Here is a 144,179-nt window from a genome sequence, read left to right as displayed (position 1 = left end):
TACCCTAGCTTTCCCTTTTCTTTCACAACAAAATCGGCTTTGTTCACTTTAAACGGTCAGTCCACCCTTTTTCTGTTTTGGGTGTATTCCAGAAGGTTAATTCACATAGCAGCATATATCTTTTGCAAATTGTGATGTTCTAAAATCTGACTACTTGCCTCAGTTTGTACAGGGAGTATTTAATTATTTCACATTACAGAAGTATGAGGATGAACACGATTCATGGTAAAGTGGGCAGTACCAAGAATTCCAGACCTATTCATTGATCTATAGATAGAATGTAAACTTTTGGAGGACTGACCCTGTGAGGAGCAGTAAAGTTAAAGGGTTTTTTGGGTTTAAGTAATGTGTTAGTGTGTGCCTCAGTGTGACAATAGACATCTAGGAGAACTCTTTCCCCCCAATGTGCGGGGAGCTGCTCTACTTCTGCTTTTCACTGTTTTGATGAAAAGTCAGGTTGGTTGTCAAGGACCTTGCTGCATGCTGACCAGCCCCTGTTTTCATTGTGACATTCTGAGTTCTGCATGCAAACCAACTGATCTGCCTTCAATGCCACCACATGGGGATTAACATACTGCTGGTGTGTAATCACCCAAACTTTTTGACAGGTGCATGCTCATTTCAGTTGCCTGTATGATAGTGGTGCCAAACCGTAAATTGGGGGGGTGCTTATTATAAGGCAGCAAGATCCTTGACAACAACATTGAATTTCCTGCACATTTTTCCTATGATTAATAACGAGCCAAGCATTGAGGCACAGAAGCCCTTGTAGAAGGTGCTAATTACATTGTAGAGCCCAATGAGGGAATAGTTTTAGAACTACTTTAAAATACATAATATTTTTACCTTAGAGGTGGGACCAAAATCACCCAAGGTGTTTTTATTGTGACATGAAAGTGTATTTAGGACTTGTAAACATGAGCAAGTGAATGCATGCCAAAAGGTGAACCTGTGCTTTGCTCATGCAGATTGTAGCAAGGGATTCATGCTGGCCCTTCAGCTACACAACACAGCTACCATCTCTTTGTTCATACCACTGCTCCATTCTTTAGAAAAGCTATGTTACACACTTGGCACATCAGAAAGTGGGAGAGGATGTGACTCACTTTCCTTCTTCCACATGACAACCCTTGTGTTGGCAATTGGCCACTCAGGAACTCAGCACTGTCACATGGGAGGTGGAGAGAGCGTTGTCAGCCCTGTGTAAGTTCCAAGTAGCTATTTCACATTCACATGAGTGAATGGAGCAGCATGGGGCAAAAGGATAGGTATGTGCTTTATGCGCATCTCCTGGGCCTGATAATGACATAGACCTGTTGCTTTGCCATGCATGGGCAAAGTTCAGATTGTCTTTAGGGTGGTTTGGGGGAAAACTGCTTCACACAGCAGTGTAGGCTCTGTTTTCGAAGGCTTGATTGAAAGTAAACAAATATCAATATGATTTTGTGGATTTCTAAAAATGCTGCACTCCAGATCCTTAAAAAAATGGTTAATTTTGGTAGCGAAAGCCAAACACCAATGTAAACAAGCCCTTAAAGTGTATATAAATCCTAACCATGAACTTCTTTTATTTGCTACCTTTTGGTTTGGCAAATATCCCATTAAAAGCATGTTATTATATATGTTCAAGTGCAAAAAAAAAATATCTGTTGATTATTCAGAGCTGCCTGTACAACACTTCCTGTGTTATCTCAAGGAGTATACAGAACATAGGAGCTGGGTGCATTTCTGGCAGAGAAACAGGCATTTTTCTGTACTTGCAGGGTCTTTAAAGGAATAATAAAGGGAGAAATGTGCATATATTGCAGAATGTATTGTATGATTTCTTTTTTATTTTATTTTGCACAGATATACATTTTATTTGTTCAAGTCTTTATTGTTATGTTTATTCCAGTCATTGACTGACTGCTAACTTTTACTTTCAGACATCAGATGGAAAAATAAATTTTGGGGAAAGTCCATGGAAATATTGCCTTTTGGAACAGTGAATGTTCTCCTTCCAAAGTAAGATGTCTATTTTATCCAGTTTTTGGCTGATTGTGAAAAATGTGATTAACTGTACTGTAGCTCTTGTTCATAGATCATATTTCCCACATAGAGTAGTATGATGTCTGAAAACTAGCTGCTCACTCAATCCACTCAATACCTTTAACTTCCCTTATCCTCTCTATATCTCTAGAGTTTCATTGCATATCCACCTTTACAGTGCCTTAAAAAAGTATTCATACCCTTTGAAATTTTCCACATTTTGTCACGTTACAACCAAAAACATAAATGTATTTTATTGGGATTGTATGTGATAGCCCAACACAAAGTGGCACATAATTGTGAAGTCGAAGGAAAATGATAAATGGTTTTCAAACTTTTTTACAAATAAACATCTGAAAAGTATGGCGTGCATTTATATTCAGCACCTTTACTCTGATCCCCCTAACTAAAATCTAGTGGAACCAATTGCCTTCAGAAGTCACCCAATTAGTAAATAGAGCCCACCTGTGTGTAATTTAATCTCAGTATAAATACAGCTGTTCTGTGAAGCCCTCAGAGGTTTGTTAGAGAACCTTGGTGAACAAACAGCATCATGAAGGCCAAGGAACAAACCCGACAGGTCAGGGATAAAGTTGTGGAGAAGTTTAAAGCAGGGTTAGGTTTTAAAAAATATCCCAAGCTTTGAACATCTCATGGAGCACTGTTCAATCCATCATCCTAAAATAGAGAGTATGGCACAACTGCAAACCAAGACATGGCCATCCACCTACACTGACAGGCCGACAATGAGCGCATTAATCAGAGAAGAAGCCAAGATGCCCATGGTAACTCTGGAGGAGTTGCAGAGATCTACAGCTCAGGTGGGAGAATCTATCCACAGGACAACTGTTAGTCGTGCACTCCACAAATCTGGCCTTTATGGAAGAGTGGCATTGTTAAAAGAAAGCCATAAGTCCTGTTTGCAAGGAGCCATGTGGGGACACAGCAAAAGAAGGTGCTCCGGTCAGATGAGACCAAAATTTTACTTTTTGGCCTAAAAGCAAAACGCTATGTGTGGTGGAAAACTAACACTGCACATCACCCTGAACACACCATCCCCACCGTGAAACATGGTGGAGGCGGAATCATGCTGTGGGGATGCTTTTCTTCAGCACGGATGGGGAAGCTGGTCAGAGTTGATAGGAAGATGGATGGAGCCAAATACAGGGCAATCTTAGAAGAAAACCTGTTAGAGTCTGCAAAAGAGAGACTGGGGCGGGGCAAAGGCTTACCTTCCAGCAGGACAACGACCCTAAACAGACAGCCAAAGCTGCAATGGAATGGTTTAGATCAAAGCATATTCATGTGTTGAGATGGCCCGGTCAAAGTCCAGACCTAAGTCCAATTAAGAATCTGTGGCAAGACTTGAAAATTGCTGTTTACAGACGCTCTCCATCCAATCTGACAGAGCTTGAGCTATTTTGCAAAGAAGAATGGGCAAAAATTTCACTCTAGATGTGCAAAGCTGGTAAAGACATACTCAAAAAGACATGCAGCTGTGTTTGCAGCGAAAGGTGGTTGTACAAAGCATTGACTCAGGGGGACTGAATACAAATGCACGCCACACTTTTCAGATATTTATTTGTAAAAACTTTTGAAAACCCAGCAGGAATAAAAATATAAAAGCAGCCCTGGCTTTAGTATTTGCCCCCTCCTCCACAGTAATTCCTTTTTGTCCACAAGATAGTAGGTGAGGTCGAAAAAAGACACAAGTCCCACCCACGTGTGTGATTATATGTCAGTATTACATTGTATATCCCTGTATGCTGCGGTTGTTCAGGTGATTATCTAATAGTTTCTTGAAACTATCGATGCCCCCCGCTGAGACCACCGCCTGTGGAAGGGAATTGCACATCCTTGCTGCTCTTACATTAAAGAACCCTCTACGTAGTTTAAGGTTAAACCTCTTTTCTTCTAATTTTAATGAGTGTCCACGAATCTTGTTAAACTGCCTTCCGCAAAAACGTTTTATCTCTGTTGTGGGGTCACCAGTATGGTATTTGTAAATTGAAATCATTTCCCCTCTCAAGCGTCTCTTCTCCAGAGAGAATAAGTTCAGTGCTTGCATCCTTTCCTCATAACTAAGATCCTCCAGACCCTTTATTAGCTTTGTTGCCCTTCTTTGTACTCACTCCATTTCCAGTACATCCTTCCTTAAGACTGGTGCCCAGAACTGGACAGCATACTCTAGGTGCGGCTGGACCAGAGCCTTGTAGAGCGGGAGAATTATTGTTTTATCTCTGGAATTAATCCCCTTTTTAATTCATGCCAATATTCTGTTTACAGCAGCTTGGCATTGCATGCCATTGCTGAGCCTATTTATCATCTACTAGAACCCCTGGTCCTTCTCCATCCTAGATTCCCCCAGAGGTTCTCCCCCCAGTGTATACATTACATTCATATTTTTGCCACCTAAATGCATTATTTTACATTTTTCTACATTGAACCTCATTTGCCATGTAGTTGCCCACCCCATTAATATGTTCAGATCTTTTTGCAAGGTTTCCACATCCTGCGGAGAAGTTATTGCCCTGCTTAGCTTAGTATCGTCTGCAAATACAGAGATTGAACTGTTTACCCCATCCTTCAGGTCGTTTATGAACAAATTAAACAGGATTGGTCCCAGCACAGACCCCTGGGGGACCCCACTACCCACCCCTGACCATTCTGAGTACTCCCCAATTATCACCACCCTCTGAACTCGCCCTTGTAGCCAGTTTTCAATCCATGTACTCACCCTATGGTCCGTGCCAACGGAAGGATTAAGGTTAATAGATTGGTTTGGCAAGATGTGCACAGACTTCTGGGTTGAATGACAGCAAGCATCATTCAACTCAGAAGAGGACATATTGTGAGTGCAGGGTGTCATGTACCTCTACTTTGAGGGGGTGTCACTAAGGTGCTCTGCATTCACAGCATTATGATGCAGAATTTATCAATACATCATCACATTTGCAATTTTCATGCTGAGCTAATGCTATAAAAATCACCTTAAACTTTACCTCCTTATCTAGCAAACACTGAGAACATAGAGGATCCTTGTTACACTAGACATGTGCATGCAAGATTGTAGCACATCTGTTTTAAAACCAGATGAACTTTTTTCCAGGTATGGAGATTGTTACGTCTGGAACAAAGTTACGACGTGCATACACAACATTCTGAGTGGAAGAAGATGGATAGAACATTATGGTGAGATCACCATACGGAACACAAAGAACAGTGTTTCTATGTGTAAAATGACATTTATCAAGGTAAAGCAACCACTAATCATTGTAGTTATTGGTTTGAAATAAGTTGTTAAACACTTCCAATACTTCAGGAGTAATATCATACCATCCCAGGCCCAGTTCACAAATGCTGTAGTGATATTCTCATTTTATAAATGTTGTAATACCGGACTTTATTTTTCCACTGGCTGTACGTAGAGGCAATACTGCCCTGGGCACATGAAAATTGCTATACTCTTTTGTACAGGCTCTAAACTTATGTGACTGTTGTCTTCAAAATGAATACCTGTATATTCTACTGGAAGCAACAGCCTAGCTGCTGTATTTGAAGAGCTACCATATAAAACTAGTATCAAGGCTACCGGATGATTCTTAAACTGGCTTCTTTGCTTACCTTGGGTGATGGTCAGATTCCCTGTCCCTGGTTACTTGCCTGATACAGTTTAGTGCCTGGAGAGTCTGGCAGGGCTGTATATGGATTACAGCTAGCACACAGAGATCTTTTGTGGCAATATCCTTTGCATTGTAATTTGAAGGGCTACTACTAAACTGTTAGGCTTCAGTTAAGCTCACGCAGAAAAGTTAGAGGATTGACAAAAGTCAAGGAACATACAGCCATCTAATTCCTTAAAGTCATTAAGTGAAAAGATCTGTAAAAAGCCATACCTGTAAAAGATAAGTTAAATATTTACCTTTCCCAGTGCCTGCGTACCACAGATTTCCACTGTAATCAGTATAATGGTTTCCCAAAGTTCACTGGTAAAATGGAAACTCCGGGTATCTTCTTGGTCTGTCGCAATCCTCACTGGTTACTCCTGCTGACCTCTGTTGAACTTGTACACCAGTACTGTCTTCTGTAAAACAAAATTTGGATCAGTAAGAAGAACCAATGAAAGCTGTGTGTTGGAAGGGGGTTTAGGGTGGTCGTCATGTCCTTCATATTTTCCTCCTCGTTGGGTGCCAAGCAAGGGTTACATGAGAGGCCTACCCCTAGGTGGGATTTTCTGGGCCATGCTAGGCACCTGTGACAGGTTCACTTTATTACATTTGGGATACCTTTTACTCTTGTGCCCTTTTAATCAGTCCCCTGGGACATGGCTGAGGCTGCTGTGGGGGAATACTCGATCTTAAGGTAGGCCTCTACTTTTAGAGACTTTTAGAACGTACACCGTGTACACTTAAACTGCAAATGTTCTGTGGTTAACTCTTAGGTCCCTATGACAATGTACACCTTCTCCGTAACTTGCATTTAGGAGGTACAGGCTGAGCCTTGTCCACAGCCACCTGACCAGCGTTTTCCACTACCATTCCCCAGTAGCGGAGTAGGCCTGCCGTGCACCTTGCGCGGGCTCCACAAGCGCACCTAACTCTTGAACCCTGTACAGGATGGGAACCTCTGCATTGCAAATCCACTACCATTGCTCTGGGAGAAAGACCGCTGGCAGGAAGGAGTGCTGACAACACCCTCTTTCTCTGCTAGAGCCTATTCTACCTGCAACAGGCACACGCTACCAACAAGCTGCTTGACCAACATACTTCTGCACCTCGTGGGTGTTGTTCTCCTCACTTCCTTATGGGCACTGGATCTTTCTCTTCTGGGAAAGCTTCTCTCTGGGGTTCTCGGCCCCCTGGACCCCTCCAAGGGGGAAGTGAAATGTCATGTTGTCTTTTGCAGGTGAATGTAACATTCCCCAACATTTGATCCTAAGCAAACAAAATATCCTTTCAGAACTTTTACAGAACTCTTGATAATGAAGAAAATTGCCTAATCTAAAAACATTCAAGCAGAGAGGAAATAATATGAGGGAGACCTCTGCACTGTATAAAGTGTATGGAGATTCCTGTGCTCACTACTGACAGTTTAATGAATCAGCCACTGCAAAGAGTGAACTGCTAATATGGAAATGGGTGAATGCTCTTTAACCACTTGCCGACCGGGCCATAGCCGAAAGACAGCTACAGCGTGGTTGGCTTATTCTGGGTGCACGTCCGTGGGACGTCATGCCAGAATGTTGCTCCCGCGTGCCCCCTGGGGCACACACCCAGGAACATCCGTGACCGCCGGGTCCTGCATCACGGATCACGTCATGACGCCGCTTCTTCCCCTCCCCTCTGTGTACCGAGGAGAGAGGGGGAGAGATTACAGCAGCGCTGTGGGTTGGATGTGTAGTGCCCACAGCGCTACTCGCTGCCAATAATCTGCAATACTCTGTAACACTGTGCAATACTCTGCCAATACCCAGCAACACTGTGCAATACTCCGGCAATACTCTGCAACACTGTGCAATACTCTGCAACATTGTGCAATACTCTGCCAATACTTGCCAATACTCTGCAAAAAATTTTAACAGAAACAAAGATTTATCGAATTTTCAGTCTTTTTTGATTTATAGCGCAAAAAATAAAAAACCCAGCGGTGATTAAATACCACCAAAAGAAAGCTCTATTTGTGTGAAACAAAGGACAAACATTTCATATGGGTACAGTGTTGCATGACTGAGTAATTGTCATTCAAAATGTGAGAGCACTGAAAGCTGAAAATTGGTCTGGTTAGGAAGGGGGTTTAAGTGCCCAGTGGTTAAATTGGTACTAAACCGCAAAGAAAAAGTCCCCCACAAAATAGCATAATGTGCTAGTATGTATATGAAAGACTTACCTTAGAACAAAGCCCTCCAGCGGTGTGCTGTCACCGATGACAGGACTTCCATCTTCACCCAGTCTTTCTTCCGGGTTTGCGGGCTTCAACAATTTCACTGGCCGAGCCGTGATGATGTCCAGTGGTAGCTGGTGCTCCATCATGGGGGGTGGGGGTGGGCGGCAGACGGACCTGACTACGACCCTCTCTCCGGATGACACTGCCTTACCTGCAGGCTCTGGGCTCTCCTTCTCCTGTTCAGCTCCTCATCCGGGTACTGTGCTGGGCTTGCTCTCCCATGACAGTGGCTTCCATCATCCGTCTCCTCCGTGTCCAGGCCTCCATGTTCCCTCTCGGTCTTCTTCTCTGTCTTCTTCTCTCGGCTAATCGGGTCTTCGGAAACCAGAAACAGGAAGACATTAGCGAATATTAATTTGCTAATGTCGCACAACAGGGTTGGCTCAGGGCACAGCCCGAGCAAAACCCTTTTTTTAAGCCAATTGGAGCCTCAGGCTCTAATCATGTGCTTCTACAAAAAAAAAAGAAACCCATTTAAATCCATGCCTCTGGCGCCCTGCATGTAGATTAGGGGGGCAGACGAATTGATGGGGGGGGCCCGTGTGCCCCCTATGGACGGGCCACCACTGATGACGTCAAGTCACGGCTGCAGCATGGCTCTGTCAATGCATGGCACGCCGTCCATTCAGAGCACAGTGCGCATGCGCCTGTGACGTCACCGCTTGCTACTATAGTAAATATCTCCTAAACTGTGCATGTTTACTTTAGGCTTACCTGTAGGTACAAGTAAACAAGGTAGGCTTTACTACCACTTTAACTCTTCTAGTCGTACATTCTTAAGGCTTTTTTCTGGTAGCTCTGTTCAATTAGTGTACCCTAACCTATGCTACCATAGAATACTTGGCATTCTTTAGGATCTCCCTGGAAGAATGGTGACATGGTATCCTGTAGTAAGGCAGAGGTAAGACAAATATACTGCATATACTAGGTTTCTTTCTCTACAATTTTTTTCTTCTTTTTCAACCCTAAGGCTGCTATATATATGGAGTTTGGGTCCCTTCTATCATAAGCAAATCTTCTTTTTTTCTGCAAGGTCCACTTTATATAGCTGTCACTCTTATGCCACGTACACATAGTTACATAGTTACATAGTAGGTGAGGTTGAAAAAAGACACAAGTCCATCAAGTCCAACCTATGTGTGTGATTATGTGTCAGTATTTCATTACATATCCCTTTGTGTTGCGGTCATTCAGGTGATTAATAGTTTCTTGAAGCTTTCAATGCTCCCCGCTGAGACCACCGCCTGTGGAAGGGAATTCCACATCCTTGCCGCTCTTACAGTAAAGAACCCTCTACGTAGTTTAAGGTTAAACCTCTTTTCTTCTAATTGTAATGAGTGGCCACGAGTCTTATTAAGCTCTCTTCTGCGAAAAAGTTTTATCCCTTTTGTGGGGTCACCAGTACAGTATTTGTAAATTGAAATCATATCCCCTCTCAAGCGTCTCTTCTCCAGAGAGAATAAGTTCAGTGCTCGCAACCTTTCCTCATAACTAAAATCCTCCAGACCCTTTATTAGCTTTGTTGCCCTTCTTTGTACTCGCTCCATTTCCAGTACATCCCTCCTGAGGACTGGTGCCCAGAACTGGACAGCATACTCCAGGTGCGGCCGGACCAGAGTCTTGTAGAGCGGGAGAATTATTGTTTTATCTCTGGAGTTGATCCCCCTTTTAATGCATGCCAATATTCTGTTTGCTTTATTAGCAGCAGCTTGGCATTGCATGCCATTTGCTGAGCCTATCATCTACTAGGACCCCCACACACAGTCGGAATTTCTGACAACAAATGTTCGATGTGAGCTTGTTGGAAATTCCGACCATGTGTAGGCTCCATCGGACATTTGCTATCGGAATTTCCGAAAACAAATGTTTGAGAGCTGGTTCTCAAATTTTCCGACAAAAAAAAACTTGAGGTCTTAAAATTCCGAGCGTGTGTACCCAATCGAGCAGAAGACTCGCACTGGCTATTGAACTTCATTTTTCTCAGCTCATCGTACGTCTTGTACATCACCGCGTTCTTGTCAGAATTTCCGACAACATTTGTGCAACCATGTGTATGCAAGACAAGCTTGAACCAACATCCGTCGGAAAAAAATCCACGGTTTTGTTGTCAGAATGTCCGATCGTGTGTACACGGCATTATGCTTCTGGATTTCCCAGGGTGCATTCTACATTGTAAAGAATATTGGGGGGGGGGGGGGGGGGTCCATGATTGGCCTTGTAATTGCTGTTGGACAGTACTGGAAATTCATATTGGTGTAAAGATGTAGCGTTTTCCTTGTTTGCCTCCCATTCTACTATAATATACAATATAGCCTCTGCAGTTTAGTTTGTTAGCTGGCTACCATAGAATCTACATAGACCTTCTCTGTGCAGTGTGATGTCCTGTATTTCAATGCTTATTAGAATCAACATATAGAAAAGCATTCCCTGCACATTATACAAAACTCCCTTTTTTTTTTCTTATAACCTCGCAAATTGGTGTCCCTTAGTAAAAAATTTGCAATATGAGAAAATTATATATCTAATCAGTGCCGATTATGTGCCAGGCTATTCAGGAACACATTGCCTTAGACCAAGTCCTCTAATAATGTCTAGAAGCATTGTTCAGGCTTGATTTATACAGCAAATTCATGTATTTTAAATGATGTATTATTACCATATCTGTGTCAAGTTATTCTTCTGTGCAATTTTACACAAGGTGTTATCAGCCTGAATAGGATGTAATGATGATTCTTATCATGCAGATGAATACTGTAAATGAGCAACACTTTCTCATAATGTCAGTAACATAGTAATAGAGCCTCACAAAGAGATCGCTTTGCCTTAATTCTCACTAGAACATCTCTAGCCATTTCTGAGTCTTGAAAATAGTAGCTGGTTAGGAGTATCATCATCTATTGACACAAAGTGACCACTTAAAATGTGCTTACAGGCATTGTACAGGAAAGACATTAAAACAGCAGGTTGATGAAAGTTAACATTATAGGCTGAACTGTGTGTCTATAAGTATCGTTGTTACAATGGCATCTGAAAGTAAGTGGGATGTGTTGAAAGCAGAAAAAATGGGCAATCGCAGTTTCTTGTGTATGGGGCTGCATACTTGCAGGCCAGTCACGGTTCCCATACTGACCCGTGTCCCCAACCGAAAGCACCTACAGCGGGTACGTGAGCATCAGAACTGGACCACAGAGGAATGGAAGAAGGTAAAATAAACAAAAATGCAGCGCTCAATGGGACCAGTAGTAAAGAACTATTGCTGATGGTATAATCAATAAGGTTCATTTATTGGATGCATGCTGAGATTTGAAATTAAAAACAACTGTCAATGAAAAAATGAGATGATAAAATTTTTAGACTTCATAAGCACAACTCGTTATCATGGTTGAAGTAATCCGAAAATTAGTATATATACCACCATGACTTCCAGATGACAAGGGGTTAATGTCAGCAAGTGTGCTCCAATCCTAATTGTCAGACCCAATGGCTCCATGTGCATGGAGAAAAATAGAGGTGGAGAGACACCGCTCTCTAAGGTGCACTTAGTGGCTGTATTGCGGATATCAGACCCGCTGTGATCCAGGAGGTGTATTGTAGATCACGCCTCTAAACGACCTTGGTCAAGCTGGCTGATCAGGCTGGCTGGAACCTGGCGTGCTGGAGGGCGCTCTGGATGGCGTGTACTGTATAAGGAAGCCAGGAGGCAGGGTCAGGGCTGGAAATGAGGAGTACCAGGAAGCTAGGTGGATCGCAAGCTCAAAGTAGCCGTGGCGACCGTGACTTACATGTTTCACGCTCCTGCGCTTTATTAGCCCTGACCCTGCCTCCCGGCTCTAGGATTGAGTGCGCGCCATCCAGAGCACCCTCCAGCACGCCAGGTTCCAGCCAGCCTGATCAGCCAGCTTGACCGAGGTCGTTTAGAGGCGCGATCTACAATACACCTCCTGGATCACAGCAAGTCTGATATCCGGAATACAGCCACTAAGTGCACCTTAGAGAGCGGTGTCTCTCCACCTCTATTTTTCTCCCTGCACATTGAGCCATTGGGTCTGACAATCAGGATCGGAGCTTGGAGCACACTTGCTGACATTAACCCCCTTGTCATCTGGAAGTCATGGTGGTATCGTATATACTAATTTTCGGATTACTTCAGCCATGATAATAAGTTGTTTTTTAAGTCTAATAATGTTATCTCATTTTTTTCATTGACAGTTGTTTTTAATCTCAAATCTCAGCATGCATCCAATAAATGAACTTTATTGATTATACCATCAGCAATAGTTCTTTACTACTGGTCCCATTGAGCACTGCGTTTTTGTTGTCTACTTTTCTTCCAGAAGTTTGCAGCTGCACTGGTGTCCAGCTATTCCTTGCATAATTGTTATGACATGACAAAAGTTTCTAATGACTGCTAGTTTTAGCGCTTCAGAACTGTTTTCTGCATAGAAGAATGAAAGATGTTTTCTTTTGCATCATGTGGATTGCTGGGTGCGTGTGCATCACTTACCTAAGGAAGAGATAGCACCAGGATGCAGTATGGGGAGAAGGCAAGCCGGCGGAGGCAGTGTGATGCTTTAGGCTAATGTTCTGCTAGGAAACCTTGGCTCCTGCCATTCATGTGGATGTTACTTGACCTACCTAAACATTGTTGCTGACCAAGTACGCCCCTTCATGGAAGCAATATTCCCTGATGGCAGTGGCTTATTTCAGCAAGATAATGCGACCTGCCACACTGCAAAAATTATTATTGTTATTATTAAAATGTCTGATATGATTATTTAATTTTTACTGAGCTTTATAGTATTAATTTAAACTTAAATCTTTTAACAGGGGAACTATTGGAGCTCCAATGTAAATGAAATCCATGGAGTGGTCATGGATCAAGACGGGAGGGTTGTACATCGGCTGTTTGGGAAGTGGCATGAGGCTCTGTACTGTGGAGATGCTCCTGCAGCTAAATGCATATGGAGGCCAGGTACAAGTTTGGTAATTACAACCTTGCGTGGCTTTGGGCTCGTCCCCTGACAGCGTTATTGTAACAAAGAGGTAGCTTACCGTTAAAGAGGTTTCCATGGAGGAAGAAGGATTTTATAAACTAGTTTTAATAAACCTCCACTTCCATCCACTTTCCACCCCCAAAAATTCACTTCTCGGCCACCATCCACCCCCCCAAACTTCCATCCCTCACTTTCCAACTACCCCCTAAACTAACATCACTCACCGTCCACATACATTTTTACATAGGGCACATATATGGTGTCAATAGGACACATAAAAATTGTATTGTTTTCTATGTTCTAATGCTTTGTTTAGGTGCACTGCATAAAAATGTGACATATCTGCATTCTTGCGCTGTGCAATGCACAGCACTATATGCCACCACAGTGGATTGCAGTGAGCTGTAGTGCTAGGGGTTGAATTAAAGTGGGAGAAAACTCTCATGCATGACTTTTACCTATAGGTAAGCCTGTAAAAAGGCTTACCTATGGTTACTGTAAATATCAAATAAATTAAGAGATTTACTGTAGATGCAGCCTGTGACATCACCCCCGCATGCGCTCTGAAGGAATGGCATACCCGTGCCATTCCTTCAGAGTCCTTTTGCCGTAAACTGTGGCTCCTGCACGCATGTGCGGTAGAGACGTCATAGCCGCTCCAGCCACTCAAGCAGCCGGAGTCCGCAAACCCGGAAGGAAGACCAGGTGAGGATGACAGCGAATCACCTTCAGCGGTGACAGGGCCCCACTGGACAGCTTCATTCTAATGTAAGGTTTACATAATGTGCTAATATGTGATGCATACTACATTGTAAAAATGGGAGGAATATTTGTACGAAATAATTAATAAAAAGATCAAGAAATTGAAAAAAATAGCTGCTAGCACAGGTCAATAGGTAAACCAAGCAATAAATAATATAAAAAGTGCAGCACTATCAAACATATATGAACATGATTCAAAAGGAAATGAACATAATAATGATGAAAAAATCATCAATGACAAAGTCCATAAATAATCAAAGAGAGAAAAAAAAAGTCAATATGAAAAAATATTTTTCATATTGACTTTTTTTCTTTGATTATTTATGGACTTCATTTGTCATTGATTTTTTTTTAATTATTATTATGTTTATTTCCTTTTGAACGATGCATACTACATTGCCTTGCAGGTTTAAAAAAAAAAAAAAAAGCCAGTGGTTTACTACCACTTTAAGACACTATACAACTTTTGTTGTCTGATTTCCGTTAGATTTACCAAAACCATGTAGTGCAAGTGCCTGCCCTGATTGCATACAAATTGAAACTCCTAAGGTTTGACCTCATATTTATATGGTTTTGGTAACTCTGAAGGAAAAAAAAATCTACAGAAAATTGTATAGCGTGTATCCAGCTTAAGTCTCATTTTAATAAAGTAAGGCCTCTTTCACACGGGGGATCCGTATGTCCGTTTTTCATCCTTCCGTTTTCGGATGAAAAACGGACATACATGTATCCCTATGGAGCGTCGGATGTCAGCGGTGACATGTCCGCTGACATCCGACCTGCTCCGAAAAGTGTAACGGAGGAAAACCCTACTTTTCCATCCGTTTTCGGATTGGGTGACGACGGACTCTACGGTCCGTCATCATCCGATCCCCCATAGGGGAGAGCGGCGCTCTGACAGGTCCGTCGCTGCACAGTGTGCAGCAACAGACCTGTCATTTTCCTACTCAGCGGGGATCGGTGGAGCGATCTCCGCTGAGCAAGCGGGTGTTCACGGGGCGGATCATCACTGATCCGCCCCGTGTGAAAGAGCCCTAAAGAAAAAACTATGTGATGCATTGTAGCAATCACATCCTACACAATGCATAAACAACATGCACACATTTTAGTGCATAAAAGTTCAATGGAGTGTTGGCCTTAATATATGTTTTAAAGAAAAAACACACTGGATGTGTTGTAATGTCGCATCACAGTGCACAAAGCACACAGCACTCCTGCAGTTATGCCTGATTAATATGTAAAATAATGCTTTTCTCCCTTTCACCTAACAAAAATCTTTATCACCAAATCTGATTTGGTGATAAATCTAGGGGGCTATTCTCCATTGTCACATGATGAAGCAATTTTTGTTTTTTTCACTATTTCTTACACAGTTACATTAATATTACCTTCTCTGTATTTATCACATAGAATTCATGTTAAAGAGAAGGAATGAGACATCCTCAAATTTTTAATTCCTACTGGATGTATCCCTGTTTAATAAACACCACACTAGGAAAATTCCTATCACCGGCTTTTCACAGTTCATTAAACGCACAGCTATATGTTAGCAGTTCAACTAATCTGAGCATTGACATTAATAATGCATAGTGAACAGATATGAAGCAACCATACATTTTCAAGTGTTGATATAATACATCTGATGTATTACTTGACTAGCAATATCAGTTGTTTAAATCACCAGCATTGTAACGGAAAGCATACTACAGGGGTCTCAAACTGGTGGTCCTCCAGCTGTTGCGAAACTACAAGTCCCATCATGTGTCTGCCTGAGGGAGTCATGCTTGTAACTGTCAGCCTTGCAGTGCCTCATGGGACTTGTAGTTTCGCAACAGCTGGAGGGCCACCAGTTTGAGACCCCTGCAACATTCACAAACTGGCCTGCTCTTACAGTTCAGTAGGAATAACATGGCCCAGTAATGAGTTTTCTGAAGGTATGGCATCTCCGTCTGTACACAGGTCATTAGACCTGACATATCCTCAGATTTCTATGAAACCTCACAATAACCTAAGCAACAGATGATAACTTTTTTTTCTATATTTTTCAGGTTCAATGCCAACCAACTATGAACTTTATTATGGCTTTACAAGATTTGCCATTGAATTAAATGAACTAGATCCTGTAATGAAGGATTTCCTTCCAAAAACTGATGCAAGGTTTCGGCCTGATCAAAGGCAAGTGCTTATTTGGTAGTGACAAGCCAAGCTATTCTAATCTTCCCCTGGTGTTGATAACCAGGAAATTAAATCACTTTAGGACATTCACATGTAGTCTCCCATTAAAGGGAGACTGTTATGAAAGATTGAAGGTGACCATTACTGAACTCTCCTTTGAGAATGCCAGTTCTCTGGTTGTCATTCTGATGCTTTGATCTCTATGCTCTGAGTCAATGACCCAACACACACACACACACACTAGCACAGCAGGAATGATTCCACTCAATGTGGATGGGGAATTGGGTCTTTTTTTTTTTTTTTTTCATTTAACCCGCTGGTTGAAAAAAAAAAAAAAAGAAAAATGCTAATGTAGTTTTAATGCAGTTTTATCATTTTTTTTTCCTAATTGTGCATCATGATTAGACATGTCAATTAACAGGGTACTCATTTTGATAAATTGTCTTCAGAAGCAGTTTTATTTCTTAGGCCTCCTCATTTAAGCAGACAATGACTCTGCTCCACCCCCTTTACCCCAAAGAACAGCCATTTAATAAGGCCTCATGCACACTGGACTTTAAAATAACATTATAAAAACTACAGTAGCTCTAGAGGGAGTTTTTCAACATTTTTTAAATGTTTTTGCAATAGTGCTAGCGTTTTTTTTGCGTTTTTCTCGCGTCAGCATTTTTTAGACCTTTTTCATTTTTTTTTTTTAAAGAAAAATCAATGGATCAAAAACACTGGTGAGCCACGTTTTTGAGCGTTTATCAACGTTTGTCAGCGTTTATGCGCGTTTAGCATTTTTTGTGGTCAGAAAAACAGATCCTGAACGCGATTTTAGGGCGTTCAGACAACCGCCCATAAACTCCACTGCTGATAAACATCCAAAAACGTCCATGTGTGCATGGATACATAGGATAACATGGAGGGGAGTTTATGGGCTGTTAAAAAAAAAAAACGCCCAACTCCCAAAAAGTCAGTTTTATGAGCTTCAGTGAGCATGGAGCCTAAATGTGATTTAGTGAGAACCCCTGTCTGGTGTTCCTATTCTGTCATTGCTCCAGGATTGTCCTACTTATATTACCATTCAGGTTCACGTCCTTCTGCAGGGACACTGCTTTGTTTAGCGATGAAGCTTCCCGATGAGCTGGGTTCTAGATGCTGGGGCTTAAAACGCAAATGACATACATTTCTGGCTATTTGTAGCTGTTGGTGACTTGGGTATCAGTGTATGCTTACACATACTAAGTCTGCCTTATTGTGGATGGTTTGTACCAATATTGTCTGCATCTCCCAGCTCCTGGATATAGAGGAGTGCTGGAGTGGGCTGTGCCCCCCCCCCCCCCCCCCAGATTTTCGTTGTGCTGACCCCCCCTCCCCTCTCTACCCTAGGGCTTTGAGAGTGCAGTCACTGATTCATGAGCCAGTCTGATGGGGACAGTTGATGTCAGAGGGCACTCTGATGGGAACATTTGATGTAAGGGGGTGCACTGATGAGGACAGTTGATGTAAAAGGGCAGTCTGATGGAGCAATTGATGTAAGGTGGCACACTGATGGGAACAGTTGTAAGGGGCATTCTGTTGGGGAGAATTGATATGGGGGGGGGGGGCACTCTGAGCGGGGCCAAATGATATAAGGGGGCACTCTGATGAGGAGCCTGAAGGAAAAGGGTACTCTGATAGGTACACTTAATATAAGGGGGCATAAGGTGGTGTTCTTCATCCGAATCTAATGACCTCCTAACACTAGTGTTCCTTATACCCTCCTACATTGCCTCTGCACTACCAGTCAGGCATTACTTACAGATCATGACCAGTGATATAGAAGCGCACTGAGTGAACAATACTGGTTCCCTGCATCTATAACAGACTGTCATTGACTCACACACAGTGTTAACAATAGCCCCCTACTTGTTTTACTGCACCCCCTGATCAAATATGCTAGATCTGGCCTTGTCCTGCTCACTTCTGTGGTCGGGCTCCAGCAGGGCTTGTTGTGATAGTGTCAGTACCTGTGTCCTGGATGATTTGGTATCATCCCACATACAAAGACACCATCAGTAGGAGACCTAAGATCTGTTTTTGGATTTGCTGGTGGGACGGGACTCCTTTGTCTTAGAAATTGAATTATTCTCATCATCTATGCAAGTCTCAAAGAATGGGGGACACACACACTGTTCTGTCTTCATTGGTCATTGAGGCTATAAAATGGCAATTTGTTTTCTCCCCCTGGAGAAAATACAGTGCATTCGATATTGGCAGTCTTGGTGTCTTGGTCTTCCTACAAAAAGGTGGTATAGAAAGCTGCAAGTTGGAGGTTTATCAACAGGTTTATCTGCCATTTCAGATTGGATTTGGCAGCAGGCCCTTCCATGTCTTTGGGGGACTTGCTGCTCTTGGTGGCCTTGATGGCTAGATGAAATTTAAGGAGCATCATGCTTTTGTGTTTGATATCTTGTTACTAGTAATATTCTTTTGTATGCTTACATGAGGAGGGGCAGGAATAAGTAAAATGATGTACTACTTACCGTAATCTTCCTTTCCTATACCTCTCTTTATGGAAGCATAATCCTCCCTCTGATTCTGTCATGAGTTATAGGAACACCATGGGGGGGGGGGGGGGGGGGGGTTGTTAATTAGGTCACCTTTTTTTTACTATTTTAAGGGCTATCCTAAGGGGGCAGAACACACCCATTGTATGCTGACATAAGGAGAGGAAAGTTATGGTAAGTATCTGATAACAATTTTCTTTAATCCTGCACAGGCTGCTCTTGGCCACCATAAAGCTGAAGGAAAGACCAAAGATGGAATTTGTATTGCGCTAAATGAGCAGTCTGTCTCTTGTCCTCCCTTCAGCTCCCTCTAGTGGTGGCCAAGAGCAACTACAGTAGGAGGAGAGAATGAAAGCAAACCGCTTTCTTCGTCTGCAACTTTTGTTTAGGAGCAAAAAACGTACTTGTGGCAACTGAGTTTTTAAGCTGGCTGAAGAAATAATAAGTACAGAAAGTACACTTATACTTTAATAGAAACCAGTGATTTGGATCCCTTATTTAATTATCTGGCATTCATCTCATGAATTGTGATACTTCCAACAAAATGTTAATCCTCTGTATAAGTGCTCTCTCTGTATTACAATTGTTATATTTGTTGTAGATTACTTGAAGAAGGGAATGTTGAAGCTGCTGCAACAGAAAAGCAGAGAATAGAAGAACTTCAGAGAACCAAGAGAAAATACCTAGAAGACAACCATATAGAATATATGCCAAACTATTTCCGGTAAGTTAATAACTGAAAATTTATTCTGCACATTGCTTGAATATAAAAATATAATTCATGAACTGTATGACTGAGAGAACTGACCAAAAACTGGTCTTTGGTTAATATTTAGAATGCTCACCGATAGAAAAATGTTAATAACTAGGGCTGCAAAACTGGAGCGTCAACACAAAATTTAGCAAGAAAGATGTCTAAATGTAAACATTCTGAAATTGCAAGGTCAAAATAATGCATGCACACTTACACAACTGTGTTTCTTGTGGCTTTTCTGGGAGGTTCCCCAGCTGTTCAGGTTAATGGGATTCCCTATAAGCTCTCGTTTTAAGCTCTGTAAGCTGCACAGTGCAGAGATCATAGGCTTTCCACAACCTCTCTTGAGGAGAATCCTCCCATTGTGTATTCTGACAGCGAAGAGACATCAGAATACACTGATCAGCGTTGCAGGCTATAGCCTGCAGTGCTGAATGAAAAGGGAAAGTCTAAATTCTGTACGACCTCCCTGCTGAATTTTGATTCATGTGTGGTCGACTTTAGTATGTTCTTATGCTTTTCATAAAGGGCAGAGACCAAGACTACACAGAACAGTGGTGGCCAGTCCATATGGGGCACATGGGTGCTGCCCCCCCTAATCCATGCATCCAGCCCCTAATCTACATGCAGGGCGCGGGATGCATGGATTCCAATGGGGGGGTTTTTTTGGGGGGTTTTTTTCAGAAGCACATGATTAGAACCTGAGGCTCTAATTGGCTTCAAAAAAGGGTGGGCTTGGGATGCAGAGCAATTTTGTGACAATAGAGAATTAATATTTGCTATTGTCTTCCTGATTCTCCTACCAGCCAATCAGGAAGCTTCCTGAGACCTGATTGGCCGAGAGGAGAAGTGCTGATATTGGAGGAGAAGAGGTAGAGGAGGAGGAGACACAGGGAGATCCACTGTGAAGCTGAGGAGGGGACGCCGGGTGAGGCCGCTGCCCGGAGGAAGCGCTGCCTGCGACCTAGATGGGGTAAGTGCAGGGCTGGTGACCAACCGGAGGGGGGGGGGGGTGTTGCGGCTGATCTATCTGACCAGTGGAAGGGGGGGTGACAGCGGCGATCGGATTGTGTAGCACCAGCTGGCGCAGAACAATGTGATCCCTCTCAGCAGCAGTGTTTTGCTTTCTCATTTGAAAGACTGCAGCGTTAAAGGGAAAAGAGAGGAATAAGTTGCTGAAAGTGCAAGAGGGGGGAATTAGGTGGGAAAGAAACACCCTATTACCTGCCTGGTCTCCTGGTTCCTAACAAACAGTGTCCTAATGTGACCAGCATGCGGATGAGGGTGAGAGCATCCCTGAACGCACACTGTCTGCATTCGGGACCCCTCACCCAGGCGCTGGTCACATTAGGACAAGCGGCAGTGTTTGTGTGAACAAGGCCATAGACAGTTGGCATCATCACACCAATAATTAGCCAACAGGGAGGCAGTGGATCCAGGAAGCTATAGAGCAGAACCAGGAAATAGCTGGGAAATATAGCAGTTGTGTGTGAATCACAAACTGACTTCTGGTGACGGGTACCAAGGCTTAGTAGCTGTTGGATAGAATGATACATTCATGTAAGGCTGGCCATAGATGCATAATTTTCCCCCATCCACACAATCGACATGGATAGAGGAATTCAAACTGAGATATTGGGGGATTTTGTACTCTCCAGTTATTAAAACTGGAGAGTGCAAAGTCTGGTGCAGCTCTGCATAGGAACCAATCGGCTTCTAGTTTTTTTTTGGCAAAGCTTAAAGGATAAATTCAGCTTTCATAACATGTTACCCCCTTAGCAGCTGTCGACTTGTAGTTCTCAATTAACCACTTGAGCCCCGGACCATTATGCTGCCTAAGGACCAGAGGTCTTTTTCCAATTTGGCACTGCGTCGCTTTAACTGCTAATTGCGCGGTTATGCAATGCTGTACCCAAACGAAATTTGCGTCCTTTTCTTCCCACAAATAGAGCTTTCTTTTGATGGTATTTGATCACTTCTGCAGTTTTTATTTTTTGCGCTATAAACGGAAAAAGACCGAAAATTTTGAAAAAAAATGATATTTTCTACTTTTTGTTATAAAAAAAATCCAATAAACTCAATTTTAGTCATACATTTAGGCCAAAATGTATTCGGCCACATGTCTTTGGTAAAAAAAATGTCAATAAGCGTATATTTATTGGTTTGCGCAAAAGTTATAGCGTCTACAAACTAGGGTACATTTTCTGGAATTTACACAGCTTTTAGTTTATGACTGCCTATGTCATTTCTTGAGGTGCTAAAATGGCAGGGCAGTACAAAACCCCCCCAAATGACCCCATTTTGGAAAGTAGACACCCCAAGGAAATTGCTGATAGGCATGTTGAACCCATTGAATATTTATTTTTTTTGTCCCAAGTGATTGAATAATGACAAAAAAAAAAAAAAAAAAAAATATTTACAAAAAGTTGTCACTAAATGATATATTGCTCACACAGGCCATGGGCCTATGTGGAATTGCACCCCAAAATATATTCAGCTACTTCTCCTGAGTACGGGGATACCACATGTGTGGGACTTTTTGGGAGCCTAGCCGCGTATGGGACCCCGAAAACCAATCACCGCCTTCAGGATTTCTAAGGGTGTAACTTTTTGATTTCACTCTTCACTGCCTATCACAGTTTCGGAGGCCATGGAATGCCCAGGTGGCACAACCCCCCCCCAAATGACCCCATTTTGGAAAGTAGACACCCCAAGCTATTTGCTGAGAGGCATATTGAGTCCATGGAATATTTTATATTTTGACACAAGTTGCGGGAAAGTGACACTTTTTTTTTTTTTTTTTTTTTTTTTGCACAAAGTTGTCACTAAATGATATATTGCTCACACAGGCCATGGGCCTATGTGGAATTGCACCCCAAAATACATTTAGCTGCTTCTCCTGAGTATGGGGATACCACATGTGTGGGACTTTTTGGGAGCCTAGCCGCGTACGGGGCCCCGAAAACCAATCACCGCCTTCAGCGTTTTTAAGGGCGTGAATTTTTGATTTTACTCTTCACTGCCTAACACCGTTTCGGAGGCCATGGAATGCCCAGGTGGCACAAACCCCCCCCAAATGACCCCATTTTGGAAAGTAGACACCCCAAGCTATTTGCTGAGAGGCATGGTGAGTATTTTGCAGCTCTCATTTGTTTTTGAAAATGAAGAAAGACAAGAAAAAACTTTTTTTTTTTTTCTTTTTTCAAATTTCAAAACTTTGTGACAAAAAGTGAGGTCTGCAAAATACTCACTATACCTCTCAGCAAATAGCTTGGGGTGTCTACTTTCCAAAATGGGGTCATTTGGGGGGGTTTTGTGCCACCTGGGCATTCCATGGCCTCCGAAACTGTGATAGGCAGTGAAGAGTGAAATCAAAAATTCACGCCCCTTAGAAAGCCTGAAGGCGGTGCTTGGTTTTCGGGGTCCCGTACACGGCTAGGCTCCCAAAAAGTCTCACACATGTGGTATCCCCGTACTCAGGAGAAGCAGCAGAATGTATTTTGGGGTGTAATTTCACATATTCCCATGGCATGTTTGAGCAATATATCATTTAGTGACAACTTTGTGCAAAAAAAAAAAAAAAAAAAAAAAAATTTGTCTCTTTCCCGCAACTTGTGTCGCAATATAAAATATTCCATGGACTCGACATGCCTCTCAGCAAATAGCTTGGGGTGTCTACTTTCCAAAATGGGGTCATTTGGGGGGGTTTTGAGCTGTCCTGGCATTTTATGCACAACATTTAGAAGCTTATGTCACACATCACCCACTCTTCTAACCACTTGAAGACAAAGCCCTTTCTGACACTTATTGTTTACATGAAAAAGTTATTTTTTTTTTGCAAAAAAATTACTTTGAACCCCCAAACATTATATATTTTTTTAAAGCAAATGCCCTACAGATTAAAATGGTGGGTGTTTCATTTTTTTTTTTCACACAGTATTTGCGCAGCGATTTTTCAAACGCATTTTTTGGGGAAAAAACACACTTTTTTAAATTTTAATGCACTAAAACACACTATATTGCCCAAATGTTTGATGAAATAAAAAAGATGATCTTAGACCGAGTACATGGATACCAAACATGACATGCTTTACAATTGCGCACAAACGTGCAGTGGCAACAAAATAAATACATTTTTAAAAGCCTTTAAAAGCCTTTACAGGTTACCACTTTAGATCTACAGAGGAGGTCTACTGCAAAAATTACTGCCCTCGATCTGACCTTCGCGGCGATACCTCACATGCATGGTGCAATTGCTGTTTACGTTTGACGACAGACCGCCGCTTGCGTTCGCCTTAGCGCAAGAGCAGGGGGCGACAGGGGTGCTTTTTTTTTTTTTTTTTTTTTTCTTTATTATTTTTTTGCTTTTTTATCTTATTTTTAAACTGTTCCTTTCATTTTTTTTTTTTTAAATCATTTTTATTGTTATCTCGGGGAATGTAAATATCCCCTATGATAGCAATAGGTAGTGACAGGTACTCTTTTTTTAAAAAATTGGGGTCTATTAGACCCTAGATCTCTCCTCTGCCCTCAAAGCATCTGACCACACCAAGATCGGTGTGATAAAATGCTTCCCCAATTTCCCAATGGCGCTATTTACATCCGGCGAAATCTAAGTCATAAAATGCTCGTAGCTTCCGGTTTCTTAGGCCATAGAGATGTTTGGAGCCACTCTGGTCTCTGATCAGCTCTATGGTCAGCTGGCTGAATCACCGGCTGCATTCTCAGGTTCCCTGTTGAGACAGGAGAGCCAGAGAAAAACACGGAAGACGGTGGGGGGGGGGGGGGCATTCCCTCCCACGGCTTGTAAAGGCAGTCTAGAGGCTAATTAGCCGCTAGGATTGCTTTTACATGAAAGCCGACCGCTGGCTGAAAAGAATGATACCAAGATGATACCTAAACCTGCAGGCATCATTCTGGTATAACCACTCAAAGTTGTGAATGGCGTACCTGAAGACAAAAAAATGGTTAACAATAAAGCACAGTAAACAATAAAGTATAAATAATTACATACCTGAAAAACAAACATGATAAAACATAATAACAATAACAATAACAATAACAATAACAATAACAACACTGCAGAATAGAATACAGTAAAAAAAGAGCAGAACAATAGAGAGAGAGAATAGAGAGAGAGAACAATAAAACGACAACTATTTTTTTTTATTTTATATATATATTTTTTTTTTTTACACTTTTTTTGTAACTAACTTTTATAACGGTAACCGGTTCCAGGTTCGGGTCTCTCAAAATGTGATGGCATCTTGGGAGACCCTGTGAAAGTGTGCCTAGTCTGTGCAATGCTGTACCCTACGCTAATACTCAACTAGTGTATGGTAGCGTTCAAAACATTCACCAATGCAAAGACCAGGATTGTCAGGACAGAAGGGACAATAATAGCGGGTGTCACGCCTATATCCGTGTTTGCTGCAGACACGACATCTTTTTGGGGGGTTCGTTGGGTAGGGGTACTCGGGAGCACATAAAAATGCCTCTCATGCAGCCGACTGCATTTCGTTGGGGGATGTGAATGGGGGAAGTACGGGCGCTGCAGAAGTGGTGGGTTCCCAATTAGGATTGGCGAATGCAGCAGGAAGGGCACTATGGGCACGACGGGCCTGTGTTTGTCTTTTTGGTGGCAGCGGGACACTACTTGTGCTTGTCACCTCACCAGCTTGAACTGCACTTATGGGACTCGCCACGTCACCAAGTGTTACTGCAGTGCTGGTTTGACTACGACCGGGGTATACTAGGCCGCTGGTGCTTGCCAGTTCAATAAAAAGCTTCCAAAAAAACTGTTAGCGATCGCAGGGATCAGGCCTGACTCTGCGAACGCTGCAGTTATGCGTTTAGTGTTTTGTAAGTGACAGTGATCGATCGATACTGCACTTGGGTGGGCTGGACTGGGCCGGGCGGAGGGGCAAAACGCAGGTGCTAGCAGGTATCTGGGTTGATCCCGCTAACACTGCGTTTTTGGGAACCCTAAACTGCTGGGGACGCTAGTATAGATCTGATCTGATCGGATCAGATATTGATCCGTTCAGATACTATACCACTAAAGAAGGCGTATGCTGCGTGCGTGGGTGTTAGCGGTACTGGCGCTAACCTGACGCTGCCTGGGGCCGGTGCTTGCTAGTTCACCAAAATGCTACCAAAAAAACTGTTAGCGATCGCAGGGATCAGGCCTGACTCTGCGAACGCTGCAGTTATGCGTTTAGTGCCTTGTAAGTGTCAGTGATCGATCGATACTGCACTTGGGTGGGCTGGGCTGGGCCGGGCGGAGGGGCACAACGCAGGTGCTAGCAGGTATCTGGGCTGATCCCGCTAACACTGCGTTTGTGGGAACCCTAAACTGCTGGGGACGCTAGTATAGATCTGATCGGATCAGATATTGATCCGATCAGATACTATACCACTAAGGGAGGTGTACGGTGCGTGCGTGGGTGTTAGCGGTACTGGCGCTAACCTGACGCTGCCTGGTGCTTGCTTGCCAGTTCACCAAAATGCTACCAAAAAAACTGTTAGCGATCGCAGGGATCAGGCCTGACTCTGCAAACGCTGCAGTTATGCGTTTAGTGTTTTGTAAGTGACAGTGATCGATCGATACTGCACTTGGGTGGGCTGGGCGGAGGGGCAAAACGCAGGTGCTAGCGGGTATCTGGGCTGATCCCGCTAACACTGTGTTTTTGGGAACCCTAAACTGCTGGGGACGCTAGTATAGATCTGATCAGATCAGATATTGATCCGATCAGATACTATACCACTAAGGGAGGCGCATGCTGCGTGCGTGGGTGTTAGCGGTACTGGCACTAATCTGACACTGCCTGGGGCGACGCATATCACCGCCGGGCGATCAGGGGGCTAAACCTTTATTAGGTAATAAACGGCGGGTGCCCTGACACTATAAAAAATAAACGAACTAACCTGCGTCACCCGTAACGGTTATACGGTGATCAGTGGTGAAAGGGTTAACTAGGGGGCAATCAAGGGGTTAAAACATTTATTAGGTAGTATATGGGGGTCCCTGTCACTATAAAACGCTGACGGCGAACCTAAATATTTACCTCACTAACTAGCGTCACCAGCGACACTAATACAGCGATCAGAAAAATGATCGCTTAGCAACACTGGTGACAGGGGGTGATCAAGGGGTTAAAACTTTATTAGGGGGGGTTAGGGGGGTACCCTAGACCTAAAGGGGGGTAATACTAACTGTCCCAACACTGTAACTGTCACAAACTGACACTATGCAGTAATCAGAAAAAAAAAAAAAAAAAAAAAAAAAAAACCTGCTGGTGTCAGTTTGTGACAGGGGGGGGGGGGGTGATTGGGGGGGGATCGGGGGGCGATCGGGGGGGGGATCGGGGTGTTTTGTATGCCTGGCATGTTCTACTGTGTGTGTAGTGTGTTGTGCACTCACATTGATGTCTTCTCCCCTCGGCGCTGGAACGGAAAATACCGAGCCGAGGGGAGATGACATCATTTCCTTTGCTGCTGTTTAGCATACAGCAGCAAAGGAGTGTTCCCATTGGCCGGCGGCGATCGCGAGGGGGGGGCCACGAACGGATGGCCTCCCCCTCATCTCGGATCGCCGGGGAACAGAACGGGACCGCTTCGGGCACCGGGGGGGGGTCCGATCGGACCCCCCACCCGCGAGAGGCAAATCACGTACATGTACGTGATTTTGCCTGCCCGTGCCGCCTTGCCGACGTAAATCGGCGTTAGGCGGTCCTTAAGTGGTTAACTACCATGGTTCTGTGGTAGTTCATTGATTCTTCCTGTCAGAATGTATCAGCTTGCCCCTATGAGGTACGAGCAAGCAGATACACTGACAGGTCTGCGTGGCATCAGTAATCTGCTGATCGCTGGTGCGAGGCTTTACAGCAGGGATCTCAAACTGGCGGCCTTCCAGCTGTTGTGAAACTACAAGTCCCATGAGGCATTGCAAGGCTGACAGTTATAAGCAGGACTCTCACAGTCAGAGGCATGATGGGACTTCTAGTTTCGCAACAGCTGGAGGGTCGCCAATTTGAAACCCCTGCTTTACAGATTCCTACAACAAAAAATAACTGCACGTTTTTTTACCTGCAAAAAAAGTGCATTAATTATTTTTTGTAAAAAGGTGAACTTATCCTTTAATTGAACAAGCTAATGTTAGAAGCTAATTGGCTACCATGCACATCTGCACCAGATTTTGCACTCTCCAGTTTTAGTAAATGAATCCCTATTTTGACAGAGGGACTCTCCACTGCCAGAATACATCAGCGGTTGCAACCCATTTACCATCTATCCTTTTAAACAAAGTTCAATGCTTTTTATGATTCTTTTACAAGTACATTGTTCCTTTTTAGGATGCATGATTATGAATCATTATGTTTCTTCTCTGTGTTGCTTCTGCAGGAAGGTGGTTGACACCCATAATAAGGAGACATGGGTTTCCAATAATACCTACTGGGAACTGCGCAAGGACCCTGGTTTTAGCAAAGTGGATTTACCTGTTCTTTGGTAACGATAGAACTATAGATTTGATAAATCAGTCATCATATCAACAGATCAATAACTATGCACAATTCAGTTTCATATCGCTGTAAAAATATATATATATATATATATTTTTTTTTTTTTTGTGATGCACAAAACCATGCCATTTGCTTTTTAAATTTTTGTTTTAGGTCATTTGCAAGAATAATGAAAAATTCTGGAGTGCTATTTAGATTGAATGTGTGAAATAATGTATTTGGCTAGTTGCCTTTGCCCTCTATGAGGTATATCTTGTATTTTCATCATTTTTGGCTTTCAGTGACAAGGTGGCGCACACTGTTCAGTGTCAGTGAAGCTACCTCAAGCAGTTATTTTAACAGGTGATCGGTGGCTGATCAAGAAGAGAAACTTTGCTGCCTTCCTTTACAGCAACACTGTTGCTTGAAAAAGCAATTTTAACCAAACTCCCTGCAGAAGAAGACTCTTAGAATTCACCTCCCTGCTGGAGTCCAAACTTCTTCGTCGTAAAAAAGTACAGCCTTCAGCGGATCTTCAGCATCTGACACTTCACATAGTAGTGCGGATGTCTGTGTCCCCCACCCCACAATGTGGTTCCATCTGCCAGCTCCTACATCACTACAGGACACAATAGAAACGTAGGGGTTTGCACAAGCATCTTGAAGACCACAGCCAAAGCTCTTGAAGACCATAACGTTCGCACTTGCTACCAACAGGAGAGATAAACATATCGGCCCTCTTGTGTGGGGAGGTTTTTTTAGAATGTATTTTTCAAACAAGAGTTCTTCTCACTTGTTCCTACTATCAGTAACCATAGTAGGAATTGCTCTTTGTGTCATCATGCTCTTCCTCCTGCAACAAATGTAGAAGAAAATGGTGAATGTCTCTGTAAATAGAGGTACTGGCGATGGATATATAGAAGGGTATAGCTTTGTTCTTACAGCATTCTGGCACCTCCGATAAACTCTTACCTGTTCTTGTAAGCGTGGCCCTATTTGCATCTTATTTAAAGTAATGTACAAAAGAGGTGAACTGTATTTCAAAGTGAGATCTCCAATGAGTCTCCAGTCGCTGGCTACACGCTAGAGCTTGCCATTCCTTTAAAAAAAACAAAGCCACTGATTAACTACCAGTGCATTATGCGAAAGGCCCTTGAAGCATCTGTGCTTCTTGTGGCAGTCCAAGCCATGCACCCGATTTTTATTCGTTTTCTATAAACGATCAACTATTCTCCTTGGAATGTAATTCACTTTTTTTAATTTAGGATCTAAAACCAGATCCATGCACACTCCTGCCCTGTGATTTCTTTGACTCTAAACCAGGGGTCTCCAAGCTATGGCCCTCCAGTTGTTCAAGAACTACAATTCCCATCATGCCTAATCATGTCTGTGAATGTCAGAGTTTTACAATGCCCCATGGGATGTGTAATTCTGCAACAGCTGGAGGGCCATAGGTTGAGGATCCCTGCTCTAAAGGCTACCATGTGTTTCTCTACACACCTTGTCTCCAATTAAAGCAGTATTAAATCCAAAAGAAAACATGTATTATATTGCAGCCTACCGTTAGATGTGGCGGCTGTATTCATTTTCTTTGTTTAGGCTTTCTTTCCTTTATTTTCACCTGATGATCTGGCCAGTAAGTCTGTTGTTTTTCAACAGAACAAGCTGTCCTACAGATGTAGCAGTTAGAGAGTTGAGACAAATTATGTTTGTTTACTTTTATAAAAGTTTTGTTTTATAACAAAGTCGCAAGAAAAAAAAGAGAACTTAAAGCACAGAGACTTAGGCCACGCCCATGCACGGTTCAAATCTCTAAATTTGAACCATTAATGGGCATGCTGATTGTGTATCAAATTAATCGATCGATCAACTTGGGCACAACCAGGCTGACAGATTCTCTTTCAATTGTATCATAATCACTGCAGGTAATTTGTGTGAAAGTGGCCATACTTGGGTTATAGCTGCAGCTGTATGCCATAACCCCGGTATTTATTTTTCAGCCAATGATGCTCTTTCATCTAAAAAGCAGTCCTAGGGGCTGATTACCCCGAGATCTTTCCTCTGCTCTCCAAAGCAAGTGATCAGATTGAGATAGGTTTGATCGGCTGCTTTACAAGCCAATGATAGCTTGTAAACAAGCTGAAACTGTAAGTGACTAAATCCTCATTGCCTCTGGTTTCTTGGGTCAGAGAAAAGATCGGGGACTGGAAGGTAATTCCACTCCACAGTGTTCTTCCGATGTGACAGGTCACATTGGTCCAGAGTTCTCCCGTCTCACTGGACCTCCTTTCACTGCCTATTAAAGTGAATGGGTGGCTGTAGAGCCCCCTGGATTACATTTACAGTAAAGTCCATCACCTGGTCTAAAGAATAATACTGGGACCATGGCTGTGTATGTGTGTGTGTATGTATGTATATATATATATATATATATATATATATATATATATATATATATATATATATATATATATAATTATATATTTTTTTTTTTTTTTTTTTATTCAGACAGGAAGTAGGTTAGCAGATACAGCAACAGTTTTTCCTTTTTTGGGATTAAGAATTTACATAAAGGCTCACTATTCTAAGAACCCCTGTCAGCGGTGTTAACCACTTGAAGACCAGGCCTATTGTGACACTTTTTGTTTACAGGTAAAAAGCAGCATTTTTTTTTTTTTGTCGAAAATTACTTAAAACCCCCAAATATATAATTTTTTAGCAGAGGCCCTAGAGAATAAAATGGTGGTCATTTATTTTATGTCTCACGGTATTCGAGCAGTGGTTTTTCTAACACAATATTTTGGGGGAAAACTACACTTTAATAAATTTTAATGCAAAAAAAAATATGTAACTCAATTTTTAGTAAAATATAAATGATGATACACCGTGTAAATAGATACCTAACATGTCACACTTTTTTATTTCTTTATAATGTTTTTTTAATTTTTAAACTGTTCCTTTTTTTTTTTTTTTAAATCCTTTTCATTCCTATCACAAGAAATGTAAACCTTTCTAGTGATAGAAATAAGGCATGACAGGTCCTCTTTATGGAGACATCTAAGGTCTAGAAGACCCCAGATCTCTTTAAAAAAAAAAAAAAACTGATCCCGTGCTTTCCAAAAAAATAAAAATAACCGTACTATCAGGATATCGCTTCTGGCCTCCTAGACCATAGAGATGGGGGGGGACCTTCCGTTCCTCGGTCAGCTCCTATGATACCTCGGCAGCACTGCTGGATCGGATACCGGGCTCCTCCATTGGTTGAAGAAAATAAACTGTGTGTGTTTACCCAGCTTTAGCTGGAGCTTGGCTTCGATTTGTTAGCACATTTAAATCTGCTAGAACATCTAACACTACCTTCACCAGATTGACAATGCTGCTGTCCAAAGGTGTCTCTGTTGCTCCTTAATCCAGCATGCAGGCACCCTAATACAGGAGGTGTGTTACTGGCCACATTACCAGGTGAAAACAGAGGGGGGAGAAAGCTTAAAAAAGAGAGAAACCAAATGCAGCCACCGCATCTAATGATTGGTAAGCTGCAATATATTACGATTTTTGTTTTTGGGTTTTATACTGCTTTAATGTTTTTCATTGCCCACATGAGTACAGGTGTGAAGAGCTACGTAAGCTGTAATAATGGCAGGCATTGAATGAAACCTTTCTTGCCCTGTTAACTCTTCATACTCCTAAGTGTGTGTTTGCACATGCCCTTTACATAATTTGAACACCTTCTAGATGATTGAGGTCTTGTTTAATGAGGACAATTAGGAATCATGCTGCAGATTCAATATATTTTGCATTTGAGCAGGTAGCCCTAGGACATTCTTTGCACCAGAAATACACAGCCTCTTTATGCTGCAAGGGAAAATGTGCCCATGTGCATGTAGCATACTGAGGACAGTTAGGCATCATGCTGTAGCTTCTCTCTATATTGTCCTAAATTTGATTTACTGTATTGTAGAACAGAGGCTAGATGTCCCGGGAGCCGCACATCACAAAAAGACCCACTGTGTGTGGACAAGTGGCACTCAGTCTGAACCCCTGCCAGGCCACACTCCCACGCATTTTGCTCAGCCCACCAAAGCTTACTCCTGGGGATCCCCATAAGTAAGTTCTGGTGGGTGGAGCAAAACGTGTCAGGGACGTGGTCTGGCGAAGGTCCAGACTGAGATTGCCACTCGTCCACACACAGTGGGTCTTGTCATAATGTGTGGCTCCTGGGACATCTAGCCTCCCATCTATCATTGATTTGTGCATGGATGGGCTCCATTCCTGGCCAGCACTCACAGCAGCGGGCACAGGACTATATTTCCATGCAGCCTGAGCGGCTCACACACACCCCTTGAGTTTGTGGGGTAGGTAGAACAGGCAGCCTCCTTGGGAGCTTTGGGGGGCGTGAAAGAGACAGGACATGCAACCTATGCTGATAAAGTAGTTAACAGCTCAAAAAGGAAGGGGAGCGCTTTGGCGTTTTCTGGTGACACCTGTTCTTGTTTCGGGTATGATAACCAAAACCAAGATTCCTACAGGCAAACTGACAAAACTAAGTGTAGCTTTAGTTTTCTTGGGAGAAAAAAAAAAAATTAGCAAACTTTTTTGCAATTTTTACTCCTTCTATGTTTTGAAGATTTAAAAAAGTTGCCTTTAGATATGCTTTAATATATGTTAAAGGCTAAGTTTACTTTTGGAGCATGTTGCAGGTTACACCTGTATGTAACATGCTCCAGCACTATACCCTCCCTCTCCTGTCTGCCACTGCGGCAGACTGAGCCCTTGTAAGTCCATTGACTTCCTCTAACAGGCCGTACAGAGGTACAGGCAATAAAGCTGGAGGACGTGTCTGCAGGAGCCTGATATTGTACCTGGAATCCACTGATCACAGGTGCAATGCTTTGCGGGCTTCTGGGGAAAAATATAAATGCCCATATTTTTTTTTTCTTATGGAAAATATGGGATTTATTATTTTCTCCTCAAAGCTCAACCAGTCCTTTAAGTTACCATTCACATGATTGTGGACTGCCCAGGATGTGGCTGTGTCTGTTTGCTGTGGCCTTTTAAGAAATGTAACATATGGGAGGTCCAGTATATTTGTGCACATTGCTCCACTGTACTGTGATTTCATTGTCCTGCTCATTTCTGTACATTTTCCTACAATACCTGTTGTAGAGCTTCAGCCAGTCGGTGGAGTTAACTAAAGGAATATGGGCTCTGTTCCTATTAATTTTTTGATGGTTCGTAATTAAGTTGTATATTTGATTACCAGCCATGTGCTAGCCAAAATCTTTTTTTTTCTTTTTCTTTTTTTTTTAATTTCCCTTGCACCTGAAGTAAATACAGCCTCACCTTATTTACTAGCTTCCACATTGCAAAGTTAATGGCTGTACTTTTTAGTAAACCAGCCAGTAATTGCTTTAGGTATTTACATTTAGGGTCCTCCATCCATTTGATTCTCTTCCGAAAGGGCCCATTTAAAAAGCTGCGCAGTGGCCTTAACACTTCTTTACAAAAGAAAATGTATATTACCAGCATATTTACAAAGCATAACATTGTGCTTTAAGCTTTTCTTGCTTTGGGGCTCCAGGAGTGCTTGGCGCAAGATTTGTTAAAGGGAGACCACTGGCAATACTGGCGATCCCAGTTTTCAGAGTTCAGCACACAGGAACAGAGCTGAGGCTGTCAATCAGCTGGAGCTCCCTCCCCTGTCACCCTTTTTCTCTTGGTGTCAGGAAAACTTGTCAGAAGTAACCCATGAATATAGAAGAGGAATGAGGCAGCAGACTAAAATGACACTTGATGCTCTGGATTGAGATGAGTACACACTTTAGAGGGAATATGCTTTGTTCATATTTCATGTCTGAGATTCACAACCACTTTAAATAGTTTGTTTGGGGCAGCTTGGCCCAATCAAACTATTTCCTGCTAAGAAATGTACCCACTGTCGGTGCTACATACAATACTGTGTTCCATCAGAGGTGCATGGACTTCCCATCCAATTCCCAGAACAAAATCGAGTTGGTCTGAGCACTGCCCAGCCTTTCACAGGAAGGCTTGTATTTTTCTGAATAAATACAGAGCATTTTTTGATTGGCTGAGGTGGAGAGGGAGGCAGATGTTGTAATCCCCACCTCAGCCAGTCAGAGGAAGGCTTTGTGAATGCGTTCACCCCGACTCTATTTTATTGAGGGAGTGGGGTGGGAAGTCCCTCTACTTCTGATGCTACATACAGTTTATACCGCGACTACAGTGGACACATTTCTTAGTTAAGGAAATAGACCCTTTGGGCCATCTTGGCCCAAGTTAACTAGTTAATGCAAAACTAAACCTGGTCTTCAACTTTAAAGGCTAAATCCACATTTAAAAATTAAATGCACATCAATTTCCACATTTATTTTTTTTGCAAAGCATTGCCACCATAATCAGTGCATTGCAGATGCAATGCCAGGTTCCTGCAAACTCTTTCTCCAGCTCTGTCTGTATCAAGGTACAGAATTTCAATTGGAGCGAGAGGAAGTGTTGATGGACTAGGAGTGTGGTGATCACCATACTTGTGTTTCATTGAGAACTAAAGCCCATCTACCACAGTGGCCAATGGGACTTGGAAGTTCATTCACAGATCTCTGTGAATAAGTGACACAATGGTGTTGCACACCCTCACATTTAAAAAATAGCTGCGAAGGAGAAGAACCCCCGCAAACTGTCATGGGAGGGGCTTATTTGCGCCATGTTACAGCCGAAATACAGGTGTAACCTTTTAAAGTATCCTAGGACATGCCTGGTCATTTTTTTTTTTTTTTTTTTTTTTTTTTTTTAAGTATTTTTAGCCAATTTTTGTTGACTCCCTGCATACAGTGCATCTTGGGCCCCTTTCACACTGTGGTACGATCGGGGTCTGCTTATTCATTTTTCAGGTGGACCCAATCGGACTCTCTGTTCTCCTCTATGGAGCGGTGAGTGTAAACGGACAGGTGTGCGTTTAAACCCGCGTACATCCAATCCGCTAAAAACAGACGGATGGGGAATCATTATCTTTTCGTCTATGGGATCGGATGGCAGTTGGGCATAAATGGACAGGCTCATAGAGGAGAACGTGCTGTGTCTGTGTCCGCTCTGCATAAGCGGAGCAGACACAGACTGGTCATCCGCCTGCTCAGCGGGGATCAGTGGACAGATGCCCCTCTGAGCAGGCAGACTTCTGGTGGAGTCTGCCCCGTGTGAAAGGGGCTTTAAAGGCTGGGATGCAAGGCTTTTTCTAAGGTTCATATGCATGTCACCAATTCACACACACAATGGAAACATTCATGTGTTAGACTGACCATACACTATACAAATTTGATTGTACAATCACCTTTAAAATTACCAAAGCTATGTAATAGGAGAAAAAAACCTAATCAATCCAGTCAATTCATTTCTAATCGGGCAAGCTTTTGCACTATATAGCTGATGGTAGATATAAAGGAGATTGTACATTTAGATTATGAGGTATGCGGTTGGGCTCAGATGGCTGCAGTTCTGAGTTCCTAACCTAGAGCAGAATAGGAAAAGGTTACCAGAACCATCCAAGGCCTCATTGTTAAATAAAAGGGAACCCTGCACTCATTTGTTTTACTCCACATGCACCTCTGAATCTTCCATAACATATGCCTTTCATCCACGTAGATTTTTTTTTTTTTGAGCAGTTTCCATCTTGTTTAATATTTGCATGTTGTATTGACCTTTACTACTTTTTTTATGTCACAATGAAGTCTGTAAGATTTAATGCGGGGCCACACATTGTCAAGATGAAAGTGGGTTCAACTGCTTTATATAAGAGACTGGCACTTTGATTAAAGCCATGTTTTACAGTATATGTAAAACTTTATAGCGCAAGCTTTAAATTAAATGACTTGAATGTAAACTTTGGGGTCAATTTACTAAGAGTAGCGCATGTTTACCCTAAAAGTGAATTTTCACCTCCTTGGCATGTGCAAGGAAAAAAAAAATATTTTGCTTGCACTTGATTTGAAGTTAACTCAACTTCATCTTATTCACCAAGCTAAGTAAGCTTTCTGCCTGCAAAGGAAATATTCACTTAGCATTGTAAATGAGGGGAAGTTGTATAGACGTCACTCATTGACCACTCAAGCAGAGTTCTCTCTTCTTAAAGCATATTTAAACCCAAAAACAAAGATGTTATATTGCAGCTTACCAGTCCTAAAATGAGTCTCAACCTGAAAGACATCTGAAGACTGCCAGGCTGACATAAAGGTTTTATTCTTGCCAGAATGTGAGGGATTAGAAGCTGTGTCATGTTTTGCTATGGAAGGCTCCATTAGAGAAATTTTCTTTCACTTCCTGTACTTGGGACAATTACCAGACAGGAAGTGAGGGAAAATCTGCATCAGTGAATCAAACAACAAAAAAACGGGGTTCTAGAATTCCCCTACTTAAAGTTATTGTAAAGTCAGAATAAGCAATAACTGCCCTCCCCTCTGTTTTATCAAGATCTAAGAGTGGAGGAGGACATGTGACCGCACAGCGCTGCTGTGCAAAAAGGTATTTAGGATTAGATTAAAAAAAAAAAAAACAGATACACAATACTTTTATATCTTGATAAAACAGGGGGGGATGGTGGGTTTTTCTAAATGTTATGTTCAAGCCACAGGAAAGAGCAGCAGGAGGGGCAGGGAGGAGATCACTCTCACACGCAGGCTTTGGAACTGACAAGCAGGGAGGGAGGGGGAGAGTTAGAGACTCAGAGCAGAAGCAGGATGATGGGGGCGCATATACAGACCACTGTATCATGGAACAACAGACATGATTACTGTGGTCAGCACACACAGAACAGGCAGGATCAACCAGGTATTTTACAGCATAGAAAGGGACAAAGTATAAGGCACAAACACTATGCTATAGATCAGGGGTCTCCAACTTTCTAAACAAAGGGCTAGTTTGTTGTCCTTCAGACTTTTGGGGGCCGGACTGTAGCCATTGGGAGTAGAAAAGGTCCCACCGTCAGTAGGAAAAAAACAATGCCCCTATCTTTGGTGCCAGTGGGAAGATCAGGCCCCATTGCTGGTGTCATTGGGGGGAAACTGTGCCCCATCATTGGGAGGAATTGTGCCCCATCATTGGTGTCATTAGGATCAATTGTGCCTCTTCACTGGTGTCAGGGGGGGATTATGCCCCAATTTGGTATCAGTGGATGAAAGTGCCCAAAGGGCCGGATAAGAGCCAGCAAAGGGCTGCATCTGGCCCCCCGGGCTGCAGTTTTTGAGACCACTGCTATAGTATAGATCATGTCTTAAAGGTACAGAAGCTTGTTTTTTCCTTTTAGGGTTACAACAGCTTTAACTTAAAAAAAAAAAAAAAAAAAAGGAATTCTTACTTTGTTGTCAGTGTTTCCTTCACTGCGTGTTTGTTGAAAAAGGTTGACCCTAGGGTAGTGAGTGAGGGAAAACAGAGCTCCGATCAACCGTTTTTGTTCGTTCAACCAGCAGGTTGAACAGAAAAAAAAAAAAAAAAAAAACTGACTTGATTCCCCCATCCTCCCCACTAAGCTACTGTGTTATTATAGTGGGGAGGTTTCCCCACCGTTAGAATACACTGATCAGCTGGAAAATCGCTCTGGGCGGTTGTACAGAAGTTGATCTGTAGATCGACTTCTGTATAACCTCCCTGGTCATACATAGAACGAAACTCAGCCAATCCCTGCTCAACTGGATGAATTTCAATCCATGCATGGCCTGGTTTAAAACCTGACAGAAGTTCTAATCCCTCACTTAAAAAAAAATAAACTAGAGCTACACTTTAATGTATCAAGAAGCTCTGTAATTGGCAGGGGTTGGTCATATGATCATCTCTAAAAGATGAGCAATACAGATGGATCCTTCAATGAAATCATATTGAATTATTCTCTAAAATACTGGCGTTCTGGTCCCTGACAGAGCAGGATTCTGGGACTAAAGTACAGCAGGCTCGGGGAGGGGGTCCAGCGTAAGGTCACCATAGTGTTTCTGCAAAGATGAACTTACACTTTAAATTACCCAGGAGAAAGATCTACAATTTTCAGTGAAAAAGGAGCAAACTTCTCCGGGTCCTCCCAGTAGCCTCACGCACGCCAAAGACATACTGGTAGGTTAATTGGCTCCTATCTAAATTGGCCCTAGGATGTGTATGAATGCTAGTTATAGACTTTAGATTTGTAAGCTCCTTGAGGGCAGGAACTGATTGATGTGAATGTACAATATATATGTAAAGCACTGCGCAAAATGACAGAGCTATACAAGCACCTGAAATAAATACCCAGATTTCAGTTTACGTGGGTCAGATCGGAGAATGTTTGTATATTTCAGCTCTTTACGCTCCCCAAACAAACAAGCCTGTTAAAATGCGGTCTGGTTTTTAAAGGAAAACTCAAGGAAAACAGATTTTGGAAACATCTTGGCGCCTCTAATCTTGCCTATTTTAGAGCTGTATCGTCTGTTTACTATACAGTCATGAAGCTTCATTGATGCCAGATACTACATTCCATACTCTTGGTGCTGTGTTCTCCAGCTCTTGTGAAGGGTTTGTCACTTTTTTATTTGCCCTTGTCCATTTACAAACCCCCACTTGTATTTTGTGAATAGACAAAGGTGGGGGGAACCCGTTGTTTGCCCTCTTTCCTCTCAGCTCGTCCATTCACAATGCCCCTTGTAAAAGGTAGAGAGGGAAGGTAAACTGGATCCTTCACTGTATGAAAGCTCCAAAAGAGCACAGTAATATAACATCAATGAAGCAATGTTTTTTTTTTTTTTTTACAGTGATCCATAACCAGGCTATCCACCATTAAAGGTAACATCTAACTTGTGGTGTTTCCAAAAAAATTCCCTGGAGTTCTGCTTTAATAAGAAGGTTTAAAAGTGAAACCTTACAGAGACAGGAACACAATCCCTAAAATGATAATTTAACTTTCTTACCAAATGTTAGACGTGAGCTTGTATCATTTGTTGTTTTTGTGCTTTAAACTGTACAACCAATACTTTCTACTTCAGGCTGAGCCTGAATGGTAGAGAACTGAGATTTTCAAACGACAAAGAATGATACTTTTATTGTAAATAAACCCTGCATGTATATCTTCTCTGACTAGCCTGCCAATGAATGTTGCTAAAGCCTTACTAAAATACAAGCTTTGTTTCTTCCTGAAGACACATCAGGTATTGCAAAATCAGAGATTATTGGAGGAAATTTTCTATTTGACCTCTTATAAAGTCTAAACTGTAAACTTGATGATTTTCTTTTTTGCATACATTTGTCCTTACATCAATCTGCTGCTAATAACGCTTGTTCAAATAAACTTCTATGTGCACTGTTTAATTTATCAAGGCTTGCGTTTTTATTTACCACATTTTAAGTGTGCCAATTGAATTCAAGCAGACACCTTGCAATTTAAATGGAAAAAAAAAACGTAACAAGTATCCTAGAACTGAAATTCTAAAGGTAAGAATGTATTCAAGTAAACGCGTGACGGGTGAGAGAGACCTCTGCTGTTCTGTTCCGCAGGTGATTTTCTTGTTTTTGAAATGCAGACATGTTTTTTTTCTTCACTTGCTTTTTTTTTTTTTTATATACTTAAAAAAACTTTTGGATAGAGTTTGGCTTTGTTTTTTTTATAATTCCCTTGTTGAGCAGAAAGTTGCATCATACAAAAGTAGACAGAAACATAACAAATTGAGATGCACAATGATTAAAATGGATGGAAATAGTAGTTCGAGCAGCATGAGCACATTAACAGGAAAACTGGCATTTAACTAATGCAATTCCAGAAGTGTTGTAGCATTTATAGCAAACAACGCCTTTTAAAAAGTATATGGAGAAGTATGGGTAGGTGGACAAGTTACAGGAGGGCCACCCAACCAGTAGCCTGTGACCTCCTGCTCTTGGATAGTGGGTTGGCAAGTTGCCCACCCGCCATCCCAGGGCATCAGTGTTGTGAATGAAGCAGCAGCTGTGGAACAGAGCCGTAGAGCCTGTATAGTTCCGGCTTCTGTCACAAGCAGAGTTATGCCAAATGCACTCAGCCTGGTACAGGCTTCCATAACTGAATTGAATTTGAAGACCATTATTAAAAGAGGAAGTAAACGCTTTTTTTTTTTTTCCCCTGACCTGCAAAGTAAAGGCATGCTAGCACATTATGTAAAACTTGCCTGCAAACAAAGCCCTTGTTGTCACTGCTGGAGGTCATATCCCTCTTCGCCCATCTTCCTTCCGGGTCTGCAGACTCCAGCTGTGCGACAGGCCTGAGCTACGTGATGTCACTCCCGTGCATGTGTGAGGGAGCCGCCGGTCATGGCACAGGGCTCTGAACAAACCGCACGGGTGGCTGGAAGTTTACTTCCTCTTTAAAGGTAAGTTTATTACTAAAATCATAGTGTATATACGGGCTATAAGTGCTACACCTAACCACAGAATTCCCTCATACACAAGCAATATTGTCTTCTCTTAAAATGGAGGGTTTAGTAAGCATGTTTTAATGAGCATGCAGTGGAGGAACACAAGTGGTGTCCAAAAGCTTGAAGAGCTGCACCCTACTTCCATTAAGGGACGCTTTGTTGCAAGTGATTTATTCCCCCCCCCATTTCACTGGTTGGTGTATACATGTATATAATCATTTGGACTTTTGAGTATATTTTACTTTCCACACATGGTAGACTGGATTTTAATTTTTTTTTTTTTTTTTTTTTTTACTTTTGTACAGCATTTACTTTATAAATTGTTTTAACAAAACTTTTCAAGTTTATCCACAACTAAAAACCATTTTGGCTGGCGTTATGGTTTTAAAGCCACAGAAGGATACTCAGGCAGACGTTTTACTAAAAACATCCAGTTCATGGTCTTGGCTCCCCTTTTGTTTCAGTGCATTGTTTAGTCCAACAGGTATCGGTTTGCCCCTCTTTAACAACTTGAAGGTTGGTGCATTGCCAGCCTACTCTGAAGAACTTGGCTTGGGCCAAAAGGTTATACAAGTCCATCTAATTCAACCAATAGAAAAAAAAAAATGAATACTGTTGACCCCAGAGGGAGACCCAAAAAAAAAAAAAAAAACCCAATAAAGCATGATCCAATTTTGCTTGGAGGCCAAAAAGAAATAGTCCTTCCTAATCCCCCAGGAGGCAATCAGATCTTCCCTAAAGCAACTATCCCTTGTTATAAACTTTAACATTACTACTATAGGTTTGACCTATTTGCCAGATAGTTTACAAACCTGACAATGCATTTACATAAGTATAGGTCTGCCTGTTTGAGTTAATGGTTGTGTGGTCTGGACTGAAGTGGTTTTTATGATATCATTTTTAGGTTGGGTGAGGGTTAAGATTGCATCTATATCTCTATTTTTTTTTTTTTTTTGGGACTGTCTGTCCATGTGATTGAATACATTTTGAGCTAAAAACCACAGCTGTGACAGTCTGTGGTTATGGTACAGTATAAATGATAAAGGACAACCTTTTATCTTGAGCTCTGGGCTCCCAGTTTTAGCTCATTATCTTTTAAGCTTCATTCCCACGAGGTGGATGCGCTGCCACAGAGTCCACCTCTGCAGTAGATCTCTCTGTTGATTTCCACTGAGCCAGCAGATGACATTTCCCTCTGCTCACTGAGCGGGGAGGGGCTTTGCGAGCGCCACTGGTTGCTATAAAGAGATCAGACGAAAACAGATCTCACCAGATCCAATAGGGACGGATGGGAATGTAGAGCCATCTGTCTGATTTTAGTGGAGCGGACGTGTCACCGATGACATCTGTCGCTCCATAGACTAACATGGAGTGCCTGTTCAGGTCCGCCGTCAAAACTGACAGGCAGACCTGAACAGTCAACAGTGTGAAAGGGGCCTAAGACTTCTATTGGGCTTTAGCTGAATTAGGTGCAGGGCAATCAGTGCAATGATTTCACCCCTTCTCAGTTCTGATGCAATGCTTTGCAGGCACTAAGCTCCACTATAGGACTTTTTTTTTTTCCCTACAAAAAGGTAAAATACACTGCAATAGCATTGCCATTCCAAAGCCCCATAAAGATTATATCCTTAAGATAAAATGTAAGCACTGAGGGGGAGATCTACTAAAACTGGAGCAGTTCTGCATATATATATATAAAAAAAAAAAAAAAAAAAAACACCCACACAATTGACTTCCATGTTTTATTGTCAAAGCTTAACTGCATAAGCTGAAGTTAGAAGCTGATTGGCTACCATGTACAGCTGCACCAGATTTTACACGCTCCACTCTTAGTAAATCTAGAGCAGGGATATGCAATTAGCGGGCCTCCAGCTGTTGCAGCACTACAAGTCCCATGAGGCATAGCAAGACTCTGACAGCCACAAGAATGACACCCAGAGACATGATGGGACTTGTAGTTTTGCAACAGCTGGAGGTCCACCAATTGCATATCCCTGATCTAGAGGCTAGTTGCAAGACAGAAACACCTTTCATATGTTTGGGTTCCCTGTAGTTTGTTCTCCTATACTTCCAACGCTTTGTCAGCCTATTATTGTGCATTACATAGTTTTGTTTAACACACAACAACCAACCCCCATGATATCTATATTGTTCTGTATCTGTCTCCAAAATTACACCCATGCAGCTGTTTAACTATCAATCATGGGGACTATATTTAGCAATTACTTAGGCTGAAGGATTAGACTGGATGGCAAAAGCTGCTACACTCTGCAATGTCTCCAACATCCATGTCATAAACATAACATTTTGTTCTAGGCTAGGGGCCAAGCACATACTGTAGCACTACAGTCTACACAAGAAGCTAAGGCTACCGTCTCAAGATATATATTGTTCAAAAGTCAAATTGATGCCAGGCTGGTGGTTATATATACACACAGTATTTTTGTTCATATATGTATGCAAGTGACAGACTTACTCAAATTTTACAAAAAACAGTAGAACATTTACACCACGAAAAGAAACATAACACTGTTTATTGTACCTCTGATCCTTTACTGCATGTGTCAAACACAAGGCCCATGTTCCAAAGCTGGTCCTCACATCTCTACTATAGCTGTGGCAAACCCCCTTGTGTCAGCAGCAGAAAGGAGGGCAAAACTCCTCCGCCAGATCCTGTGCTTTTTTTTTTGTACAGCCATGGAAAAGCTAGTCTCTGGTCCCCCACTCCCTTCTCAGCAGTCGGCCACCCAAAAAAGACCAGAACTCCTACGCCCTTCTGTGCAGCTGCAGCACCCCCTACTCTCTGCTTCCCCTGGGATGAGCCCTTCTACAGACCCTGCACTTTCTGCTTTCCAGGAGCAGCACAAGGTAAGGAGGGGGATCTGAGGAAGAGGGTTTTCCCCTTAAAACACATCAGCCAAGCCATCACAGACACCGTCTGGTCTCCTTGCATCATTGGAGTATTCCAGCAGTCCTGGGAGGTGACTTGTTTTCACTTTGCATTGATATGCATGCATAATACGTTTCACTTTTTATCTTTTAATAAATGTTTATAATGGAATTACACCTCTCTTGTTTTCATCATCTTTCAGTATATTTGGGTGCCCATGATCCAGAGAGGACAGAAAAACCCAGGCTTTGACACACTTCTTTCTCACAAGCATAACACTTAAGTGCAGGAGAGTAACTTTCTAACACTGTCTGTAGCCTGAGCAAGTATCACCACCATGAAGTCATCATGACCCCTAATGCTACCAGCTTCATAACGTAAAGAAAGCTTTTAAGCTGTTTCCTGAGATCTTCAAGTGGTTGTAAAGCCTCAAGGTTTTTCACTTTAATGAATTTAGCCACCTACAGACCAGAATATTTCCCCCCTTAAGAACCAAGCCATTTTTGCAATACGGCACTGCATTGCTTTGACAATTGCGCAGTCATGCAACGCCGTAACCAAACAAAATTGCGTCAATTCTCGGGGAAAAAATAAAAATTTCTACATCATATTTATAATTTTTTTTTACCATTAATGGCAGCAATCAGCGATTTTTAGCGGGACTGTGACATTGCGGCAGACAGACCAGACACTTTAGTACCACTGACATTTATACATCAATCACAGATAGATCACTGGCAGGGTTAAGCGTGTTCCCTGGGAGAGGTTTCTAACCGTATGGGGGGGGGGGGGGAGAAATGGGACTGACTAGGAACAGATCTGTCTCCCCCTCTAATCACTAGGAACAGCAGATCTGTCACTTCACCACGAGTGATTTTCTGCTTGAAGCTCCAAAAACGCTCAACAAGCCAAATCCCATTCATTTCAATAGCCCGTGTTCACATCTGAGCATTCTGTCACCTAAAGCAAAATGCCTGTCGCTCAAAAAAACAATAAATAAATCAAACAGCTTATTTTAGCAGACTGGAGTAGGGCTGAAACTAATCAATTATGAAATTGATAAGCCAGTAACATAATGGGTTAAAAAAGTAAAATGAGCCCTTTATAGTACAAAGAGCAAATAATTGCTACTGTAAATATTACAGTCAGTTCTACAGTATAGACACCTTACAGTAGCGATTTGCTCTTTTTGTACTATAAAGGGCTAATTTTAGTTTTAACCCCATTATGTTACTAAACTTCTTAGACATGTTCACATCTATGCTTTATTCAGCCGCTGCGTATTTAGAAAGGGTCAGGGACTTTTTTTTTTTTTTTTTTTAAATGCAACAGTGCTTTTTTTGGTTCAATATACTTCAATGGAGAAGCTGCAGAAAAGCATATGTTTTTGCAGCAATTTGCGTTTTTTTTTTTGGCCAATTTGTTGGGCAAATAAAAAAAAAAAAAAAAACGCAAATCGCAGCAAAATCATGTACGCAAAAATCAAAACGCACAGCAAAAAGCACTGCAGAAACACATCAAAAGCAAACTGCATAGGTGTATACCGAGCCTTTTACTGGCCACACGGATCAATTTTCAGACTAGAATATTCAGACAAAAATCTTTGTACATTTGCTGAAAGAATGTTGTTTGAAATTGTCACTTTTTAAAACAAATGTAATTTTTAAACGAAAATCAAACACTGTGAAAATTCCTTTGACCAAGAAGTTTTCTATTTCCAAATTTTTCCGTCACTGTGGTTGAAAATGAACGTCGATTTGACCCCACTAACGAAAATCGAACAAACATTCTTAAAATTACTTTTTTTGAAGGAAGACTTTTTTTAGAAAAAAAATTGCTCCGAGTCTGATATTTACCAGATTCATCCTCTAATAGTATATACAGTACATCTCTTCTGTCATTCTCAGAGTGGATTAGATATTTTGCTCCCTAACCATATAGTTGGTTATTTATATTTACCACTGCATAGAGATATTTAAGAATAAATTGCCTTTTTTTAAAAACTTTACATTTTAACTAAATTATACACCACACTTTTAAGGTTATTAACCGATCAAAATAATAAAATCGGCCAACTAATCGATTATGAAAATAGTTAGTTGCAGCCCTGGACTGGAGGTAGATTGGGCCCCAAAAGACTTAAATAGGAATGGGACATGAGCGTTTTACCACGCATTTTCTGCTCAAACAGCAGCTCCCCAGCCCTAATTTCCAGCTCTCCTCCCTGTAGTGCTTTCTATTGCCTAAACAAAAATGCCCGAAGCTGTAAAACCCTTGTAACACTTCTAAAACCTTAAAAAACACCTTAAAGTCACTCAGCTCAGGTGTAAATGCAGCCTCAGACTTCATTGACAGGTGCATCTGTCCTGCAGTAATCCGTTCCTGTACTGAATCAATCAGGTTTTGCATCCCACAGACTTGTATGGATTTGAACAAGCCACATGAAGCAAACAGGCCCCAACTGTAGCCACCACTTCACATCCTAAACACAGTCAAGTTTTGGCTTTCCCAGAAAGAACACTACGCACATTCAGGTTTTATTTAAAATGTATTTTATTTTTATTTATTTTATTTTTTTTAAAAGGCCACCATTCACACACAGTTTAATTGCTAGTACATGCTATTAAAAGAGATGTCCACTCAATAGAACATGGTTTTCAATTATAGAAATGGCTGTAACTGCCCAACACAAGTTCATAGACAAGTAATGATAAATTTGCCATGCGTTTTCAGGATTCTTTTATTAAGCACAGGTTACCCAAATTCACAGGGCAGTTCAGCTATGGCCAGTAAACTTAACAGGTGAGACAAGTCTCACCAGCATGAAAAGTACAATACCTTTACACAGTGCTTGCAGACAGTTCATTTTTGACCACTTTTGCTGATAATTGCCAAGCCAAACATATCATTGCCGACCTTCCTGCTCTAAAGTTACCTGCTTACGTGTAGGATGGGGAATCTTATCGTTTCGTTTTCTGAAAGTGTGAAACCTAATGCTGTCAAATTGTATACATTGCAACAAAATGTTAGGCAAGCTGATCTTAGAGCAAGGCTAGGTAAATCACAGGATCCAGGTAGCCAATAAATTAAAAAGTTACAGTAAAAACTTCACATGCCCCAACCAAGCTCCTAAAAACTACCTATGGACTTCAAGATAAATAGAAACCAGAACTATGGGAGCTGCCACTATTAAAATGGTTGTAAACCCCTCAGATGAAAAATTAACAAAGCATATCCTTAGTACAGGGGTCTCAAACTGGCGGCCCTCCAGCTGTTGCAAAACCGTCCCATCACGACTCTCCCTGTCGGAGTCATGCTTGTATTGGTCAGCCTTGCAATAGCTGGAGGGCCGCCAGTTTGAGACCCCTGCCTTAGTGTGTACTTGCCTCAATCTATATAGCACCTACTGCCATTTGTCTGCTCTCTGCACGAGTCATTTCGAATAGTTTATGCCAACGCGCAATTCCAGGAAATGCTACCCTAGCCGGTTTAGCCCACAGCAGGTGATTGACAAACTCCGCTGTACATGTTTCTCTATGAGACTGGGGGTGTATCCATTCTCTTCACTCAGGTTTCAGATTACGCTCTGCTTCCTGTTGTGGAGTGTGACATCAGATCTCCACCCTCTGCCTTCTGGAGCTGAGAAATGCTGTGGAGAGGACTGCAGATAAACAGATACTACTTATGTAGGAGGTACCCGCTCTCACTTCCGGCATAGATCGCCTAGGCGATCCAAGCAGAGGTTCTCTACCCTCCCTGCAGTTTTCTGGAGCCTGTGGCATATCCCAGAAGACTGCTGGACCATTCAACTCGCATCCAGCTGTGAAGCCACAAGATGTCACAGCCGGGTGCCCAGTTGAAATGCCAGCACCGGGGCTAGAGTGAGAGAAGCAATGGTTTGGGTGACCACACTGCTGGATCCTGGGACAGGTGAGTGTGTTTGTTTCTTAGGTCAGCAGCTACTCGATTAAACAATGAATAAAAGCAGAAGCTGTACATAATGCCAATACTAGACACTGCCTGCATGAATGCTGGGTCCTAAAACGTTCGCCTGAATGCTCAGTTCTTACTGACCTCCGTAATACACAGAAGCATCAGCATAGATCAGGGATATGCAATTAGTGGACCTCCAGCTGTTGCAAAACTACAAGTCCCATCATGCCTCTGCCTCTGGGTGTCATACTTGTGGCTGTCAGAGTCTTGCTATGCCTCATGGGAGTTGTAGTTCTGCAACAGCTGTAGGTCCGCTAATTGCATATCCCTGGCATAGATGTTCAGGTCAGTAAGCAACTACATGCACTTCGGTGGGCACAGATCTGCTAGTAATCACTGGCCTGCATGTGTATGAGTGCACCAATGACAAGTCCACATATTATCCAAATATTCCCAAGTGTATACAAGTAACAGATCCCCGAAACTAAGTTTTTTTTTTTTTTTGTAGTAAAAAGTATTCAAGACCAAATATATTTTTCAGAATGTTTGTCACTGTGCCTCACTGTATATAGTTTGAGGGCTGTTCATGCGGTCTATCAGATAAGCAGTCCAACAGCCAATTGAAGTAGCACACATGGCAGGTGGACAGAGCTGCTGTTTTTTCTAAGAGGTAGTGGCTTAGCACAGTCAGCCTTCAATAAAGGAAATGCCGTTACTGGCTGGATTTATAGGCGAGAAACTTCACAATGGATTCAAAAAATGCAATTTGCTGAAAAAGCTTGTATACAGTGAGGCAAAACAGAATAACGGGATTAGGGATTACATACACTTAGACACCAGTATGCACACTTAGAAGTCAGGAGACACTGGACCCAATTCAGAAAGCGAATACACTAGGATGAGGGCTCATACATGCTTGTGCATTGTGGGATGACCAGCCATGACAGTCATTTGAAGGCTTGAACGTTCGTTTGAGAGCCAACATAAGCACGCTGGCAACCTTGAAGGCGAATTCATACTGCAAGGCAGAGCAGCTGCAGATCAAACAAGGTAAAATGGCAGCTTCCATTTTTGCTACCAGAGCAGTTTGTTTTCTGTGCACACGTTTATAAAATCATTTTAGGCCTGAAGATTGATAAACCCCCCAAATTATTATATATTTTCTGAAAGCAGGCACCCCAAAGAATAGTGGTAGTATTCATTTATGTTATACGATATCGCAAAGGTCTGGGAAATGCAAAATCTCAGAGAGAATACATACACGTACCCCGGGGGGAGATATATGAAAACAATTCAGTCACTAGACCGTTTTACCCGACGCCTACAAGTCAGCTTGTTAGATATACACACACACACACACACACACACACACACACACACTCACGGTGCCAAACCCCCTGCTGTTGTACGGACCTGGCAGTGAAAGGGTAAAGCAGAACCAAACCCCCCTATCCTTTACAGCTAAGGAAGCTGCCATCTTAGCCTCTGATCAACTGCCATGGTGCCACACATGATCAATTATGACACAAGCCATTTGATGGGTTGACAGTTTGGTTGAGAGCACAAAGCAACCAACAGTTATCATTCCATGGAAAGTGCTAAAGCAATGGGTTTAGTTCCTCTTTAAGTGAAAATGGGCCCCGCAGATACTTATTTTCAAAAAAGTGAGTTCTTTTCAGCCAAGTGCAATAAAATTGTAAATACAACAGCCAAGCCCAGTATAGCCAAATCTATAGGCAGCAAAACGTAACCATTCCATATTATAACTGAATTATCAGATTCTTACATAAAGCCCAGGAGCCAGAACACAGTATTTTTTTACCCAATGGCAGATCCCACACAACTAAAAACTTGTGAATAAAGGCAGATTATCGGAAAACACACATGGTAGATGAAATGCGAAAGTCAAAATCTACAATACTGAAAACGTTTATTTTAAAAAAAGTTAAAACAGTTTAGAGTGGACAGGTCCTTCAAATAATCTGTCAACCAGATATGTTCTCCTCAAATCAAGTATGCAAGTTTTTTGCAATATAATTACATTTTAAAAACAAAGAAAGAATTCATACCCCATTTGGGTTCTCAGGAACTGAAAAGCATAATAATGTGACATTTAATACTTGGGATTAATTTATCCATACACCAACATAACATGTTCACATAAGGTACCTTTAACTTTTGGTACAGCCATGTTTGTTTAAAATTATGGGAGGTAAAAGACGCAATCAGGTTAAATCTTTCATTTTCTTCCGGCCATGATTTTGAGATATTGTAAAGCATTATGGGCAGCATCATTGTGAGCGTTGCCACAAGAAAGACCTGTTCCATGGCATACAGTGACTGGACTGGTGGAGAGCTCAGCAAGACACTGGAACTGTCCATTGACGCTAAGTTCCTCTGAAAAAAAAAAAAAAAGTGAAACAAATGAATACATGTTACTCACTTGAAGACCAGGCTTTTTCTGGCACAAATGTAACATACATACATGGAATAAAATGGTAATTGTTTTTTGTCACACTGTTTCACAGGGATTTTTCAAATGCAATTGTTTTTGGAAAATATACTTTAAAAAAAATGCTTTAAAATTACACCGGCTCGTGAAATGGCGTCAACCTACGCTACTTAAAAATCTTCAGGCGAGACTTTAAAAATGTTTCTGAGTTCACCTCAAGATTTACCCCATGTTGAGCCCTACAAAATAAGGGGTGGTGTGTCTCTTAATGGCATTTGCAGCAAAAAAAAAAAAAAAAAAAAAAACAAACCTCAAAGTGTACAAAGTGGCTGAATTCTTGGAATTCAGCTTTAACTTCGAGGTCAGAATTACAGAACTTCTCTCTCATTTCAGCTTTCTTTTAGCTGCCCTAATCACCAAGGATTCTATCAGCAAGATGTCTACTCCAGAGAGTTACAAGCTCTGCCAATTTCAGTCTCAGACCTGCTGTTCTACACTACAAAGTATAAAATGCAGACAACACCTCTATGCAAATGTCATAGGCAGCCAGGTAAATCAATTTCAGCATGTTTTTAACCACTAGACGACCAGCCACCGCAGTTATACTGTGGCAGGTTGGCTCGCCTGGCCAAATCACCGTAGGTATACGTTGGCCGCTTTAAGACCACTAGGGGGGGGCGCGCACGCCGCCGGGGCTGCACAGGCCGCCTGTGGCATGACGACAGAGCCAATGCGAATGCCCGGTGGCCACAACATTCGCTGGGCACCCGCGATCACTCGAGGTATAATGGAAATCTGTCAATGTAAACAGATCTGTGTTGTCAGGGGTGAGGAGACAACTGTTGTTCATACCAAGTATGAACAGCAATATGTTGTCTCCTTCAGGCAGTCCCCTCCCCCCAGTTAGAATCGCTGAGTAGGACACACATTTAACCCCTTAACCCCTTCCCTGCCAGTGACATTTATACAGTATTCAGTGGCTGTGATCACTATAAATGTCAACGGTCCCAAGTAGTGTGTCAAAAGTGTCCGATCTGTCTGCCGCAATGTCACAGTCCCAACCCCCCCCCCCCAATCACAGATTGCCGCTATTACTAGTAAGAATTTAAAAAAAGCCATAATTATATCCCCCTTTTGTAGACACTATAACTTGCGCAAACCAATCAATATATGTTTACTCAGATTTTCTTTAGCAAAAATATGAATACATATCGGCCTAAACTGAGGAAGAAATTTGTTTATATTTTTTGGGGGGGGGGGGATTATAGCAAAAAAGAAATTGTTTTTCTCAAAATTGTCACCCTTTGTTTATAGCACAAAAAATAAAAACCGCAGACGTGATAAAATACCACCAAAAGAAAGCTCCATTTGTGGGGGAAAAAAAAAATCAATTTTGTTTGGGTACAACATTGCACGACCACGCAATTGTCAGTTAAAGCGACGCAGTGCCACATCGCAAGAAATGGTCTGGTCATTAAGGGGGCAAATCCTGCCGGGGCTGAAGTGGTTAAAGTGATTGTAAAGGCAGAAGGCTTTATCTTAATGCATCTCATGCATTAAGATAAAAAGCCTTCTGTGAGCAGCAGCAGCCGTTCCCCCCCCCAAATTCTTACCAGAGATCCATTTAGATGTAGCAATGTTGCAGGAGTTTCTCGACTGCCCGGGACTCCCTCATTGGCTGAGACAGCCATTGGCTCCCAAAGTCAGTCAATAAGGAGAGAAAGGGGACGGGGTGGGCTGCATCTCCATGTCTGAATGTACACGGAGCTGTGGCTCGGCTCAGGTGCCCCCATATCAAGCAGCTTGCTGTGGGGGCACTCAACAGGAGGGAGGGGCCAGAAGCACCAAAGGTATGACCCAAGAAGAGGATGTGGGCTGCTCTGTGCAAAACCACTGCACAGAGCAGGTAAGTATAACTTTTTAGTAAAAAAAAAAAAAAAAAAAAAAAAAAAAATTTACAATCACTTCTAACTGGTGAAATATTTTTGTTCTCCCCATCTGGGCATTAAAATAGAGGTATTACTCACTACAGCTGTCTGCCCATGCCTCATACAGGCAGGATCAAACTGCGAGGACTCTCACCAGCACCCTTGCAGTTCATTGAGAACTACAAGCTGTTGGCCACAGAGGTCGATGGTAGAGATACAGTAGTTCATTAATTCACAGAACTCTGAATGAACAAGGGCGTGTGGGCGGAGCCTCGCCCGGCCGTGCCACTTTTAAATTGTGAGAGCATTCCGGGAGAAGAACCCATACCTGTCATCACAGGGAGAGGCAGGAGCTGGAACATGTTACACCCTAAATATGGGTGGAACATGTAACATTCCAAAAAGGTAAACTTAAGGTAAGAGACATTCATACATAATATATCAAAACACTTACCAATATCCAAGTAGGATACACGAATGTCTTGCTCTTCTGCCACCTCTGTCAACATTGTCACATAATCTGTGTTGGGAATACTTAGCGGGCTTCTTTTCAGCAGGTTTATTTTCTCTCCAGATGAATTTTTCAGGTTGTCCCAGGTACAACCAGTGTTATTCACAATCCCCTTTTTCTGTAATGATCAAAAAGCATTCAACATTAAACCCCAGTCTTTTCTGCAAATTTCTTTAAAGTATCCAACAAAGCAGTGCAAGACAAAACAGCAGTAACGTCTCCCAAAAAAAAAAAAAACAAAAAAAAAAAACAACACCCCATGTATACAAGTTTGTACAGGGCGTATAGAAAGAATCTAGAGTGCAAGGGCACAAACAAAATTACCCAATTCCAGTAAGAGAAGTTGTCAAATGTGAAGAGGTCCAACCAGTGCAAACAGTAAGCTTAGGGATAGGGAGAATACCCCAAGTACTGGCTATGAGCCGCAGGGGCCGGATACCAGCCACAATACGTTCCAAGTCAGATACCCAATTTTCATAGATAAAAAAAAAAAAAAAAAAGGAGGGGTGGTTTTGGAGAGAAGGTGCTATGCTGGCGTGCATGTGTCAGTAGGAAGGCCAGAAAAATGTCAATCCTCAGAACAGTTTTCCAGTAGGTCCTTACCCTCAGAAGTAGATGAACATGTTCCAGTAGAACCATGTTTTTGTATACTGCGCCTGTGATTAGCGCAGTGCCGACTTCCTGGCGTGCTCTGCACGTGGGCTGTGCAAACACACTGGAGCTCATCCTTACTGAGAGGATATACAAGACTTACAAACTAGGGAGGGACCACAGCTTGCAGGACCTTTGCCAAAAGCCTGATCATTTGCTGACAGAAGATCCAGTCTGTAATGACAGACAAAACGTTAGGCAACTTGACTGCTGTTTGTAAGCTGCCTTACAAATTTGATTTGTGGTGGCACCAGCTTTTTCTCCCCATGCAGTGGCTTGAGCCCTGGTAGAATGTGCTCGAATTCCCGGCGGGGGTAGATGGTCCCAACAGAGTAGGCTGCCAGAATAGCAGATTTAAGACATCTAGCAATTGACACCTTTGATGCTTGGTGGCCCTTTTTTTCCGGGAAAAAAGTACAAAGAGTCCGAAGACCTAAAATCCTTTGTTGTAAAATCCAGGTAATGTAATAGCGTTCTTCTTGCATCCAAATTGTGAAATTGCCCCCCCCAAAGGGTTTGAGCAAAAGTTTGGTAGGATGATCTCCTGCGACCTGTTGTGAACCGGTACTACTTTTGGTAAAAACCCCAGATCTGTTTTAAGTATAATCCTATCTGGGTAGATGGATAAGAAAGGTTCTTTAACCGATATAATTAGTGAACTGCACGCTCTCTTTGCCAATATGATTGCAACTAGAAATAAAGCCTAAAAAAAAAAATCTTGTGACCAAGGGCTCAGAAGAGACTGGTCTCTCCAGAAAACTCCCAATGCAGCCACTTGCTGGCTGCAAGGCCCTTGTCTGCACCATCTTGTAGGAATTCCAATACTGAAACCAAATTTTCTACAGTTCTATTTGTCGGACACCAGGAGTTGTAGACCTTCCAATATTTGGCATAAATATTTCTAGTTACTGTCTTTCTACTGGAAAGTAAAGTGGTTACTAAGGGTTCTGACAGACCTTTGTCCCTTAACTGCTCCTCAGATACCAGGCGGTGGAGGCTTAGTCTGGCCACATCCGGGTGATGTATTGGACCCTGCAGAAGTAAATCTTGTCGGAGAGGCAGCTGCCAAAAACGTTTTGACTGCCATCTGCAGAATGGTGGTAAACCAAGCTCTTTTTTGGCCAGAATGGAGTAATCAGGGTTACCGACACCTTTTTCCTTTTGCATTTTCCTCAATACTAACAGAATTAGCTAGAATGGGGGAAAGGCGTAACCCAGATAAAAGTTCCAAAGGATATGCCAAAGCATCTATGTCACAAGACATGTTTCTGTGAATGGAAAAGAAAAGCAGGAGCTGTACATTTTCTTCTGACACAAACAAGTCCTCTTGTGGATGTGGCCCCAGGTTCTGGTGACCAATGCAAAAACTTCTGGATTCAAGCTCCATTCCACCTCCTGAATCCATCTCCTGCTCAGAAAATCTGCCACTACGTTTAGTGTGCCCTTGAGGTGGGCTGCAAATGATTTTCCGACCACTTTAGGATCTTTGATGTCCGCTACTGAAGAGTTTTGCTTCTTGTGCCTCCCTGCTTGTTCAGGTAGGCTATGGTAGTGGCATTGTCTGATAGAATCTAGACATGGAACCCTTGAAAGTAGGGTTGTCCCGATACCACTTTTTTACTCGCTGATACCGATACTTTTTTTTTAATGTCATGTGACAGTTTAACTGATGGGCACTGATAGGTGGCACTGACTGATGGCTAGCACTGACTGATGGGCACTGATAGGTGGCACTGACTGATGGGCACTGATAGACGGCACTTATGGGCACTAATAGGTGGCACTGACAGGTGGCTGGCACTGATGGCACTGATAGACAGCATTAATGGGCACTGATAGGTGGCACCGACAAGTGGCTGGCTTTAATTATTGCAGGCTGACGTTCAGGCTGGAAATAAAATCTACTCAGTTTAACCCTCACTATGCTAATTTAGATGACTGGTAGACTAATGGGTGATTATTATTTATACTAGAGGATAATGTTTTTCTGTTCTAATTTCCTAATTTCCTTTTTTCAGTCATTATCTTATAATATTTTATTTCTCTTATCTGTCACTATATATTTTTCATCAAATTGGTAGTTGAGTGCTGATATTATTACACTACAATTTAAAAAGTAAACTCAGCTTCAAGCTGTCACAGCGAGGTACAAGGGAGCAGACGACACGCCCCCTTCACACACGCCCCCTTGTAATGTGTCTTATTACACAGGCTGACTCCGCCCGCCCTCTCCGTCCACACGCTGACTCCGCCCGCCCTCTCCGTCCACACGCTGACTCCGCCCGCCCTCTCCGTCCACACGCTGACTCCGCCCGCCCTCTCCGTCCACACGCTGACTCCGCCCGCCCTCTCCGTCCACACGCTGACTCCGCCGATGCCTTATCCAACCAGGTATCGGATAAGGCATCGGGAGCATTTATGCGAGTACAAGTACTCGCGCAAATGCTTGGTATCGGTCCCGATACTAGTATCGGGACAACCCTACTTGAAAGGATTGGAGAGAAGGCATCCAAAACTAAGGCGACTGCCCTTAGTTCCCTCCAATTTGAGGAATTTTGCCTTGGACCATTCTCCCTGTGCCAAGTCCTGATCCAAGTGGGCACCCCCATCCCCACACGCTGGTATTCGTCATCACCACTTTTTCTATTGGGAATGACCATAGTAGGCCTTTTGACAGAATTGCTTGATTTCTCCACCAAAGCAATCGTTTGACTCTGGTGGGAATCTTTACCCTTGTGTCCAGAGATTCCATCCTGTGGTTCCATACCTTTAGGAGGAAACTCTGGAGAGGTCTGAAATGTAGCCTTGCCCACTGAATGGCTGGCATAGTCAAGGTTAAAGTTCCTAGGGCTGACATAACCCTTCTGACTGACATCTCCCGATTTGTCTGTAGCATAGCTATAATATTTTGGACTTTGATTTTTTTTTTTCTGGAAGAAAAATTCTTTGCGCCACTGAGCTTATTTGGTAATTGTACTTGCAGAGCCAGATTGAAGTTTGCCTTTTGAACATTCACAATTCATCCCAAGGCTTCTAAATGACTGCAGGCCTTGCCCCGGTCTTTTACAATTTCTCCCTGGAAGGGGCAAAGAGCAGGTTGTCCAGGTACAGGATTACTGCGACCCCCTGAAAGGGGAGAGGTGCGAGGGCTTCTGCCATCACCTTTGTAAATATTCTCGGAGCAAAAGAAGAAAGGCTGAAGGGCCTTGAACTGCAGGTGCAGCACCTAGTTCCCCATGTTGATCACCATCCTTAGGAATCTTTGAGACTGAGGGGCTATAGGGATGTGCAGATGGCATTGATCAACCTACGAGAGGCCTATGAAACACTTCTTGGTCAATAGGTTTCTGACTGTGAAGGGTCCATACGAAACCTCTCGTATAGGACTGATTTGGTTAGTGGTTTCAAAGTTGAGGATTGAGTGAACACTTCAGTTTTTTTTATCACCACAAATATATGGGAATAGAATCCCTGATGACGTTCCCCCAATGGTACCCAAGTCACAACCCCTTGTTGCATCCAATCCTTTAACAGGTTCTTCATAGCTAGGGCCTTTGTTGCATCTCTTGGTAGGTTTGTTAAAAAGTACCTTTCTGGAGGGTGATCTGAAAATTCTATTTTGTAACAGCATGCTCAGAATATACTGGTTTTCCGTCATGCTTGCCGAATAGGGGAGGAAATTTAGAAGCCTTGATCCCACTTAAGAGGCTGTCATTGTGTTTTGCTGATTGACGTAGGAGGATGGAAAAGGACATTTCCTTTGCCTTTTCCCCTCTGGGCTGACCAATTTTTCTGTCTCTTGATGATTGTAACTTTGTTCCTAAGCCCCTTGAGGACCCAAAAAAAAAAAAAAAAAAAATCCCACACGTTTAACTGGCTTTTTCTTCTTGATAGGAAATGACTTATCTGCAGTTCTGTCAAGAACTGAATCCAAATCAGGGCCGAATAATAAGTCCCCCAAGAATGGGACCCCACAAAGCTTGTTTTTGGATGCCGCATCTCCCAGACAGGTTTTTAACCACAGCGCCCTTCTAACCGAGTTAGTTAGGGCTGCGGCTTATGCTGACATCCTAATAGATTCTGCTGATGCGTCTGAAACATAAGCTACAGCTGCTGACAAAGTCGTAAAGGAAGCGAGAATTTCTTGCTTGGGAGAATCCGCTATTATATGGGCTTTAAGCTGATTCACTCAATATTCCATATTTCTAGAGACACAAGTAGTTGCCAGGGTTGCCCATAATAGATTGTCAAGGCCACTTAAGCTGTTGATCCAGATTTTTATCCATGGGGTCCTTTAAAATCCCCATGTCCTTAAATGCCAGATCAGTTGATCTAAACCTGAGAAAAGGCTGCATCGCGTTTTGGAACTTTATTCCAAAGTGCCGCTGGGTCTTCATCGAATGGGAACCTCCTTTTATGGGCCCTTGGGAAGAAAGGCTCTTTCTGGTTGAGCCCATTCTTTAATTGTCTCAGTGATTACTGCGTGGACCAGAAAAGCTGAGTTAGACTTACCGGTAACTCCTTTTCTGAGAGTCTTCCAGGACAGCCCATGAGAGCTTGGGCTCCTCCTACCAGGACAGGAAACACGTCACCCCCACCAGATAAAAGGGCGGTCCTCCAGGCCCATGTCAGTATTCTCAAGAACCGTAGGACCCTGCAAAACATATGCATAATACACATAACTTCAGACAATACCGGGTGGGAATCCGGCTGTCCTGGAAGACTCTCAGAAAAGGAGTTACCGGTAAGTCTAACTCAGCTTTTCTCCAAGTGTCTTCCAGAACAGCCCATGAGACGATGAGCCAGAACTTACCAGTCTAGGGAGGGACAACTGCCTGAAGGACCTTACGACCAAACGCCTGCTCCTGAGCTGATAGGAGATCCAGGCGATAATGTTTAATGAAGGTCGATTAACTGGACCAAGTGGCAGCCCTGCAAATTTGTTCTGGTGAGGCACCAGCCCTCTCAGCCCAAGACGTAGACAAGGCTCTAGTTGAGTGCGCAGTAACAAAAGGTGTAGGGACCTCCCTAATTTTGTAAGCTTCCAAGATGGCTTGCTTTATCCATCTAGCCAATGTGGCTTTAGATGCACTATTCCCCTTGTGAACTCCAGAAAAGAGGACAAACAAGGCATCAGTTTTCCTAAAGGTCTTCGTGACCTCAAGATAGACCAAGAGAATCCTTCTTACATCTAGAAAACTAAATTTTCTTTCTAAGTCGCCCTGTGGCGAACTACAAAAGGTTGGCAATACAATGTTTTGAGATCGGTGGAATGTACTTGCCACCTTGGGCAAAAAACCTGGATCGGTTCGTAACACAACTCGATCCTCAAAAATCGTGAGGAAGGGCTCCCTAACTGATAGGGCCTGCAACTCACTTACCCTACGAGCTGAGGTAACAGCTATAAGGAACACAGTTTTTAATGTAAGTAATTTAACTGACATACTTTCCAGAGGTTCAAACGGAAATTCTACCAGAGTTTGAAGTACTAGGGACAGATCCCACGTTGGACAACTTCTCACTACTACTGGTCTGGCCCTAGAGATAGATTTGAAAAATCTGGCTATAGTGGGATTTTCCAGGAGAGAAAACTGGAGGAACACACTAATAGCTGCCGCCTGTACCTTTAAGGTACTAACAGAAAGACCTTTGTCGACACCCTCTTGGAAAAATTCCAAAATAGACGGAATATCATGAGTTAATCTATCATTTTCAGATAACCATGAGTTAAACCTTTTCCAAACTTTGGAATATATGACTCTAGTAACTGGCTTCCTGCAATTAACAAGAGTCCTGACTACTATGTCAGAGAACCCTTGGGCGCTCAGTATCTTTTCTTCAGATACCAGGCCGTCAAGTTTAAGGAAACCACCTGAGGGTGTGATACTGGACCGTGCAATAATAGGTCTTCCCTTTTCGGAAGACTCCACGGAGGCTCTGAAACCAGAGACTGTAGCAGGGAAAACCATGGCCTCTTGGGCCAAAACGGGGCAATCAGAATCAGATCTGTCTCTTCCAGCCGAAACTTCCGGAGGACTTCTGGAATCAGCCTGATTGGCGGAAAGGCATAACATAGGCCTGGAGGCCACGGGTTCGCCAGAGCATCGATCCCCAAGGCTTGGTCTGCCGGGTTCATGGAAAAGAATCTCCGTCTTGCGGTTGTTTCGATTTGCGAACAAATCCGCTACCGGATAACCCCATCTCTTGGTGAGGTCTGCAAAGACTTCGGGATGAAGGGACCAGTTGTCTCGGTCTATCCTGTGACGGCTGAGATAATCTGCCAGGCAATTGTTTTTCCCCTTCAGGTGTACAGCAGAAATGGAGGCTAGATTCCCCTCTGCCCATGAAAGGATCTCCTGGGCAATGGACTGAAGCCTCCAGCTTCTCGTGCCTCCCTGCTTGTTGATATACGCGACTGTCGCTATATTGTCTGACAGGATTTGGAGGTTGTGACCCCTGATCTCCATCTGAAAAGACTGGAGGGCTCTCTGGACTGCAAGCAGCTCTCCTTGATTGGATGAGGCCCTTGCCTCCTCTGGGGACCACTCTCCTTGTGCTACTGCATTGCTGAGGTGGGCCCCCCATCCCCAGGAACTCGCATCCGTGGTAATCCTTCGGGAAATGGGAAAGGACCATGGGAGACCTCCTGCTAGGTGCTGACCAGCTCTCCACCACCACAGGCTTCTTTTTATCCTGTCGGGAAGCCAGATCCTTGACTCCAGGGACCTTACGTCCCCGTCCCAGTTTCTTAAAAGAAACCTTTATAACGGACGCTGACGGAGTCTCGCCCATGGTACTGCGGGAAAACATGAGGTCATAAGACCGACTGCCCTCGACACCTGTCTCAGAGACCGACTGGTTGGTCTGCAATGTTGACATAGTCTGGAACACTTTGGTAATCTTCTGAGGAAGAAAAACTCTTTGGTTCACGGAGCAAAAATCGTAACCCAGATAAGTTACTTTCTGGGCCGGAATCAAGGACGATTTTTCTTTGTTTATTAGCCAGCCTAGGGACTGTAAGAAGTCCTGTACAGCCTGGAGATCTTCCAACAGCCTTTGGTATGATTTTGCCACTATTAGGAGGTCGTCTAAGTAAGGGATAACCGTTATTGCCTTTAATCTTAGAGGAGCCAGCACTTCCCCCAACACCTTCGTAAAGATGCGTGGGGCTGAGGAAAGACCGAAGGGGAGGGCCTGAAATTGAAAATGTCGGGTCCCCGTACCCGTCTTCACTGCCAATCTCAAAAACTTTTGGAAGGCTGGATGGATAGGGATGTAAAGATAAGCATCCCTTAAGTCCAACGTGGCCATAAAGCAGTTTGGGTATAGTAGGTTTTTGATTGTAAAACCGTCTCCATACGGAAATGCTTGTATCTGATGGACTTGTTTAAGGTGCGGAGATTCAGGATAAGTCGAAACTTTCCTGCTGGCTTTCTGACCACAAATACATGGGAATAGAATCCCTTGCCCCGCTCCGATCGAGGAACAGGAATCAGGACTTTTTGATCTAATAAGTCTCCGATCTGGAGACCCAGAGCCCTTGCTTTCTCCCGATCTTGTGGAGGAAATGTGACCAACAAACGTTCTGGTGGTTGGTGAACAAACTCCAGCCTGTACCCGTTGGTCACTAGGTCCAGGACGAAGGGGCTCAGAGTGACTGCTGCCCACTGTGGGATGAAGGCCCTCAATCTCCCTCCCACCGGGGAACACAAGTCACTGCGGCTTGGCGGGCTGTTGAGGGTTAAATAGCACTCCCCTTTGCCTCTGCCTATGTGCCCAGTCCAATGCTTTTTTGGCCTGCTGTCCTTTTCTCTAGGACTATGTTGCCTGTTTTGGCCACGAAAAAATTTTCTGGCTGTCTGAACTCTTTTTCTCTGGAAACGCCTTTTTCTTATCAGCCGTGCGTTCCAGTGCCTCCTGTAGACCTGGGCCAAATAAATGATCGCCAGTTAAAGGAAGGCCACAAAGGCGCAACTTGGAGGCCGAGTCCTCTGACCATGTCTTAAGCCAAAGGCTTCTCCTGGCCGAGTTCACTAGAGCCGAAGTCCTGGCTGACATTCTTACCGACTCAGCGGAAGAATCTGCCAAAAAACCCACTGCCTGAAATAGGAGAGGAAAAGACTTTAAAATTTGCTCTCTGGAGGTACCTGCTGACAGATGTGACTGAATCTGAGTCAACCAAACCTCCAGATTTCTGGCCACACAAGTGGAAGCCAAAGCTGGTTTCAGGTTTCCAACTGCTGAGTCCCAGGCTCTGTAGAGAAGGATATCCCCCCTCTTGTCCATCGGATCCTTAAGCGTACCCATATCATCAAATGCCAGGTCCGAGTTTTTTGAAACTTTTGAAAGAGGTGCGTCTAACTTGGGATTCTTATTCCATGGCTGCGCAGTGTCCTCATCAAAAGGAAACCTCCTTTTTAGGTTACTGGAGAAGAATGGTTTTCTCTCAGGATTATCCCATTCCAGTTTAATAGTATCAACCAAAGAATTATGAACGGGAAACACTCTTGATTTTCTCTTATGTAATCCTTTATACATAAGATCATGTTTGGATAACTGAACCTCTTCCTCTTAATTCAAGGGTAGTATAGATAGCCTTTAATAAGTCATCTACATCCTCAACAGATAACTTAAATCTTGAGCCTCGAGTGGATTTTCTATCTCTGGGCTCTGTATCTGACCCTGATTCTTCCAGAGAAAAACGGGTAGATCTGACCTCAGACTCAGAGTCTTCACTCTCTGCCTGCTGCGGAGTGCTTACTGACGCCTTCAGTGAAGACGGACTCTCTGCTGGAGTCTGGAGCTTGTCAATAAGCGTTCTAAAGGAAGGTGGACGCAAGCTCATCCCTAACAGAAGTAAGCATCTTCTGGCAAGAGGCAACCGGGTCATCCTTTACTAGGCCTTCTATACAGGTGCGACAAACTGCTTTGCTCCATGAGGAGCTCAATTTGTTTGCGCAAACCGCACATTTCCTTTTAAGTGGCTGCGCTTGGGCCTTGTCCTGAGTCTTGGTCTGCAAGACAAAATAAATGACCCACAATGTAATTAAAGCCACACAATCACTCCGTAACACCACGTGCAGGAGGGAGGAAATGTGTCCTCTTACACCCACTACTACAGAGGGGGGAGGGGGAGGGAACACTCACAGGGATAGTAAGGTGGTGACAGAACACCCCAGGCTTACCTGTGAGGTGCTGGTGTTGGGAACTGCATCCGCTGCCTGTGCAGGTACTGCAGGAGGATCCATTCTGCCCCTCTTGGTCATCCACAGCCTGGCTGCTTAACACCAAGAAACACCAGCAGCCAGCATTCTCTGTTCGCGCCGTTTATGAAGACTGGAACCTCGTCTCCGGCGCCCGATGATGATGTCATATGCCCCAGAAGTAACCCTCTCCAGGCACTTCCTGTGGGCCAGCTTGGAGCGCAATAGCTCCGCCCCCTCGAACGCTGCGGCTTCCTCCATTCCTTGCTCAGATCAGCCAGGCTGTCGGCAGGGAAGGACAACCGAAGCTCAGCTGAGCTAGAGTGCAATGCACTGCGCTAGGGGCACGACCTCACACTGGTCCTGGCCCTCTCCAGGCACTGAGGACAGAGAACAGCAACACAGCCAACCTCCCCAGCGGTGTGCTGCTTCTGGCAGAGGAAAAGGTAAGTGATATGCCCCAGAAAAAAGGCCATACAAAGCCCCTGCTTATAAGGCCTATGGGAGCAGGTTCCATGAACATGTTACCCCCCGTCCGGAGGAAACAAATAACTGACATGGGCCTGGAGGACCGCCCTTTTATCTGGTGGGGGTGACGTGTTTCCTGTCCTGGTAGGAGGAGCCCAAGGTCTCATGGGCTGTCCTGGAAGACGCTTGGAGAAAAGTAGGATTTTTGGGCTCACCGAGTCCTGCATACATCATGTCATGCAAAGACAATTCTTTTTGCTCTTCCTCCAAGCCCAAGGTAGCATAAATTTCCCTTAGGCCGTCTACATGCTCTAAAGACAATTTATATTTAGAAGGTGCATTTTCCACCTCGTCCTCATCCGACTCTTCCTTAGAATGTGAGGGGGAATGTCCTTCCCAGTTATGAGGACCTACTACAGCCTCCATTGCCGGGACTAACAGTGAGCTCAGAGGATTGTGAAGTTGACAGCTGACTTAAGGATGGATTTGCGAGCGAAGATCGAAATGATTAAATGGCATCCAGTTCTTTTGACTGATGCATGCGGAAGAAGGCTCTTCCTTTTTTTTTTACAAGAGAAAGAAGGCTCTTAAGAGTCAATGCATGCTTCACATGGTGACTTTTCCCAGCCTTCAGGTAATTTTGCTTTGCATGAAGGGCATCTTCTTTTAACCCCTGGGTCAGAGTTCTTGGCCAGCCGTGACAAGGGAAAAACAGAAAAACAAAACCATCCTAGTGAGTCAGCCTGAACTCTTCCAATATGCTCCCCACAGGTGCAGTGAGAAACCCAAAAGCCTCCTGTGCCCAGACAGGCCCTGCCACCAGGAGGAAACCAAACTTAAATCCCACTGAAGAGATAAAGGGAGAGAGAACCCAAAGTAAAATTGAGCAGAACACACCTTCCCCTTACCAGAGTCTCACTGGTGCCATGCCACTTGCTGCAGCCCCCGAATCCATCCTGGTACTGCAGCGTGTTGCATGCGGCTAAATAACAGAAATATAGGCACCAGCCCTGTTCCTCCCCCCTCCCCCTTTGCCTGCTCCTAGGATGGCGCGCCACTTCCGGCAGATGCAGTCCGACTGCCCTCCCAAGATGGCGGCAGCATTCAGAGAAGCCGAATCTGAAACAAAAAAAAAAAAAAAAAGGTCTGCTGCCACCTGGAAGCAGCAACACCTAGAGCAGTCCTGCACTCCCCGAGCACCGACGACAGAAGAATCCCATCCCAGTTTCTGCCATCACCCTGAGGAAGAGGGAGGAACTGGCTCTGAGGTATGGAAAGAAATTGTGGCACAGGGAGCCTGGCCTCTCAGGACAGCACCTTGAGAGCTTCTGACTCCCCACTAGGCGTTTCCTGTCGGAAGAAACACAAAAACTGGTAACATGTGGGAAGGAGCCTCCTTTTAAAGTTTGGTGGAGGTGTGTTTCCTGTTGACAGGTGGGAGGAGCCACTCAAGTGCTGTCCTGAAAGACATTTAGTGAAATAACCAATTTAGGTAAACATGAAAATATTGCACATCATGTAGTCCTTTATTTTGTAGATGACATTGTATACTCCTCTTCATTTGTAAATGGTATTTTCAGCTATACTGAAAGCAGCATTTTAGTCAAAACTAAATCCACTGCAGTTCCCTAGAATGTGCATACTTGCATATTATAGCATATTTACCCTCTAGCGTGCCCTTCTCCAATGAAGGTAGGTCTCCATGGATGCTACTACCAACATCTCTTCCCAGGTCTATTATAGGACCTTGGCAGAAATCTGTATTTTACAGATGCTGAGAATAGGCCAAGTGTGTATGCGGCACTGCCCAAGTGCTTAAAAAAAAAAAAATATATATATATAATAGAGTCTTTCCACCAAAAGTACTGGACCTGATTATTTTATTTTTAACTTTAGTTACGCTTGAGTCATCAGGGCAGTGACTCATCCCTTATCAGAAAGATTAGCAATCGGTTTTCTTCAAACTAAAGACTCTTTGCTGTGTTGTCTATAAGTTGCACTGAAAAAAATAATCTGCTGTAAGCACAGTGATATTTGTCATACTACCATGACTATTACAGAGCTGGATTTGCCATCGACGGACTATAAACCCAGACTTACTGCAAAGCGATTTGATCTTATAAACAAGCGGGCAATATATTTTATAACGAAGACAGAACTGCGCAATAGCAAGACATTTGCTGCTTGAAAAAAAAAAAGAAATTTAATGGTGAATAGATGTAAAATAGATTAGATTGGATTTTGGGAGAAGGATATCATTTAATGTCACTTTAAATCTAAAACTTGAATTGATTTGTATGAAATATAATGAAAGGGTGGAATTGCTGTTATGGCAGAACAGACAAAATATCCTGACCTAGCCAACATCCACATCTATAGAGAAGTAGCTCAGACACTGCGATGAACCACCCCAATCAAAGACATGGAACTTCGTATCAATCTGTTGAAGCAGCTCTCCAGCAAAAGGTCAAGTCCAAAGAGCCAGCACTTTTATATTAGGACAGATTTGCTGGTCAATGTATAACTGTTGTCGCCTTTTGATTGTTTTCTTCTTTTCACTGTATAGCTTTACCATATAATGTCACACTTACCAAGGAGATATTGAGATTATCAGTGGGAATGCTTTGTAGTTTAGCCAATAACTTCTCTGCCGCTATCCTCTTTGCCACTTTCTTTGATGTGCCTGATCCTGCAAAGAAAATAATGATTCAGAAGCATTTAATAGTGACACGGCATGACAACTGCATCAATGGCATGCCTATCCAGTCAACACTCCAGAGATCACCACATCCACTTAACTACAGTAGTGCCATCAGTTTACTAATCTGTAGTAGAAAATGTATCTACAAATAATGAGTGCCTGCCATACATATGAAAATACAATCATTAAACAGTCTTCCTAGCTTCATCCTGTATTGAAGTGGTTGTAAACCCAAACATACTCAATGAAATGACAAGCCTCAGGTGACACACAGGGGTTGATTTACTAAATACAAAAAGACTTAACATTGCAAGTGCAGTTGCTCCAGAGCTTAGTAAATGAGGGAAAGCTATTGACTTCCATCATTCAATCAATTGTAAGCATAAATTTTTTCTTGCATGTGATAGGGTACTCTTTGCAAAGTTTCACCTCATTTACAGGTTTATTCTGGATCTGAGAGGTTTACAACCACTTTAACTGTACTGCCCCAAACTGCATAATGAAGGGATTATTAGATGCTTTTAGTGCAACTAAAAAGGTTTAATGCATTAGAAGACCTCAGCAGCTTCTCTTTAGAACCTACTAGTCTTACTCCCATGCTGGATGATCTTCCAGGTTATAAAAATAAAAAAAAAAAAAAAACCAATGAAAGCTACAGAGAACGTCTTGTCAAAGTATAATGAAAGCAGGGCAAATCTGGTGCAGCTGTGCATAGTAGCAAATCAGCATTTTAAAGTGGCGCACTGCCCAAAAGTGGAAGCTCCGCTTGTTTTGGCAGGTAATGTCACCCGGAAGTTTGCCACACCTCCTTCACAAAGCGCAGCGTGCTTTGCACTTGTGCAGCAGAAAGCTAGCTGTGAAGTCGCGAGGCTTCACGGACGGTTTCCCTTACAAGAAATGGAGGGGGGAGCACCCGAGAGCCAACTGAAAAATCAGCTGGGGTGAAGACACTGCTGGATCTCTGGACAGGTAAACATCCTAATAGTAAGAGTCAGCAGCCACAGTATTTGGAGCTGATGACTTACATTTTTTTCTGAAGGAGCCTGGAGCTCCTCTAACTTCAGCTTGTTCAAATAAGCTTTGCCAAAAAGCAGCAGATTGGTTTCTATGCACAGCTACACCAGATTTTGCACACTCCAGTTTTAGTACATCGACCAATTAGTGTTTCAGCACTTTCAAATAGAATTGAAGGCTGACCCAGTCCTCCTGTGCATGGAGAATGGTTTTAATGATCAACATACTACTATAAAAGTGCTGCAGCTGGCTTCTTAACATGAATCTGGGATTTGGGGCCTGGAAGGGTCATGGATCGTGTAAAGATTTGTGCAAGGACCACTAGGTAACCAAAAGGTTTCAGTTTAATGATCTTGCATGACTAACAGAGGGCCATCACTTGCACTACAAGTCATGAAGGAGATTTTTGCATAGTATTAGGTACTGAATATCAAAAGTGTAAAAAGACTGTCACTTACAAACTACACTGCATAATTTCACCTGTAAATCTGCAGGTGATTGATAAAAACTTCCCAAAATGTCAATACTTTACATGTATGGCTATACAAATGCTAATGGTACCACTCAAAATACAGTACAGTTAATTTACCAGTTTCTACAAAAGTTTCCACTCTGCAGGACAAGGTGAACTCCCTCTTATGAGCCGGTCCTGCTTCCTCCGATATAAAATACTCAGGAAGTCTCCATCCTTTTTGTACAGCAAGCTCCTAAAGAAAGGATTAGATTTAAAAACATCATAAACAAACTCAGTATGCAAGGACTTTCACGACAAACAGATCAATTCACAGAACATTAAGGGCCTGTTCATAGCAGCAAGCGGTACCAAACCAACCACTGGTGTATGCTGTGAGACAACACCAATGAGCCAAATCCAGCACATTGCAAGTTTTTTTTTTCCACAGCCCTTGGTTAAAATGCCATTGGTGACATTTCAATAAAGAGTTGTATTCACTACGGTGGCATTTCAAAGATTGACGCAACCGGTCACTCTGAAAAACAAAACTGCTTGCAGTACTTTTTCTGCACACACCATGGGAATGCTGTGATGTGAACTGACATCATAGGAAGCAAGGCATTTCGTCCTGTCTATGCATTGGGGATGCATGCAATGCAAATAGCTGCCAGCACAGCCCTGCTGCATCTGGTGTGAACAGGCTCTGAAATTTCAACATTTTGGCAAAACACATGTAGAAGTGCAGATACGATATGGTGCAGATATGCAACCAATTATACTAGACAGCCATCCACAGCACCATAGAACTTTTCTGAAGGTCTAAGCTTTGGCAAATACTCTCCCTCAATCCACAAGGCAATAATGGAGCCTGAATGCCAATGCTTTAGCACTTGATTTAGGGATATAGTGTGCAGGTGTGCCCTGGAGGGCTTACCAGATAACCTGGGAGACCAGTACTGCTGTGATGTACTTTGCAAAGGTTTATGGTAAAAAAAAAAAAAAAAAAAAAAGTTACCTGAAGTGAGCCAATAGGATTTTCTTGAGTCTGATTAGCCGTTTGCTTGGATACATGTCGTGTAATGGGTTCTGTCATAGGCAAACTGTAATTGACAAACATGCAAATGTGAAAATCAAGAGGCTGTCTTTATAAAGAGAAAAAAAATAAAATGCACTGGTCCTAAAGTTAGACATTTTAACCTTTCTATTTTAGCAATTTTCCATCTTTCCACTATCACTGATGACTGAACACATCCCTAGACAGGTCTTCACTCAAACCAAGTCACTTTTGAGGCCTGTGCAATCTGGTAAACATAGAAACCCAAGCCCACTTGAAGCTTGAAGTGTTATTTCATTCTGCTATTCTCTCCTTGAAGCAGTCACCTTTGTAAATTCGTGTACCAAATTGGCACTCAGATCAGAACCAGACAGTGGTGAGAGCAAAGTGCAGCTTGAGAGACCCTACAGAAGCTATGGGTTTTGTTTGCGATTCACCTGCTACACTGTGTTAACGTTGCCTTAACTTGAGCTTAGGTCATACAGGTGATTTTCAACAGGAAAAAGGTAGCATTTCTTCCCTGAATCATCGATGACAAATCTTTGGGGTATCACATTCCTTGTCACATCAGCCTTGGGAGCAGAACCAACTTCCAAACGCACTGCATACAGAAATAAAATTGCTTCAAGCAATATTCTGCACTTTAGACAAAAAAAATACTCTTCAATACCCCAATGACCCGTCTTTCCAAAAGTGGGGGCATAAGATAAGACCAGAGAACTAGAACAATTGACTTACAAGAGGTAAATACAGAATTGGTGTTTTGCTAGACAAACTTGTAACATAGGTTTACATATTTGATCATATCTCACTTTAGAGTGGCATCTCCTCTTAATATGTTCAAAGCGGATTCTGCAGCTTTATGTTTTGCAATCTTCTTGCTAGGCCCATCCCCTAGAATATATACAAAAGAATGAAAAATATTAAGTTCAAACATCAATAGTAAATGCATAGTCGATTGTGCCCTCTAATAGCACTGCTATTTTCTATCACATTTTTTGCGATATCACAAAATGGAGGCTATTCAACCCGAAAAATACAGATCCTTCCAATAATACATTCATATTTGCAGCAGCCAATACCATTCTGTAAACCCATCATTGCATTTCCAATGCAAAGCATCAAGTGTTTCCCTTTGGGGAGGGGGGGGGGGGGGGGCAGGGATGCCATCAGCAGTAGAGCATTGCATAATGTCAGTGCCACTCTGAATCACCAAGGGTCAATTAATGCTGGAGGAAGGGGCAAGAGAACCTTGTAAATTATGTCATTTTTCTGAAGACTTTGAAAGGGGCAGAGGAGGGGGGGGACAAAAACCAAAAAAAAACCCAAAGCACATTATACCTGTACGTGATTTTGTGCACGTGGTGCAGGAGGCGCGCACCACTGTAGCGCCACTTTTGCTGTGGTTGGGCATAGCAGGAGCCAATCAGGTCTGGTGGCTGCGAACCGCAGCTCGCTGATCGTTCAGTGGAGAGATGGCGCAGCTAAGCTGAAACACTGATCTCTTTTCCTCCAGTAAATGAGTCCCACACAGTAAGCACCTCCCAGGGACACACTTAACCCTTTGATTGCCCCATGGTGTTAACCTTTTCCCTGCCAGTGTCATTATTACAGAGACAGTGCATTTTGTTAGCACTGATCACTGTATTGGCGTCACTGGTCCCCAAAAAGGGTCACCTAGTGTCCAATTTGTCCGCCGCAATGTCGCAGTCACAAAAAAAAAAAAATTGCTGCCATTACTAGTAAAAATAAAAGCCAGAGATCTATCCCATAGTTTGTAGACGATAACTTTTGCGCAAACCAATCAATATATGCTTATTGGGATATGTAGCAGAATACATATTGGCCTAAAAACTTTTGGGGACAAAACAAAGTTTTGTCCCCAAATGGCCATCTGTATGGCAAGGTTTATCCATCTAGCCATCACGAGTCTCGATGCCTGCTTTGCCTTATTGACTCCTGCATAGAGGACAAATGATACAGCAGTTCTTTGCCAGCCCTTTGTTCGAGATAAGCTATGAGTATTACGTCTAGTTTTTTGTGTCTTTTCTGCTATCCATTGATTTAGGAAGAGATGTGATAACCAAATTCTGCATCCTGTGAATGGTTGAAAAGACTTGGTAGAAAAACTTAGTTTGGCGAGAGGACCATTTTATCTGCCTGGATCAGTCAGTAGGGTTCCATCGTGTAAAAAACCTTGAGGCTTTCACCCAACTCCCCTGGCCGATGTTAGGGCCACCAAGAGTGCAATTTTTAGTGTAAGATTTTTATCTGAGCACTACTCCAGTGGTTCGAATGGCGCAGAGAGGAATCCCCTGAGCACCGTGGAGAGGTTCCATGTCAGAGTTCTGCCGACTTTAGCGGGTCTGGCTCTATTTAACGAGATCAGGAATCTCTTTATAAATGGGTCCTCTGCTAATCTGGTGTCCAGACAGGGGGAGAGTGCTGCCACTTGTACCTTCAGCGTGCTCCAAGAGAGGTTCAAGTCTGCTCCCTCCTGCAGGAAATCCCAAATTGCTAGGATGATTGTCGGAATCCTGTTTGTTTCCGTACCCGGAGACAAACTTCCTCCTCACTCTAGTTATGGGGTTTACTGCTGGCTAGAATGGGGTTGATCACTGTCCGACAGTTCTTTATTTTGCAGCCTCACCCTCAGTAACCAAGCCGAAAGCTTCAAGAGTTTGCGATTCGGCTGGTTGACTGGCCCTCGTAATAAGAGGTCCGGTAGGTCTTGCTGTATCTGGTGCGGCTGGAGGAACCATGCTCCCTGGGGCCAGTGAGGTGCTACGAGCATCACTGTTGCCCTTTTCTTCCATGATTCTTTGGCTCACCTTGGTATTAAGGCGGTCAGAGGGAATGCATAACACGGCTGGTGTGCCCAGCTTTGATTGAATGTGTCCAGTCTGATGTTGCCATCTGTGGTATCCAGCGAGAAGAACCTTGGCAGTTTTGCATTTGTCCTTGAGGCAAACAGATTCACCTCAGGCACGCTCCAGGTTTGCATGATCCACAAGAAGGTTACTTGGTTTAGAGACCACTCTGTCCGTTTTATGGTCTTCCGACTTAGAAAGTCTGCCAGCGTGGTGTCTGTCCCCTTCAAGTAGATGCCCGAGGTTGATCAGATGTTTGTCTTAGCCCATGACAGAATTGCTTCTGTCAGGCTCAAACGAGGAGATCTGGTTTCCTTGCCTGTCCAGGTATGCCACTACTGTGGCATTGTCTGACTGAATCTGGACATCTCTACCCTGGATAGCTGGTTGCAATGCTCTCTGCGCTTCCTCTACAGCTTTTAATTCCCTCATATACTAGGAGGCTTGAGACCATCTGGAGTTACATCTCCCCTGTGTACAGAGATCCCCCATGTGCACCCCCCATACTAGGGTATTGGCATCTGTGGTAATCCTCACAGGGTTGGCTTGCGCCCATCGGCATAACGGAGTGGACTGAGCCACCACTGAAGAGATTGTTTGACCAACCGAGGGACAGGAATGAACATTTCTAAGGATGATGGATCACCACCCCACTGGGTCAAAATGTGATTCTGTAGAGGCCTCATGTTGAGCTGTGCCCAGGTGATGGCTGGGATCGAGGACATCAGTCCTAGCACTGCCTCGTTCTTTTCTTCCGTCTGGAGGGGTTTGGTTACTCTGGCATCTAGCACATAATTCAAGTATACCACCTCTGGCTTGGGGTCAGCTATGATTATTCTGCATTTACTATCCACCCCAGGTTTTGTGGATAGTAAATACCTGCGCAGAGGTTGCTTGTATCTGCAAAGAACAGATTGTCTAGGTATGGCATCACGCCTATGCCTTGCTGTCTCAGGCCCTTTAGCACTTCTGCTATAATCTTTAAGATTCTAGGCACAGAAGCGATACCAAAAGGCAAAAGATGTGGACTGCAGATGCAGGGTGGCCACCGGCCCCTGGATCGTGAACCTTAGGTATCTTTGATGACTTTTCTTTATGGGTACATAATGCGTCTTGCAAGTCTATTGTGGCCATGCATACCTCCCCTCTTCTGTTAAGCTGCTTAAATCTCTTGGAATGACAAAAGGTCGCCTTCCCCTGCTTGTTTTTTTCTTGGGGGGGAACCCTTTGTTCTTCGCTGCAGTCCTGTCCAGGACAGTTTACAGGTCTGGCCTGAACAGAAAATTTCCTGTGAATGGGGTCCCTCACAGCCTATTCTTGGAGGCGATGTCCCCTCCTATGACTTTCAGCCACAGGGCTCTCTTGCTTAAGGCCACGGCCCTAGAAGATATTACCATTTCAGCCGAGGCATCTGCTAGAAAAGTTGCCACTCTGGTTAGTGTGGGAATGGTCCTCACTAATCCTTCCCTTGGCGTGCCTCCTAGCAACACTTGCAGTTGAGACAGCCAGCTAATAGGGTGCGAGCTGTGCAGGTGGAAGCCATTGCCGGATTCAAAATCGCCGCCCCTGCTTCTCATGCTCCACATCATCAAAAGCCAAGTCAGATTTGTTTGAGACTCTCACAAAGGAGGCATCCACTTTGGGAGATTTTCACCCTAGTCTTGGTGTCTTCCTCTGCAAATGGATACCTGCGCTTGACCGCAGCTGATATGAAGAGCTTCTCCTGGGTTTTCTGGACTGCAACCCCTTGTATATTTTGTCGTGCAGGGAAAGCCCAGAAACTTTTTGCTCTTTGATACCCAGTGTGTCTGCTATAGCCTTTCAGCTAGGTTCCACTATTACAACCTTAAAGTTGCACGATTTTTTGACACAATTTTGCTGCAATTTTGATGCAACTTGAAACCATGTCTGTATTCTTGAGGTCTATGGACCTCAAGTTGCATCAAAGTGGAACCAAAGTAGTGCAGGGACCACTTTAAAGTCGCACAGGTATAAATGGTACTCATTGGAAGTCACGGGGTATGACTTGTCATGCAACTCTGCAGTCCCAAATCGCATGAAAAGTCGCACCAGATGAGACCGAGCCATGGAAGATTATCTGTGTCTTCTGAGGGAAATAGGGTGCCCTCTGATGCAGAGTCATCCTCCTTGGAATCCCAGCATAAGCCGTCCTCTGAGTTTTGTTCGGAGTTATCCGAATCGACTAGATAGGGTACTAGCTTGGCTAGAGCTTATTAGCATCTCCAGCTTCTCTACTGCTGAGCGTTTTGGCCCAATAGTGCTCTTTTTGAAGGAGTTAAGCATGTCCTTAAGGAAGCCTTTTGACTCCTTAGCCACCAATTTATGCATTTTTGGCATAGTGGCTTTTTTCACTGAGGAAAAAAACGGTGAATGCAAGAGGTGCATGCCTTGCTCTGGTCTGCGCCTTTTTTTCCCTCTGGGGCCTTTTCCTGCAAGTAAGCACAAAGGGCCTGCGTGAGGTTGGCGGTGTACAATGCAATTGTACGGTTTGTAGGGAGGTAAAAGACAGAGGTGACTCCAGAGTGCTCTGGCTTTTCTTGGAGCTGTCCTGACATGCAGGATCTGCAGGGCAGGGTGGAGAAGCGTCCGACCTGGCCGGCCACCTGGACCCTCTGTTTAGAGAGCCCTTTCTGCTTCCTGCTCCAGCCCCACCCCCAGCTGACCCCATCCGGGTTGGAGGACACACCTGCATCTGCCATATCTTCTCTGATGTCCTCTTTCCTGGGTTTCCAATAGGGAGGGGGCACATTAAAGGCCTTTTCCCTGGAGGCTCCAGCCTCCACCAAGATGGCTGCCGACCGGAGCGCACGATCGGAAATGATGCTACCGGCCACTTGCTATACTTCCCAGAACCGCAAACGAGGGGATCTTGCAGAGATGTTTGTGGGATGCGAGCGGAATACGATCGGTGAGCAGGAGGGTCGGCGGCCAGGTCGCCTGCACAGCGAGGGAACCTCTAAAGCACCTGGAGTGCAGGGCTCAGCCGGATGGCCCTCCACCATCAAGAAGCAGTAGCTGTGGGGAAAAATGCTGGCGGCATGTAGTGCAGCTGGGGGGGGGGGGGGGGGAATAGTTGCATACCCCTCTGTAGGGGCGAAACTTCAGGCAGAGCCTTGAGGCTCAGATTGCTGCCCCTGCTCGACCTCCCAAGACCCCTGGGCTGAATGAGATGCTGGTCAGCGAGTCCCCTGCAGAAAGCACAGAGACTGGATAAAATAAACATTTGCAGCTCCTGTGAGTCTGGAGGAAACAAAACTACTGAGGTACACAGGTGAGACTAACAAATTTATAATAGTGGACTAATGTGTTTCCTGTTGCAGGAAGGAGAAGCCTATCTCTCAGATGCTGCCTTGGAAGACTATTGGAGAAAAAAAAAAAAGTAGCAGTAAGAAGTAGTAGCCAATAAAGTGCAAGAATCTTTATATACTTGGAATATTCTCCCATCTCATACCAACTATCCAATCCGCGGCAGCTGAAACAGCACACCAAGGTCACTTGGGAGAGTTGCAATACAGAAATGCATGACTGAGCTATAGATATCTGTTGCTTCTGCTCAAAGACTTTGAAGATTTGGTTCTTCCATTTGCATTAAAGCAGCTTTCTCACCACTTATAGCAAGCCTTTTTTGTAGTTAAAGCACATCTAGCCGCAAAAACAAAAAAAATGTATTACCAGTCCTTACTATTGGTGGCTCCATTATCTTTCTACTTTTTCAGCAAGCACAGAAACTACCTGTTGAGCTTGTTAGAAATGCAATGCCCTTGTCACTGCACAAAATGTTCTCTTTACTGCGTAAACTACTAGTATAATCAATCCACCATGTCATGTAGATAAACCATAGCCCAGCCTGTGTGACAACCATGGATGTCCCTGTAGCTACAATGCAGAAAAAAAACAAACACACACACACACACACACACACTAGGGACTGGTAAGCTAAAATACATTACACATTTGTTTTTGGGTTTAGATTTAGATACCCCAAAAGTGGTTGTCCAGTCTAAAGCTCAAAAATGATAAGTCATTTTAATAATAGAACACTCACCTGCTCTGGGATCCAGCAATGTCCTCACCCAGCCAGCTTCTTCACTGGGCTTTGGTCCCTGGCGCTGGCATGCCAACTGTGGGCAGCCAGCTGCGACTGCTTGTGGCTTCACAGCTCACTGCGCATTCACAAGCCGCACTGCGCTATTTGATTATTCCCACAGCTTTCCGGAACCTTTGCCATGTCCCAGAAGGTGGTGGTGGTGGTGGGGGGGATGGAGGGGGAGGCCAGACCTCCAGTCAGATTGCCGTAGCGACCTGACCAGAAGCAGGGGTGCGGGTGGGGGGGGGGGGTGGAGTTGGGTAGGGCAGAGGAAGAGCAGAACTTCCCCTTTTGACCTTTTGGGTGAAGTTCTTTAATTTGTCCCCCCTTTTCAAGGCTAAAGCTGTTCAAACTTCAGTACCCCCTGACACTTCCCGAGTGTCAAGGCTTTCCATGAGCCAGCACAGAGCCACTGAAACACTGGAATAATTCCACTGCTGACTGTCAATGGCTCTGTGCATACACACACAGCCGAGCACAAAACATTGCGCTGCCCTACTACTACAGAGAAAACACAATTGGGGAGGGGGGGGGGGGGGGATTCATAAAGGGTGCTGCACAAAACTATTTTTTTGCTGAAATCTATCAGAGGCCAGCACTAAGATCGAAGTGTGCATAATCGGCACTACTTCCTCATTGTACTCTCTCCACAGTCACTGCCCCCATTAAACGGACACAGGTGCATGGATTTTGTAACATGGTGGCCAGAGCCTGATAACGGAGAGTCTAGTTCTCCCATCAGGTCCGCCTTCCTGTTTGATCATGCATAGCACTAGAGCTGCACAATTGATCATTAAAAAAATCGTGATCAATTCAACCCCTCTAAAGATCTCTATTGCAGAGTTTGCCAATTCTTTCATATAACAAGTGGAGAGACTTATCTGCTCACTCAGCTGTCAAAAGAAAACATCTGGGCAGTCTGCCAAGTTTTTAAAATTAAACATTGTAACTTTCTTCTTAAATCAAAGGGAAACTTCTGTGTAAAGAAAAAAAATCCAGGCAGTCTGCCAATTTTTTAAACATGTAAATGCAGGAAGTTTAACCACTTAAAGTCTAAATCTTTTTCTGACACTTGTTTAAAGGTAAAAATCGATATTTTTTGCTAGAACACTACTTGGAACCCCCCCCCCCCCCCCAAAAAAAAAAAAAAAAAAACAATTATATACATTAGTCCAATAGCAGCTTGCCTACCGCCATCTCTTTTCTATCAAAACGAAGGCACATCTTTCTGGGGTCTGATGAGCGTCGGCATCAGGCCTCAAACTTTAAATGGGCAAGAAGCCCACTAGTCTGTCCCCCATCAGGATCAGCCCACCCAGTGACATTTCCCAAAAAGGGAATTGCCATATTTCGGTAATGACATCACCGCTATCCCTGGCTGTCAAGACTTTATTAAAAATTTTCCAGTTTGTGATTATGTGGCAAACAAAGCAAACCACACTGATCGACAAAAATAATAAAACTGCATTCACATATATGTCTTGATTACATTTGAGGAACAAGAATCACATACAAAGCATCCAGTAACCATCCAAGAACAGGCTACATTCACAATTGTTAACAGGCAAGTTTACTTCAATCAGAATACTTTCATATTTAGATATAAAATGATAAATAATATTCGTATTGCCGAGTAAGTCGGCTACTTAAAGCGAGAAAGTGCTGGAGTCTGGACAGTCTAACAGACAAGAACTGAAAACATGGGTCCTAATAGCAAAAAAAAAAAACTCGTAAAACTATGCGCACTGGCAATTCTAACATTTTGTAACCTTTGAATACAAGCCACCCAACCCCAACCAACAAGAGATATGGTGAACCCAACACATGATTCATATCTTCCCAGTTTAAAAATGAAATCTCACCTTTTTTCTTAGAAGGATTTACTTTATCCGACATCGCAAGTCTTATCTGTCCCTGACCAAAACTTAATAGGAGTATGAGAATAGATATTGAGGGAGAAGGTTACCACTCCCACTGCTGAATAAACTACAGCTGTTCTCAAGGACTCACATTTAGGGACTTGGCCTATATTTACCAGCTGCTCAGAACTTGTCACATAACCAGACAGTTCAGTAACTGATACCATTAAAGCTTGGCAATGTATTTGTCTTGATACGAACACTGGTCCCATAAACTTGGTGCAGTATAAATGCCATCAAAACCAACTCTGAATTGCAGAGCTCTGGAAAGGCTTTTTGCTAGAAGTCCTGCTCCTAATAAATCATGACAAAGTAACTAAAAGGCAATATTTTTAGTTTTAGAGAGGGATTAGTACACCTGTCAGGTTGCATTGCTGTGTTTCCCCACTGGGGAGATTCACTCTCTCCATTTGTAATGTTTACTGGTATCATTGAAAGAAAAAGCCACATTTTGGGTTGAAACCAGAACAGTAAGAGGGGAAATCTTCCAAAAGGGAACACTAGTTCTGTCGACACCCCAGGATTCCCTCTCACTTCCCTCTGGTTTTTGGCTATGGGACAGGAAACTAAGGGAATTCCCCTCCATGGAAAACAGATAGCAAAAAACTGACAGGGGTTATGACCCTCCCTTGTTTTAGCCAATACAAAAAAAATAAATAAATAAAAAAATTGTTATTTTGTTCTATTTCTAGGGGAAAAAAAATAAATTTGATTTATTCAACAGTCAGGCACACATGAAAGAATAAGCCCCCGTTCACATTGGCACAAGCTTGTCATGCAATTTGATGGGTGGCATCCTCTTGCCAACAATCGCACTGCTCAAATCGGTGAGATACTGACTTTGTGGTGCCGCATAGATTTGAAAAGTTAGTACATGCACTACTTTTGGCAATTTCAGGTGCAAATTGCATAGACCTTTGTGCACAAAGCCGCACAGATGTCTTCAAAATTGCACTGACATGAAGTCATGCAATTTCAGATGAAGTCACCACAATTGCAAAGCCGCAGTCAATGTGAGCTAAAATAGCATCTATATATTCTGATATAGCCTCCTTCATAACAATGGAGCACCTCCCTTCTCAAAGAGGTTGTAGAAGCTAAAGGTTTTTTACCTTCATGCATTCTCTACATCAGTGGTCTTCAAACTGAGGCCCAGGGGCCATATGTGGCCCTTTGCTTTTATCCTGCACTTGGGGCACGATTCCACCCCCCCCCCATGACCCTGACAATGTGGCCCACCAACACCAACCATGGGGCACAATTCCTCCTATGAACACCAACCATGGGGCATTGTTTCCCTAGCGACATGGTACCTTTCCTATTCCAAATAACAGTTCAGCCCCCTAAAGTCAGGACAGTAAACTGGCCCTTTGTTTAGAAAGTTTGGAGACCCCTGCTCTGTTAAAGTGGTTGTAAACCTTAGACATGAAATATGAACAAAGCATGTCCCTCTGATCGCAGATGTAATCCTTTGCAGTCTTGTGCAGGGAAAAAAAAAAAAGACTTTTCTGCAAAAAATATGTGCAGTTATTTTCCCAAAAGAGGTGAATCTAAAAACATCATTCTAACATTAAAACAATATGGGTCATTTCCCAACACATGCTTTTCAGCTGACAGCCTCATACCTGAGCATAATATTTCACCAATAGTAACACGGAAAGTGAAACTAGGATTATGGGCTTGTCCTTCAGCTTTCTCCAAGGTGTAGACGGGGGGGTTGTTGGTCTTTGTTCCATATTCATGTAGCAGCTGAATTGGAGTCTTGCTGATGTTGGTTGTGGGCATTTCATTTAAGCTACAGAGAGAGAGAACAATCTTTTTGAAAAATAAATAAATGTTTATTAGGCCGTTTATGGCACATAGCACTTGTGTAGCAGACATTTTGATTGAGAACATCTACCTTTCATCATTTACCCCTTTTGACAAAACAGTAACTGGCAGGACAGAGTAGAAGCCATGTGCATGTATGTTGTAAAAAAATGCAATTGTACAGTGCCTTGAAAAAAGTATTTATACCCCTTGAAAATTTTCCACATTGTCATATTACAACCAAAAACAAATTTTATTGGGCTTTTTTGTGATAGACCAACACAAAGTGGCACACAATTGTGAAGTGGAAGGAAAATGATAAATGGTTTTCAATTTTTACAAATATGTGAAAAGTGTGGCGTGCATTTGTATTCAGCCCCCCTGAGTCAATACTTTGTAGAACCACCTTTCACTGCAATTACAGCTGCAAATCTTTACCAGCTTTGCACATCTAGAGAGTGACATTTTTGCCCATTCTTTGCAAAACAGCTCAAGCTGTCAGATTGGATGGAGAGCGTCAGTGAACAGAAATGTTCAAGTCTTGCCACAGATTCTCAATTGGATTTAGGTCTGGACATTGACTGGGCCATTCTAACACATGAATATGCTTTGATCTAAATGATTCCATTGTAGCTCTGGATGTTTCAGGTCATTGTACTGCTGGAAGGTGAACCTCCACCCCAGTCTCAAGTCTTTTGCAGACTCTTAACCGGTTTTCCTCTAAGAGTGCCCTGTATTTGGCTCCAATCAGCTGTCCCTGCTAAAGAAAAGCATCCCCACAACATGATGCTGCCACCACCATGTTTCACAGCTGGGATGGTGTATTCAGGGTGATGTGCAGTGTTAGTTTTCCGCCACATAGCATTTTGCTTTTAGGCCAAAAAATTAGTTACCGGTAACATCTTTTCCAGTAGTCTTTCAGGACAGCCACATTGAGACACATTGGCTCCTCCTCTTCCTCTGGAAACACTGCACCAGCCCCCATAAATTTTTCACCTCCCCCTGGCAGCCTCAGTTTTTTCTAGAGCACCACCGGTCAGCTGGGGAGACACAAGAACACATTAACATCACATTACTATTGTGCCTGCGTTTTAGGTCTCTCAAGACCTGCCATGAAAATTAGGGTGGGTAAACATGGCTGTCCTGAAAGACTACTGGAAAAGACGTTACCGTAAGCGTAACTCTAATTTTCCCTCCCCATCTTTCAGGACAGCCACAATGAGAGGATAAGCGAGCACTTACCACTTCAGGGCGGGACAACTGCTTGCAGAACCTTTCGCCCAAAGGTCTGCTCATTTGCCGATACCAGGTCCACTCTGTTTCACAAACGTGGTATAACTGGACCATACTGCAGCCTTGCAAATCTGTTCTGGCGTTGCTCCAGCTCTTTCCACCTGGCAAAGCTGCCATAGCCCTAGTAGAGTGTGCTTTAATTCCTATGGGAGCCTCAGTTTGTAGTCCTGGCTAATGGCTACCCTGAGCCACCTGGTGATGGTGCGTCTAGACGCATTTTGCCCCCACTTTGCTCCAAACAAAATAGAGAGTCTGATTTTCTAAAAAGACTTTGTCAGCTCTAGATACTGTAGGATGCATTTACTTACGTCCAAAGTATGGAACCTAAATTCCCTATCACTTGAGGGATTAGGGCAAAAAGGTGAGCAAAATTACCTCCTGGCTTCTATATCTAGAAGCCACCATCGGTAAAAAAGCTGGATCAGTCTTAAAAACGACACGATCTGAAAAAATAACACAAAAGGGGGGGTCTAACTAAAAGAGCCTCAATTTCACTGACCCTCTTAGCAGTGGTCACTGCCACTCAAAAAGGTTTTGTAAGTTAAGTCCTTTAAAGCACAAACTTCTAAAGGCTCAAAGGGAGGCTCCGTTAGGGCCTGTAAGACAAGGGAAAGGTTCCACTTAGGAAAGGAAGGACCAAGCACTGGCCTTTGTCTTGCTAAAGCCTTAAAAATCTGACCGAGGGGTTGGTGGCCAGAGATTTCTCCAAAAACGTGCTAAGCACTGAGACTTGGCTCTTTAGGGTACTGGTAGCTAGTCCCTTATCCGCTCCGCATTGCAAAAATTCCAGGACTGCTATAGGGCTCTGCACCCTAAAGAAGTTCTCTAAACACCATTCTCTAAAGCGCCCCCAAACCTTTTGGTAGATTCGGTGCGTCTCCTTACGGCTACTAGTTGGTCAGAGAAACCTCTGGCTTTTAGTATTTCCTCTTCAGAAGCCAGGCCGCCAAGTTCCAGTGATGAACTTGGGGACAGAGCACTGGGCCCTGTGAGAGGAGATCCTTTCGAAATGGCAGGAGCCAGGGGGGTTCCACTACCAACTGCTTGAGGATCGAAAACCAAGCCCTTTTGGGCCAGTGTGGAGCCACTAAGAGGTGTTTTCCAACTGAAAAACTTTAATACAGCTGAAAGTAGAACTGGAGGTGGGAAGGTGTAGCAAGTTTTGAAGTGCCAGCTTTGAGTCAGAGCATCTACTCCTAGCGCGTTTTCCCATCTGTTTAGTGAGAAGCATGGGGTCTTTGCATTGCTGCTTGAGGCAAAAAGGTCTACCTCTGGGAGGCCCCATCTTCTGACTACAAGGTTGAAGACTTCCTGATTGAGGACCCAGTCGCCTTCTATCAGTTTCCGGCTGAGGAAGTCAGCTACTATGTTCTCTTCCCCCTTTAGAAACACTACTGAAACACTACTGAAAGGGAAAGTGCGTTGGCTTCTACCCAGCTCAGAATCTGTTGCTAGGCTCAACAGGGCTCCGCTCCTTGTGCCACCCTGCTTGTTTATATAAAGCAATGAGCGAGGAGTTGTCCGAACGCACCTGAATATGTTGGCCCAGGAGTTCTCCTCTGAAGGCTTCTAGTGCCAATCCAACTGCTTTTAGTTTTTTCCAGTTGGAAGATCTCTTGAGTTACTCTTTTCCCCACGTCCCTTGTGCCGGCCGAGAACCTAAGTGTGCTCCCCAGCCTCTGCCGCTTGCATCTGTGGTAACTTTGGATGCAGGAATGATCCACAGTCGCCCCTGTGACAGATTTATCTGCTTCCTCCACCACCAGAGGGATCATTTGACCCGCAGGAGAATTGAAAGCAGGGAAGCAGGGTGTCCAATGATTCCTGGCTGTGGTCCCACTTTTAGAACCAAGGCCTGCAGGGGATGGAAGTGTAGGCCTGCCCACTGAACCGTCGGGATGGCAGATGTCAGTAGACCTAGGGTTGACATTGCTGTCCTTACTGATACCTGCTGGTTGTTTAGGAGGGAAGCTATCGCTCTGTCCACCTTTAGTATTTTTTTCCACTGGGAGAAAAACTTATTTGGGTTGAGTCCAGCAGATATCCTAGATAGGAGATTTTCTGAGTTGGAATTAAACTGGACTGGGGTTGTTTTGTCAGCTCCAGATCTGATTAGCTGCTCTGGAGAAATTGCAAAGATGAGCAGATAGCCCAAGTATGCCACAGAAAAGCCATGGCTTCTGCCATGACCTTTGTAAATACTTGGGGTGACGAGGATAGGCAGAATGGAAAGGCCTGAAACTGCAAATGGATGGCCTCTTCCTCCACCTTCACGGCTAGGCCCAGGAACTTTTGAAAAGTTTCCGCAATAGGCACATGGAGGTAGGCGTCCTTGAGATCCAATGACACCATATAACAGTCCTTGGGTAACAGCGCTCTGACTGAATCAGTTCCATCCAGAACCTTTTGTAGACAATTGATTTGTTCAGGGGTTTTCAGGTTTAGAATTAATCTAACTTCCCGAGGGTTTTCTTACCACAAAAACGTGTGAATAGAAGCCCTTCCCTACCTCCCCTTTTGGAACCCTGCAAACCACATTTTGTTGCTGTAGTTCCTTTAATGCTCCCAGGAGAGCTTCTGCCTTTGCTGGACATCTGGGGAGAAGCGTCACTAGGCTTTGATGTGGAGGGGGCTCTGTAAATTCTAAACGGTACCCCTTCCTTACTATCCCGAGGATAAATTGGTTGGGGGAAATTGCTTACCATTGTGGAAGGAAGGCCCCCAGTCTTCCTCCCACTGTGAGTCATTGGTCTTTTACAGGGCTGGTCAGGAGGGTGAAAAATCGCTCCTCCCCTGTCCTTACCCCTTCAGCCCCAAGTTTTCTTTTCCCTTTCAGGCTTGGGGGGGGGGTACACTTTTCTGCGGACAAAACCCCTTCTTGATTTGAGTTGGAGGCTTCCGTTTCACTGGGAACGCTTTTTTCTTATCGGCTGTACGGTCTAATACCACTTCCGGACCTGGGCCAAATAGGAGGTCCCTCGTCAGTGGAATGCCACATAATTTAATCTTAGAGGCATTGTCGCCTGGCCATGGTTTGAGCCAGAGGGCCCTTCTGGCTGAGTTGGTTAGTGCAGCGGTCCTGGCAGACATGCAAACTGACTCAGCAGAAGCATCCGCTATATATGGTACTCCTCGCAAAGTAGTCAGAAAGGGTGACAAAATTGTCTCTTGCCGTACCTGCTTCAATATGGGCTTGAATTTGAGTAAGCTAATATTCGAGATTACGAGCCACCACTGACTGCCATCTCTGGTTTCAAATTTCCCAAAGTTGATTCCCAGATCTTCTTTAGAAGGGAATCAGTATTTTTGTCCATCAGTGAGGGCCCCTAGATCCTCGAAAGCCAGATCAATTTTTCTGGAAACCTGCGAGAATGCTGCGTCCAGTTTGGGGTTTTTGTTCCAGATTGATGCCGGGTCATCCGAAAATGGAAATCTTTTAAGGGATCTGGAGAAGGGTTTCTGCTCAGGATCCTGCCATTCCTTTTTGGCCGTCTACACCAGGACCTCGTGAACTGGGAACACTTTGTTCTCCCAGGCCTTTATATATTTGGTCATGGAGAGATAGGTGTTTTTCGTCTACCTGGGTACCCAGGGTGGTATAGACTGCCCCCAAAAGGTCCTCTACCTCATCAAGGGACAGTTTGTATCTTGAGGGTCTCCTGGACTCCACGTTCCAGTTCTCTTTCTCCGATTCATCCTGAGAACCAGAGGTAGCACTGTCTGGTTCCTCCCTAGCCTCCTCTCTGGAAGGCCCCGCAGTTTCCTCTGCCGAAGCAGTGGCCCTGGGTTGGGAAGATGCAGAGCCCTGTGCAAGGGATGGGGTTGTACTCTGCGATGCAGGTGAGGGAGTAGCGGGAAGCTGTAATCCCTCAAACACGGTTTTGAAGGACTGAAAAGTTGATAATTCTTTAACTGATGCCGCTAACCCTGTCTCCTGCTCTGAAGCTCTTTCGTTAACTAGTGCATCAATGAAACCCTTGCAGAGCCTCTTCCAAGCCTCTCCTAGGGTAACCCTACAAGAGGCGCATTTTCTCTTAGAGCTATGCGTGGCTTTTTTCTCTTCAGTAGCTTTCTGAAATACATGTGAACACCAATCAGCATCCCAATAGACATCACACAGATACAACCATGGGGAGTACCTAGTCCCTTCTAAAGATAAGGTACTGGGTTCCCCCCGACCACCTAGAAGGGTTCCTCCCACCCCCACTACAGGAACCATTGTGGGGGAGGGAAATCCCAGGTAGAGAGGACCCTTCCCCAGGGATGGCTGGAGCTGGCATCGCTGAGCGCCATCTGAGCATTGGCTTCTGACATGCTGGTGGTGCTGCCTGTAGAGTCCGCTCACTGCCTGTGCTATGAATCGACTCATCTTCAGCCTCAGCCCGGCCCCCTATGAGCCCCGCAACCCGGAAGTCGCGGGTCAAAGGAAAAAATCCGCCCCCCCCCCCCCCCCCGCCGCCAGAAATGACCTCACCCGCCGTCCGGCCCGCCTGGTTCCATCTGCGGCCTGTACACTGCACAGGGGGAACAGAGCTGCTTCCCTGCCAACAGCCCTGTGATTGAGATAGAGGGCCCCCCAGACTTCCACCTGCGCTCGGCGAAGCGGGGGAGGCAAACGAAACTGCGGCCAGTGAGTACCATGCCGCTGCCCTGGAGAACCCCTGTCTGCTTCTAGGGACTTTTAAAATTGTATAGCCCTCTGACTGAACTTAGGCCTGGTTCCAGCGTAGTGTCTCCCCACCAGGGGAAACACAAATAACTGAGGCTGGCAGGGGGAGGTGAAAATTTATGGGGGCTGGTGCAGTGTTTCCAGAGGAAGAGGAGCCAAAGTCTCATTGTGGCTATCGTGAAAGACGGGGAGGGAAATGTTTGCTGTGTCCCCCATATGGCTTCTCAAAAACTGCAAATGGGACTTCTTAGGGCTTTCTTTCAACAATGGCTTTCTTCTCACCACTCTTTCATAAAGGCCAGATTTGGGGAGTGCACGACTAAGAGTTGTCCTGTCAGGAGAGGACAATGGCCCAGTAGGAGTTTTTTGCATCAAAATGGTCTGTTGATGGGGGAATCAGGTGAATTTCTTTTTTGCAACCCACAGTTCCAGGAAAGAAATTTGCTTTGTGTATGGCCGGCCTGAGTTTCACTGGGTCATTGATTTACAAATAGACTGTGCACTCTGCAAATGAACTTGCTCCAGAGCTTATTAAATGAAGGAAAGCTATGCCAATTTCCATCATCCAACCATGTGCATTAAAAAATGCTGTTTTTTATTTTCCTACATGTGATTAGGTATTCTTTGCAAAGCATCAAAAAAATGTGTGGTTGAGCCATGTTTTTGCCACCCAACTGTGCCCCCTCCCATTAAGCTGCAAGGGGCAGCAGACAGGGGCGTTTACATGTCCTGGATGGGACGCTTCACATCGCCGACTTGCAGTGATCAGCGGGCGGCAAGCATTTGAAGAGGTGAGAGGTGAAGTTGTTAAATATCCATGGCTTTTTGGAATGTACTACTTTTGAGATAAATACTGCATGAACTATTTTAAAGTTAAAATTCATTAAGCATTTATCTTAAATCCCATTCACACCGGTGCAATTTGTCATACGATTTGACAGTTCCAAATTTCACCCCATTGTCAGCAATGGAATCGTTCAAATTGCCGTAAATCATGTTGCAGCGACTTTGAAAGAGATTCCTGCACTACTTTATGCCGATTTTACCATGACTTGCATAGACTTGTTAAAACAAAGTTGCAATGAAATTGGAGTTGCAAATTGCACTGATCTGCGCATCAAACTTTGCGGATTGCAAGTGGTTTACTGGAGTTATAGCTGACGCTTTCAGCCATAACCCCGGTTATTTTTTTTTAGCCAGCAGCTGGCTCTCATGAAAATGCTCAGATAGGCTCATGAGCCACTGGAATGCTTTCTGAAGTGGCAGAAACACCCTCCCGCCTGGTGTTTCTCAGGCTTACCGGTTTCACTAGCACACCCAAAAAACGACCCGACAGTGCAGCTGGTTGGTCACAGAGGCAATCAAAGACTACATAGTCTATGATCACCTCTTTGGCCTTGGAGGACAGGAGCAATGTCATGACATCACTTCTAGTCCAGGCTGGAAGCTATTCTTATTTTTTATTAATTAAAAAAATAAAATAAAGGAGAGATTTGGGGTGTTTACACCAGATCTCCCCATAAATAGGACCTGTAATCCTTATTTCGATTACAAGGGATGTTTACAGCAAAAAAATAAGGATTTAAACTTACAAGACATGGGGACAGTGAAGCCAGAACCAGTCTACATAGCCAGTGATCCGTCAGATTTGGTAACGGAAGTGACGTTCCGTTACCAAAAGACGTCACGGCCATCTTGGTACACCCCCCGCTCTCGCCCGAAGTAAGCCTGCAGTCAGAAGTCGGCAAGTGGACATCTTTTTACACCCATCGAAATCTTGCATTTCAGCAGTAAATTGAGCTTATATACTGAATTACAGTATTTAGAAATCCGTGACGCTGTTTTGATGTTGAATTTGAAAAGCAGCGGCAAGCCTGCTGATCTCACAGGTTTACCAATCTGTCAGAACACAGCTGATGTTACAATTTATCAAAACAGTCTGACAGATTTAAAAATACTGTATTTCAGTATATAAGCTCAGTTTACTGATAAAAATAAGTGTGAAATGCAAGACTTCAGTGGGTGTAAAAAGATGTCCGCTTGCTGCCTTCTAACTGTAGGCTTAAAAGTAGTATGGGTGGTTTTTTTTTTTAGATTATACTTACCTAGGTGGATGCAGCATTGGTGCCTCTGCACTGAAAACCCGCACGACTGAACATCGATCACTCAGTTTTCACAGCTCAATGAACAGAGCTACAGACTGTCAGTCACAGCTCTGAGGATCCCCCTCCATGATAATTGTAGCACTGAGCTGTGGAGTGGCCTTCTCAGGCTCTCAGCGGCTCGCTGAGAGGATGAGCCGGGTGTCAGTCCATGCACCTGGCGGATGCAGACTTCCATTGTCAGAATGACGTGGTGCCTGGACTGAAATCCGTGACGTCAGCAGAGAGTGAACTTCAGCCCGTTCTCTGCTGAAACCGGGTCCCCGGCGTGCACAATGAATTGCATTCCTGTGATCCATAGGAGAAACCCAGCCAAACGAGCTCAGGCTGGACTTCTCCTTTAATGCGACTGAGTGTGGGGTGTACCAAGAGGGCCACGACAGAACATCACTTCTGTTACCAGATCTGACGGGTCGCCTAATCTGATGGAACACCGGACTTTCAGGGCTCAGCATGGGAGACAACAAATGTAGACTTGTAAAACAAAAAGTGCCCGAAATGGTCTGGTTTTCAAAGTGGTTATTGTATTATATACACACACTCTGCATACAATGATCCACTCTGTACAAAGATAACAGAATAACCCGTGTGCACTGCATAGACAAAAGAACAGTCCAACCTGCAGCAACTTGTACATTAAGATTTCAAAAACTCAATTGTACAATAATTTCAGACACATTAGGACCTTTCATCAGGTACAAGCAAAACAATATTCAGTGCGATTGCCTAGAAAGCATCTTTGAGACCGGCCTGAAAAATATGCTTCAGAAGGAATACTGATAAATACAGGCTGCATTCTTTTTGTACCTAAAGGAGGGTCCTAAAGGGTCTGAAAATGTTGTATATTCATTAGCAATTACAAACTCATCTGTGCAAGGTGCTGCCAAAGGAAGGGAAAAAATAAATAAATGGGTGTATATTTTTTATGCTGCTGCACAGTTTTGCATTCATTGTGGCCTAGTTCTCATGGGCTTCAGCTTACATAAACGCAGTGTGTACAGCAAGTATTTGCTTTCATTAACCACACGCTGGCCAGCCACCGTCATACTGTGGCAGGTCGGCGCGATCCTGCGAGCCATCGTAGCTGTACATCGGCTCCTTTAAGCGGGATAGCAGGCGTGCGCTGCACTCTGGTGGTGCCGATGCTCACGGCCAGCAGTCGCGATTACCGCTGGCCACGCAGTAGCTAGGAACCACTGGCATCCGATTGGCTGCCCGGTGCCATCACCGTAACGGCATCCGATTGGCTGCCCAGTGCCATCACCGTAACGGCATCCGAATGGCTGCCCAGTGCCATCACCGTAACGGCATCCGATTGGCTGCCCAGTGCCATCACCGTAACGGCATCCGAATGGCTGCCCAGTGCCATCACCGTAACGGCATCCGAATGGCTGCCCAGTGCCATCACCGTAACGGCATCCGAATGGCTGCCCAGTGCCATCACCGTAACGGCATCCGATTGGCTGCCCAGTGCCATCACCGTAACGGCATCCGATTGGCTGCCCAGTGCCATCACCGTAACGGCATCCGATTGGCTGCCCAGTGCCATCACCGTAACGGCATCCGATTGGCTGCCCAGTGCCATCACCGTAACGGCATCCGATTGGCTGCCCAGTGCCATCACCGTAACGGCATCCGATTGGCTGCCCAGTGCCATCACCGTAACGGCATCCGATTGGCTGCCCAGTGCCATCACCGTAACGGCATCCGATTGGCTGCCCAGTGCCATCACCGTAACGGCATCCGATTGGCTGCCCAGTGCCATCACCGTAACGGCATCCGATTGGCTGCCCAGTGCCATCACCGTAACGGCATCCGATTGGCTGCCCAGTGCCATCACCGTAACGGCATCCGATTGGCTGCCCAGTGCCATCACCGTAACGGCATCCGATTGGCTGCCCAGTGCCATCACCGTAACGGCATCCGATTGGCTGCCCAGTGCCATCACCGTAACGGCATCCGATTGGCTGCCCAGTGCCATCACCGTAACGGCATCCGACTGGCTGCCCAGTGCCATCACCGTAACGGCATCCGACTGGCTGCCCAGTGCCATCACCGTAACGGCATCCGATTGGCTGCCCGGTGCCATCACTGTACCATAATCTGATTGGCTACTAGGTGCCCCTCCTCCCCCATCACCTCTGGTGTCCAGAGTGAGGCAGCCAGTAACTTATAAGTTGAGTGGTGAGGCACCACAACTCCCAGCACAGACATTACACAGCAGACCCCCTGTACAGAACACACTTCCCCTCTGCAGCTCGGTGTACGCCGGCAACTCAGGACTGCATAATGGCCGCCCACCACCCGGCTCTCCCCAGCCTCACTTACCCCGGGGCGCCCCTAGCGGTGGCGGTCTTCTCAGAGCTCCTTTTAGGCGCGGCTGGAAACCTCTCCTTGGACATGGCGTCTGAGGGGGAGAGTACGGTCCGCTCTCCGAGGATTAGAGCCGCGCAGAAAAGGTTCTCTCCCGGACGGCGGCTCTCTACTGCGCTGCACACAATCCCAAGGAGATGCCGGGCATAGCGGAAGGGGTGGGGCCACACGCCTCCATGCTAGGCGGACGATGGGGGCGGGGCCACACGCCTTCATACTTGGCGGACGATGGGGGCGTGGGCCACACACGCGCCTCGCTAAATAGGCGCAAAGGGGGCGGGACCACACACACCTCTCTACTAGATGGCTGGCTGAGGGCGGGTCAACACACGAAACAGATGAATGGGGGCGGGGCCACACGAGCCTGTCTACTAGACGCTATTCTAAACAACCGAATGGGGGGGGGGGGCGGGATCAAACACGCCCCAACTTCTAGAGGGCTGGAATAAGGCGGGGCTACATATACCTGTATGTTAGTCGAATGAATGGGAGTGGGCGGGGCCAGAGACGGGGGGGAGGGAATAGCGGCTCACGAGGTAGGTTGTAGCCTGGTGAGCCGATCAGAAGAAAAGCTGTACATATGAGAGAAGCGGTGAGCAGGGAAGATCACATTACAGACACTGAGAGGTGCCCGCTGTCAGTGCTGTATAAACTGTATCAGCCACATACAGAGCTGTGTTCTGATGGTAGGATGGGGATATCCCACCCCCTAGAGCTGCTCAGCCATTCACAGGAAGCTTTGTATTTTATGAATGAATACAAGGCTTTCTCTGATTGGCTGAGGTGGAGATCGGGACGTCATTGACCTGCCTTTTTGCAACATCCAGTTGCAAGTTCACTAACATCAAAAAGTTCCCAGGTATGATAATCTGCACCATAAAGATAGAAGGCAAGACATCAGTTCCCAAAAGTCAGTGTAAAGCACCCAGTATACCATGTAGTCATCCTCACCCTTTGTTATGCTGCCTGTGTCTGTTGCAGTTCTTGTTCATTCTGTTTAACTATCCATCATTTTCATGTACAAATATGAGTTTTTGGCCTATTTGAAGTTGTCAGTAAAAATAGGCCCCATCAGTACATTTGTCATGTTTTATCATTAAAAAAATGTTCTGAGAAGTTGGTTGCCTTGTTAGTGGTGCACTGCTCAGCCACTGTGCCAAAGTCAGTAAAATAAAATCAGCAGCCACAGAGCCTCCTCATCACATCACCTGCCTGAACTGAGTAAGGATATCTTCCCACTCTAGTATTTTAGCTTGTTTAATGCTAAAATATGGATAACCAGTAGAACATAAAAAAAGGATGAACATCAGAACACCACAGAATATCACTATATCAGTCTGAATACATGTACAGCAAAGTATAAGGCACATGTGTCAAACACAAGGCCATTTTATGTGCTCCTCAGGACTTTTTTATTTCAGCCAGAACACTGCACACTGTGCATAGCACACCCCTAAACCCTGCATTCTGTACATAATGCACTCCTGAACTCTGTACATAGTGCCACCCCTGAACTCTGCACATGGTGCACCTCTGAATCCTGAGCTTAATACATAGTGCACCCCTGAACTCTGCACATGGCACCCCCCCTGAACTCTGCACATGGCGCACCCCTGTACTCTGCACTCAGTACATAGCGCACCCCTGTACTCTGCACTCTCTACATAGCGCACCCCTGAACTCTGCACTCTCTACATAGTGCACCCCTGAACTCTGCACTCTCTACATAGCTCACCCCTGAACTCTGCACTCTCTACATAGCGCACTCCTGAACTCTGCACTCAGTACATAGCGCACCCCTGAACTCTGCACTCTCTACATAGCGCACCCCTGAACTCTGCATTCTCTACATAGCGCACCCCTGAACTCTGCACTGTCTACATAGCGCACCCCTGAACTTTGCACTCTCTACATAGCGTAAATCCGGAACTCTGCACTCAGTACACAGCGCACCCCTGAACTCTGCACTCTCTACATAGCGCACCCCTGAACTCTGCACTCTCTACATAGCGCACCCCTGAACTCTGCACTGTCTACATAGCGCACCCCTGAACTTTGCACTCTCTACATAGCGTAAATCCGGAACTCTGCACTCTCTACATAGCGCACTCCTGAACTCTGCACTCTCTACATAGCACACCCCTGAACTCTGCACTCTCTACATAGCGCACCCCTGAACTTTGCACTCTCTACATAGCGCACCCCTGAACTCTGCACTCTCTACATAGCGCACTCATGAACTCTGCACTCTCTACATAGCGCACCCCTGAACTCTGCACTCTCTACATAGCGCACCCCTGAACTCTGCACTCTCTACATAGCGCACCCCTGAACTCTGCACTCAGTACATAGTGCACCCCTGAACTCTGCACTCAGTACATAGCGCACCCCTGAACTCTGCACTCACTACATAGCGCACCCCTGAACTCTACACTTTCTACATAGCGCAGCCCTGAATTCTGCACTTTCTACATTGCGCATCCCCGAACTCTGCACTCTCTACATAGCGCACCCCTGAACTCTGCACTCAGTACATAGCGCACCCCTGAACTCTGCACTCAGTACATAGCGCACCCCTGAACTCTGCACTCTCTACATAGCGCACCCCTGAACTTTGCACTCTCTACACAGGGCACCCCGGGAGCTGCACTATGTACATAGTGCATACCTGAACTTCGCACATAAGGCATTCCTGGTATTTATTGCCTCTTTAAGAATTATTATTAACTCTGAATTTATTATTAATAATAATTATTATTATAACTCTGAAGTCCTGGGAGGAAAGACTGTCAAAGATGCAACAGAAGTTTGGACTTTGGAGCCTCAGAGGACTCGCCATCGATGGTAAAACACTGGTACTCCGCAGCGAGATTCTCCCTGTGTTGCAGTACCTCGCCCAGGCCTGGCCCCCCCGGGTTAACACCTGCAAGGCCATCACCAGGGCAGTGTTTCACTTCATCTGGAGCTCCAAAATGGACAGAGTGAAGCAGGCGGTTATGTTCAAGGAACCCCTCAAGAGCGGTAAGGGCGTGCCCGACATCGCTACTCTACTGAGGGTGTGCTTTGCTTGTAACTGCATCCGCAGGACATTGGTTGACAGAACTGTGGACTCTGGTGGTAACTCATGTCCCGTTTTTTCCTCCTGCCTCTTTGGAGGACCCTTGGATGGGACAAATGGGACAGCTCCATCCCCTACAACTGGGACACCCCTTGGTACTACTTGGACACCTTCAAATTTATTAAGGAGCTGGGGCTACATGGAGTGAAGCCCGACTTGTGGAAACCAAAAACTATCCACAAGTTGATTAGAGCATTGGACATTGTTGAGACTGTTCCAGGCCTCCCTTCAGCCACCTGCAAAGTGGTCTGGAGGAATGTTTCTTTAAGGAGACTCACCAACAGGCACAAAGATCTGGCATGGATGGCAATCCAAGGGGGGTTGTCACTCAGGACATTCATGCATGCCAGAAACCTGTGCGAATACAGGCACTGCCCCTTTTGCATCATCCAGGAGGAAACTGCTTTTCATGTTTTCTGGGAGTGCACAGGACCTGTTGAGGGCCTTGGAACCTGAACTGAAAGACTTTGTACCACAGACTGCTATCACACACTTTGGTGTGTTGAACGGACTCTTCTGTGGAACTCATTCACAGGAGGACATTGACGGTGCCTGGCGGGTGCTGTGTTGCTTTAAGGACGCTTTGTGGTGCGCCAGAAAGTGCCTCATCCACCAGCGGGAGAGGATGTCAATCGAGGACTGTCGCAGACTGGTTCACAGTCTGCTCAGAGACTATCACTTGATGGACTTCAAGGAGGAAGAGGAGGTCTGAGGATTTCCCCTTTCCCCCGTGTATCCTTTGGCAGTTCAATAAAGCTTCGGGCCTGTGAACTCTTTTTCTCCCTCCCCTACCTCATCTCCTCCACCCCTCCCTATCACACCCGTTGCCCATTTGAATGCTACCTGACAGTATATGACTTTTTGTGACATGTTTTTTGAAGTAATGCTTTCAGGGTAATGCGGCGTCATGCATGATGTGATGTTTCGGGGTATTATTACTCTGCACAACACATCAGGCATCATACTGCATGATGAATGTAATTTATTTGTATGCTTGGAAATGTATTGTTATGTAGTGTATTTATGCGCTGCGTCACAGTACAGAGAGGAATGTACCCTGCTGAAGTATTTGTTTTTTTGTATATTTTCTTGCAAAATAAAGTATACATTTTCAATAAAAAAAAACTTGTTGTTAAAGGGCGCTTGTCCTTCAAAGGGAAAGTTTTCTCTGGGTGGGATTCATACTACGGCAGAACAGGAATTCTTGTCCAGATGCATTTTCACAAGCACCCAACGCTTTGGTTCTAGAGATGGGTCTAACAAACTCTTAGGCCACACTCTACTCTTGGTGTTCCTGACTCTAAATGATTTGCTTCCCCATGGACATGGCTGTCACCTTACTAGGCTTTGTTCAGTCTCCAGGAAAATCATGGAGAGTGCATTACTAGGACACTTTCACCAGTGCCTCTCCCATGTGAACAGCAGATCACTGATCCTTCTCTATCTTTCCTAGCTTCCCTTGGGGGAATATCTGATTTCCAATAAAAAAAGTTACACCCAGGTTGTTGGATCCAACCTGTTTCTCGAGGGGTCCTGACCATCTCTGCATTCTTGAGCTCTTTTTGACCTTGGTCATTCCTATTCCCCTTCTAAAGTAAATGCATTATCCCTAGACCAGATGCTCTTTTGTGGTATGTAAGTACCCACACAACTGTCGTCAACTTTTAAACTTTTAGGAACAGCAGCAGCTCATCATTTCAGATTTTAAGTATCATGATCTCATATCATTAATTTAAGTTTCTGCAGGTACACCTTTTCTAACCCAACTACTTTGGATGATGATCAAATGACTCTCTTCCCTCCTGAACTTACAAAGGAGGAATCCTTTGTTATATTCTCTATAATCCATAGGACATAACTAGAACATTTTTCTATATTCTTTGCTACATAACAGGGGCCTGCCGGTAAAGGGCTATTGCTACAAACTGACTGGGAGCCTGCCAGATTACAGTGATTTAGCTGGAGCAAGCAAGTGTGTGCAGGAGGCAAGTGAAGGAGACTGTATATAGACCGTGTATAGGAGAATGTCCCTGAAGTTTTGCTGAAGTCAAGTGGGCATCCCATAACCTTCCATCCCTATCCAAGTTATTAACCTTCTAATAAATAACAAAAACAAAGTTAACGGCTGTTCTGTGACTTTGGGTGCTTGTGAAAATTTGGTGTGCCTGGCTGTGTAGGAGTGGGGGATCCATGAACATCTGCAGTCCCTACGGGGATGTGCTACATATGCATGCAGTGTATAATGCCAGATCCCCACCCCCTGTCATCTGGAGCTGAGTAAAAAATGTTGATCTGTGCGTTTTAGAAGGATGCAGATAAACAGGTACAGCTTATGTAGGAGGATTTGCTTCATCTCTGTGTGTCACCTGAAACCAGTCACTTCATTGGGTATATGCAAGGGTTTACAACCACTTTAAAGTGTCCCTTCACACAAAAATGCCCCTTAATATTATTGTAATCCCCCCATAAATGTAAAAAAAAAAAAGATGACTGTCTCTACCATTTTCTCTCTTCATTCGCAGCCCACCCCAACCCCAGCCTCTATTCTCACCTAGGCAAAAATAACATGTCCTCACTCCTGTCATGGGACCACACCTTATACAGGGGGCCACATGGGATGGTATGGGGGGGCCCCTTTAATTGTAAAAAAAAGGCAAGTTGCGCTTGTAAATAATGTGAAAGTCTAAACTGTGATCAAAACAGTCCAAATAGCAAAGATGAATAAATGGATATATCAAAACAATGTAAAAACCTGAAATATAGTGCTTGAGAGTAGACAATCCAAATGAATCCTCCACCATGTGACATCACCAACATTGAAGATAGGATGTGCCCTTACTGCAAAGAATGGACCCTGTATTATGGAAGGTCAGAAGCGCAATAGGAATTATCAGCTGTTATGTGTTCCTGGAACATGCAGTGCAGATGATAAACGTCTCTCCAGCCATCTGTCCCGCACTCTGTTAAAATCAACCGGGCACCCAGCCATACCCCCCAAAAAAACAAAGGGCTCCAGATAGTGTAAAAACCCTTGGTAGGTTTTTATTGAGAACAAAGCACTCAGACAAATAGTGGCAAATAATGCTTCAATAAAAATCTGCAGCATAATAATAAAAAGCTCGGGGTGACCGGTTTCGTCACAATTGGACTTATTCTAGGGCATGAGGAACACTTCCTGTCATCGCAATATATGTCCAAACATAGCCAGCCAAGCCTCGTTTTCACCTGCAAGCTCGTGGTTCAGTAACCAAACCTCACTGTGAACAAAGGCAATTATAAGCTTCACTCATTCCAGTTGAAACTAACCAAGCCTCATTATCAGTTAAAGGCTTGCAGTGCAATAAATGGTAACCAAGCCTCACTCTGAATATGAAGAGGCAACTTCAAGCCTCATACCTAACAGCGGAATCAAACTGTGAATAAACTCCTACCGCCAGACATGACATCCTCGCAATGCAGGTGTCCCCATAAAGGGGATATATGAAAAAACTAAAAATTAACACTAAATAGAAGGCTAGAAAATATGCTAAAATACATAAACTAAAACTAACAAACAAGGCGTAGCTGATATTGTAGACATGATAAAACAGTTCATGAATAATTGTCACAAAATAAATTGATGACTACAAATAAAAAAGCGGGTTAAGAATTATTTAAAAAACAATTACGGTAACATCCCAATCTACATTTAAACCATGTGGAATGTAACTCTTGAAAAAAAAAATCCACTTAGTTTCCATTCTGGAGAGTTCCCTCACCTTGAGACTACCTCTCCAGTGAGAAATAAAATGATCTATCCCCACCACCTGGATCTTTTTTATGGACAAGATCATAGTGCCGCGAAACACTACGAATAGGGTAACCTCTCATAGTGTTGCTAATATGTTCATTTAACCTAACATTGAGATCCCTGATGGTCTGGCCTACATATTGTAACCCACATGGGCATTGAAGAAGGTAAACCACATGCGTGGTAGTACATGTGATGAGGGGTTTAATAGTGTGTATCCTACCAGGGACATTAGAAGTAAATTCCGGAATCTTTTTATTTTTATGGCTATTGCATTGACAAACGTGACATTTGCCACATTTGAAATAACCTACTAAATTGTGGAAAAAGGAGGGTATAGAGGGGGGATCGAGGACACTCTGCACTATTCTATCCTTAATGGAAGAAGCACCCCTGTATACAACTTGAGGTCTTGATGGGAGCAGTGGTGCAAGAACATTGTCATTATGGAGAATATGCCAATGTTTTTGAATAATACGTTTAACAATAAAGTGCTGGGAAGAGTATGAAGGGATGAAAGGTAAAGCAAAAACATTACAATTTGTTTCTTCCACTTTGCCCTCCAAAAGTGTTTGTCGATATCTATTTCTAACCTCTTCCAAGGTGGTATTTAACCGGTTCTCGACTGGCTCACGCAGATATACTGCGGCAGAATGGCTCTCCTAGGCGAAATCGTGTATATATACGGCTTTGCCCAGGAGAGCCACCAGAGGGCGCGCAAGCGCTGCCGGAGGCACGCGCGTGTCCCCTGCACAGCTTCGGACCCGATGCAGGTGGCCGAAGGGCGCGATCGCCGATGCACGAGAGCCAGCATGGGGATTTGTATGTGTAAACACACAAATCCCTGTGCTGTCAGAGGAGAGAAGACAGATTGTGTGTTCTTACAAAGTAGGGACAGCGATCCGTCATCTCTCCTAGTAAGTCCCATCCCCACACAGTTAGAACACTGTGAGGGAACACACAGTTAACCCCTTGATCGTCCCCAGTGTTAACCCCTTCCCTGCCAGTGACATTTATACAGTAATCAGTGCATATTTATAGCACTGATCGCTCTATAAATGTCAATGGTCCCAAAAATGTGTCAAAAGTCCGATCTGTCCGTCGCAATGTCGAAATACTGCTAAAAATCACAGCAGATCACCGCCATTACTAGTAAAAAAATTAAAATAAGTAAAAATGCCATAAATCTTTCCTATAGTTTGTAGACGCTATAACTTTTGCGCAAACCAATCAATATACGCTTATTGAGATTTTTTTACCAAAAATATATAGAAGAATACATATTGGCCTAAACTGATGGAGAAATTAGTTTTTTTTTTTAAATTTGGGGATGTTTATTATAGCAAAAAGTAAAATATATTGTTTTTTTTAAAAATTGTCACTTTTTTTTGTTTATAGCGCAAAAAATAAAAACCGCAGAGGTGATCAAATGCCACCAAAAGAAAGCTCTATTTGTGGGAAAAAAAGGACACAAATTTTGTTTGGGTACAGCATTGCATGGCCGCGCAATTGTCAGTTAAAGCGACGCAGTGCCAAATTGTAAAAAGTGCTCTGGTCAGGAAGGGGGTAAAATCTTCCAGGGCTGAAGTGGTTAAGCTTGTGGAGTCACAGCCTTTTTCTACAAATCTGTGGACCAAATGCAAGCATTGTGAATTGAAATCTTCCATATTCATATAATCTCTCCTAATACGGAGAAATTGGCTTTTGGGGATCCATCCCATCCAGCCAGGCTTTGTGATGGTGACTGTCCTAAGGAATATATGCATTCCTATCAGTGGTCTTAAAAAATGTAGAGGTGACCAGCCTTTAATATCAAGGTCCAAAAATTGTATTTGGGATTGGCTAATTTCATTATTCAGGATGATTCCTCTTTCATTCCAATTAAGGGAATCTAGGAAGTCCACAAGTGAATCACGTTCACCCTTCCACAGGAATTTCGGGCCCACAGGGCCAAATTAGGTCTCTGTTGGGCATAGATGACATCCTCCTCCTGTTTAGCCATGAACAGATTAGCCACGCTGGGGACATATTTAGCCCCCATCGCGAAACCTCTGTTCTGTAATAAAAATTAATTGTTTGTGCTATTTACAGATCTGCCTAGCAGTTTCTCATTTGGTTATGAATGCATAGTTGCCAACATTGTCAAAAAATTTATAGGGAAACTCTTTTGTCTGTAGGCAGAGTCTTATTATAATTAGGGGGTGGTGCATCGTTTGTAGGCATGACATAGCGCAAGGGGAAAATGTGGTGCACGAAGCGTGGAGCGGCAAAAATGGGTGTGGTTTAAACTAAATATTGGATGTAGCTTACAGGGGTGTGGTTAGAGTCTAAGATGAAAGAGGGATGGAGGGAGAAGGAAGAGAGGGATGGAGGGAGAAAGAGAGGGATAGAGAAAGAAAGATGCAGCTTACTACTTGCTATCAGAGATGCAGTGCTCACTTGTCACCAAGATGCAGCTTGTTACTTGCCACCAGAGATGCAGCGCTCACTTGTCCACAGATGCAGCTTGCTACTTGCCACCAGAGATGCAGCGCTCACTTGTCACCAGAGATGCATCACTCACTTGTCACCAGAGATGCAGCGCTCACTTGTCACCAGATGCAGCTTGCTACTTGCCACCAGAGATGCAGCGCTCACTTGTCACCAGAGATGCAGCACACACTTGTCACCAGAGCTGCAGAGCACACTCGTCACCAGAGATGCAGTGCTTACTTGTCCACAGATGCAGCTTGCTACTTGCCACCAGAGATGCAGCGTTCACTTGTCACCAGAGATGCAGCGCTCACTTGTCACCAGATGCAGCTTGCTACTTGCCAACAGAGATGCAGCGCTCACTTGTCACTAGAGATGCATCACTCACTTGTCACCAGAGATGCAGCACACACTTGTCACCAGAGATGCAGAGCACACTCGTCACCAGAGATGCAGTGCTTACTTGTCACCAAGATGCAGCTTGTTACTTGTCACCAGAGATGCAGCACTCACTTGCCACTAGAGATGCAGCGCTCACTTGTCACCAGAGATGCATCGCTCACTTGTCACCAGAGGTGCAGCACACACTTGTCACCAGAGATGCAGAGCACACTCGTCACCAGAGATGCAGTGCTTACTTGTCACCAAGATGCAGCTTGTTACTTGTCACCAGAGATGCAGTACTCACTTGTCACCAGAGATGCAGAGCACACTTATCACCAGATGCAGCTTGCTACTTGCCACCAGAGATGCAGTGCTCACTTGTCACTAAGATGCAGCTTGTTACTTGTCACCAGAGGTGCAGCGCTCACTTATCACCAAGATGCAGCTTGTTACCTGTCACCAGAGATGCAGTGCTCACTTTTCACCAAGATGCAGCTTGTTACTTGTCACCAGAGATTTTGCACTCACTTGTCACCAAGATGCAGCTTGTTACTTGTCACCAGAGATGCAGCGCACACTTGTCACCAAGATGCAGCTTGTTACTTGTCACCAGAGATGCAGCGCTCACTTGTCACCCAGATGCAGCTTGTTACTTGCCACCAGAGATGCAGCGCTCATTTGTCACCAAGATGCAGCTTGTTACTTGCCACCAGAGATGCAGTGCTCACTTGTCACCAAGATGCACCTAGTTACTTGTCGCCAGAGATGCAGCTTGTTACTTGCCACATAGAGATGCAGTGCTCACTTTCACCAAGATGCAGCTTGTTACTTGTCACCGGAGATGCAGCGCTCACTTGTCACCAGATGTAGTGCTCACTTGTCACCAGATGCAGCTTGCTACCAGATCCTGAGACCTCCATGCTGCTGTATTGCCAGAGCCGCAGCTGGAGGTCCAGGTTCAGCACTGGTGATATTGTCTACGCCGCCATTTTTGCAAAGAGCAGCTTTCGTGGAGGCTGAGGGGAACAAACAAGAGGCGGAGCTCGGGTAGCAATTAAGCGGCTGCCAATAGAAATGGAGTTGCCGCCAACCCCCTGCCCTGCAGCCTGGCCCACAACCCGGGCTCTGCCTCTTGTTTCTTCCCCGCCTCTGCCTCAAGAAGAGCTGCTCTTCACAAAAATAGCAGCAAACTTGAATCTCTAGCGGCGGCTCTGGTGGTTCATCACGGAACACCAGGACAAAGCCAATTTCCCATGAATTTTCCCGGGACTCAGTAGGACCGGGATTTAGGTCTGAATACAGTGAAAATCCCACGACTGTTGGCAAGTATGTGAATGGCTCAGCATATAACCGATGAGCTGGATATCATCCTTGTGTCTCTGGGTGCTTACTTGTCATTTTTTATGCCTGGAGCTGCTAATCGTTATATTGTTGCGGAGCAGCATAAATGCGCTTCTGGAAGAATAATCAAACATTCCCATAGACACACTCCTAAACCTTGTGGACAGCCTTCCCAGAAGAGTTGAAGCTGTTATAGCTGCAAAGGGTGGGCCAACTCAATATTAAACCCTACGGACTAAGACTGGGATGCCAATAAAGTTCAGGTGTGTTTAAAGGCAGGCGGCCCAATACTTTTGGTAAAATTAGTGTATTTCAAGCTCTTTTATGTGGTTTTTCATAGCTGTACACTCTCCAGATCAGTGTATTTCTAGGACGGGGTAGAGCCTGGTGTTTCTTATCAGCTGCAGACAGGAAGTCTGTATAAATGAATGACAGGCTGACACTGCTGCTGTTCCTATGAAATCATTCAAGGAGCAGCTAGGGACAGATGAGCCGCTCTGTACACATGCTGTCTGCATCCAGGGCCACTCAACTGTCCCTAATCGCAGGTCATCACTCCATGTGTGATTACTTGCAGACTAGCCTGCCATTGACTTGTACAGGATCAGTGGCCTCAGCTGAACATGAACACTTGGCTATTCATGAGCCCTTTTTGAGGATAAACCACCAGTGAAAAAGGTAGGAGGCGATTGAAAAAATTAAAACGGGGGGGGGGGGGGGAGAAATTCCTTTTAAGGATTTGCTCCCACATGCAGTGCCTGGGATTTTTCTGCACTAGATAAATAAATACCAGTCACTGCTAGGGCACATAGAGTGTGCCTCGCTTGCACTGCAATGCAGCCTTGAGGTGCTGTGTAGTGAGCTGCCGTAAAATGCAGGCTTTTTTTTTTTAACTCATTTTTATTTTATGTTCCTTTACTTTCCCTGGCTTCAGTGGGGGGATGTCATCATCGTCTGATGAGATTCCATAGAAGTCAAAGTTCTCCAAATCTCTCAATATAATGTTTCAGTACAGTGCTGGGAGTGTCTTCTGAGCAAGGTGTGGAATACTGTACATTCCCCATATCTCACTAGGAGAATGACATCACCTTCACCTTAGTGCCGCAGGCAGAAGCCAGGGGACAGGTAACTTTTTTCAAAAGATATTCTTAATGGAGAGATCTGTCAGGGCTGGGCTCAGCCCTTCCTTCTCAGAGCAGGCTGCTCAGCTGTCGGTTAATTGCCAGATCTAATCTTTCCACAGTGACTCACCTGGTGATGATATCCTGCTCATCAGTCCTGATGGCTACTTAAGCTGCTCAGTTCAGATCCTCTCTGCCTTTGCCTTGGTCAAAATATCAAGAGACTCTCTCCTGTGTTCCTGTTAAGACTTGCTTGTCTGACGTCCCTTCTGGTTCCTGATTCTGCTTGCTGTTCCACTACGCTGATTCTCCAGTTTCCTGATTTCCTGGCCTGTTCTGAGGTATGCTGATCCCTGGCTCCCTGATGTCCTGGCTTGTCTTACTATCCTTTCTGGTTACTGAACCCTGGCTATGCTTTAACCATGTTTGCTCTGTTTGCCTTTTACTATTATTATTATTATTATTATTATTAAACAGTGTGATTTTTACTGCACTTCTGTCTCAGTCTGATTCATGGTTCTTGACAAGATCAGGGGCATATTAGATCCCTAATGCCTCCCCTGCACTGTACCTTAGCAGAGCAAGCAGAAACAGTGCTTGGTTTGCACACCTCCCAATTTTTTGCGGTAGGAATGAGGGACACCTATTAGTAACAGTATGTAGGCATAGGACACACCCCCTGCCACGCCCCTGCCATGGGAATTATACAAAAAAATGACGAGTTAAACCCACAAGTGCTTTTTTGTAACCGCTACTTTTCCTTTATACTGGTTATTGAAATGTACCAATCCAGAAATGTAGAACCTAGATGAATGGTTTGCACTGGGAAATACTTTTTGAAAGATAAATAGTGCATTTTATATACAACTATATAGACCAGACCAAAATGAGGGACAAATGAAGAGGACAGAGGGACAGAACAGTTGGGCACTATGGGTTTGCTGTTTTCCTGATCACAGATTGACAGGTTTTGACAGCTGTGCACCGGAGGTGCTCAGAGCAGGAGCGTATGTACAGGGGTCGCCATTGCGACCTGGCTCCCTGCTCCAGGGGACCCATGTAGTCCCCCTGTACACCTAGATAGGAGGGCGGTAGCATGTAGAGGAACTGATCCCTCCATGCAGAAGAGAAATGGAGGGTACCGATTCTTCCACATGCCCCTCCCGTGACCTCCCTATCCCTGTCCTGCTGCCACGGGTCCCTGTGTCCATTCCTGGACCCCCTCACCCCCCTGCAGGGGATTTGTCAGTATGGAGAGCGGGGAAGGAGCCAGTAAAGGTGAAAGTGATGTCATCCTCCAGAACTTACCGGTCCCTTCCTTGTTTTAATGAATAGAGTCAATAATCTCTGTTTTTATTTTTTTATTAATCATTTATAGCTGGGGCATTGTAAACTGTGTTTACTATGTCTCAGTTTATGAATGAACGGGAAGCTCTGTACAGAGTTATTCCTGGTTATTCATTCTGTGCAGCTGTCTCAAACGTGAGACATCAGGGGTCTGTTTAGACCACTGATATTTCACCAAAGCCCCCCAAGAGGGTCCTAAAAAATATGTTAAAATAGTAAAAAATAAAATTGTAAAAAAAAAAAAAACCACATCAGTGGCGGAACTACCAGGGTCACAAAGGTCGCATTTGCAACAGGGCTCTGGTGTGCCGCCACCGTGGGGGGACCCCAAAACGGCAGGAAGGTGGCCCGCTGCGTGACCATAATAAAGGGTCCTACAATGGGAGAAAAAGGGCCCCTGGGATCAGTGGGAAGGGCACCGGTCGGGGGCCTAGTTACGCCCCTGGCTGCAGAGCAGATCATTTCTGGGTTTACTATACAGAAGAGAGAATGGGCATGGGATCTCTGCTCCTGCTGTTCTCACTTGTAAAAGTTTTTCCTAGGAGGAGCAGGAGAAAGGGGGGGGTGGGGTGCTTTACAGCCACCCTGATCACTTCTACATCAAAGCTCAGAACATGCTTATGTATTTTAAAACAAGATGTAGGTATTATTGCTATTACCACTCTCTGCAGTAGTGAAGGGAAACCACCATCCGATTAAGCTGCAGAATATGAGATATCTGGAAGTTTTGGATTTCTGTTATCATGCTTTTTTTTTTTTTTTTTTTAATTGCCAACTTGAAATTTTCCTCCACTTACAATAGAAAGTGAGACGAGATCTTAGTTGTCAGTGTTGGAAAAATGACTTGCATTGGAACATTCCATCTCTATTGCTGTTCCAGTGACAATTTTGGATTTTCTTTCTTGTTCAGTCCCAGTGACAATGGCCATTAGGACAAATAGTGTGACTTTCCCTAGCAGCTATACAGACAAAAATAAAATTTCTGATTATTTCATACTCTATCCAATTTTTTACTTATTGAAGCCCTTACTGCTGTGTCCCAATAACGCTTTAAACAGAACTAAACTTATGCCGTGTACACACGACCAGACTTTTCGACAGCAAAGGTCCGACGGAACGAATCCGGACAATTCGATAGTGGCTTCATCGGACCTTTTCTGTCGAAAAATCTGACGGACTTTAGAAATAGAACATGTTTCAAACCTTTCCGACGGACTTGAATCCTATCGAAAAATCAGTTCGTCTGTATGCTAGTCCGACGGACCAAAAACGACGCAAGGGCAGCTATTGGCTACTGGCTATGAACTTCCTTATTCTAGTCCGGTCATATGTCATCACGTTCAAATCAGTCGGACTTTGGTGTGATCGTGTGTAGGCAAGTCCGTTTAGTCGGAACTCCGATGAAAAGTCCGGTCGTATGTACATGGCATTAGCATACTTTCCTCCTCTCTAACAGTCTGAAGTCTATGAGGGGTCCCTCGCTGGTTCCAGCAACTTCTTCCTGGCTCCAATAAAAAAGGAGGGTATTAGGACTTTAAATTGAGGCACGTGAAGAAAATTGGATAATTAGTAACAGTACCATATTTATTGAACATATGTACGTTCATGTCAAACCCATCCTACCTGTACATACATGAGTAAAAATTATTTCATACATATACACACCCATGGCCAGTTGAAATCATCTATCTACATGAATATCAAAATGACACTTAAGCAGTATATAATGTGAGCCAATATTGCGCCATATAGTAAGATCATTGAAACAATTAGATCATATTGGTTTTTTATATGTCTTCCACAGATACATTTTATGCACTCGCTCCTGAGGAAGTAGAATAAATCCACGAAACGTGTTGAGCTTTTTAGATACATATATGTTGTTTAATACATTTCATATCATGTTATTTTGTTTTTCAATAATCTTACTATATGGCGCAATATTGGCTCACATTATATTCTGCTTAAAGGAGTTGTAAAGTCTCATGGTTTTTCACCTTAATGCATTTCACCTATGCATTAAGGTTAAAAACCTTCTGTGCTGCAGCTGCCCCCCAAACCCCCCCCCCCCTTTTTCTTACCTGAACCCAGCGACGAGCACGAGCTCAGCAGCTCCAGCCACTGTCTTGGGTCCTCATTGGATAGATTGATAGCAGGAGAAGCAATTTGCTCCTGCTACTGTCAATCAAATCCAGTGACACGGGGACAGGGGGAGGGGCTGAGTCCTGCTGTCTGTGTCAATGGACTCGGGACCGCTCCCATACGGGTGCCCCCATGGAATGCAGCTCTCCGTGCAGGCACTTGATGAGAGCCAGGAGTGCTGTAGGGACACCGCAGAAAAGGAGGATCGGGGCTGCCCTGTGCAAAGCCCTTGCACAGAGCAGATAAGTATAACATGTTTGTTATTTTAATTTAAAAAAAAAACCTTTACAATCACTGTGATATTCATGTAGATAGATGATTTCAAGGGGCCATGGGTGTGTATATGTATGAAATAACTTTTACTCATGTATGTACAGGTAGGATGTGTTTGACATGTACATATGTTCAATAAATATGGTACTGTTACTAATTTTCCAGTATTCTTCACATGCCTCATTCAACCACTTGCCCATCAGCCACAGTACATATACTGCGGCAAGTCGGCTCTATTGCACAAAACGACGTACCTCTACGTTGCTTCATGCAATAGATACTCCGGCCACCCGCAATTGCTCCACAGAGAGGCAGAACAGGGGATCTTCCTATGTAAACAAGGCGGATCCCCGTTTTGACAGGGGACAACAAGGAGATCTTCTGTTCCTAGTGATCTGGAACAGCGATCTCTGTGGTTTCCCAGTGAGCCCATCCCCCACACAGTTAGAACACACCCAGGGAACACAGTTAACCCCTTGATCGCCCCCTAGTGTTAACCCCTTCCCTGCCAGTGTCATTTATACATTGATCAGTGCATTTTTTTAGCACTGATCACTCTAATATTGTCACTGGTCCCCAAAAAGTGTCACTTGGGGTCAGATTTGTCCGCAGTCCCGCTAAAAATCAAAGATCACCGCCATTACCAGTAAAAACATATAAAAAAAAATAAAAGTCCATAAATCTATCCCCAATTTTGCAGACGCGATAACTTTTGCTCAAACCAATCAATATATGCTTATTGCAATTTTTTTATGTAGAAAAATACATATTGGTCCAAACTGATAAATACATTTTTTTATATTTTTTTTGGATATGTATTATAGCAGAAAGTAAAAAATATAGTTTTTTTTTTTTTTTTGAAAATTGTCACATTGTTTATAGCGCAAAAAATAAAAACCGCAGAGGTGATCAATTGCCACCAGAAAAAGCTCTATTTGTGGGAAAAAAAGGGCATTTTGTTTGTGTACAGCGTTGCGCGACCGCGCAATTATCAGTTAAAACGACACAGTGCCGCAAAGCAAAAAATGGCCTGGTCATTAAGGGGGTAAATCTTTCCGGGGCTGAAGTGGTTAAAGTCCCAATACCCTCCTTTTTTATTGTAAGATATAGGGATGGAGGCACCTATTCAGGTGCTTCATTTAAAGTTCCAAACGCCCCCTTTCAGTTCACTTCTTCCTTCAGGGTGCCTTCGGGCATCTTCATTGGCCACCTCTGGATGATGTAACTCCTGCACATGCGTGGGAGTCATTCTTCCCACCAGAGATGGTGATGCAAACTAGGCTCTGCATGCGCAGCTTTGTTTACATGCCACAGAAGACTGTGAGCAGGCAGGTAGGTGTATTTTATTGCAGAAGAGACAGTGCATGTCTCTTCTGCCATACATAACCTGCCTGTTAGTACATTTTTAAAAATGCCTTCAGTTTGTGGGCAGGGCCACTTCCCCTGCATGTGGGGGTACGTTTCATCATGCACATGCTTATCAATGTCTGGGACCAGGCGGAGACTGCGGTCATACACAAGTCTAACATTGAGGCAGTCCCCCAACTTCGAGATGAGCCATGTCACTGTGTGCAGTAATTAAAGTACAGAGTTCCTCTGAAAATGCTGTTGTCTGATGTAGGTTGCATCTAGGAGGGACACCGTTGAGCCCTCTCCAGCAGTCCAGTGTACCTCTCTTACTTCACTCCCATCGACAGAATGGGGTCCCGCCGTGCATTTGGCGTGGACCTCATGAGTGTACTTGTTAACTTCTTCCTTCTTGTAACATGTAACCATGGTAAGGGCCCCTGTAATACGGGTTCAGTCCTGGTTGCTATGGGAGACCAACCGCTGGGGAGTGAGCCAGATCACAGACCCCCTCGCTACCAGGGGACCCATCACCTACACCAGGTACCATGCTTCACGACTGGCTGCATTGTACCTTGCGCTAGTTTTTGGTTACCTATAACAAATGCATTACTCCTCTTGTTCTCCTCCTCCTGCCGAGGAGACCTTTTGTTGTAGCTGTTCTTCATACCTCATATGTGCTTTACTGAGCCAAGTTCTTTTGATACCTCAGGAACCATCATGCACCCCTTTAAGTAACTCAGCCCAGACTCATAACAAATGATGCAATTTTTCTTAAAGGTATTTTAGCATAACAGTTCTATGCCTAGTTGATTGCCCAGGCATACCTCCAAAAGTATTAGACCATCGTTGGCATACTCCCAGTCTTGACTGATCTCCTGATCCCCGGTGCCTCCAATTGAACTGCAAGGCACAGCAGTCCTCCTCCACAGCAATCACATGTCCTACTCAACACGGCCCGGAAAAAGTCCCAAACCCAGCCTTCCCCCATATCACTGGTGGGTAGGCTGGATCCAAAAAGTCCGGGGATGGTAGCCCACATATTAACCCCCCCCCAGCCTGGGCCAGCCACTAACTACACTATTATTTCTGTAGGCAACCTGCCAACAGGCTCTGCTTTAGGTGGGTGTTAACTCCTGGAGGCTGAAGCACCTTCCCGATGACGTGATGGCTGTGATTTTCTGTGACAGCAATTACATGATCAGGAGCTCATCCTGTTTCCTCCCGATTCTTATCAGAGACCAGGATGAGTTGATGACAACTCGGCCCCAGATATAGTTCAACTGGCTACACATGTTACAAACTGATTATACAATATCTTTTCAATCCTGTAGATGTACGAACAACTTTGTAGTGCAGGGGCCTAGAACTAACTAAACAATTCATTAAATTTATATCCCGTAGGAAGTAGAAGGTCACAATACACAGTAATTATTTCAACATATATTCTAAGAGGAGATAGGAGCTGATGCTACATAGCAGTTCATAAATCTAATGTGAATCAGATTGTAATGTGTGTTGCCATCTTTAGATTTACCATCACTTGTGTGGTGTGTGGCCCTACCTGTACAATCCATACATTTTTTATCCAATCAAGTAGCTACTCACATTACATTCTTCTTGGTAAATTAGAGATTTATCTGTAAAATACATTTTGCAAACAGATTCTAATGTTTGGCCAGCTTTACAAATGAATGTTAGATCAAATCTAAGAAAAACCTAACTGGTGGATTGCAAACCTTAGTTTTTCTTTTTTTTTTTTTTTTATTAAGTTGAGAACCTTCACAGCATGGAACATGTACAGTATGTTACAAGGAACTATAACAAAGGCACATATTACTTTACATATTCAATTATTCATTGACCGGTAATAGGAGTCAATGAAGGTGCACAGAACACTGCAATCCGCTGTGCATATGCCACGCAAGACTGAGGATGAACTGGCGCACTATGACTAATACAATGTGTGGGGAACTGAAGCTCATAGAAAGGCAGAGCGTGTAACAGCAGAGAGAGAATACTTTGCTATGTTTGCAGCTGCCACCAAGAACTTTGTTAAACAAGTGGGAGATGGAGGGAGGCTGATCCCTGTCCCCAGCCTCAGTGAAGCAGACAAATACCAACCACTCAGCCTAGTCATCAAGAAGAAACGCTGTTTCCTATCCAGAAAGAGCAAGTATATCTCAACCCCATTTTCACTGAAGGATATTCTTGATGGAGACAAAGAAATTTCGGCAGGTAAATCTCTATGTTTTAGATTCTAAGAACTGAAAATGTAACAAGATCTTGTATACTGTAATATTATACAGTTCTGTATTTCTTAGCCTTCTACAGATTCCAGTTGCCCTTCTTGGGTATGTACATACAGGGGTTGATTTACTAAAGGCGGTTCACTTTGCAAAGGAATTTTCCCCAGAGCTTAGTGAAGGAGGTGAAGCTCTGTTGACTTGCACCATGAAATCAAGGGCAATGATTTTTTTTTCTTTGCGTATGATTGAATATTCTTTGCAAAGTGACATTTCACCAGGCTCTGGAGCAAATTCCCTTGAAAAGTGAGCAATCTGTTTGCCTTTAGTAAATCATCCCCAACAGGGGCTGACTGGCAACCTTTGGCCCAGGGGGCAAGTACAATCCAGAGGCCCATGGTGCTGTGACTCAGCCAGCCTTCTGCTATCTCTTCCCTGCTTCCTCCTGACCCCCATCTCAAGCGGAAGCTCCGCTCTAGGTACTCTCTGCTCACTGGGCGAGTCAGGCTGAACAGCACCTGCTGTACCGACTCCAGGTTCCCAAACTGGCTGGCAGGGAAGAGCCAGGGAGGCTTGGTCTGGGCTGGCTGGGGAAGGAGATCCTCCGGTGGGGAACGTAGCTGGCCTCTGCTCATATACAGCGTACACCATCCATGTCAGGGGAGCGGCCTGTGCTCTGTACTCGTCCTCATCCCTCAATCTGTAGGACACTGGCAGGGACTTTTTACTCCTCTTCACCAGGAAGCCTTTAGGCATGTCTGCGGCAGAATTGGTGCGCATACCTCCCAACTTTTAAACTTCAGAATGAAGGACACTGGAGAGAGGAAATGACCTGTGGTACGCCAAGATGCATGCGGGGCCAAACTCTTAACAGCGGGAGAGGCTTAAGGGACTTGGTAAACAAAACCCAAACTAAAACCTGTGCAACAACACCCCTCCTCCCCCAATTCCCTCTTCTAGCACAGATCCTTCTCCTCCGAGCGTAAATCCTTTTCTCTCTTCCCAGCACAAATCTTCCACCCTCTCAAATTCCCCTCCCAGAACAACTCCTCATCCTGGCACAAATACCCCATGCCCAAATTCCCTCCCAGCACAAATCCTCTCCTCACTTCCAGCACAAAGCTACCTTATACCTCCATCCCAACACAAACCCTTCTTCCCTTTTTCAAAACCCTCCAAGACAAATCCCCCCCTCCCAGCAAAACTTCTCTCCCCACATCTAGCATAGATCCTCTCCCCCAAGTACTCCCTTTCAGCACAACCACCCCCCATTCAGGGTCAAGTTCTGTCCTCAGTTCTACCACAAATCCTCCCACCCAAATCCCTCCTCCCAGTACAAACCCTTAAAAAAACACAAAACATCAAGTATCATCCACCTCTTTGTTAAATCAGCTGTGAGAACCTTAAAGTGGATGTAAACAAAATCCATCAAATCTGGACTAAGGGACAGTTCACACCAGAACAGGAAACCTGCGTACCATATTCATTTCCCGCACCACATTCAAAACTGGGCAAGTCATTGGAGCCAAGTGCCGTAACTTGCTTGGACACTTTGGGACTCAGCTTTGATTTACGCTAGTGGGGCCTTTTTACAGGTCATCAGAGGGGCACAGGGGACAATTTTACCCCTGCCTAATGGCCCAGTCCGCCCCCCAATTCCCAATTTATTACATGCATTTACATAGCAGTGACGAATTACACACTGTACATTAACATCAGTCCCTGCCCACAAGGAGCTTACAACCTAAGGTCCCTTATCTCCCATGCATACACACACTAGGGCCAAGTAACCTACCAACATGTCTTTGAAGTGGTTCACAAGTACGGGGAGAACATCCAAACTTCATGCAGATAGTGTCCTGGCCAAAGTTCAAAACAAGAACCAATATACTGCAAGACAGAAGAGCTAACCACAAAGTCACTGTGGCTGGAGCGGCACTGGCTGAAGCCACACTCATTCACATATTCAAGCACTGGGTTGGTGACCGGTGCTCCTTCCTTTCTCTAATGATGCTTCTACACCCCTGAATGGTGCATAGGCACCTGCTCCCTTCACTGCAACCGACGGGGAGATCTTTATCTCAGCCTAGAGGGGCACTGCACGTTATACCTGGATCGCCAAGTCTCTGTGCAGTAATATTTGTGCACAAGTCTAAGTTTTGAGATGTGATGACTTTTAATAGGAAGCAGGATAATTACCTTAGGTTCAGAAATTATATGTATAGCTTTGGTCAGTCAAAACGCTTTAAAAGAAAGTATCGTTTGTTTGGCCATACTTCATATGTGGGTCACTGGGGGGCACTTACTTTTGCACTCTTGTGACCCAGAATCAACAGTGGGATAAAGCCTGCTGTCAGCTGACATCACAGAGCCACTCCAGTCTCTGGATGTATCCTGCCAATAGTTTCAGGATCCACCCAGATTGTTGACCGGCTGTGCCACTGAAAGCCTGAGCCAGCCACTCCCAGGGAGCAGAGAACTATCAGTTACCGGCTCTCTGCTCACTGAAGACCGAGAACCGAGACCGAGAAGTGATCAGCGGTCATGTGGTCACTTAGTTCTCTGATTTAGAATGATGACACTGTGCACACAGTGCTACGGCAACAGTAATGCATATTTTTAGGCTGCAAGGAATAAGGTCTGAAACAGGAACTCCTGAGCTACTACCTCCTGTGTAATGCCTGGTGAGCCTCAAGAACACAGCACTCAGCCTGTAAAAGTCTATGCAAACCTCCATATGCAATCCATGCAAAAAAGGGAGAAAGGCTGGTGCCATGGAAGTCAGCTAAAACATTTTTTTTATTATTGCAGGTGAATAACAGTCAAAATATCCAACGTGTTTCGGCCATCAGGCCTTAATCATGAATAAGCCATGATTAAGGCCTGATGGCCGAAACGTGTTGGCTTTTTTAAATGTTGTTCACCTGCAATAATAAAACAATGTTTTAGCTGACTTCCATGGAACCAGCCTCTCTCCCTTTGTTGCAAGCAACAAGGTCCACCTCCGCGCTGCTACATATATGTTTATGAATAGCAGGAAGGCTGACCTAAAAAGAAAAACCAATACAGTTGCTAAATCTAAGAATTGATAAGCTGCAAAATCATCAGATTGTTGGTTTTCCTGTAAAATCTTGTTCTTGGAGTACATCATGAGACACAGAGCATCTTGAACTGCAATTGTGTATGTGAGGGGCAGCGTGGGGGTGGGATCCTGAATAATAATAATAATAATAATAATAACATAAGACTAATTAATTGTGAAGTTGTCCTACCTTAGGACTTATTTTTGGATGGTGGCTTCCAACTACTGCATTCAAAAATGATGTTTATATCAGGCATTACCAAATAGCAAACCACAGTCCAGGTGGGGGAGGCTGTGGGGGGTGATGTGAAGGGGGGCAGATAAGGATACTGCTTCGGGGAGTGATGCAGAGGACACTACTGGGAGGGGGGGTTGTTGATACGAAGGGAGGTTCAGAACACTACTGTAAACAGGATGGGGGGGGGGTGATGTGAAGAGGGGCTGAAAACGCTGCTGTGAAGGGAAACTGTGATGGGAAGTGGAGGGCTGTGATGTTAAGCTCCATTCTCACTTGTGCGACTTGTCATGCGACTTTGAACACCAAAGTCGCATGGCAAGTCGCACCCCATGTTTTCCAATGAGTACCGTTCATATCTATGCAACTTAAAGTCGCAGCCTTAAAGTAGTTCATGCACTACTTTGGTCTGACTTTCATGCGACTTGAGAGCCATAGACTTCAATGTTAATCGTATGAAAGTCGCAACCTGAATGTTTTACATGCGACAGTTGTGCAACAATTATCCATTATCAGTAGTCAAAGTCAAAAAAGCATCAAAGTTGTAACCTTTCAAAGTTGCGTCAAAATTGCATCAAAGTTGCACTCCAAAGTTGCACTCCTTTGGACTTGTACAAGTGTGAATGGATCCTAAAGGGGATGCACTGATGTAAGAATGATGTTACAAGAGGAGGGGAACTGTGATGTGAAGGATCTCAGTCATCAGTCAAGGATCTCAGAGTCATCGCACAAAATTGCAACTTTGCTGTAAGAAAAGTCTTCTGACAAGACCTCCGTGAATTTTAATTCAATACCCCTGCTTTATAGCCTTACCTTCCTACCATAAATTCTGGTGTACTAAAAGTATTATTAGATCTTCATTTAGATGTGTGGTTGAGGGGCAGTAAAAAAGCGTGGTTGAGATGTGCTTTTGCTGTCCCCCAACCTCACCCCTCCTTAAGCTGCAAGAGGCAGCGAACAGGGATGTTTACATGCTGTAGTCGCATTTGAACCCTTGTCAATATCTACCCAAGATGTAATGATCGGTAGGTGGCAAGCCCGCCGAACGCGACACAGTCACGCAAACAGACAACCTCCAGAACTGCAACTATGTGCAATGTTTGTTTTCAAAAATGGGTTTAAAACAGGCAATGTGGTACGTCCTCACTGCCAGTCAATTGTCTCGGAAGCGCGATCCAAACACGGATCATGCTTCAGAGCAAAGGTAGGTTTCCAGAATTGTTTTTTTCCTTGCATTTAGTTTCCAATTTAGTCCAATTAAACCTGACTGGGTGTGCGGGAATAATATACAGGTTAACAATGACTGTATATTCTGTACTTCACAGGTGTAAGTTCTTACCAGCTGCTGAACTATGAAGATAAATCAGACGTGTCTTTGGACAGAAGACATGGAAATCAGATCATGAATGATGTCGGAATAAATATCTATGGATCTGATTCTCTTGCTGTTAAAGCTTCTTTTGGTGTTGTAACTAAGCATGAAGTTGAAGTCCCAACATTACTTAAAGAACTTATATCCAGGTATTGTATTATGTGACCGCCCGGAAATATACTGTATACCAAGCATTTCATACACAGCACAGTCTACAGCTGGGAAAGTACTGTATATACTGGAGCAAATTAAAATGGAACTGTTCTCCATAGATAAAGCTTAATTTAGGGCCGGTTCATATCTGTGCCATGAGTTTTAGGTGCAATGCTTTTTATATACGTTTTAGTTGCGTTACCATTGAACTCTACATAACCTGCATTTTTTTAGAAAGTACATCAAAATGCAGCAAGCATTTTTTTAAGCCCTGCACCTAGAGCGCAGCACATACAGGACTGAACAAGGCCTTACTGCTGTAGGCTGACATCGGACTGGTACCTATATGAAAAAGTTCTATTTTTCCACCAGACCCAGTATATTTAGTAGAGTTTAAAAAACTGATGCATTTATACAATTTATGCATTTATACTTATACAATATATCACTAAAAGTATTGGGACACCCGTCCAAATCATTGGATTCAGGTGTCCCAATCACCTCCATGGCCACAGGTGTATAAAATCAAGCACCTAGGCGTGCAGACTGCTTCTACAAACATTTATGAAAGAATGGGTCGCTCTCAGGAGCTCAGTGAATGCAAACGTGGTACCGTGATAGGTTGCCACCTGTGCAATAAGTCCATCCCCGAAATTTCCTTGCTACTAAATATTCCACGGGCAACTGTTAGTGGTATTATAAGAAAGTGGGAACAACAGCAACTCAGCCACAAAGTGGTAGGCCACGTAAAATGATAGAACGGGGTCAGCGCATGCTGAAGCTCACAGTGCGCAGAAGTCGCCAACGGTCTGCAGAGTTTATAGCTACAGACCTCCAAACTTTACACTTTCAGATTAGCACAACAACAGTGTGTAGAGAGCCTCGTGGAATGGGTTTGCATGATCGAGCAGCTGCATCAAAGCCTTACATCACTAAGTGCAATGCAAAGCATCAAATGCAGTGGTGTAAGGAATGCCACCACTGAACTCTAGAGCAGTGGAGACGTGTTCTCTGGAGTGACGAATCATGCTTCTCTGTCTGGTAATGCTATGGACGTGTCTGGGTTTGGCGGTTGCCAGGAGAACTGTACTTGCCTGAATGCATTGTGCCAAGTGTTTGGTGGAGGGGGGATCATGGTGTGGGGTTGTTTTTCACGGGTTGGGCTTGGCCCTTTGGTGTCCGACAGAACACCTTTGGGACGAATTAGAGTGGAGACTGTGAGCCAGGCCTTCTTGTCCACATGAGTGCCTGACCTCACAAATGCACTTCTGGAAGAATGGTCAAACATTCCCATAGACACACTCCTAAACCTTGTGGACAGCCTTCCCAAAAGAGTTGAAGCTGTTATAGCTGCAAAGAGTGGGCCAACCCAATATTGAACCCTAAAGACTAAGACTGGGATGCCATTAAAGTTCATGAGCGTGTAAAGGCGGGTGTCCCAATACTTTTGGAAATATAGGGTATGTTACCTGACTTGGGTTCCAGAACAATCCCAGGATACCCTGTGGGGCACTTGCACAGCAGCCCTATTTCCTAGAATGGGTCGCATTCGGCAGACACTACACCCACCAAAAGTGACAGGGGTGAAATTCCTGCTCTGGCCACTGCCTCTGCAGCTAAAAGAGGTAATTTTTTATTTGGGGGGGCGGGGGGGGGGGGGCATTAAAAGCGTGACTAAACTGCAGGGCTTTAACCCCCCCCCCCCCCCCAACCACTTGTGTAAATGAGCCCGTAGTGCCTTTTATGTAGTAGTCTCATTTCTGATGATTCCTACACTGACACTTTACTGAGTACAAAAACTGATGCTCTTTCAGTTTATTTAATGCATGTTATGTTTTGCTACACCGTGCTTATGCTATGTTTTATACAGGCATTGTATTTTGACTGTCATGCCCAATTTAACATTTTATCACTTTATAGTGGCAAATGGATGCAATCATATAAAATGATGACAAATATTGCTCTGTTTGTATTATTAGCACTTGCTTTAACTTCATAGACGGGAGTGTTACTCTGTACTCCAGTGACATCTGCTGGGAAAACCAAAGTATTGCTTTACAAGGATCTACTGTTACAATACAAAGTTACAATTCTTCACTATTCCTCATTTACTAAGACCTAAGGGAGAATTCCCTCTTTCTGCCCATATAGCAAATGTTAGAACAAGATGTGATGGAATTTTTTTCCACAGGTGAGATGGACAAGAATAAAAACATGTCAGCGTGACAGAAGTTTTAACGTATTCCCACTAATCAAAACTAGAAAAGAAAAAATATAGCTGGATATGGACTTTAATAATTGCTCCTATTGGCCTGTCCCTGCACATGTACTTAGTGAACTTACTGAACAGTCAACTTCTCATTGTACTGAGCCACATCTAACTGACCACAGACTGCAGCATATACAGTGCCTTGAAAAAGTATTCATACCCCTTGACATTTTCCACATTTTGTCATGTTACAACCAAAAAAGTAAATTAATTTTTTTGGGGGGATATTATGTGATAGACCAACACAAAGTAGCACATAATTGTGAAGTAAAAGGAAATGATAAATGGTTTTCAAAATTTTTTACAAATAAATATCTGAAAAGTGTGGCGTGCATTTGTATTCAATACTTTGTAGAACCACCGTTTGCTGCAATTACAGCTGCAAGTCTTTTTGGGGATGCCTCTACCAGCTTTGCACATCTAGAGAGTGACATTTTTGCCCATTCTTCTTTGCAAAATAGCTCAAGCTCTGTCAGACTGGATGGAGAGTGTCTGTGAACAGCAATTTTCAAGTCTTGCCACAGATTCTCAATTGGATTTAGGTCTGGACTTTGACTGGGCCATTCTAACACGTGAATATGCTTTAACCACTTGCCGACCAGCCACTGTCATTATATTGTGGCAGGTTGGCACAATCCCGTGGACCATTGTAGCTGTACATCGGCTCCTTTAAGCGGGATAGCAGGCACGCGTACGCTGCATTGCGGGGAGCTGATGCTCGTGGCCGGCGGTCGCACGTGATCGCCTGCACGAGAAGCAGAACAGGGACATGTGTGTGTGTAAAAACACAAATGTGAGGGGAGGCAGATCGTGAGTTCCTAATAGCTAGGAACCACAATCTGTCATCTCCTATAGTCAGTCTCCTCCCCCCACAGTTAGAACACACAGTCAGAGAACACATGGAGTCCATCAGGAAAGGAAAATTATGGTAAGTATTTGATAGGAGATTTTAAGTTTTACGTTTTTGGTTGTAACATGACAAAATGTGGGACATTTTAAGGGTTATGAATACTTTTTCATGACACCGTATGGTTTCTGATATAATGCTACCTGTCCATTTAAATTCTTTCCCTGAGCATACTCCAAAAAAAAAAAAAAAAAAAAACGTAGGAGAGGAGAACATGGAAAACAGACACGAACCTATGGCTAAAGCCACAGGGCCTGGGGAGACATCCATCACCTTAAAGTTACATAGTTACATAGTAGGTGAGGTTGAAAAAAGACACAAGTCCATCAAGTTCAACCTATGTGTGTGATTATGTGTCAGTATTACATTGTATATCCCTGTATGTTTTGGTCATTCAGGTGCTTATCTAATAGTTTTTTGAAACTATCGATGCTCCCCGCTGAGACCACCGCCTGTGGAAGGGAATTCCACATCCTTGCTGCTCTTACAGTAAAGAACCCTCTACGTAGTTTAAGGTTAAACCTCTTTTCTTCTAATTTTAATGAGTGGCCACGCGTCTTGTTAAACCCACTTCTGTAAAAAAGTTTTATCCCTATTGTGGGGTCACCAGTATGGTACTTATAAATTGAAATTATATCCCCTCTCAAGCGTCTCTTTTCCAAAGAGAATACGTTCAGTGCTTACAACCTTTCTTCATAACTAATATCCTCCAGACCCTTTATTAGCTTTGGACAGCATACTCCAGATGAGGCCAGACCAGAGTCTTGTAGAGTGGGAGAATTATCGTTTTATCCCTGGAGTTGATCCCTTCTTTAATGCATGTCAATATTCTGTTTGCTTTGCTAGCAGCAGCTTGGCATTGCATGCCATTACTGAGCCTATCATCTACTAGGACCCCCAGGTCCTTTTCCATCCTAGATTCTCCCAGAGGTTCTCCCCCCAATGTATAGATTGCATTCATATTTTTGCCACCCAAATGTATTATTTTAATTTTTTTCTACATTGAACCTCATTTGCCATGTAGTTGCCCATCCCATTAATTTGTTCAGCTCTTCTTGCAAGGTTTCCACACTCTGCGGAGAAGTTATTGCCCTGCTTAGCTTTGTATCATCTGCAAATGCAAAGATTGAACTGTTTACCCCATCCTCCAGGTCGATTATGAATATATTAAATAGGATTGGTCCCAGCACAGAACCCTGTGGAACCCCACTACCCACCCCTGACCATTCCAAGTATTCCCCATTTATCACCACCCTCTGAACTCGCCCTTGTAGCCAGTTTTCAATCCATGTACTCACCCTATAGTCCATGCCAACGGACCTTATTTTGTACAGTAAACGTTTATGAGGAACTGTGTCAAATGCTTTTGCAATATCCAGATATGTGATGTATCTGGATTTTGGGCCTTCCTTTATCTAGATGGCAACTCACTTCCTCATAGAAGGTTAATAGATTGGTTTGGCAAGAATGATTCTTCATGAATCCATGCTGATTACTGCTAATAATACTGTTTTCATTGCTAAAATCTTGTATATAGTCCCTTATCATCCCCTCCAAGAGCTTGCATACTATTGATGTTAGGTTAACTGGTCTGTAATTCCTAGGGATGTATTTTGGGCCCTTTTTAAATATTGGTGCTACATTGGCTTTTCTCCAATCCACTGGTAACATTCCAGTCAGTAGACTGTCAGTAAAAATGAGGAACAATGGTCTGGCAATTACTTGACTGAGTTCCCCAAGTACCCTCTGGTGCAAGCCATCTGGCCCCGGTGATTTATTAGTGTTAATTTTCCCAAGTCTAATTCTAATTCTGTCCTCTGTTAGCCGTGAGAGTGCTTCCTGTGACGTGTCATAAGGATAAGCACTGCAGTTTTGGTTACTAAAGCCCCCCGATTCCCTTGTGAAGACTGAGGAGAAGAATAAATTCAATACCTTCGCCATCTCCCCATCCTTTGTAACCAGATGTCCTTCCTCATTCTTTATGGGGCCAATATGGTCTGTCCTCCCTTTTTTATTATTTACATACTTAAAGAATTTCTTGGGATTTTTTTTGCTCTCCTCCACTATGTGTCTTTCGTGTTCTATCTTAGCAGCCCTAATTGCACCCTTATATTTCTTGTTGCATTCTTTATAAAGTCTGAATGCTGAAGATGATCCCTCAGCACTGTATTTTTTGAAGGCCTTCTCCTTTGCTTTTATATGCATTTTTACATTGGAGTTAAGCCATCTAGGACTTTTGTTCGCTCTTTTAAATTTATTAACCAATGGGATGCACTGGCTAATGCCCTTATTTTATATGCTCTTAAAGTTAAACCCATCTCTCCTCCGTGTTCTTTGTTCCTAATTTTTTATCCCAATTTATATCTTCTAGCAAGGTTCACAGTTTAGGGAAGTTGGCTCTTTTGAAATTCAGTGTCTTTGTATTCCCCTAATGTTTGTGTGATTTATACTGTATTGTTGGTAAACAGTAGATCTAGTAACGCTTTATTTCTAATTGGTGCGTCTACCATCTGACCTATGAAATTGTCCTGCAAGACATTAAGGCCCCTTTCACACTGGGGCGGTTTGCAGGCATTATTGCGCTAAAAATAGCACCTGCAAACGGCCCCTAAACAGCCTCCGCTGTTTGTTCAGTGTGAAAGCCCGAGGGCTTTCACACTGAAGCGGTGCGCTGGCAGGAGAAGAAAAAATCTCCTGTCAGCCGCATCTTTGGAGCGGTGAAGGAGCGGTGTATTCACCGCTCCTAAACCGCTCCTGCCCATTGAAATCAATGGGACAGCGCGGCTATACCGCGGTAATACCGCGGCTATAGCCGCGCTATACGAGGGGTTTTAACCCTTTTTCGACCGCACCGCTAGCGGCCGAATACTGCGGTAAAATAGCGCTGTTTTACCGATGACGCCCCCTACCGCCCCAGTGTGAAAGGGGCCTTAGGAACTGGCAAGCCTTAGATGAATGCGCAGTTCCCTCCTCCCAGTCTATGTCTGGATAATTAAAATCCCCCATTATGATGACACTTCCCATCCTTGCTGCTAATCCAAATTGTGATAGGAGGTCCACCTCCGCTTCCTCCCTTAAGTTAGGGGGCCTATAGCATACTCCCAGTATTATTTTTCCCCTTAGCTTCATCCATTTGGAGCTCTACCCATAAGGATTCCACCTCCTCCCTTGCTCCCTTAGCGATGTCATCTCTCACATTCACTTGGACATTATTCTTGATATATAGGCATACCTTTCCCCCTTTTTTACCCTCTCTATCCCTGCGATAAAGGAAATACCCTTGAATGGTTGCCAGCCAATTATGAGAACCAGGTCTCTGAAATTCCCACAAACTCCAAATTCTCCTTGTACAACAGTATCTCTAGTTCACCCATCTTGTCCGCCAGGCTCCTGGCATTGGTGAACATGCCATGTAGTTTAGACCGGTCGCATACTATCCTCTTATTGGGTGTTCCGAGATTGCAACTAGGACTTGTTACTATACTTTCCTTGGTTTTATGTGCTTTAGTCAACCTACCACTAATGCCCCCAATACTACCCTCTGGAATATGTTCCGCGCTGACTACCTCTACCCTCCCCCCAGTCGCCTAGTTTAAAAACCCCTCTAACTTTTTGGCCATCTTTACTCCTAGCTGAGAAAACTACCTTGGAGGTCCTTTTCCTCAATTTAGCCCCCAAGTCCCTAAAATCGTTCTTTAGGACACTCCATCTGCCTCTGACTTTGTCATTGGTGCCAACGTGCACCATGACAGCCGGGTCCTCCCCAGCCCCTCCCAGTAATCTGTCCACCAGATCCGTGATGTGCCGAACCTGAGCGCCCGGTAGACAGCATACAGTTCGGCGCTTCAGGTCTTTGTCACAGATTGTCCTCTCTGTCCTTCTAAGAATTGAGTCCCCTACCACCAGAAACTGTCTATCCTTTCCCTTCACTTCCCCCCCACTCTCACTGGAGGAGTTCTTCCCCTGGCAGCTAGCAGAGGGGGGGGGATTTGGGACTTTAAATGAGGCACATATGTGGTGTGCCTCCATCCCTAAATTCGAGACTAAAATGGGGAAAGTTGGGACTTTAAGATGAGGTCATGGACACCGTGGAAATGACTGGATGAAAATACATATTTATTGATCGTCATGAAATGCACAATCATATCAAAAACATTAACCACATCTATAAAAGACATTATAATAAATATCATTCCATAAAGTATTCACAAGCACATATGTATGTGCGAACGTAATACAGACATCAGGAGTACATAAAATATATACCCATTTGGTGCCAAATGGTGGTCACAATTGATAAATCATACAGACAAGACAGAAAAACTCATAGTATACATATGGTGTTGCAGCAGCACTTGCACCGGGAATAAGGATGTAAACAGTAAAAAGTAAAAACATGGTACAGATAAAGTTGTTCTGGGGTGAAAGTATATTGTAGACATAATATCTGCGTCCCATAATGTCCGACGCGTTTCGTGTGAAAGACACTCATCAGGGGCGATAGCCTAGGGACGTCTAGAAAAAATGATAAAGTGCGATTAGTCTAAGTGTGAGTAATTATGCTGAAGGGGGGGCGGGAGAGCCCACCCTAAGTACTTACATGTAAATCAGTACGTAAGGGTATATCGGGTATGATACCAGGGTCCAGAAAAAACGTCCAAAACGGGAGCTGAGGTATTCTGGGGTCGTGTGTCGGCAGGACGCATACAAGCCACCCCTGAGCACATAAACCAGGTTGCCAGTATTTATGGTAAGCCAAATAATGCGCTATAAAATACTACCTAGAATGAAAAAATGCATGATAGCTATGTCAGTCATGGTGGGTGGAAAAATAAAAATAAAAAATATAATAAAATAAAATAAAATAAAATAAATAAAATAAATTAAATATGAAAATAAGAATAAATATGAAAATAAAAATGAAATATATAAAAAATAAAAATAAAAAAATGATGAAAAATGAGGAGTAATAGGTAAAAAATAAAATAAAAGAATGAAAAATAATGAATAATAAATAAAAAAGTAGAAAAAGTACGAAAGAGGAGGGGGTTAATCTCTAACTAATAAGAAGAATATTGCAGATAGAACATCTTGCAAATAACAAAAATTGGAGTGAGAATGTAGTCACACTCCAAACATGGTAAAATCAGGTGTGAAAGTATGTAACAGACTGCGGAGACAGTACCGTTTTGCATGAAAGTAAAACAAACGAAAAGAAAAAACTAGCTATCAAAATGAAAAGTAACCTAATCATGACTTACATGTGCCCCAAAAAGGAAAGGAGTGAACCGCTGTAGTGGAGTGTGGCGTGTCTGATCCATGGCAACCCTGACTATGGCAGGGGGGTCAATATATAGCAACCCGCACGCATACACACCGGCCCCCTGGCAGCTAGGCGAGTCCCTCAGCTCCAGCAGTGCTGGTCCCTGACTGGTTTTACCAATGACACTCAATGGAGCATACTTATTGGGATGCTTCAGCCCTGGATCGGCCTGCCTGGCACTTCCCCCTCTATCCTTCCTGACTGTCACCCATCTACTCTTTTCTGGTGCCTGCACCTCTTTCTCTCCACCTGCCTCTATGCTGGCCCCTGCCGGCACCTGCCGGGTACGTTCCTGGCTCTCATTTAGTATGGAGGGTCTTCTCAGTGCTGACAGTTGCTTCCCTAGATTCAGAACCTGGTAAACAATGTGCTTACATTTTGCACAGCAGTATTCGCCCTCGATCAGATAATCAAGGAACGCATACATGCCGCAAGATGTACACCGAGTCGCATCTCCACACCCGCCGGGCATTGTACCTACCAATTTAATATGGATTGGGGATTATACCCTGGGGATTATACACAGGTACAGGCTACACTGACGCCTTTCGGCTAAGAAGCCTTCATCAAAGCAATGCTTTGATGAAGGCTTCTTAGCTGAGACGCGTCAGCATAGCCTGTACCCGTGTACCCATGTAACCCAATAAAGGACTGTTATTCAAGAGTATCCGAGTCATCAGCCCTTTTCTGATTCAGGTACTGCATTTTGGGGCCTGAACATCCTGGCTAGAGCACCGGATCACAGTTCATAGATCATCATATTTGTAGTGGAGCTGGGGTATCATTTTGCTTCTCTTTGCTTGCAATCATGCAGTATGTAAAGTAACACTATTAGGCTCCATTCACACCAATGTGTTTTTTCATGCTTATTGCTTTTTTCAGAAACGAAGGGCATTTTTTTAACATGGGTTCCTATGGAACATGTTCAAATAATGCATTTTTGTCCTTCTGTATTTTTAGAAAGGTCAGGGACTTTTTTAAATGCAAAGCTCAATAGACTTCAATGGAGAAGCTGCAGAAAAGCATGTAGTGCAATTTTGCGGCGATTTGCATTTTTAAATCTGCCTAACAGCAAATCCCCCCCCCCCCAAAAAAAAAGAAAAAGCCTAAACGTAAAAAGTAAAATCGCTGTAAAAACTGCAGAAAGCATAGGCCAATTTTCAGCTTTCAGCGCTGACACACTTTGAATGACAATTGTGCGGTCATGCTACACTGTAACCATTTAATCACTGCTGAGTTTTTTATTTTTTACTTATTTTTTTAAAAAAAGACGTTTTTCTTAGTTTCTGTCAGTAAATTTTGTAAATAAGTAACTTTTTTCCTTCACTGATGAGGCGACACTGATGGGCACTGATAGGCTGCACTGATCGGCACTGATGAGGTGGTACTTATGGGCACTGATGAGGTGGCACTTATGGGCAATGATTAGGTGGCACTGATGAGGAGGCACTAATATGCTGCACTTATGGGCTCTGATAGGTGGCACTGATATGTGGCACTGCTGAGCATTGATAGGCGGCACTGATGGGTGGCACTAGTGGGCACTGATAGGTGGCACTGATGGGCACTGATAGGCGGATAGTGGGCACTGATGGGTGGCACTGATGGACATTGATAGAGAGCAATGATGGGCATTAATGGGCAGCAATGATGGACATTGATGGGCTACACTGATAGATGGCATTTATAGCCACCACTGACCGGCATCACTAATGGGCACTGATTGGTGGCACTTGTGGGCACTGATTGCTGGCACTGGTGGGCACTGATTGCTGGCACTGGTGGCGCTGATGATCAGTGCCCTGATTACATGTCTGGATGTCCCCTGCGAGGAGATGCCGCTGATCGGCTTTCCTCGCCACAAACTCTGTCAGTGTGAGGCGATGAGAGATGATTACCGGCATTTCCATGTTTACATGTGACCGGCTGTGATTGAACAGCCGATCACATGGTTAAAGAGCCGCGGCTGTGGCCCATTACAGAGATCGGGGTTGTGCCGTGTCCTAGCAAGCTGTGCACCCGTTCTGGGACGACGTCATATGACATCATCCCAGAACGAGAGCCGCACCGCCCGTCCATCATTTCATGTCAGAAGAAAGTTGTAACTTGTTGAGTCTAATGGAGGCACATCATTGGAGCAACGAGGAGGAAAGCATGATCTGTTAGTCCAGGGTGGCTAAAAAGCTTTATTTGACCAAACTTAATTGTGAGGTCCCACTCTGTGAGGTGAGCGCATTTCTTATGGGGGAGCACTGAGGTGAATAGATACAAAGCACGGATTTTTGATAATTTGTGAAGACTCAACAAGTTACAACTTTCTTTTGACATTTTCATTAATTAAATATTTAAATGCACTAAAGCAGGGGATTTATATTATTACAAGAAGAATGTATCATATTATTGTATATTCACATGTTATTATGTTGGCACTCATATTCGCACAGAAGAATTGATACACTAAGTGTTTGGATACATTTATTATCACTAGCGCAGCATGATTTGTTTTGAGTTTATTTGCACATTTAAATTGGGAGTTTGTTACTTGCTGCTTGCATATATTACTCAGATTGTATTTTAGATGCTCGCAAGACTACCTATTTTATATACAACCAAAAACATAAATGTATTTTATTGCAATTTTATGTGATAGACCAACACAAAGTGGCACATAATTATGAAGTGTTAGAAAAATGATAAATGGTTTTCAAAATTTATTTTTTTTTTTCCAAAAGTTTTGGAGAAGTTTAAAGCAGGGTTAGGTTATAAAAGAATATCCCAAGCTTTGAACATCTCACAGAGCACTGTTCAATCCATCATCCAAAAATGGAAAGAGTATGGCCCAACTACAAACCTAAGACATGGCCGTCCACCTCAACTGAAAGTCCAGGCAAGGAGAGCATTAATCACTCCACAAATCCGGCCTTTATGGAAGAGTGGAAAGAAGAAAGCCATTGTTGAAAGAAAGCAATAAGAAGTCCCGTTCAGAGTTTACGAGAAGCCATGTGGGTACACAGCAAACATGTGAAAGAAGGTGTTCTGGTCAGATGAGACCAAAATTGAACTATTGGCCTAAAAGCGAAACGATATGTGTGGTAGAAAAATAACACTGCACATCACCCTGAACACACCATCCCCACCGTGAAACATGGTGGTGGCAGCATCATGTTCTGGGGATGCTGGGGATGCTTCAGCAGGGACAGGGAAGCTGGTCAGAGTTGATGGGAAGATGGATGGAGCCAAATACAGGGCAATCTTAAAAAAAAAATCTGTTAGAGCCTGCAAAAGACTTAAGACTGGGGCGGAGGTTCACCTTCCAGCAGGACAACGACCCTAAACATACAGCCAGAGCTACAATGGAATTGTTTAGATCAAAGCATATTCATGTGTTAGAATGGCCCAGTCAAAGTCCAGACCTAAATCCAATTGAGAATCTGTGGCAAGACTTGAAAATTGCTGTTCACAGACACTCTCCAATCAATCTGGCAGAGCTTGACCTATTTTGCAAAGGAGAATGGGCAAAAATGTCATTTTCTAGATGTGCAAAGCTGGTAGAGACATAGTCAAAAAGACTTACAGCTGTATTTGCAGTGAAAGGTGGTTCTACAAAGTACTGACTCGGGGGCTGAATACAAATGGACGCCACGTTTTTCACATATTTATTTGTAAAAAAATTTGAAAATCATTTATTTTCCTTCCACTTCACAATTATGTGCCACTTTGTGTTGGTCTATCACATAAAATCCCAATAATATACATTTACGTTTTTGGTTGTAACATGACAAAATGTGGAAAATTTCAAGGGGTATGAATACTTTTTCAAGGCACTGTAGTTATCAAATCACTAGTCATCATGAAGGCACCTCTAATATGAATAATCAAAGCTCTGCCCTAGATGGCCACCTCCACACAGAGGCACAGTGTGGGACAAGGCATGGTAAGTTAGCAATGGGGAAAGATCAGCTGCAAGGAGACCACGGGCAATACTGGTGACAAGACGTTTGCTCTTTGCTTGCCTTTTTTTTGGCAGAGCTTCCACAGTTCAAAAATGTGATTATTGATTTTAATGAAATTATATACTTTTTCTAATAGTTTTCTGTTTACATTTATAGAACTATTGACTTAGAACATTGTTTAGTTCGTCAAGCAAGAGAAAATGGAAAGGAGGTTTTATGTGTTGTCATGGAAAGCATCCGCACAACGCGTCAGTGTTCTCTGACTGTCCATGCTGGCATGCGGGGGGAAGCTATGAGAGTAAGTTTAAGAGTCTTCTGAGAATAAAAAAATTTACATTGATAGAATACCCAGTTGAATTACATATGCGTATTCACCACAAAAGATAAAACTTCCATCAGTTTGGATTTAATATGCTGTGATGCATCTTTGAAGTTCGGAGCATTTTTTGGAAAATGCTTTCAGGTGACTAGCTTGGGACTTCTTTATATTTTTCTAAGCTCGGTATAAAGCATTGTAGATTCCTGTTTGTAAAATCACTGATTTTTTATCTGATTAAATATTAAAAGGCAACAAAGGTCATTTATGCCCCATACACTGGGTGATTCTCTGGACAAAAGGTCTGCAATGGCCTAATTTAGTATCTTTATCACCTGATGTGCAGTCACCTTTAATCCTCAACTGTGAAAAGTCTTAGCTTTTTGAGTCAGAATACTAAACTTGAAGGTACCTCAGCAGTATAGGCGTACAAATGTCAAATTACTCAAGCTTTGGAGACAGAAGTAGTAAGTCAAGTCAGCACTGATGGAGTTGGATGAATGCCAGTATTTTGGAGTCACCACCTTACTTCTGCGAATTTCAGCACCAAGAGTCATATAAGGGAGTCTCTAGTATACCATAGTAATGACTAGAGTTGGGCGAACAGTTCGAGCAGAGCAAAAGTTCGACCCGAACATCGCCTGTTCGCTGTTTGGCGAACACCTGAATTTTGTGGGGCCCATTGAGCGCCCCACAATGCACTACACGCTGCACAGTGCACTCTAAGTCCTGATTGGGCAGGCCAGGAAGCCGGCCTGCGGTGCGGCGTCCGTGGCGTCCTTAGCAACTGATGCGTCATCAGCTGTCAATGGGCTTCCCCGCTGACAGCTGAATGAAAAAAAAAAAATATTGCCGGCAATAGAATTTTTTTTTTTTAAAAAGGGAGTGGGGGTCCCCTTCAATCAATACCAGGCACTTAGCTTTGGTATGGTTTTAAGAGGAACCTCCATGCCAAAATTTTTCAAAAAATGGCGTGGGGTCACAAAAGGCCTGGTATGGATTGGGGGGGGGCCCCACACATTTTTTAAAATTTTTCTATTGCTGGCAATGATATCTTTCATTGTTTTTTTCTTTATCAATGTCAGTTTTGCTGCAGCAGGTTCTATACACAGTACAGATGTGCTACTTTACAGGCTGACTAAGAGGACCCCCAGGCACTATATTTAAATGAGTTTTTCATTTTTATTGTTTCACTTTAAGCATAATTAAAATTACTGCTCCTGCAAAAACGATCTTTTTTAAAACATTTATTTTTTTTATACATGTCCCTCAGGGCAGTGTCTGGGCCTCCATACCCTTTTATGGCCAATAACTTGCATATAAGCCTTCAAAATGGGCACTTTTGATTTTTCAAGTTCGAATCCCATAGACTTTAATAGGGTTCGGAATTCAGGTCCAAACTTTTGCGATGTTCGAGAGTTCTGGATGAACCGAATTGGGGGTGTGCTTGGCCCAACTCTAGTAATGACTATTTAAGTGAGAACTTTGGGGTAGATTTACTAAAACTGGTGCACTCAGAATCTGGTGCAGCTGTCCATGGTAGCCAATCAGCCTGTAACTTCAGCTTGTTCACTTAAGCTTTGGTAATAAAACCTGGGAGCTAATTGATTTCTATGCAGAGCTGCACCAGATTTTGCACTCTCCAGTTTTAGTAAATGACCCCGAATGTGCCATCTCAACTTCCTAAAGTGAATCTCCAATGTGTTTTTTTTATTGGCTTTGTTTCTTGACAAATAAACAGAATTTGTCAATAGAATAAATATTTAACTGAGCTTTCCCATATCAGTAGTTCGTACCATCAATATGTCAGTGCAGGAGACCAAGCAGCCATTCAGCCAAAGTGCAAACACCTTAATGTCAACTTTGATTTGGCACTCAATGACCCCAGTAGTGCACCCCTGAAACCGGTTCATTCAGTAATACAACCAGCCTTTGTGTTTGCTGGCTTGGCCCTCCTTGAGTAGCTTCATTGGACACTAGTAAGCTTAAGAGGTGTAGGGGATCAGACCAGACCCAATGACCCCAGAAGCTGATTTCTGAAGCTGATTCCTGTTTGCATTACAGAGGAAACTAATTTTTGGGTTCCTAGTACATACACTTTGGGGTGAGCGGCACTTTTCAATCTTATTGTTTGAGGCCAGAATTTCTTTTCTAGCAGTTATGATAATATTGGGTTTAGAGTCAAGTGTTAGGGGTTAAGGCAGGGGTGTCAAACTCAGTTTCATTGTTGGCCACATAAGCATTATGGTTGCTCTCAAAGGGTTGATTGTATTGGTAAGACTATATACAGTATCTCACAATGTGAGATGTCTAACGCTGGCAACAAAAGTGAGTACACCCCTAAGTGAAGATTTCCAAATTGGGCCCAAAGTGTCAATATTTTGTTTGGCCACCATTATTTTCCAGCACTACCTTAACCCTCTTGGGCATGGAGTTCACCAGAGCTTCACAGGCTGCCACTGGAGTCCTCTTCCACTCCTCCATGATGACATCACGGAGCTGGTGGATGTTAGAGATCTTGCGCTTCTCCACCTTCTGTTTGAGGATGCCCTACAGATGCCTAATAGCATTTAGGTCTGGAGACATGCTTGGCCAGTCCATCACCTTTACCCTCAGCTTCTTTAGCAAGGCAGTGGTCGCCTTGGACTGTGTTTGGGGTCGTTATCATGTTGGAATACTGCCCTGCAGACCAGTCTCCGAAAGGAGGGGATCATGCTCTGCTTCAGTATGTCACAGTACATGTTGGCATTCATGGTTCCCTCAATCAACTGTAGCTCCTAAGTGCCGGCAGCCCCAGACCATGACACTCCCACCACCATGCTTGACTGTAGTCAAGACACACTTGTCTTTGTACTCCTCACTTGGTTGCCGCCACACACGCTTGACACCATCTGACAGCATCTGAACCAAATAAGTTTATCTTGATCTCATCAGATCACAGGACATGGTTCCAGTAATCCATATCCTTAGTCTGCTTGTCAAACTGTTTGCGGGCTTTCTTGTGCATCAACTTTTAGAAGAGGCTTCCTTCTGGGACGACCAATTTGATGCAGTGTGTGGCGTATGGTCTGAGCACTGACAGGCTGACCTGGCACCCCTTCAACCTCTGCAGCAATGCTGGCAGCACTCATACGTCTATTTCCCAAAGACAACCTCTGGATATGCACGTGCACTCAATTTCTTTGTCCGACCATAGTGAGACCTGTTCTGAGTGGAACCTGTCTTGTTTAACTGCTGTACAGTCTTGGCCACCGTGCTGCAGCTCAGTTTTAGGGTCTTGGCAATCTTCTTATAGCCTAGGCCATCTTCATGTAGAGCAACAATTATTTTTTTTCAGATCCTCAGAGAGTTCTTTGCCACGAGGTAATATGTTGAACTTCCAGTGACCAGTATGAGAGAGTGAGAGCGATAACACCAAATTTAACACACCTGCTCCCCATTCACACCTGAGACCTTGTAACACTAATGAGTCACATGACACCGGGGAGGGAAAATGTCTAATTGGGCCCAATTTGCACATTTTCACTTAGGGTTGTACTCACTTTTGTTGCCAGCGGTTTAGACATTAATGGCTGTGTGTTGAGTTATTTTGAGGGGGCAGCAAATTTACACTGTTATACAAGCTGTACACTCACTACTTTACATTGTAGCAAAGTGTCATTTCTTCAGTGTTGTCACATGAAAAGATAGAATAAAATATTTACAAAAATGTGAGGGCCATACTCACTTTTGTGAGATACTGTATATGTATTTTATTATATTAAATAATTGCCTCTGCTTTCGATTATTACTGGTTTTAGTAATAACATAAGACTTAAGCTGTGAAGGGCAAGTGCAGACCGACATGGAGCCCACTCACACTCCTGTAACAGATAATTCAAGTCTGAAAAGGAGCGTTGCGAGCTGTGAGATGTTTTTTTTTAAATTTCTGTAGAAGGCTAAAATGATCATTTTTGACGCTTTGCAACTGCACCTTAAATGCACCATAAATGCCTTAGACGCATTTACAATGAGTTTACAGCGCACTTGTGGTGCATTTCAATAGCACTGAATGGAGGAAAAGAGTCAAAACCTGCCCAACTCTTTGCCTCACCACAATGCTAACGCTGCAGTGTGAACACCTCCATCGGCTCCCTGTTTTAACAATTTTGAGTGGCATTGATAGGCGTTCAGGAAGCGTTAAAAGAAAGGCGACTCAACAACCTACTTTAAATGCCTGTGTGAAAGAGCCCTAAGATCGCCTTGTTATAACAGCATTTATGTTTTCAGATGTAATATATCCTATCATCTAAAATAACTTTATTTTTTATTTTCAGTTTCATTTAATTGATGACAAAAACCATAAAGGACGTGACAAAGCTATTGTATTTCCAGCCCATACAACCATAGCGTTTAGTATTTTTGATCTTTACATTCATCTGGATGGCCATTTTGGTAAGCTCTCTAACCATCATTATAACCTATATGTATGAATTAAAACTAAGATAGTTTTGTGCCACGTGATGCTTTTATATATACAAAAGAAAATGGTCTGTTGTTGCCAGTGACACACCTCCACCCCCAAATTAAATGCAATAAAGAAGAATTACGCCTGTGGGACTTTAGATGAGGTAAGCACAGAAAGGTCAATGGGAGTATACAAAGTAAACATGGTTTGTAAATTTATTAAAATTGTATAACATTTATCGTATATGAAATGCATGATGATTTTACACAGCAGTCAGCTTGTCTGAAGATTGTTCTTAAGTGAGTAGAGGTCCCGAAGCATGGATCCACTGTGTATTTTCCTCTGTGAGAGCCCATTCACACCTGAGCGTTTTGTAGCTTGAAGCCTCAAGCTACAAAACGCTTGAGGGTAAAAAATCCAGTATTCTCTATGGAGATGGTTCACATCTCCACTTCAAGTCGCCAGAAGCCCTACGTCTAAAGCTCAAACAAGTTCTGGACCCTTTTTTGTCGCGCGAATCAGGCAGATTTGGGCGTTTTTGGAGCAGGAAGCAGATGACAAAATCTAACAACATAGCAACAAATGATGAAACAGATGATCATTTTTCCTATTGGCTAATAAAAAAAAATGCCAAAGATCAAAAACGCCAGACAACGCTGCATGGAAACACACAAATATGCCCGAAAAAACGTGCAACAAAACGCCTGAAGAAACGCTCAAAAACGCTACGCTCAGGTGTGCATGCAGCCTAACATAATAATCTGTTATGTTTATGTTCTGTTATGTTTTAATCAGATGTTTATGTTCTAACCTTTCTCAATTTGGGCTAAAACTAAAAAAAATTAAAAAGTGTTGGATAAAGTTACATTTATAAAGAATATATATAGCAAAAAAGTGCAGCGCTATAAATTGTAATTAGTGATAATTGATACAAGTATAAGTGTACCACAGCTTAAAGTGCGAAAGTGCAAATGATATCCATGATTATGAACCATAAATCGTATAAAATCAATACAGTTTACATCAACAGTTAGAAAAAACAAAAGCCCAAAAGCCGAAACTGCGCTAGAAATAATATGTGAATATAAAAAAAAAAAACAATATTGAAATAAAGCTGCCAGCACCTAGAAGTCTAGTTTCAAAACTCCAAACCATAAGTAAAAACACAAAAGATGCAGCGCTAAAATAACATGTGAAACCAAAAAAACTTAAATAGAAAGCAGGATGAGACCAAAGAAAACTAAAGCAGAGTCTCATTAGGATACCAGCATAGATCAATGGTAAATAATCATGTGAAAAACAATCATGTGAACAATATTGTGAACAATGTTGAACAAGCAAACCATATGTAAAAAAATGCTCTACAAGTGAGGTGTATAAAGAAAAAAAGTCCCATTAAAATTCCAGTCCATGAATCAGCAAGGAATTGACACCCATCCTTCAAAATGCAGGAAAGGAAGATTTTAAGGAATATCCCCCTGTGACTTCACACCCAAGGTGAGTAAAGTAGTCTGCTTACCAGATGGCGATGACTGTTATTACAGCAGTCTCGCCCAGCGCAGGGAAATCGGTCTTCCCAAAACCCAAAGACACAGTACCGGAAAAGCAACTATAAGCAGGTAATTCTCGGAAACATAAAACGAGAAACTTCCATAGTGCAGTATGTATATAAAAGATAATTTATTAAAAAGCAAAAAGGAATCGCACTTACAATATTGCAGTTAAGCATAAGCGATAAGGTGTAGCATGAAAACAGATCATGGTGTCTCCATCAGCTGCGCTTCACTTCTTATGTCTGTTTGTTAGCCCATCCAAAAACGCAATGACGCCACCGTTGCAGGCTCCCCCTACGCGTTTCGTCACTATAGGAAGTTGTCTGGGGATTACATCATCAGTTGATTAAGCAAATGTCCAATGCATCAAAAATGCACAAAATACAAATGTCCATATATAATGGATAAGTGACTTGAATTCAATAGATAAAATCCTGGTGCACTGTGAAGTGGATCATTCATGTATAGTGGGACAAGAGAAATAAACTTGACCATGTGAGACCACCACCACAGAGAGACAGGAGGCTTACCGGAAAGCCAGTGACCGCCCTTACTTGTATGGGGGGTCATACAAGGCTTGTTGGATCTGAGATCCGTTTGGAGAAATATCCTGGTAACTGAAGCCTGGAGAGAAGTCCCGATGTGCTGAACTTTCACCCCCGGATGGTTTCCACAGGCTCTGAGCGGTATTCCAATCCGATCACGCGGCCAAAAATGCAAGTGAAAAAATAAAATAAAAAACTCCAGTAGCGCAATAATACTACAAAAATGCTTTATTGGAGGGAAATGCAATGCTGCATGTAACAAGAAGACCCACAACCGAGTCACTCGATTAATCAGATAAAAATTGGAATTCCAACCAAAATAAAATCACATCAATGTGTGAGAGCGATCCCACATGCGCAGAGCGTGTGTGCATAGTGTCCCGACTATCGTTTTGTCATACGTGACGTCATCATAGAGAATATAAAAATATTATTTGATGCCAGGACTACATCAGATAAGAAATCTCTAAACTAAAGCATCAAAAGCTACAAGGATGTCTATCCTTCTGCAAATTGGGGGCCTCTATTTATAATACTAATCCAGGAACCGTATATATATTGACCCTAAGTTCCACTATTCTGGGTGCATCCGTAACCCTAATAAGCTTCAAGAACTTGGAATGTACCTGTAACCCAATAAACTTAAATGATTTTGGGAACAGCAGATGATATGGCTATTGTAATTCAAATCTAAAGTGTAATAATTTCAGTTAAAAAACTGAACTGTAGCATGTCTAAAATAAGAATGTTATTCTGTACCAGAACAATATGATTGTGATATGAAATTCATTCATTCTTGCGTTCCAGAACTATGTGTATCATCTGCATCAAGAGGTGGATTTGAGAAGGTACGCACAAGATCTTTCTCATTAAATGCACTGAGGAACCGTTTATATCGAACCGGCATCTTATTTACTGGTAAGTCAAATATGTGCTGCCAAAATGACATTCCAAATGTAACCTGCTCACTGGTAATAGTTTACAAAGACAGAGGAAACAAAAGTTTATCTGGGACAGTTACATGACTATGCATGATTTATCCAAAGTGTCTAAATTGAGATTGACTTTCAAAAGTATTTGAATTGCCAATTTTTCAAGCAAAGGTTAATAAAAAAAATTAGACCCTGTGCTTTAAAAAAAAGTACAACCTGCTGCATTTTGTTTCATCCAGAAAACATCAGAATGTGTGTAAATGCACCGGAATGCACATTGCCCTAGTGAAAGTAACGATTTTTCAAGTGTAAAAATAACAAAAGAGAGAAAAAACACACTGGAATACATCAAAATACATCAAAAACATGTGTAAAAGCATATGCATAAATGCATCCAAAATGCTGAAATTGTAGTATGAACAAGCCAGTGGTCAGCAACCTTTTTCCACTTAAAGGCCATATTTAATGTATGTGAATGCATGGAGGGCCGCATTCACCTGCTAATAAATGAAGATAATAATAATCCTAACACAATAATAATAACAGTACAGGTTTACCTCACTTTAAGGTACTCCATTATACAAACCCAGTTCACCCTGAGGGAGCATGTGGCTAGGGATTCAGATTTTACTGCCCCAACCCCCAGCCCTGCCAGCCAGCATGGTTTGGAGAATGGATTCCTGTCCCTAGGGAAAATGGGGTTCCTGCCCTTAAGGGAGATGGGGTCCCCATTACTAGGGGGGGGGGATTGGGGCCCCATCCCCAAGTGAGAGGGGGTCACTGGTCCCAGGGGAGAAGGGTCCCTGTCCCCAAGTGAGAAGGGGTCCCTGTCTCCAGGTGAAAAGGGGTCCCTGTCCCCAGGGGAGATGGGGTCCCTGTCCCCAGGTGAGAAGGGTCCCTGTCCCCAGGGGTGATGGGGTCCCTGTCTCCAGGTGAGAAGGGTTCCCGGGCGGCCCCCAGGGGTGATGGGGTCCCTCTCCCCAGGTGAGAAGGGGTCCCTGTCCCCAGGGGTGATGGGGTCCCTGTCTCCAGGTGAGAAGGGGTCCCTGTCCCTAGGGGAGAATGGGTCTCTGTCCCCAGGGGTGATGGGGTACCTGGCCCCAGGTGAGAAAGGGTTTCCCCTATTGCAGTGTCCTCTGTACCCCCGTAGCAGTGTTCTCTGTCCCCCTTTAAATCACTCTCAGTGTCCTCTGCCCCCTCCCCCCATAGCAAGTTCCCTGTGCCCCCCAAAGCAGTGTCCTCTGTCCCGTGCACCCCCCCACTGTAGTGTCCTCTGCCCCCCTGCACCCCGCACATACACACACACAAATACAAACTGTGTAGGTAGAACTCTTCTATCTTACACAGGTGTACAGCAGAGCAGAGATCAGCATCACAGGGCTGGATGGGGGCGGGAACTGCTGAAGTTAACTTTTCACATTAACAGGCTGGTGATTGGTTGCTAGGATCGCCTGGCAACCAATCACCTGCTGTTTAATGTAAAAAGTTAACTCCAGCGATTCCCGCCCTCATCTGCCCTGTGATACCGGCCGCTCACCGATGCACAATGAAGAGGACAGCGGCGAAAATGTCCGCTGGCCCGGTGGCTGTTAAGTAATCACGGGCACTGATGGGCTGGACATTTAGCGTTGGCGGGCCGTGGGTTGCCGACCCCTGCCATAAGGCCTGGTTCACACCCATGCAGTTTGCATTTGTTACGTTTCTGCAGTGCTTTTTTGCTTTTTTACTGAATCGTTTTTCAGTTTTTTTCCATCCGTTTTGCGCTTTTAATGCTTTTTTTGGCCAATTTGTTGTTGGGCAGATTAAAAAAGTGCAAAATGCGCCAAATACAAGTTAACCACTTCAGCCCCGGACCATTTGGCTGCCCAAAGACCAAAGCGTTTTTTTTGCGATTCAGCACTGCGTCGCTTTAACTGACAATAGCGCGGTCCTACGACACTGTACCCAAACAAAATTGATGTCCTTTTTTTCCCACAAATAGAGCTTTCTTTTGGTGGTATTTGATTGCCTCTGCGTTTTTTATTTTTTGCGCTATAAACAAAAAAAGACTAACAATTTTGAAAAAAACGCAGTATTTTTTACTTTTTCCTATAATAAATATCCCCCAAAAATATATAAAAAAAATTTTTTTTTTCCTCAGTTTAGACCGATATGTATTCGTCTACATATTTTTGGTTAAAATAATCGCAATAAGCGTATATTGATTGGTTTGCGCAAAATTTATAGCGTCTACAAAATAGGGGATAGATTTATGGCATTTTTATTTTTAATTTTTTTTATTAGTAATGGCAGCGATCTGCGATTTTTATCAGGACTGCGACATTATGGCGGACACATCGGACATTTTTTACACATTTTTGGGACCATTGTTATTTATATAGCTATCAGTGTGATTAAAAATACATTGATTACTGTGTAAGTGACACTGGCAGTGAAGGGGTTAACCACTAGGGGGCAGTGAAGGGGTTAAGTGTGTCCTAGGGAGTGATTCTAACTGTGAGGGGGCTGGGCTTGAACACACAGGACAGTGATCACTTCTCTCGATCACAGAGAGCAGTAGATCACTGTCCTGTCACTAGGCAGAACGGGAATGCTTTGTTTATATAAACATCTCCCTGTTCTTCCTTTCTGTGACACGATCGCGGGCACCCGGCGGACATCGAGTACGTGGGACCCGCGGTCACGGAGACCCCCGTGGCGCGCACGCACTCGCGACACTGCTTCTTAAAGGGGACGTACCTGTATGCCCTTTTGCCTGCCAGTGCCATTCTGCTGACGTACATCGGCGTCCGCTGGTCGGCAAGCGGTTAGAAACGCACTACATGCTTTTCTGCAGCTTCTCCATTGAAGTCTATTGAACCAAAAACGCACCGTTTTACGTTTAAAAAAGTCCCTGACCCTTTCCAAAAACACAGCAGCTGAAAAAAGCATAGATGTGAACGTGTTCCATAGGAAACCTTGTTAAATGGACTGTAGTGCGTTTCTGCAAAAGGCAAAAAGCACCAAAAATGCATAGGTGTGAACTATGCCTTAATTTAAGGTCTGGAGCAGTGACCTAAAAGTAATGGCACCAGAAGGTTAGCATAACAGTCAGAAAATTAGCTTTTTTAAAAGGAGGTCTCATGATAAATTAGTCTAACTCTATCCCATACCCTAGCTTATACGTTATTCTAACTAGTAACCCTATCCCAACATTACACAAAAAATTGACAATTAAAAAAACAGTGAACTGTTGGCATTAAACCAGCAGTAGCTGTTCTTTTCAATTTCTCATTTATAGGTTTACATCAGGATTCAACAGGATGACAAGGTGTTAATCTTTGGCATTCAGAATTGGTACATATAGCTTTAAACACTTCAGCCCCGGAAGATTTGGCTGCTGAATGACTGGGCCATTTTTGCGATTCGGCACTGCGTCGCTTTAACTGACAATTGCACTTTGCACCCAAACAAAATTGACGTCCTTTTTTTCCCACAAATAGAGCTTTCTTTTTGTGGTATTTGACCGCCTCTGCGTTTTTTATTTTTTGCGCTATAATCAAAAAAGGAGCGACAATTTTGAAGAAAACACAATATTTTATATGTATTCTTCTACATATTTTTTGGTAAAAAAATCGCAGTAAGCGTATATTTATTTGTTTGCGCAAAAGTTATAGCATCTACAAAATAGGGGATAGATTTATAGTATTTTTATTATTTTTTTTTTTACTAGTAATGGCGGCGATCTGCGATTTTTATCGGGACTGCGACATTATGGTGGACACATTGGACACTTTTGACACATTTTAGAGACCAATGGCATTTATACAGCGATCAGTGCTCTAAAAATGCACTGATTACTGTAAAAATGTCACTAGCAGGGAAGGGGTTAACACTAGGGGGCGATCAAGGGGTTAACTGTGTTCCCTGTGTGTGTTTCTAACTGAAGGGGGAGGGGCCTGACCTAGAGGAAATGACAGGTCGCGGTTCCTAGCTATTAGAGCTGACGATCTGTAACTACTCACAGAACAGGGATTTGTGTGTTTACACACACACGTCCCTGTTTTGCCTCTCGTGCTCGCTCATGGCTGACGGTCATGGCGACCATCGGCCACGAGCATCGGCACCTCTGCAGTGCAGCGGGTGCATGCACGCGCCTCCGGTGGCGCACGCGCCTGCTATCCCGATCCCGCGAGCCGACGTATAGCTACAACGGTTCGCAGGATCGTGCCGACCTGCCGTAGTATAATGATGGCAGCTGGTCGGCAAGCGGTTAAATTATATGTAAACCCTCACCTTGTAAAAAAAAAACAATTCCATTTAAAACAGAAATGAAAGGCAAAACATTTATGTATAGATATGAAAAAAGCATAGTTAGAGAACTGACCACAGTGTGCTCCCATGTCTAGCATGGTCAGTTTTTAATAGGAAAGCAGAGGGACTGGCAAAAACACCAGGGATTTCACACAAAGGAAACAATACAAAGAGAACAGGATACATTTTCTTACAAATACATGGTACAGCAGGCACATATCAGGAATATGAAATGCTGGGTTTATATATTCTGTAAACTTGTGAATAATTATGGATTGGTACACATTACTATAACTTGTGGAAAGTCACATTAGTAGCCATTCTAATTGTCAGACTTCCTCAGGTTGGAAGTCTGATAAGCAGCAGGAAGAACCATAGTAAAGTGATGATAGGGATCAGTGTTGGGTGTGCTTTGGAAAAAGAAGGGTTTTCCAGAACTGTTTCAAAACAGCACCTGATAAAGGTTTTACTAATAGGGGGGAATATACAAAGGGGTCAGAAATAGTAATTCACCTTTCTTTTTAATGTAGCAGCATATTCAGCATTAAAAGCAGATTATAGATCTGCTACCAGTGGGAGTCTACATGTTCCTTTAGCAATATTTTAGAGCTACAGAGCCTTAAAGCATAACTAAAGGCAAAACTTTTTTTTAAAGTTTTGGATAGAGTGCAGAGGGATTAGAACTCCTGTCAGTTTTGATTGCTGTCTGGTTAAGGATATTTGCCCTCTCTATTTGTCCTGTTTACTATTAATATTGAAAGTGAAAGAAAACCCAAATTGTGGGTTGTCCCCAGAAAAATAATAGAGGTGAACCTTCCATTAGGGACTCTAGTTCTTGTGACCTGGGGGTCCCCAAGGAATTCCTTTAGTTTGCAGGGTTTTCCGTGTCTATGGGACAGGAAGTGAAGGGAAATCTCCGCAAAAGGGAAAAAAAAAATCTGATACGGGTTAAAACCCTTCCCTAAAACCCTGCTCTATCCAAAATGAAAGAAAAAAAAAAGTTTTGCCTATAGTTCTACTTTTTTTTTTAACAGGAAAGTTTTTATTTATCAAATATAGTACAATAAAATACAATGGTAGTAGTAGTATAGTTCTACTTTAATATGCAGAAATCCATTGATGCCCACATTTACATTATAGTATAAGCTTTTGGTTTTCAGTAAAATGTATATTTATATGACATTGGACACTCATTTTGAATATAATAGTAAGATATTTATTGTTGAACAGGAAAAAGGACAATGGACATCATGGTTAACTCAGACTCGTACTATGATGACATATTTTCTGACTACTATGACAAGGCTGCCAGCATGACTGACATCTCTACCACCTACATGAGAGAAGGTGCTCATACTCGTGTCAACCTGCTGAATAATAACATCCCCAAGGGACCCTGTGCCTTGTGCGGAATGGGCAACTCCAAAAGAGAGACCGTTTACGGCTGCTTTGAGTGTTCTTTTAATGGGCAAAAGTACGTCAGGCTCCATGCAGTTCCTTGCTTTGATCTCTGGCATAAAAGGCTCAAGTGAAAGATGCGTGTGACACAATGGTGCTTCTTGGTTATAACTCAGGTATAACGGTGCCACAGCCCTCATCTCATATATGCAAAGTGGACTCTGACCTAAAGGACTGGTTTAAAGGTAACTTGTTTGTCTCAGAACAAAGCTATGTAATGAATAGTAACTCACCAGGCCAATAACCAGTGTCAAATGAATTCAAATGTCAAATCATGTAAAAATACATAGAAGGCCTGATTCACACAGGCTTTAGCTTGTTTAAGAGCAGTGTGAACATCAAGCTTTGACAAAGCATTTGCAGAGCTTTCGCCAAACTTTGTTGAAGCTTTTAAAGGACCTTTCAACTCCAGTCTGCATATGTTGAACAGAAATCCTAAGGCTGCTTTCACACTGGAGCGGTGGGGGTGTCGGCGGTAAAACAGCGCTATTTTTAGCGCTGCTTTACCGTCGTTTTTGCAGCGGTATTCGGCCGCTAGCGGTGTGGTTTTAACCCCCGCTGGCGGCCGAAAAAGGGTTAAAACCGCTCGCATAGCGCGGCTATAGCCGCGGTATTGCAGCGGTATAGCCGCGCTGCCCCATTGATTTCAATGGGCAGGAGGGGTTTAGGAGCGGTGAATACACCGCTCCTTCACCGCTCCAAAGATGCAGCTTGCAGGAGTTTTTTTCTTCTCCTGCCAGCGCACCGCTTCAGTGTGAAAGCCCTCGGGCTTTCACACTGAACAAACAGTAGCGGCTGTTTTGGGTCGGTTTGCAGGCGGTATTTTTAGCGCAATAACGCCTGCAAACCGCCCCAGTGTGAAAGGGCTCTAATGGGCCTTGCTGAGCTGAATCGCCAACTGGAGGTTGTTCTGAAGGTTCTCCTGGACCCAGAGGGATGACGGAGTGAGTGGAATCTTCTGTTTCCCTGTTTCCTTACCTCCCTCCTCTCCCCCCCCCCCTTTTTTCCCAGCTCCCTCTTTTTTTCCCCCTTTTCTCCTCTTTCTTTTCGTTTTCTTCCTCTTGTGCTACCTTCTTTGTTCCTTCATACTGACGGTGTAAAAAGCCACCTGGGGTACAGAGATTTCCTAGTGCGTAGTTTTTCAGGACATTTTCATATCTATATATCTATCTATAGATATATAGATATCTATATATCTATATATCTATATATATAGACTGGGTTCACATTAGTCCGGCGCGAATTGCAGCTTCACTTTCCCTGCGAAGATAAAAATGATTCATTCAGCAGTTCCTCTCCGTTGTATCTGCGGATCAGCTGACCTGGGAGAGAGAGGGAGATGTAGTGAGGAGGGGGAGAGCATTCGTGTTCAGAACGGAACACATCTGCGAATTAGATGCATTCCCATTGAAGATAATGTGCCTGCAATTCGCACCGCACTGCCTAGAAAATACACACAAATTTTGTGCCATGCGGAGTGTGGATGCAGCACACACGTGTGAACCATACCCATTAAAAACAACATGTTTTCAAATGTTCTGCGAATTGGATGCGATGTGAACCGCATCCAATTCGCAATAGTGTGAACCTAGCCTAAAGAAGTGCTAAAGCCTGCTAGCAACTTGTTTAAAGTGGCAATCAACACTCCCATTAGGATCTGTGATCAACATTTACAAACTGAAGTTGAATGGTATTTTAAAACTACATGAACACTAGCTTACCCTGACTGTGGCCGTGAGAAAATGCAAAATGCTGCAAAAACACAAAACGCGTTTTAGCGCCGATTTGCGTTTTCCCTCGGCTGGCACTCAAAGCGTTCCTACCCTGAACACGATTCTTCCGCACTCGGGAGAGGGAGGTTTAACCTCATCCAAACTGCGGCAGCTCCTAAACTCTGCTAAAAGCCTATGTGTACATGGACACTTAGGCTTTTATAGAGTTGAGTTTAGGAGCTTTGGCAAAAAAATGCAATTTTAGGAGCTGCTAGTGTACATGAAGCCTAAAAGCTTCAACAAACCTTGGTGAAAGCTCTGCAAATGCTATGCCAAAGCTTTGTGTTCACACGCTGAAGGATGTGTGAAATAGGCCTTAGGTTCCATGCACACTGGGCTTAAAAAAATGCCAGTTCCTTTGGCAGAAAAAAAACACTCATATAGAATGTTTTTTTGTACAAAGTTTAGACGAGTTTAGTAGAGTTTTGTGTTTTTTTTTCTGCCAGAAAGCACCGATCAGAAACACAAACCAGAAAATTTTTTGTTCTTGCCTCTAAATGTTAAGCCTGTAATCATCTTAATGTGCATGGACACATACAGTAGGAGTTGATTTACCAAAGGCCAATAGACTGTGCACCTTGGAAAGTGCAGTTGCTCCAGAGCTTAGTAAATGAGGTAAATCTTCACTCTGCAAAGAATACCCAATCACATGCAAGGAAAATAAAAAAACAGCATTTTTGCTTGCACATGATTGGTTGATGAAAGTCAGCAGAGCTTATACTCATTTACTAAACTCTGGAGCAACTGCTCTTGCCATGTGCAACTGCACTTTCCAAAGGGCACAGTCTTTTTGCCTTTAGTAAATCAACCCCATAGGATAGCACTCAGCTGCTTCTACAGGCAAAAATCAAAAGCAGTGATTTTTAAGCCAGTGTGCATGGAGCCATAAGGTGAACTCCTGCGAGGATATGAATAAATGCCAGTAAACTTACATAAGATCCATTTGTGGACCCTGCAAAAATGGCAGTGCTGAAGGTTACCAATAATTTCCCAGCAGGTGAATGCACATTTAAAATTTTAACAATTTGTAGATTGTGAAGCAGGAACAAAAGGTTTATAGGTTTGTTACCTAAAGTTGGTGGCTAGGTCTTTCCCTTCATTCTCCCTATGATAAGATAGATGAAGCTATAAAGAAAGATTATGATTGGTGGCTATAGACAACACACACTTGAGTCAGGTCTATGCAAAGCATTTTTAGTGCAATGTATGTAATAGCTGGTTTCTGTCCACAGTACAAACATAGAAGCTAAATCTCATCACCATCAGGCTTCTCTCTCTTGTACAGATCAAAACATTTGCATATTTAAAGCTGAACTCCTCTGTATTCAAATCATTAATTCTCTATTAAATGTACTTTTTTTTAAACTGAAACAAGAGTAATGCAGTGTACACACGGGCGGACTTTTCGGCATCAAAGGTCCGACGGTGTTTCCGACGGAGTTACGACGGACTTTCTAATGACCGGACTTGCCTACACACGATCACACCAAAGTCCGACGGATTCGTACGTGATGACGTACGACCGGACTAAAATAAGGAAGTTGATAGCCAGTAGCCAATAGCTGCCCTAGTGTTGGTTTTCGTCCGTCGGACTAGCATACAGACAAGCGGATTTTTCGACCGGACTCGAGTCCGTCGGAAAGATTTGAAACATGTTCCAAATCTAAAGTCCGTCTGATTTTCAACCGAAAAAGTCCGCTGTAGGTCCAATGAAGCCCACACACAGTCGGATTGTCCGATGGATTCGTCCCGTCGGACCAGTCCGGTCGAAAAGTCCGCCCGTGTGTACACGGCATTAGTATCTGAATTTGAGTCAGTATCAGCCTCTTGCAATCCCCTATACAGCAGATGTTAGAGAGTGCTTATGAGAAGCAGCACAGGAAACCAATCAGGTGTGCTGCAATGCAGGGAGCATACTGGTAAGAGGCGAGGATTGTGAGATGAGCTCATTAATCTGTTGTATACCATTTCACTTGTCCCTTGGGAACTGCTTGGATTCACCTGCTCATCTGCATCGCCATGACCCTGTGAACACTCCAACCCACCTGATACTCTGGGTTCAGACATCATTGCAACACATTTGAGTAATGATTTGAGTATTAAGACAACACTCAATGCGTTTATATTCATTGTTCTGTTTATATTCTGTTAACGTTTACTGGAATACTTCAGATAAGATATTTTTGTACAAAGAGGTAATGGTTACACTGAGCCGTGGATAACCTCAAGCTCAGTAGAATGATTTATTAGAAATGATAGAAGGGTTTGGCGCTGTTCCTATTTAGTTTCCTACCTCCATATAGGTTACTAGATTAAAATAAATTCTTAGGTGCACCGTGCATATATCAAATATTAAATACAAATTAACAATATGAATTCCCAAGTATACCGTGCATGTGTCAATTAAATATTCTGTTGCAATATTGTGCAATCATAGGTGATACATAGACATAACTTAAATGCTTACATATGTATTATTGCTAGGGAGGGAAGAAAGGGGGGGGGGGGAGGAGGAAAGGGGGGGGGGGAGGGAGAAGGGAGTGAGATAGGGAGGTGGGGAGGGGTGTAGGAAATCTGTTCCTAAGGAAAATTACAATAACAAAATAAAGTGCAAATGTGCTGGTGCAATCCAAAAGGCAACAGTGACAAGATAAAAGTGCAAACGTGCTTCAAAATTCTTTAGTAAGTCTCTTGTGTCATATTCTTGTGCTGTGGTGATAATCCTTCACTTATAATATCTCTTTGCTCTGAAAGTGCAGCCACTCACCAGATCACTTCACCCCTGCGGGGGTAGTAGGCAGTTACAGTTTTATCGCCACTGTACAGCGATCGCAATATTACATATGTAAGCATTTAAGTTATGTCTATGTATCACCTATGATTGCACAATATTGCAACAGAATATTTAATTGACACATGCACGGTATACTTGGGAATTCATATTGTTAATTTGTATTTAATATTTGATATATGCACGGTGCACCTAAGAATTTATTTTAATCTAGTAACCTATATGGAGGTAGGAAACTAAATAGGAACAGCGCCAAACCCTTCTATCATTTCTAATATATCTTAGCTGTCCCCATTTTAGGGTGACTGCCTGTTGGGAGGCAGCAGTTCCAAACTTTACCAATTAAGTCTTTATGTCCACTGCGCGGGTTCACCATCCCTTTATCAGTAGAATGATTTCCCCCGTAAAACAGTTAGAACAGTTGGCAACAACAGGATACTATATATATATATATATATATATATATATATATATATATATATATACACACACACAATGAAATATCACTTGGACATAACCTCAAAGGATAAGCAAAGTTAAGCATCTATTCTGACAATACTTTGAGAGAGAAACCCAGGCTTGCCTGTTCAACCTCTTATTATCCTAATGAGAGATGAAGCTAAACAAGGATGAT

General features: G+C 43.6%; 3 protein-coding genes and 1 long non-coding RNA gene across 8 annotated transcripts in view; 2 read left to right on the top strand and 2 right to left on the bottom strand.

The window, feature by feature from the left end:
* Positions 1-28,264, top strand: part of OSBPL6 (oxysterol binding protein like 6) — a 347,856-nt gene extending 319,592 nt beyond the window's left edge. For all 3 annotated transcript variants that reach the window (XM_073633825.1, XM_073633824.1, XM_073633827.1), the window contains 6 exons: positions 1,926-2,004; positions 5,138-5,282; positions 12,799-12,943; positions 15,776-15,902; positions 19,038-19,160; positions 27,594-28,264. In XM_073633825.1, coding sequence (XP_073489926.1) covers positions 1,926-2,004; positions 5,138-5,282; positions 12,799-12,943; positions 15,776-15,902; positions 19,038-19,160; positions 27,594-27,702 — 728 coding nt within the window. In that variant the 3' untranslated portion in view covers positions 27,703-28,264. The remainder of the gene's footprint in view (positions 1-1,925; positions 2,005-5,137; positions 5,283-12,798; positions 12,944-15,775; positions 15,903-19,037; positions 19,161-27,593) is intronic.
* Positions 28,265-45,540: 17,276 nt separating this feature from the next.
* Positions 45,541-48,278, bottom strand: LOC141146951 (uncharacterized). Its single transcript, XR_012245001.1, has 2 exons — positions 46,378-48,278; positions 45,541-46,241 (listed from the first exon to the last, which is right to left on the bottom strand). It is a non-coding gene; the product is annotated as an uncharacterized lncRNA (long non-coding RNA).
* A 559-nt stretch (positions 48,279-48,837) lies between these two features.
* Positions 48,838-88,754, bottom strand: PRKRA (protein activator of interferon induced protein kinase EIF2AK2). 3 transcript variants are annotated; one of them, XM_073633820.1, is made up of 8 exons: positions 88,519-88,754; positions 77,883-78,052; positions 68,173-68,254; positions 67,322-67,406; positions 66,442-66,559; positions 64,729-64,826; positions 51,759-51,933; positions 48,838-49,321 (listed from the first exon to the last, which is right to left on the bottom strand). In XM_073633820.1, exons 1-8 carry the CDS (start codon positions 88,590-88,592, stop codon positions 49,164-49,166), a joined length of 960 nt encoding a protein of 319 aa, XP_073489921.1. In that variant the 5' UTR covers positions 88,593-88,754; the 3' UTR covers positions 48,838-49,163. The 3 variants fall into 3 exon arrangements, with proteins under 3 accessions (XP_073489921.1, XP_073489922.1, XP_073489923.1); XM_073633821.1 differs by lacking the exons at positions 77,883-78,052; positions 88,519-88,754 and adding an exon at positions 76,201-76,355; XM_073633822.1 differs by lacking the exons at positions 68,173-68,254; positions 77,883-78,052; positions 88,519-88,754 and adding an exon at positions 67,798-67,852.
* Positions 88,755-107,925: 19,171 nt separating this feature from the next.
* On the top strand, positions 107,926-139,114 carry PJVK (pejvakin). Its single transcript, XM_073634954.1, has 6 exons — positions 107,926-108,136; positions 112,787-112,982; positions 125,595-125,736; positions 130,071-130,188; positions 133,107-133,202; positions 138,755-139,114. Exons 1-6 carry the CDS (start codon positions 107,926-107,928, stop codon positions 139,054-139,056), a joined length of 1,065 nt encoding a protein of 354 aa, XP_073491055.1. The 3' UTR covers positions 139,057-139,114.
* Positions 139,115-144,179: the final 5,065 nt, after the last annotated feature.

Source organism: Aquarana catesbeiana, linkage group LG06 (assembly GCF_042186555.1).
Source record: "Aquarana catesbeiana isolate 2022-GZ linkage group LG06, ASM4218655v1, whole genome shotgun sequence".
Taxonomy (NCBI): domain Eukaryota; kingdom Metazoa; phylum Chordata; class Amphibia; order Anura; family Ranidae; genus Aquarana; species Aquarana catesbeiana.
The sequence above is the reverse complement of the archived record's forward strand: the minus strand, read 5'-3'. Positions and strand labels throughout refer to the sequence as shown.

Excerpts from the sequence above, each read along its gene's own strand:
- PRKRA (XM_073633820.1), bottom strand. The coding sequence starts at position 88,592 with ATGTCCAAGGAGAGGTTTCCAGCCGCGCCTAAAAGGAGCTCTGAGAAG. Across the intron at positions 64,827-66,441 it reads GGAAACTTTTGTAGAAACTG|GATCAGGCACATCAAAGAAA; the intron begins GTAAATTAACTG and ends TTTTCTTTGCAG. Across the intron at positions 51,934-64,728 it reads ATAATCTCAATATCTCCTTG|AAAAAGGGGATTGTGAATAA; the intron begins GTAAGTGTGACA and ends TGATCATTACAG.
- PJVK (XM_073634954.1), top strand. The coding sequence starts at position 107,926 with ATGTTTGCAGCTGCCACCAAGAACTTTGTTAAACAAGTGGGAGATGGA. Across the intron at positions 112,983-125,594 it reads CTTAAAGAACTTATATCCAG|AACTATTGACTTAGAACATT; the intron begins GTATTGTATTAT and ends TTACATTTATAG. Across the intron at positions 130,189-133,106 it reads TCATCTGGATGGCCATTTTG|AACTATGTGTATCATCTGCA; the intron begins GTAAGCTCTCTA and ends CTTGCGTTCCAG.